The 115,378-nt window shown below is 39.6% G+C and overlaps 3 protein-coding genes, 3 long non-coding RNA genes and 20 gene segments (V, D, J or C); all 26 read left to right on the top strand.

The window, feature by feature from the left end:
- The first annotated feature begins 7,224 nt into the window (after positions 1-7,224).
- Positions 7,225-16,148, top strand: slc2a1c (solute carrier family 2 member 1c). 3 transcript variants are annotated; one of them, XM_028001340.1, is made up of 11 exons: positions 7,225-7,909; positions 8,833-8,906; positions 9,119-9,217; positions 10,796-10,956; positions 11,047-11,287; positions 11,392-11,554; positions 12,580-12,764; positions 12,892-12,993; positions 14,310-14,411; positions 14,874-15,077; positions 15,513-16,148. In XM_028001340.1, exons 2-11 carry the CDS (start codon positions 8,892-8,894, stop codon positions 15,690-15,692), a joined length of 1,452 nt encoding a protein of 483 aa, XP_027857141.1. In that variant the 5' UTR covers positions 7,225-7,909; positions 8,833-8,891; the 3' UTR covers positions 15,693-16,148. The 3 variants fall into 3 exon arrangements, with proteins under 3 accessions (XP_027857141.1, XP_027857139.1, XP_027857140.1); XM_028001338.1 differs by having other exon boundaries at positions 8,833-9,217; XM_028001339.1 differs by lacking the exon at positions 7,225-7,909 and having other exon boundaries at positions 8,579-9,217.
- Positions 16,149-20,477: 4,329 nt separating this feature from the next.
- LOC114134617 (T cell receptor beta variable 18-like) lies at positions 20,478-21,634 on the top strand. The segment is given in 2 exon segments: positions 20,478-20,820; positions 20,898-21,634. Coding segments are annotated over 2 exon segments (513 nt in total).
- Positions 21,635-24,248: 2,614 nt separating this feature from the next.
- LOC114134430 (Ig lambda chain V-1 region-like) lies at positions 24,249-25,014 on the top strand. The segment is given in 2 exon segments: positions 24,249-24,562; positions 24,692-25,014. Coding segments are annotated over 2 exon segments (357 nt in total).
- A 2,240-nt stretch (positions 25,015-27,254) lies between these two features.
- On the top strand, positions 27,255-27,852 carry LOC114134623 (T cell receptor beta variable 3-1-like). The segment is given in 2 exon segments: positions 27,255-27,357; positions 27,436-27,852. Coding segments are annotated over 2 exon segments (444 nt in total).
- A 295-nt stretch (positions 27,853-28,147) lies between these two features.
- Positions 28,148-29,115, top strand: LOC114134616 (T cell receptor beta variable 29-1-like). The segment is given in 2 exon segments: positions 28,148-28,314; positions 28,436-29,115. Coding segments are annotated over 2 exon segments (399 nt in total).
- A 3,690-nt stretch (positions 29,116-32,805) lies between these two features.
- On the top strand, positions 32,806-35,733 carry LOC114134428 (T cell receptor beta variable 9-like). The segment is given in 4 exon segments: positions 32,806-33,191; positions 33,277-33,579; positions 34,535-34,734; positions 35,653-35,733. Coding segments are annotated over 4 exon segments (645 nt in total).
- A 32-nt stretch (positions 35,734-35,765) lies between these two features.
- Positions 35,766-36,796, top strand: LOC114134648 (uncharacterized). The gene is made up of 3 exons (XR_003593434.1): positions 35,766-35,872; positions 35,955-36,590; positions 36,679-36,796. It is a non-coding gene; the product is annotated as an uncharacterized LOC114134648 (long non-coding RNA).
- A 3,027-nt stretch (positions 36,797-39,823) lies between these two features.
- On the top strand, positions 39,824-42,347 carry LOC114134634 (immunoglobulin kappa variable 3-11-like). The segment is given in 2 exon segments: positions 39,824-39,865; positions 41,087-42,347. Coding segments are annotated over 2 exon segments (357 nt in total).
- A 4,549-nt stretch (positions 42,348-46,896) lies between these two features.
- Positions 46,897-47,335, top strand: LOC114134425 (T cell receptor alpha variable 23/delta variable 6-like). The segment is given in 2 exon segments: positions 46,897-46,936; positions 47,025-47,335. Coding segments are annotated over 2 exon segments (351 nt in total).
- Positions 47,336-47,850: 515 nt separating this feature from the next.
- On the top strand, positions 47,851-59,839 carry LOC114134637 (immunoglobulin lambda-1 light chain). Its single transcript, XM_028001363.1, has 7 exons — positions 47,851-47,973; positions 48,071-48,358; positions 55,926-55,991; positions 58,923-59,276; positions 59,362-59,391; positions 59,499-59,605; positions 59,724-59,839. Exons 1-7 carry the CDS (start codon positions 47,925-47,927, stop codon positions 59,745-59,747), a joined length of 918 nt encoding a protein of 305 aa, XP_027857164.1. The 5' UTR covers positions 47,851-47,924; the 3' UTR covers positions 59,748-59,839.
- LOC114134624 (T cell receptor beta variable 29-1-like) lies at positions 48,741-50,754 on the top strand. The segment is given in 4 exon segments: positions 48,741-48,867; positions 48,935-48,939; positions 49,340-49,415; positions 49,863-50,754. Coding segments are annotated over 4 exon segments (435 nt in total).
- LOC114134626 (immunoglobulin lambda variable 5-52-like) lies at positions 50,958-51,915 on the top strand. The segment is given in 2 exon segments: positions 50,958-51,355; positions 51,469-51,915. Coding segments are annotated over 2 exon segments (393 nt in total).
- Positions 59,840-64,667: 4,828 nt separating the features above from the next.
- Positions 64,668-65,635, top strand: LOC114134636 (T cell receptor beta variable 29-1-like). The segment is given in 1 exon segment: positions 64,668-65,635. A coding segment is annotated over 1 exon segment (246 nt).
- A 795-nt stretch (positions 65,636-66,430) lies between these two features.
- On the top strand, positions 66,431-68,020 carry LOC114134628 (T cell receptor beta variable 29-1-like). The segment is given in 2 exon segments: positions 66,431-67,014; positions 67,109-68,020. Coding segments are annotated over 2 exon segments (378 nt in total).
- Positions 68,021-69,277: 1,257 nt separating this feature from the next.
- LOC114134629 (T cell receptor beta variable 29-1-like) lies at positions 69,278-70,406 on the top strand. The segment is given in 2 exon segments: positions 69,278-69,529; positions 69,624-70,406. Coding segments are annotated over 2 exon segments (378 nt in total).
- Positions 70,407-71,810: 1,404 nt separating this feature from the next.
- Positions 71,811-72,442, top strand: LOC114134619 (T cell receptor alpha variable 21-like). The segment is given in 2 exon segments: positions 71,811-71,934; positions 72,006-72,442. Coding segments are annotated over 2 exon segments (471 nt in total).
- A 6,357-nt stretch (positions 72,443-78,799) lies between these two features.
- LOC114134424 (T cell receptor alpha variable 23/delta variable 6-like) lies at positions 78,800-79,530 on the top strand. The segment is given in 2 exon segments: positions 78,800-79,040; positions 79,109-79,530. Coding segments are annotated over 2 exon segments (579 nt in total).
- A 2,307-nt stretch (positions 79,531-81,837) lies between these two features.
- Positions 81,838-83,013, top strand: LOC114134631 (T cell receptor beta variable 19-like). The segment is given in 2 exon segments: positions 81,838-81,974; positions 82,101-83,013. Coding segments are annotated over 2 exon segments (363 nt in total).
- Positions 83,014-83,202: 189 nt separating this feature from the next.
- On the top strand, positions 83,203-84,215 carry LOC114134620 (immunoglobulin kappa variable 3-11-like). The segment is given in 2 exon segments: positions 83,203-83,459; positions 83,560-84,215. Coding segments are annotated over 2 exon segments (450 nt in total).
- Positions 84,216-92,744: 8,529 nt separating this feature from the next.
- On the top strand, positions 92,745-96,664 carry LOC114134644 (uncharacterized). Its single transcript, XR_003593430.1, has 4 exons — positions 92,745-93,798; positions 93,956-94,536; positions 94,632-95,952; positions 96,037-96,664. It is a non-coding gene; the product is annotated as an uncharacterized LOC114134644 (long non-coding RNA).
- Positions 96,665-97,343: 679 nt separating this feature from the next.
- LOC114134423 (T cell receptor beta variable 13-like) lies at positions 97,344-98,042 on the top strand. The segment is given in 2 exon segments: positions 97,344-97,551; positions 97,666-98,042. Coding segments are annotated over 2 exon segments (423 nt in total).
- Positions 98,043-98,142: 100 nt separating this feature from the next.
- Positions 98,143-98,656, top strand: LOC114134627 (T cell receptor beta variable 6-1-like). The segment is given in 2 exon segments: positions 98,143-98,220; positions 98,301-98,656. Coding segments are annotated over 2 exon segments (381 nt in total).
- An 800-nt stretch (positions 98,657-99,456) lies between these two features.
- On the top strand, positions 99,457-100,011 carry LOC114134633 (immunoglobulin kappa variable 1D-13-like). The segment is given in 2 exon segments: positions 99,457-99,567; positions 99,650-100,011. Coding segments are annotated over 2 exon segments (357 nt in total).
- Positions 100,012-100,512: 501 nt separating this feature from the next.
- Positions 100,513-101,159, top strand: LOC114134632 (immunoglobulin kappa variable 1-5-like). The segment is given in 2 exon segments: positions 100,513-100,614; positions 100,710-101,159. Coding segments are annotated over 2 exon segments (357 nt in total).
- A 2,834-nt stretch (positions 101,160-103,993) lies between these two features.
- On the top strand, positions 103,994-114,211 carry LOC114134416 (uncharacterized). Its single transcript, XM_028001043.1, has 8 exons — positions 103,994-104,067; positions 104,173-104,557; positions 105,753-106,036; positions 112,494-112,553; positions 112,668-113,021; positions 113,118-113,147; positions 113,242-113,348; positions 113,942-114,211. The coding sequence occupies exons 1-8, from the start codon at positions 104,025-104,027 to the stop codon at positions 113,966-113,968; spliced, it is 1,290 nt and encodes a 429-aa protein (XP_027856844.1). The 5' UTR covers positions 103,994-104,024; the 3' UTR covers positions 113,969-114,211.
- Positions 104,558-107,474, top strand: LOC114134643 (uncharacterized). Of its 2 annotated transcripts, XR_003593429.1 has the most exons (3): positions 104,558-105,665; positions 105,734-106,864; positions 106,974-107,474. It is a non-coding gene; the product is annotated as an uncharacterized LOC114134643 (long non-coding RNA). The 2 variants fall into 2 exon arrangements; XR_003593428.1 differs by having other exon boundaries at positions 104,558-106,864.
- Positions 114,212-115,378: the final 1,167 nt, after the last annotated feature.

Raw genomic sequence — 115,378 nt, 5'->3', positions numbered from 1 at the left:
TTCCCGTGTTGCTTTGGAAGGGCTGCATGTTTCCAATCTCCTTGAAGAAATGTAAACATAACGCTCCTTCCCACCTCACCCCTCCTGCCATGGCCCTGTGACGTCTTTGTTTTGCCCTTTGTTTTGTCTGAATGTTACCATTTGCCCTAATGCGTCCTTTCCTCTTTTTTATTTTATTTTGTTAGAAACTGTGTAGTACTCACTGTTAACCCAGAAAAGGATTATTTTAGTTTATTAGTAATATTAGAAATTGTGGAGTACGCACTATTTAGATCAATATTATATAGGCGAGAAATGGAATCAGAATCAGAATAACTACAAACTACGACTCCTGTTCTCCCAACCCAGAATTAGACCAGAGGATATTTAGTAACCTGAACAGGATCAACTAGTTTACATCCTTCAGATCAACATTAGATTCTTTTTCTTCTTTTGCTCTTTCCTTCGGTTTGTTTCCTTTTAAATCCTGTAAAGCACTTTGTATTATTGCCTTGTTGCTGAAAATGTGCTATTTAAATAAAATTACCTTTACCTTCAGCTGGCGAGCCTCCGGCATTTATACAATTATTATTACTTATTGTTTAAAAAGAGCTGCACAGAGATTGCATGTTCTCCCTGTGCATGGTGGTTTCTCTCCGGGTACTCCGGCTTCCTCCCACAGTACAAAAACATCACTGTTAAGTAAATTGGTCTCTCTAAATTCTCCCTAGGTTTCAGTGTGTTCACCACCACTGGAGATAAGCACCAGCATCACTCGTGACCCCTGTAGGGATAAACGTGTAAAATAGTGGATGGATGGATTATGTAAAAAGTTCACGTGTTTCAGGAACTAAATTGTTTCCCCCCACAAAACCTGCTAAGCCTGGTGGTTGGGACACTCGGCAGTCATTCATTCAGCGGTCCGCCGAGTTTTTAGGTTAAAAAATGTTTAAAGTTGACAGAAAATTTGAAAATATCACTTGATGGTTGTGTGTCATTAACAGACTAGTAGATTAATACGTGAACACCAACTATAAAGTCTTAAAAAGGTTCTGATTAAAAAACTAAAATAAATAAACAGTGCTAAGCCTGGTGGCCCGCCAGGCTTATAAAACACTGGGGGAAACCCTGATATTATATTAATTATACACAGACTCACATTTATATATATACAAATATATATATATATATATATATATATATATATATATATATATAAATATATATATATACAGATTCACATTTGTGAGTCTGTATATAATTTTGAAAACCCCCCCAAAAAACAACCAAACATTTAATACAGAAATGTGGGCATAATGAAAAATATATTCAATGCATGCTCAAAGGTTACCATATTTTCCTCACTATGAGGCGCACCACATTATAAGGCGCACCTTCAATGAATGGCCTATTTTAAAACTTTTTTCATATATAAGGTGCACCGCATTATAAGGCGCATAGAATAGAGGCTACAGTAGAGGCTGGGGTTACGTTATGCATCCATTAGATGGAGCTGCGCTAAAGGGAATGTCAACAAAATAGTCAGATAGGTCAGTCAAACTTTATTAATAGATTACAAACCAGCGTTCTGAAAACTCTGTTCGTTCCCAAAATGAACAAACAGCTGTTTTATTATTTTCCCCGAGGTAAAGTCAGTGACGTGGTATTTTGGTGACACAGTTTATCTTTTAACAGCAGCAAGGTATAACATATAGTGGAGGGGAACTTTTCCTCGATTCAATAAACACGTAAAAAACAGTCTGATACTGTTACGGTAAATCAAACGTTAGTGCAATCATAATATCCACTTCCGCACCATTGATTGGTTCATGTTAAATTCTCTGGCTGCTGCTCTATTCACGTGTTCTACTGCGTCACTGATCGCCTTGAGCTTAAACTCTGCGTCGTAAGCGTGTCTCTTAATAGGAGCCATTTTGGGGTCTAAACACAAAACCCAGTGTGCACCGCGCGCTTCTTCTTCTACGGGGGAAAATGAAGTCGGCGGCTGCTTACCGTAGTTGTGAGACCTGCTGTGGCTCAATATTGGTCCATATATAAGGCCACCGGATTATAAGGCGCACTGTCGGCTTTTGAGAAAATTGAAGGTTTTTAGGTGCGCCTTATAGTGCGGAAAATACGGTATTTACTTTTCTATAACTACAAAAAGTAGTGGGGGAAAAAGGGGGCTAAATGTCTTTTACCCCCCTTTCGCCCCCAGCCTCCAGGTTCTGCTTTACGGCCCTGTGTTTGCTGTCCTCCTGCGGCTCCACAACCCAGACAGCTGCACAGATTTGGGACATTTATCCTAATATTAATTATTATAATGGCGTTTAGATGCGCAACTTTACGGACACGTTCATTTGTGGCCGTTTTTACGTTTATTGTGCTGTTCATATTAGTCTCAATATCTGCTGTTTTTTGGAGCGCAACGCGAAGCTCAACGTCATTCAGTTAATATAAATATATTTGTATCTATACATATATTTATATTAACTGAATAAACAAAGACACATATGAACATTTCCCTGTTCATCCAGGAAATGGTGGACAGCAGGGAGAGCCTGACTAAAACCACCCAGATGTCGGTCAACATCTGGGTCTTATTTTGCGTCTCCACTTATTTCCAAGCTCAAATGAGCAACTTCACGTTCAAAAACAAGCCCAAAAAACCGCAACCCGCGACTCATTAGGTTTGCTAGCAAGGTTAGAAAAAAACAAGCCCAAAGTCACTTATAATAATCGGACTTGACAGAAACTCAAAATAGTTCCTGATTTTCCAGCAACAAAATGCGCATCTCCCTCCTCCCTCCATTGTTTAAGTTTCTGATCAGCTGATAAATGTCGCGTAGAAACGGCGGTCGCTCCCCAAGACGCGCAGAGGAAATAAAATTACATTACTAAAGAAAATAGTAACGCACAGTGATTTGGATAAGTAACTTTAATCTGATTACAGGATCAGGAATAATCCAGGGGGAAGACTGGGAGGATCTGACAACAGGATACGAGTACATCAAAGAGAACACTAAATATCTCTTAAAATACCTGACGACCGTGTGTCAAGATTCAGTATCGGACTTGGTTGAGAACCAGGAGTTCTCATATGCAGACTTGAAAGTTAAATTTGGAAATATAATTTCTCAGGCCTTCGTCTGGGCTATGGGCTTTGATGACACCGTTGAAGAGGAGTGCACGGTTCTCCATACAGTTCTTCAGTTAGTGGTGCCACTGGAGGTACAAATTCTTGTACAACCACTGACTGTGTTGAACTTTGCTGTTGCATTTCAATATTCTGTCCTAAATGTCCTGCAGGCTGGAACTGTGAAGCTCCTGTTCTGAGATTACTGTGGATATTTGGCTGAAGAACATTAACAGGAATAGTTCTGAGGACATAGTTGTACTCTTCTTCCTCGTCAGAATTTTCATATTTCTGCTCAACTGTCAGATTGTCATTATTCTGGCATTCAGTCTGTCTTCGTGTTTGGTTTGAGGATTTAATCTGTTCATTTTGATCAAAGGGCAATTCATTAACAGGTAGCAGTAGATTCCGATGCAAAACACGGAATGTTTCTGGTTGTACACAGTAGATGGGCCCGTCACCGATCCTGTTAACTCGATGAACATTTTTCTCCCAATAAGCACAGAGTTTCCCCGGACCACCTCTCTCAGATAGATTTCTTACAAGAACCCGATCTCCTAGTTGTAATGCAACCCCTTTAACATGTCGATCATAATATTGTTTCCCTTTTTCAGAGGATTTCGCACTGTTCTCTGAGGCAATTTTATATGCCTCTTGCATCCGTGAAGCCCATTTTTGTGCATACTCATGTCTAGAATGTTGCTTCTCTTCAGATTTTAAATCAAAAAGCAAGTCAATTGGCAAACGGGGATCTCTGCCATACAGAAGAAAGAAAGGTGAGTAACCTGTAGACTCGTGTTTAGTACAATTGTATGCATGAACTGTGTGTGACAGGTGGTCTTTCCACTCAGATTTATATTTTCCTCATGCAGGGTGCGAAGCATCTGAAGAAGAGTTCGGTTTAGACGCTCAACTGGGTTCCCCTGGGGATGATATGGAGTTGTTCGAGAATGGGTGATTCCTGCTAGTTGTTGGAGTCGGTGGAACAGATTGTTCTCAAACTCTTTTCCCTGGTCATGATGTAACTTTTCAGGGTAGCCAAAGCCGGGAATAAAGTCATAAAAAATCTTCTCAGCTGCCATTTTGCCTGATCTGTTCTTAGTTGCATAGGCTTGTGTGAAGCGAGTAAAATGATCAACCAGTACCAGAATGTACTCATAACCACCTCTGCTTGGTTCAAGGTGCAAATGATCTACAGAAATGAGCTCAAAATGGCTGCTGGTTGTTATTGAACCCATTGGTGCTTTCTGGAGCTTGTTTGGTTGTTTCTGCTCGACACAACTGCACTGACAAATGACATGATCTTCAATGTCGTTTAGCATAAAAGGCCAATAAAACCTCTCTCTGGCAAGCTGGATGACTTTGTCAGCACCAACATGCCCCCATATCATCATGTAGCGTTTTTAACACAGTAAAACTAGCGGTTTCCTGGGTCCTGTCTGTCTGTACAACACTTCCCTGTCCAATGTTGGTCTTTTCCACTCATTTACAAGCCTGCGTGTCTCTCGGCCAATCTGACTCTTATCTTTACTGTTTGGCTTCCACCCCTTCATTTTCAGGTTTATCACCTCACAGATGACAGAATCTTCCCTCTGTGCCGCACTAATATTATCTGGGGTAATAACTGGGGTGCCTTCAATGTTTGTCACTGGTTATTGTGACAAACGATATTATTGTTGTTTAGGAACCATTTTCAGGTATTATAGGGTTTATTATACTGATAATAGTAAAATGATGCGAGTACACCAATCCATTGAATTTTGTAAAGAACACTTAACACTGGAACTGGGAGATATTTTAAAAGAACAAAACCCTCCCCCAAGAAATTAAACGGAAATAAAGAAAAAAACCAAACAAATAAAACCAAAATTTTGAAGTAGAAAAAACTGGCAAAGAGTCTTCAAGTTCTCATTACAAATACCAATCTGATAAATGTGAATTGGGAAGGAGATTTTTAAATTTTTTTTTTTAAAGCAGCAAAAGGTTAAAAAAAAACAATATTTGAAGCTTTGACAACTTTTCAATCCTTAAACCCAAAACGTAGAGCATGGAACAACCGTAGGAGGGCGTCGGCAAGAAACGCTGCCAAAGAGAGACTCTGTCGACAAGACAACGGTGATCCAAAGAGACCAAAACAACATTTTTGACCTACTTACGACAGGCTGTACATGATGGAAAGCAAAACATCACCCATATTGCTGCATATCCACTTATACTTGTCACTACCAAGAAAGAATAAAACCCAACTCTCTAGATGTGTAAAACAGGTTAGAATGTACTCTAAATGACTGGTATTGAAATAAAAACCAAATAGAACAAAAACCTGAAGTCAAAGGAGCTGAATAGTGAAGCGTGCCACACTTTCCAGTTTTTCTTCAGAAAAGAAAAAGAAAAGCATTCACTTCACAGTGATGCACCGTGCCAATGTTAGGCTGTAAAGTTGCAAAATGACTCATGAATACTTTAGCAAGGCACGCGTGACTGGACAAGCCTCAATAACCTAATTGGCAATTTAAAATAAATAAATAAATAAAAAATGACATGGAAACTATAAAAATAACTCAGCAAGCGGCGCGTGTAAAAACACAAGGTTTTATGTTACACCAGGTCGCTAGAAGTGCATTTCAGCTCATCTGTTTAAAATTTAGTTTTAATTAAACACAACGTTCACCGACTCTCCAGATGTTCTTGTGGTGATGAGCAAAATTGCTTCATAATTTCCTGAGTTTTCTTTTTTTGGGTGCATTGAAACACTTAGGAACAGATCAGGAACCCGATTACAGGTAATTTGAAGAGAGCCATTAGCTTGTGCTGAGGTGGGAGTATGAGAGGGGGATGCTAGCTATGCACTGCTCACCATTTGTGTCTGGTGCCCTCTGCCCCCCTGTGGCAGCACCTGCCCAGCTGTCGGAGCACGGGTCGCAGGGGGTCAGGGGGCTCGAAGGGTCACATTCCAGACAGGCGTATCCACACCCTGTTTAAGGACTCAGCTGCAGGATCAGAGAGAGCAGGTGGATGGTGCATTAAACCTCCTAAAGCAAACTACTCTTCTTTCTTTTCCCTCTTTCTTTTTGTCATGTGAAACTCAAACAATGTGCATATGTACTTCGTCTCTCTGGCTCTCTTGCCGGTTTTGTGCCAAACACGAATTACTGTGCTGAACTCGCGTGTAAAAAAGTTTGTTTCAAAGCGAAAGAATTTTAAAAGGCAAAACAAATGTTCCTATGTCAAGTTTTGAAATGTATTTCCTCTAGTCATAACATTGTAATATTGATGTTTTGAAACTGTGTGGTTCACCTGTTAAAACTACTCACGTCTTCACTGAATTTGAATAAAGTCAGACATGGTTAATGACGTCACGTCCTTCACTCTCCTAAATGAGACTAAAAGTGTCTAAGTTTCAAGAATATGAAAAGACCCAGTCATGAAAACCTGTACACGATATATTAATGCCAAGAAAACATGTTGCTTACATACTTGTTTACGTACTTCTAAATCAGAAAAATAAATAGGGAGCCTGTGTCGTTTTCACTGACTCCCAGCCACATGGTGCGGTTTTACAGCACAATCAAGTAACTACGTTAGCCCCAGTTGTTATAAGAATGCTGCAAATATCAAATGTGAGTGAAAAGATTAGAAACTGCAGCTCAGAGGAGGAGCTTTGTCCTGAAAGGCGGAGCTAGGTCCACTTTGGCGTTTTGCATGCCAGAATGGTTGCCATGGGAGATTAAAGGATTTCTCAAACATGCACGAAAGAAACAAAGCAACTCTCCAGGTATGTTTTAGATGATGACATGATGTAAAGCTCAAAAAAAGACTTCATATTCATTCAGATACTTCACTGTTCCAGTCTACTTCATGTTGTCAGAAAGGCTCTGCTGTGGCCATCAGTTCATGAAAGTACGTGAAAGAAAAAGAGACTTCGTAAAAGCGAACGTGGAGTCGGTGCAACCCCGCCGGACCTCGCTCAGGGTAAAAAGCTCGCGGGCTACAATGGAGCCCCGTCTTTTAAGACCGCGAGAGAGTTTAAAGGTTTACAGTAGTATATTTGCTAAAACTCTTGCTACGAAGTTGCAGCTCAGCGCTTCAAATCGATGTCCAATGTGCTTGACTGACATCCATTAGGGTTACAAGAATATGTTAATTTTCGCATTTGTCAGTCTCTGGATTACTCTCCCCGTGGAGGAGTGTGAAGTCTGTTTCTAATTTAATCAAACCCTCAGCATTCAATATTCTTAGAAAGAGATACGATCTTATGGAGCCATGAAGTGCTCTAAGAATTCCCATCCCAGCTAACAAACTGCAACAAACAACCCACCCTCACTCATACACACACCCACACACACACCTTACCCTAATGTCAGTGTTTTTCCCACCTTCTAAAATGCCTCCTCTGTGCTCCAAGTTCATTTTCAGCTCTGACCTCAGAACAGTTTGTTTTTTCCCCTCATCCCAAACGCAGCTGCAGGCTTTGATTCGTACAGACGGCTCCTCTGTCAGCCGGAGAGCAGAGGAGGCCCACTGGAACCGTTTTACCAGGTCCGCTCCAAATGCATCGGCTGGGTGTGACTGTGTAAGGGGGAACCCGCAGGTCCAAAATGTACGTGTTCTGAATAATGCGCTGTCATTTCAGAAACTCAGGGGGGAAAAGAAGGGACCAGTGCGGTTATGAAGCAGCTATGAATTATTAACTCATCCGGCTCATTTTTACTGAAACAAGCGTTTGATGCTAAAGAGATTCAGACAAATTAATGCTACAGGATAAAACGAGAGGTTTTTCAGTCCACTGCTCTGGTAAGTTGGTTTAAGATGATTGAAATACAGCTGTCACTGTTTTTATGATTAGCGTTCTGTGAGCTGTATTTTTGTATTTTGATGCAGCTCAAAGGCAGAGTGTGTAATATACTGAAATACATCAGGGGATTTAGTCACTAAATCCAGGTTAAAAACAGAAACAGCTGTTTTTCTTGCATTGAATTTTAGTGCAATAAAAACATCTGTTTCTGTTTTGTTTTTTTCTGACTACTTGTACTTGAACTTTGCAAAAGTTTAAAAATAATTCTTGGTTTTTAAACTTTTTCCTTGTGATTCCTGTCACAGAGACACAATCTGTTGTCACATATGAAAAGTAGCATCAATTACATAATTTCAAAGCACAAAAATGCAGGGGGGGGGTTTGTCGTTGTGTCTGCTCTAATACATTTATTGTTTTTTTTCCATCTTGAAACTTGACGTTTAGGTATATTTTTGCGTAAAAACCTTACATAAAGCATGTATATTTCAAGTTTTATTTTGAATTTTTTCCATTTATTTGTGTAGTCCTACACACACTTCTGAATCGATGCTTTGTAGAATCACCTTTCACTGTAATGAGGGCAAATCTTTCTGTACCAGCCGTGCACATCGGAAAACGTCCGAGTCAGAAAATAAGTAACTTGGAGGTCTCTTGTTTTTATTACAAATATTGCTGATTCTTTATCTCTTTTATATTTTGCTTATGTAAATCAGGCCACAGGGACATTTCACTACATATTTTGTCTGACAAGTGATTCTGTGAGATACTGACTAAAACATTTTGATAAACACGCGTCACATTTCTTCTTCTACTAAAATGTTCACGATAATTCCAGGTCTACAAGAAAGTACGTGTTTTTCCAAAGAAGACAAAATTATAGATAAAATCCGATGCTAATCTTTTGTGTTTCATTTGCATTCAGAAAACTAGACAATAAATGCGCCTGCTTTCCAGGAGAGATATTCTGTCTCACCCCAACAGATGGCATCCACGCAGGTTAAGTTGTGGTGTTTCTTGTGTTTTTTTTCTTTTACAAATCAACACAAAAATTCACTTCAAAATGCCATATGAATTAGAAATATTGGTGCTGAGCAGTAACAAATTGTAGCTACAAGCTGCGATTGTTTTATTGTGTTTTTATCTTCCGGTCACATTTTTAAAGAAGCTCAGGTGAAACATTTGGGAAAATGCACGGTTTGTTGTTTCAGAGCCATCTGACAGCAACACTCCTGGCCTCCATCCTGGGAGCCGTCCTCGGGCCCCTGCAGATCGGCTACCACACTGGCAACGTCAACGCTCCGGCCAGGGTAAGAGGACAGGCAGATGACAGCATCTGTTTATTAGCATCCACGTATTTCACTAAAGGATCATGAGTGAAACCAGGGGTGAGTGATAACTGCAGAACCAGAAAGAAAAAAAAAAAAATTTGCTTTTGTCATGATTTCAAATTATATGACATATTTCTTATATATTTTGCAATGGATTGAAATTTTACAGTTTCAAGTTCAATTTACATTGAAGAAGTCCATGCATGGGACTTGAATTATCTGCCACTGGCAGATAATTTCACTTATAATACTTACATTTTTCCAAATAATCTGCCAATCGAAGGAGTAATTTGTCATCAATATAAAACAATATTTTACTTAAAACAAGCTCCCATCTTTCGCTGAAAAGTTATTTAGAAGTTAGTTTCGTCTTATTTCAAATGTACCAAGATATCTGTAGTAGAAACTAGACCAGGGGTGGGCAACTCCAGGCCTCGAGGGCCGGTCTCCTGCAACTTTTAGATGCATCTCCACTTCAACACACCTGAGTCAAATAATGAGGTCATTAGCAGGACTCTGGAGAACTTGACTGCACTTAGGAGGTGATTCAGCTATTGGATTCAAGTGTGTTGGACCAGGGAGACATCTAAGAGTTGCAGGACACCGGCCCTCGAGGACCAGGATTGCCCACCCCTGAACTAGACCAAAACATTTGTTAAGATTTTGTGTTTTGTGTTTTTGCAGTGTAACCCGCTGCACATCCCAGGTGTCTACTTTACCAAGTCATAAACGCTTCATCCCCATTAGATAAAAGCCTGTTTATAAAGAAAAACATCAAAAACACAGAATAAGGTAGAGCAGAGGTCTCAAACTCCAGTCCTCAAGGGCCGGTGTCCTGCAACTTTTAGATGTGCCTCTGCTGCACCACACCTGAATAGAATAATTAGGTCATTAAGGCTCTGGAGAACTGATCTACACAAGGAGGAGGTAATTAAGTCATTTCATTCCAGTGTTTTGTACCTGTGGCACATCTAAAAACTGTAGGGCAGCGGCCCTCCAGGACTGGAGTTTGAGACCTGTGAGGTAGAGAATGTAATGTCTTTAAGGTGTGCCGTATAGACGGGCCAACAATTTCTTTACATTGTCAAATAGTGAACATAGTCATGATAGAGACTTGCTACATCTCCATGTTCTGTTTTTCTTTGTCTTCTGTTCCCTTATAATTACAATATATGGTATAAATTAAGTAGGTAACGGATTAAATGCCATTCCATGAAAAGATTACGAGTCCAAAAGCAACCCAAATGGTCAGCCAAGTCTTGGAATACTTCAGGAAAGCCAGACAGCAGGCAGACTGTCAAACAAATATCACACAGCCTTGTGAAGTTAATAGCTGCCTAAACTTTCAGTGGCTCGGGCCCCAAAGGTGCTTCCTTCAGTCAGCAGAGTTTCACACCGCTGAACGTACACCAACACCACAAGCTGTCTTCATATGGGACGTTTAACTGCAACACTTAGCAGGTTCTGCCGCGAGGTTCTTCCTGCTTCGTTCGCACATCGGCATTGGGTTACATGGTCCACGTTCTCCTGCTTTTTCCTTTTGTTGCTGGTCTTCAGATCATCGAAGAGTTCTTCAACAGCACATGGAGAGCCAGACACAACCAATCGATGACGGATCACAGCCTGACCCTGCTGTGGTCGCTATCCGTAAGCATCAAGGACTTTGGAGCGTTGCTGGCCTCTCTGGGGGTTAAACACCTGGCAGAGTCATACGGCAGGTGAGAATCAAGAAAACAAGCATGACGGAAATGCGTAGCAGAGCTTCCACGATCTACTGACGAGCGTTTGTTTTTGTTCTCCCTGTGAAGACGAAACTCCATCCTGATCGCCAACTGTCTGTCAGTGGCAGCGGCATGCATTATGTTTGCCTCTAAAGCCAGCGGGGCGTTTGAGGTTCTCATCCTGGGACGGCTGGTGTTTGGCCTGTTCTGCGGTCTTGTGATGGGTCTAAACCAACTCTACATCCAGGAAGTGTCCCCTACCAATCTGAGAGGAGCCTTTGCCACACTCAACCAAGTGTCCTTAGCCTCTGGCATTCTGATAGGGGTGGTAAGGACAGTGCTGGTGGTCTTTGGTTTGGATAGTTTAACTCGTTCGTGAACGTCTTACAAACTATAAAGGGTGTAGAATAAAGTATTTATTGTTTGCTACAGGTGGCTGGTCTGGAAACAACGCTGGGCACGAAGAGCAACTGGGCGATGATGTTGTCCCTGTCTCTCATTCCGGCCCTGACACAGTATCTGGTTCTGCCTTTCTGCCCAGAAAGCCCTCGCTACTTCCTGATGAACCAGGGAGAGGAAAGGAAAGCAGAAACTGGTGGGTTTCTACTTCAGTAGCCTCAATTAGAAAATTACAGGGGATGAAGTCAATCCAGGATCTACAATTGTCACAAAAAAAGAGTATTTACACCTTTCACAATTCAGTATTTTGTTTGACAAGCTGAACATTTCGGTCAACCAAAAGTACAATGATGCCAAATTATGTACAAGGTCAATAAAGTCAATGCTTTGGAATGGATGCAGTAAAATCATGATCTCAATTTGATTCCTGCGTTGGAAGGAAATGTATATAAATTCTTAATCTGAAGGAAGTACAAATTCAAAAAAGTGTTGCTGATTATTGATCTTGAAGCATTTCAAAACATTTAGGGGTTCATCATTCAACTGTGGGAACAATTTAATCAGCCACCAACCTCTCCAGGTTTACAGCACAACTCAAAGCAAGTTTAAGACGATATCAAACTTTTAAGAAACATTTTTCAGACCCAACAGCTATCAGTCAGTCACCACAGCAGACTGTTAGAAAAAGGCAGAACAAAGAAGAATAGTTTTTTGTATCTACAAATCTGCCTGAGAACATCTTAATTCCACAGTTACTACTAACCGTGTAACAGTTTTAGTTTAAATTAAACTGGGTGAGAAAATGGATGGCCACAAACGTGGACAAAATTAAGCAATTCTGTGAAAAGGTGAAAGATGAAAAATTTAACTCAGTTGTGACCCAAAGTGGATTTACAAACAACAGATCATCTGGTGGTTTAGCTTTTCCTCTCACCGCCTCTACAGGCGAGGCAAGAATATTTTTAATGGAGTTATATTAGGGGATGATGACTAGATGTTTAGCTGTTTGGGTTGCATTTACCCAATTTTAGCACGTAGAAAGAAATCTTTTTGTCACGTCATAATACGTGAACGCATGCAACTTAAAAAAATGTTACAATTTCTGATCGGCAACTAGGTTGTGTTGACAGGACAAACTTTAGCCATCGAGAAACAAAATGCATCTAAAACACACAACTTCCATCAGTTCTATGACAGCACATTGTTGTTTTCACCCTGCAGCCCTGCTGAGACTGCGAGGCCACGCTGCCAGAGTGTCCAGCGAGCTGGAGGAAATGAAGGAAGAGGCTGCACACACCCCGACCCGCGTCACCGTCCGGGATTTCCTCCAGAAACGGAGCTACAGGGAACCGATCCTCATTGTTCTCGTCGTCAACTTAGGGAGCCAGCTTTCTGGATTCAATACAGTAGGCAAAAAAAAAAACCTTCCACAAAACTTAAAGACGTTACTTTTACCAGATTTCAAATAAACATGATTCCATTAACCCATCTTAAAGAAACACATTTCCCAGTAACTCTGCTCTTTTATTCCAGATTATCAACTACTCCACTAAAATGTTCCAGGCCACGTTCAATGAGGCCAAATATCTGACTCTAGGTGTGGGAGTTGTCAATGTCGCCTTCACTTTGGTTGCAGTGAGTACAAATCATTTCCGATTCATTCAAACTACAGCAGAACACACGGCAGATGCATCAGAGGTTGGGATAAAGCTGACGTGTTGCTTTCAGGAAACGTCTGGAAACGTGGTCAGGTTATTGCGGCATTTTATTTAGAAATGAGGAATCTAATGTAAGCACACTGGGATCAGTGATGAAAAACTGGCGTTGATTTGGGTGAGGACACCATTAGAAGGTCAGTTCTACACTGGAGAGTAAACTATTGGGAGGAGCCAAGCCAAAATGATGCTGCACAGCAGAGCTTATTCAGTGTGGTGGTTGGTTTTTTTTTTGCACAATAGACCTCCAGAGATTAAATCTCTACACAGGGCCGGCCCAAGATGGTCTGGGGCCTTAGGTATAGTCTGACTCAGGGGCCCCCATTGCTCCTGTTAAGAACATTTCCACCACTACCGTTGTTTTAATACAGAGTTGGTGGGATCTGGGGGAGGAGGCGGAGCTTAAAAGCAATCCCTGATAACTGGTTTTTATTTGCTGAGATAATAGCCGAGCTCAAACGCAAAGATTCAACTCACTGAATCAAATTGTAGCCATGGTAACACAATAATCGGCCCATGAAGATTATTCTTAAATCTTACATTTAAAAGTTAAACTGCTAAAAAAAAAGTTATTAATCTCTGTTGAAACTGTAAAATGAAATTTAGTAGTCTTCTCATCATCAGTGTTTCTCAAACTTTTAACAAACTCTGGCAGACCACGTAGCTTGAAATTGCCCCCACAACAACACAACACATCATACTCTATAAACAATAGAAGCGCCGCAGCTCACCCCGAGAAACTGGAAAATATTCCTGCAGACATGAATTCCTCCAATCATATCAGTAATCCTGGTGTTGTTTTCTTTCCACCGGGTTCTTTGGCTTTTATTTTGAGTGACCTGGTCTTAAGCTACTTTTAAACACAATCCTTTGGTAAGCTAATTGTACGCGTCACTCTTTGAGCTCACGCCACAGCAAAATAAACAGTCATTTACATGCAGTACTCAGCGAGACCACTAGGGTTTGCTTATGCCTGTCTCTGTGCACTGATTTAGACCTTCAGGTATTCATTGTTATACATAGGCAGTTAATAACATACATTCCATATTAATACACTAATTGTTTTTCATCTTTACAAACATATCCCACAAAACACAAATAGAATCTTATTTTGTAAAACTAATAATAAATTCTCAGAACTAATGTGAGATCTGAGCCAACCACATTTTCATGGACATTTTGATGCAATCCAAATTCATTGCCCATTTTTTCCTCCCTCTCATTATTTATCCCCAGTTCTTCTTCATGGAGCGGGCCGGGAGGAGGAAGCTGTTGCTGATTGGTTTCCTCTCCATAGGAGTTTGCAATTTCCTTATGACCATAGTCGACTCTGTTCTGGTAAGTCCGTCATAGTTTGGTTGCGTTCATGCTTGTTGGAAATGTGTCTTTAAAAGCAAGCAGTGAAAAACTTATGTTTTCTTCTTTTTTTTTTTCTTTTTTTTTAGTTTTCTTGTCAAACACTAAATGCCAATAGATATATTTGTATGGCTATAATTTTACTTCAATCAGTCTTTGGGTCTGACCAAACAGAGTTGTTTAAGGACGGGTCTTGGCTAGCCGATTAAATCAACAGACTTTGACAAATAGGCCCTTCTGAGCTAGCTTTTAGCTTTAGCCAACCAGCTTGGTTGATGTCATTGTTTACAATCTTTCACCTTTCACCTCCCAACTAGAATCTCAGATCGTCCTGATGGAAGTCACTGTTCTCTTCTCTGTGCCTAACCAATCAAACTTTGCTTGAACTTGGGACAAAACACCACACCTGAGGCGTAAACAGAAACTGTTGCTCCCTCTCTGCAGCACCTGGTCCCAGAGCTGCGGAGCCTGCAGGTCCTGCTGGTGTTCTGCGTGATCTCGGCCTACGAGCTGGGCCCCGGCCCCGTCTCCTGGTTCATCGCCGCCGAATTGTTCGACCAGCCCGGGAGACCGATCGCCATGGCGCTCACCAGCATGGTCAACTGGGGAGGGAAGTTCGTCCTCGCCCTCGTCTTCCCTCCGTTGCTGGTGAGTTTACACGGTCGGCCGAGCCAGACTTCTGAGGGAGCTTTGAGAGAGGCGAACGTCTTGTTTTTGTTGGTCGCCTAGCGCCTCGGAGACGTTGCTTTTAAACACAGACCGTAAAAATCCCCAGCCTGCTTTATGGCAGACATGCGTACTCGACGTAAAATGGAAATAAATTATGTGCAGTTGTTGTTTAAGACGCATAAATCTCTCTCTAAAAGCTCGAAGCGAGGCTGAGATCATTGACCGAGTGATTGAATTATCAGCTGTGGAGGGAAAGCGTAAGCCAACAAAGATCCGTTTTTACGGCCCTTTTGGTTTTATAGCATCAAGTTTAAATCACGAGAGACCCATCAGGTTTTTTAAGCGTAACATGGAAAGCAATAAATATGGTAGTTTTGTCTCTTTTTTTTTGTATTCCCCCTAAATCTCTTACAGAAAATCTGCGGGGCCTACGTCTACTTGATTTTCACGGCCGTGGCTCTGCTCGCCTTCGCCGTCACGTGGCTCCGCCTCCCAGAGACCAAAGGCCGCACGTTCGACGACATTGCGGAGGAGTTCAGAGGAGCGGAGGGAATCCCGCTGCACAACAGCGGCGGATTCAACACCTTCACCTGAGCAGCAGATTATATCTTCTCCATGACGATCCAGAAGAAACTGTTAGACTGTCGGCTCAGCCTGCCAACATAATAATAAAGAAAAGATTCCTCAAATATATATTTTGTGTGTGGGGAGGGAAGCCACGCCACACCTCAAATTTAATTTTTTCTTTTGATTAAAATCTTGGAAAAAGAAATGCAGAGCTCTAGACAAATGCCATCTGAAATAGTCATAATCTCTAAAAGAACATTTTTAAAACATTTTAAATGTTTTTTTTTTTTTTTATTCTTAGTGGAAAGACCTGATTTTGCAACCACATTATTCTGTAACACACACAGATGTTTAAAATAAGGATGTTTAAATGCAACCGAATCCCAGTTTGATATAACAATAATGAGATCAGAGCCATATATTTTGTTAGACTCTATAACTTTAAAGTTCTGTAATATATTAAACTATATTTAGTCATTGTTACACTGACCTCCTGGTTGTTTTTGCTTCATGTTGAGGTTCACTGGGCAAAACATTTTCTATTCTCTTATGACCACCACTTGTGGTTTAGTGAATCTTCAAAAAGTTGCAAATATTAATAATTAGGAATGCCATTATGAACTTCAGTACTCACTGCCTATGGCAAATATACATAATTTACTTAAAATGTCTGATCTATAGCAGTAAAAGTCTCCATTGTTAAAAAATATGGCGAAAAATTGCTAACAGTTCATTTTATTTCCATCGCAGTTATGCAAATATATATTTCTTCATTTTTCTGTGCATTGTTATAAAAACATTTTGTTATCATATCCATGATTTGGACAACACAGAAAATGTATTTACGTTTCAGAAACAACTTGTGTTGCATTTTTAAGGTACTTCAACACATAGGAATAATATAGCACTTGTAAAAACGTTGTGCGTTCAAAAATCGCCCATTTTGAGTGGAAATCAAAGGCAGAAAAATGCAACAAGAACAAAGATCGCTCTATTCAACTTACTGTGTTCTCATAAACAGAGCCGCAGTTATGCAAAAGTGCATTAACACACCCACACACATTTTGTGACCTAAACAGTATTTGCTTGCTACAAGGAATCTCAGTTTCAACAGTAACTTTCCATCTTGTCATCCAACGCAAATAACATACATTTAATTTTTCACATGTCAAGGAACAACTAACATACAGCAACACCCCCACCTTTGTTCTTCACTCGATTTGTATGAAAGAGATTATACCCCTCCAACTCGAAATCTAAAGATTAGTCATTTAACAAAGTCACAGACAATGTTATTACTTGAAAGTGACTTATAAACAATTTCAAATATTCACTAATATTGTCAACATTGGTATGAAGACTTCAACAATTAAAAATGAATAAGTGAAAAAAATATCAGAGTCCACAACTGTTTATCTGTATAATATTTGCAATTGTTAGTTCCATGTAATACATTACTGTCTGGATCAATGTTATTTCCATAATCATATGTTTTTAGTTTGGTACCGTCATTTTTCAAACTTGATTTACTTACAATTTTTTCCATAAACTAATTACCAAGACACAATGAAAGAAAAATGAAAGTTATTACGTTGAGACATAATGAGATTTGGTTAAGTAAAAAACAAGCTTTAATTTAAAAAAATGATCAAACGTTACAAGTTGAACAAATGGAACAAGTTGCAGTTCGAGTTCTGCTCCCTAAATGGTTGTGTAATCGGTTTCATTTGGTTTATGTGACTGGTGACGGTCTCATGTTTTATGGTTAGGTAAGCAGCAGAAGTGTAAATAAATAAGAGATAGAGGAAAAATACAGAATCACTTTATCCATAACTTGCCAAAAATGATCAAATGTTACATGTCATCTTAATGAAACGGATACAGAGCGACGTTCACCGTCCAGCGCTGGGATTCACTCAGCTCACCTTAGAGGTGAAGCAAAGATTGTAGTTCTGCTTTTATGTTCTCATTTTGGACCCTTTCTCAGAGGTGCTGATCTGCTTAATCAGCTTTTGTTATGTGTGACATAACAAAAGCCATTTTAGACTAATAGTCTAAAATGGCTATATACTGTATATATATAGTGAGGGAGAGCCTCACCTGTCATCATGGAAAAATAATATATACTAATAAAATCATTTTTATAGCTATTTTCACCCTGTGGTTTGTACTATGACATATTTATTTTTTCATTTAGCTTTACCAATTTTGATTATTTTTCTTCAAAATTGCTGATTTTTCGCAATTTCCCATTGAAATGCTCAGAAGCCAAGCTGAGCCTCATCTTGGATTCCCAACCTGTTGCTAACTGCTCTGTCTGCCATTCAACGGGAGCTTGTTCCTCCCGTCTGTTGGTCACCAATGAAATGGTCAAAAAACAATACATGAACTGATTTTCCATAATTTAGCTTATGTATACAATGTACAGTGTTTGCTGCCACCAACTGTGTGTGTAACGTGTTTCGTGGGCTGAGAAGCGATTAGAAACGGCAGAGAACAGATTCGAGGTGAGGCAGGCAGTTCTCCTGCCTCATGGCAGGGGGCGCTCATGATCCCAGAGGTCTAGAGACGTCTAGCAGTGAGTACATGAGGCTACACATTATACTGTCACCACAAAGTGACAAGTATAAATAAATGAAAATGCCTCACCACTGTGTTGAACTCACAACGCAGAAACACTGTACAGGCCCTTCATCTGACAGTTCTTCACCGTCCACATTCAGCTCTCAGCGAAAAAATTGGCAGACTGTCAAGTCTGGAAATTACAATTATTTTTTTTTTTTTACCCCCGTCCCCACTGTGTAATAGTATTTCCCTGTGAATATGCTTCCCCGCCTCTCTTACGTTAGTTCCTGCCCCTCTCCCACACACCCTGACAGCAGCACCAGATGGCGACATTTCCCATTTTCTCAAATCCAAATCTTGACAGGTGTGAGTAGCTAACAGTTTCAACAAATATGTAAAAAACTGTTGCTTTTTTTATTTTAGAAGTTACATACTGCAGCTTTAATAATAATAATAATAAAACCCTGCAAAAAATAAAACCTAAGTTCCTGCAATCCTCACATTTGTGTTTCCTGTTTCTTCTCTAACTGAGACATAGTGATGCCGTCATGTTTTTTTGACTCCTCCCCTGTCATCACACCCAGAACCTGATCTTGCTGCTAAGCAGACTGGACCTGCAACAGGAGCTGCTAATCTCAGAGGATCACATCGCGACTGCTTCAATATGATCTTCATGGTCTTCATGTTTAGTTTTTCAAATTTACCTGTCATTAACGGTAAGAAGAAGAAGAAGAAGAAAAAAACCATTCTCCAGACAAGAAAAACAGAGATGAAAATGTCTCCTTTTCGAAACATTTTTCTCCTTCTCTACAGGCGCTTCTGACTCCAAACATGTCGGCCAAACTCCTCCTTCTGTCATTAGGAAAACTGGTGAATCAGTGGACAAAGAGATCCGATGTTCACACAGCATACCGAACCACGACGTGATTCTGTGGTACAAACAAGACGAGAACAGAACCCTGAAGCTCCTGGGATACCTGAATCTCAACCATGTCGCTGTTGAAGAAGATGCAAAGAAAACAATCAGCTTTGAAGGAGACGGGCGCACGCACTCCGACCTCACTGTGGCCGATCTGACGGCAGACGACAGCGGCGTGTATTTCTGTGCTGCCAGGTACGCACAGTGCTGCGGCTTGACTGAAAGTCAATGCAAAAACAAAAACAAACCCCCCCCCCCATTCTGTTTCAGTCACCAACGGGACACCTGCAGCCTGATCCTCTCACCAGTTTCCTCCTGTGGTCAGACTGGAATACGACCAGCTGCTTTGGGAGGTTAATCAGATGCAAACCTAGGTGCAGTTTTTTTGGTCCCTATGCATGTAAAAAAAAAGAAAGAAAAGAAGAAGAACCAAGAAACACTTCAATTAAATTCATGATTAAATAGAAAAGGTTCTTCTTGTCCAATATGATGCTGTGGGCCAGTTTCTCTTCCAAAAGCCCCGAGAACGACATGAGAGTCCACAAACTCGGCGAGGACTTTGAAACGCCAGAAAGATTGGAAATAAAAATGGAAAATGAGTCACGAATTCAATTCGGTTCATTTATGTAGCGGCAATTCGCAACAAATGTCATCTGGAGATACTTTACCAAAAAAAGAACAAAAGAAAAAGGCCTTTCAGTTCAGTCACACATACAAACAGAAACAGGAAGCAGTACGTTTAAGTGGACTTCACTGTTTCGGTCAGCAGGATCAATTTCGAATGTCTGTCATTGAATTAGAATTGGTCTGTGTGATTAAATTTTCTTTTATTTTTAGTAAAGTGCTTTGAGACGGCGTTTGTTGTGAATTGGCACTACATAAATAAATTGAATTAAATTAAATTAGAGGTTTTGTGTTTGTTTTCGTCCTCATACTTTAGAAACACTCAAAACGAAAAAGTTCAGTGTGACATTATGGACATCTTTCTCCAGCGGCGCTAACCAGTTTATCCGCAGCTGTGGTTTTAAGTATCAATAAAAAAATTAAAAAATAAAATAAAAAAAGATGCAATCTGAAAATGCAATTGAAACGATGAACTTTAATTTTATTAAAGTTCTGAAGCAGGAAGATATTCAGTTCACATGGACATCAAACTCCAAACATTCATACAATATTTCGTCACCTTCCCAAAATAATAGCGGCCTAGGTCTTTTTTTTTTGTGCCAAAAGTGATTTTGATTAAAAAAAATAAATAAATTACTATTTTAAATACATTTTTTAATGGGTCTAATATCACTTGTTACTCAAGTAACACTACAAAAAAAAATTAAAACATACTTATCAAACCCAGAAATTAATAAATGACACCGAGTCACTCGCTGAGGCAAAACCTTTCAAAAAATTTGAAACATTTTCTATAGTAAATATTTTTTTTCTTTGCTTTTAAGTAATTTTTCGACAAACTCTACAGGACCTGCAGGAACAGGGGCGGATCTCTGCAGCCACATTTTCCATCCTCTAGATGAGTTTGCGACTGAAGATCTGAACCTCCTCCTTCCTGCAGGTTTTTATATCTCTGCCGCTCAGACTGATGGACTTTGTGGAAGATGAATCAACTCCTCAGAAAACAACTTCTCCTGCAATTTCTGGCGCCTTTCCTGTGGATTTCAGGTGACACTCAATTTAAAAGGCTTTATGACAGTCAAATCCTTATTCATGGTGTAGCACTTCCCTCATCATGCGCACAGGTTTTGCCGGTGGGAGTGACGTCACCCAGCCCGCCGTTTTGTGGAAGAACAAGAGCGGAGACGCGACAATCGACTGCAGCCACAAAAAGGGCCCCTCGTACTTCCAGATGTACTGGTTCAGGCAGCTGCCGGGGAAAACGATGGAGCTGGTCGTCTTCACCACGGCGGGCAGCAGCAAGCACGACTTCGGCAGCTTCAGCCAGGAGAAATTCTCAGCCACCAAAGCGGAGGCCGAGAGCGGAGCGCTGACGGTGAAGAGCCTGGAGCCGGCAGATGAAGGCCTGTACTTCTGCGCCGTGAGTTCAGCACAGCGGTGCAGGCGGGCAGGAAGGCTGAACAAAAACCCAGGCAGCCAACGACGGCTTACTGTGGTTTGGACTGCAGGGGGGAGTCAAAGCGCTGTGTGCTCATTCTCCTCCTTACACACACACACACACAAAGAAAATTAAAAAATGAAGACATCCTTTAAAACCACAGTAATACTAATGATGAAATATGTTTGGGTTTATTAACTGAGATATCCTCAGTCCTGTTTCCTGCACATTTTAATCAGAATATTCTGTTTTTAAATTACCGTAAAATATTATTTTTCTTGCCTTGTAAATTTTGTCCTTACTTAACAGTCGCAGCGTCAAACTCATTTTCATTTTGTTCCACATCAAAAAATTTGACCGTTCTTAAAGGGCTGGTTGCGCCAGAATGTTTTGATAAATCCCATTACAGTGTTAAAATATCAATAAATAGCTGTTTTTTTTTTTTTTTTGTCAACATTCAATAACCGTTTCTTAAAATTAAATAATATTGAACATGTTTTCACACTGATCAGTCCCTCCGGGATCTTGTGATTGTTTTTGTATTAAAAAAACAAAACAAAACAAAAACAATTACAGATTTTTTAGAAATATTTGTGAGGAACCTTTACAATATTTGCGCTAATGTTCGATGTTAAAAGTTACTTTTTATTAATCGCTGTAGCGGTCATGGACTATTGTGACATCATCAAGTAAGGCTGAAGCAGAAGTCACTTAAATCCAATGTTTTTGGCCAATTCTGAGAGAAATTTGCAATAAAAATCAGAAAATCTTTTTGATTTTTTTGTAAATTTTTTGGATTTGTAAAAAAAACTGGAGGAACTTAGTAACATAATTTAAAGTCTAGAGGGCCACAAAAAATGCTCAGGCGGTCCAGCTTTGGCCCCCGGGCCTCGAGTTTGACACATGTGCTCTACAGTCTCTTATTATTATACTATTGTGTCAATATGCATAATTTCACTGATCTTTAACTTACTTTTGGAACGCCTGAACTTACCCACAATACAATTCAGTTCAATTCAATTCAATTAAAATGCTTTAGACTGCCTTTTTATTCATGGATGACCACTATTTTTTGTTTCTTATGGATAAGATTTAAAAGAAAAATCTGACTAAATAATAATAATAGGGCCTAATAATAAAAGTTCATGAAGAGAACTTGCTAAAAAGTGAAGCAGCCTAACATTCCTGTCCACATGTTGTTTTTTAGTGTTATTTCCTGCAGTGCTGCGCGCAAAACATTTTCCCTCTTTGTATTTTTTGGTTGCGGCCAGTAGGTGGCAGCACATGTTCAGTCGGATCGCCACACTGAACCAGTTCTAAGAGGTTTTGGTGACGTCAGGGGTGTAACTGACGAGGAGGATAAATTCCTTCAAACAAGGAAACAAAAAATCAGTGAACTTTCTGATGCAGTAAGAAAAGTGTGAATTACATCAGTAACGTTGTTATTTAGCATAGAATACAGTAATTTAACTATCACTGTTTGGAGAACAAGAAAATGCTCATCGTTTTGTCGCTTTGCTTAAGTTTAAGCAATCTCCTGGTTTCAGGTGAAATCTTTAAGATTTAAAATTTCAGTTTGCCACAAAATGTTTCTGAGCTCGCATCTGCTTCATAAGTTTGATTTGTTTCTCCACAGGCTCATCCCCAAACGACAAAGTCGGGCAGCATCCGGCCGACATGTTCAAATCTCCTTCTGACAGCGAAGCCGAAATTCAATGTTCACATAGCGACGACAACTTCAACCAAATCCTCTGGTACAAGCAGTCAGATGGAGACCTGCAGCTCCTGGGGTGGATGTACGCAGGGACTGAAACTCTAGAGAAAGAGGTGAAGGTGAAGATTGATGGAGGAGCAAACAAAGGAGAAATGTGCACATTAAAAATCAAAGATCTCAACCGGAACAGCAGTGCAGTTTACTTCTGTGCTGCAAGATACCACAGTGCTGCATATCTCTGCTCCCTAATACAAAAACCTCATCGTTTCAGATCTGTTTTTTTTTTTTTTTATACTTCAGTTGAATCCCCTTGCAGCTGCATCCTCACATTTAATCACAGATTGAAATAGGAGGTTCTTACACCAGAACAGTGGCCTAGGCGCTTCAACACCTCAAAAACACAAAGCATTGCCAAGTATTTTTGGTCTATTTTCTGGTGGAAACATCTTAGAACACTTGAAATAAGACCAAACTAACTTACAAGTAGCTTTTCAGCGAGATTTAGGAGCTTGTTTTTAGTCAATAGTTCTGTAGCATTGATAAAACGTGTAAGTTCCACTGGCAGATGATTTCACTCGTACGGCATTTTTGTCCCATAAGTGAAAAATACTGTGTCTGCCAATGGAGCTAGTAATTTTTCATCAATATTAAGAAATGACTGACTTAAAAGAAAGCTCCTAAATCTTGCTGAAAAGTTACAAAGTCATATATTTGCACTGGAAACTAGACCAAAAACACTTGGTGTGCTTTTGTGTTGTTGCCGTGTACAATCTTTTATAAATAGCAGAAAGTTCAAATATTTCCAAGAACACTGGAAATGGCCACTCAGTTGTTGATGCTTCTCTTATATAAGCTTCTATTATTGTGGTTAGAAGATACAAGAGGGTGTTTCAATAATCCAGTAACCATCGAAAGAAAACTCAACGTTTTCACGTGATAGTGATATATGAAAGTCAAATTTCACTCTACAGATGATATTGTGGTTTTTTCTCAACTCTTCAAAAACCTAATGCCGCTTTGTAAAGGCCACAGATTTTGGTCATTGCCAGGATGTGACAGCAACCAAACACTCAGGAGTCAAATAGCTCTTGGTTATATTTCCACTAGATGGCGCTGGAACTCTAGAGATTTTTCTGCTTAAACTGAGATGTAAATTCCCTGGGAAAACCTGAAACACACTGTGTGCTGCAAAACCACGAAAAACTGATACAAAACATTCAAAATGACTGACGATGTGATTAAAGAGAAACAAAGAATGGCTTTCTGTTAACATATTAGTGACATTATTTTAGGCGTACAGCTTGAATATACTACAGCGTACAATTGGACAACTAGCTATTCAACAACAGCAAACCGACTTTTCTTCATTCAAAGATCACATTTTGTCATCATGATTTTACAAGTATGGTTTCATTAAGCTCCGCCCACATCTTGTTTGAATGCCATCTGTCATTCATCAGGTTTGACTTCAATCTTCACTCAGTTATCTTAGCTAATGATAAGTTCAATATTTTCATAAAAGAATCAGCCAGATCTGAAGTATACTGTTAAAACTTTATCTTTCTTAAACCATTCAGAGTAACTATTTTTAAGAGGCGTCAACATGATTTATTTACTGTTTTGTTTGTGTGTCACAGGTAAATAAAATTTGTGAATTTCTGTATCTTCAATTTAGGCTTTCTGTCTTTCCTTCTTTCTTCCATCCTTTCTTTCTTTCTATCTCTCTCTCTCTGTTATTTATTTAAACGTTTCCACCACGTGTCCAGGTGTTGCTCTGGGTCTTGAGGTCCGTCAGTCCGACTCCGACCTCATCAGAAATCCCGGAGAGAACGTCCAGGTTTTCTGCAGCCACGACAAAACCGACTTCAGAACGATGCTGTGGTACCAAAGGCAACCTGGAAAAACCTCCCTGAATCTCATCGGATATCTGAACTACCAAGCTTCCACAATGGAGGATGTGTTCAACAAGGGTTTCAGCCTCCATGGCGATCTGGGAGGAAGCGGTGCAAAGAATGGCTCTCTGCTCATCCAGAAAGTGGAACGAGAACACAGCGCAGTTTACTACTGTGCTGCTAGCAAAGCACAGTGACAGAAATCTCTTCTGGTCTCTACAAAAACTCACTCAGACATTTTCTTTGCCCCCCACCAAAACGCTGCGGTTTTCCAAGAAGCCGCCTATGCACCTGCATTCATCAGCTCTTATCTTTGTTTTCTCTCCTCCTCTGTTATTAATTCACATTTATTCTGTGCCATCGGACGCTCAGTCAGAACTTTATACTGAACCGGTTCGGTGTGGCGGATAACTTAAGAGGAGGAGGATCAACTTTGACGCCACCTTCTAATGACGACTTAAACCAGGGCGCAACTAAATCATTATACTTGAACTTAAGAACTCTCTCTCTACACATAATGCCTAAATTTAACCAAATGTTTATAGAAGAAAACATGCTGATCTACTTAATGAGCTTCAGCTTAATCACTTTCCCAGTTTCAGGTAATTTCAACTTTTTAAATATGGTTTCCGGCTTTTTCTTTCTGCTTTCCAAATCTGTTGCGACATTTCCCGATTTCACAGTCGTTGACGAAGCTTTTTCGTGGACGTTTTCCCGACAGGTTCTCCTCAAAGTGACAAAGTCCAACAGCGTCCAGCGGACATTTATGCGTCGCCTCCAGACAAGGAAGTCAAAATGTATTGCTCGCATGCGCAAAACTTTGACAGAATCCTCTGGTACAAGCAATCAGGGAGAGACCTGCGCTTCCTGGGATACCTACTTGGAGGCACTGGAACTCCAGAGAAAGATGTGAATGTGGCGATTGACGGAGGAGCAAATAAAGGAGAAATCTGCACACTAACTATTAAGAATCTCAACCTGAACAGCAGTGCAGTTTACTTCTGTGCTGCTAGATACCACAGTGCTGTATATCTCTGCTCCTCAATACAAGAACCTCCTCATATCACAGTTGTGTGTGTGTGTGTGTGTTTTTTTTTTACTTCAGTTGCATTTACTTGCAGCTACATTCTCACCAACATTTAATCAAGCATTGAAATTGGTTCTTACTGCAAAGCAATGGCCTCAACTTTACCATCTTTTGTAAAAAGCAGCAAGTTAAAACATTAACATTCAAAATGGCCACCGTGCGACACACATCTGTTGTATATAGTAGAGATAGTCCTTTTATTGTGGCCAGAAGTTACAATTTAGGCTAATCATCTGATAAAAGCTAAAAATTGCCACATATGTAAATAACTTAAAGCAGTATTTCACTCTACGCAGACGATACTGTGTTTTTTTCTGAATTCTGTAAAAACCTAACGCCACTTTCTAAAAGAATTCAATACATAATTACGTTAAACTCTAGGTTTTCTTGTCACAGGTCATGGCCAGGATTTGACTCAGTAACCTGAGATCTGATGGAGTTCTGTAGAACCGCCTGCAGAGACAAAGTGCAGCCACACCAGAGATAACGTTAAAACTGAAAACACTGGTACAGACAGCAACCGGCAGACCCTCATTGTGTTTGGTGAGTAGCAAGACTTCGTAGGGATTCCTCAAATCAAACTCTTGGTCAAAGAAAACATCGAGACCTGAACTGTTGGTGTAAAGAGTTTAGCGCTTGGTGACAGTGGTGTGAATTTCTGTTCTGTTAGCAAACGCCGTGATGTGAGGAAATGTAGGAGCTGAACAAAAGTTAATTTTACTTTATGTGTTGGGAGGATGTTAAAATAAAAAAAGGAAAAAAATCCTTCCTTTTTCACTTTCCAGTAGATGGCGCTGGTGCTCTATAGAGACTTCTCAGCTTAAACTGCTTCCTAATCACCTGGAGACCATTTGTGTTAGAGAAGCAAAGAACAGGAAAGGAAACATTTTGAAACTATTCGATTAATAATCACATTTATTAGCTGGAATCAGTCATAATCTTCCACTGAACCAGTTCTGTGGAAGGTTAGGACATTTTTATTATTATTATTATTTTTTACAATTCTATAATCATTTATAGTTGTTATAAAGCAGTTATTGTTCACTGCTTTTCATGCAAGGCGCTAGATTGGTGACTCCCAAAGTTTGGGTCAAAACACCAACAATTATTTGAATTCCAGATATTATAGAATGATTTCTCATAACATATTACCAGATAAATATTAAGTTTAGATAAATAAAATATTCCATTGGTTGTTGGGAATGCCTGAGGTGTCGTCACTTCCTGTTTTTCACTGACTTGTCAACAATGTTCGAATCCGACTGCCTTTAAAATTAACCTAAGTGACTCCGCCCCCTGAATGTATGTCTATGCAGTGACGCATTCTTCTTCACTGGTTTTGAACAAACAGGAGGAGAAATGAGAGGCTTCTTCAGACGATCCAATCGGATCATCTCCAAAATGATTTTTGTGATCTGCATATTTTTCTTCTTTCTTTTGCCGGGAAGCAATGGTAAGAGGAGAAACACAAACAGACGAGACACAAAGATGGGAATTTTGTCATTTTAAGCCGCTTTCTGCTTCTCTACAGGCGCCTCTGACTCCAAAGATGTCGACCAAACCCCTCCGTCCATAATTAAGAAAACTGGTGAATCTGTGGACAAAGAGATCAGATGTTCACACAGCATACCGAGCTATCAAGTCATTCTGTGGTACAAACAAGACAAGCACAAAGCTCTGAAGCTCCTGGGATATCTGAATCTGGAATATCCTAACATTGAAGAAGATGTGAAAGGGAAAATCAGTTTTGAAGGAGATGGGCGCCAACAGTCCACCCTCACAGTTTCTAATCTCACAGTAGACGACAGTGCTGTGTATTTCTGTGCTGCCAGTCAGCACAGTGCAGCAGAATACCCAGAAGTCAGTACAAAAACTCTGTAGAAAGAGAGAGAACAGCTGCAGTCAGCCTCCACGTCAGACTCACAGCGGCGCCGACTGGGTCGGACCAACGTTGACCAATCAAAACTCAAGCTGTGAACGTGGTTGTATGAGTCACAGTTGAGACTTTATTTGTTCAGCATCTAGAAATAAAAGCCGTTTTGCTGACACTATCAGCGCTTTCAATTTAATTAAAAAAAAGAGTTCATATTTCAAACTGCGATTGTCTGCAAAATGTAGATTTGAATTTTTTTCTTCAACATGAAAAACATGCATACAGTAAACACACACACACGCACTCTGGATGTTTTTTTTTTCTCATCCAAGCATTATTTATGGATTACACCAAAAATGACCTGCAGGGGGCGCCATGTTGCTACTTTTGCTATCATCTGTGCTGAAAGTTGCATCGGCACTCCCGTCTTTACAAACCCTACAATAGAGACTTCTGCCGTTTTTGCTCAGCAGAACATGGATGTGATCATCAAGCAGGAACTTGTGCTACTAGTGAACTTTTGGCTGTGGACCTCAGGTAACTCTAGCTTATACTTTTACTAGTACACTTTTGTTAGTTACTACAAATCCAAACCAAAGCCGAATCTTCCCAGTAAATGCTAAAGTGATCCTGCTGAACCTTTTCTCCTGACATTCAGGTGTGACTGCTGGCAGTGATGTCGACCAGCCGGCCATGCTGTGGAGAAACCAGGGTGACAACGCAACCATCAGCTGCAAACAGTCCAAGGGTGCTAGCTACTACCAGATGTACTGGTACCGACAGCTGCCTGGGGAAATGATGAAACAAGTAGTTTACACTATGGCAAACTCCAAACCTGACTTCGAGCCTGAATTCAAACTGGGTGACAAGTTCTCAGTCGCTAAGCCTGATGCTGAGAGCGGGACGTTCACCGTGCATAAACTGGTGCCAGGAGATCAAGGCCTGTATTTCTGTGCCGTCAGTGAGCACAGTGATACGAACGAGCTGAGAGGCTGAACAAAAACCTCTGAGCTGTTGGCTCACGGATAACGTTTCACCTCGTGTATCGTAGGGGGAGGATGACAGATACCACAAATACTCAACTCCTGTTTTATTCATCACTTTGAAGTCCATGTGTAGCCGTTTGTCCCCCTCCTGCAGGTGGGGAATACTTGTCTGTTGTTTCAAAACACAAACACTGCGAAATATGACTGAACGTAACTTCTTGATGTCAGTTATAATCTAAACCAGGAGTCTGCAACTGTTATGTTTCCAAAGACTTTTCGATTATAAGCCCTCAGTCCAGCTAAATAAAAGCTATTTGGAGCCTCAAATACTACATAATCTTTTGTAATAAGATGATTTTTCTTTAAAAAATCATTTTGATAAATATCAACTTCAGGAAATTGGTCATTTTTAATAGAACAATACTTTCATTTTTCTATTTTTAGGTTTTAAGAAACTACAGGATTTTTAAAACCAAGACCTCAATATAGTCCAAGTTAAAGCTGCAGTATGAAACTTACAAAAATATGTTTTTTTTTACATATTAGTCAAAACTGTAACCATGTATGAAATGAGACAGATAATCTGTGAAGAGATCGATCTTCCCAGTGTAGAAATGCACTTCTCTTAGTCAGAAATAACCAATCAGAGCGAGGAGGCGGGTCTTAGTGCTGTCAATCAACCTAGCGTTAGCACAATGTGCTAATGGTGGAGAAACATCTTACCGTTTCAGGAAAACCCTTTGTGATCATTTTAAAAAATATGTAAAAACAAAAACCATGTAATAAAAGTTACATTTTGCAGTTTTGAATCACAGATTTGGAATTATTCATCTGTCATGTTAACTACTTCCATCAGGTGGCAGCATTTCCTCAGGCAGACATTTTCACCGAACCAGTTCTGTAAGGTTCTGGTCGAAACAATGCGGGTCGTTACTTAAGAGGAGGAGAATCAGTTGTGGCACCGCCCCGTAATGATAACTTAAGGAGGATGCAAAGCAAATCATCACAACTGATGCAATGAGGAAACTGTGAATTGCATCTTTAACACGGCTATCAGACAGAATTTCACAAAAATGTTCAGAGAACAGATAATGCTCAGCTTCTTTATTTGGTTCAGCTCTATCACTCTCCTGGTTTCAGGTAAGACCTTAAGATCGTTCGCTTCATCCAGTTTAAGCTCAGACTTACAGAAACTGATTAAAGAAATTTCAAATATAAACTCAAATTTCTTTAATTAACCTGTTTATGCTGCTGCCAATAAAACTGTCTTTTTTTCATTCCTCAGGTTCCTCCCTGAGCGACAAAGTCCGACAGCACCCAGCAGAACTCTTCAAATCCTCCACTGACACGAAAGCTGAGATCAGCTGTTCACACAGTATTGACAACTACAACGTAATCCTCTGGTACAAGCAAACCGACCAGGACCTGCAGCTCCTGGGATGGATGGTTGTAGGTGGTGAAACTCTAGAGAAAGGAGTAAAGGCAAAGATTACCGGGAATGCGAACAAAGACAGCGTCTGCACATTGACAATTACAGAACTGAGCCGGAACAGCAGCGCAGTTTACTTCTGTGCTGCTAGTCTGCACAGTGCTGGATAACTCTGATTCTCAATGCAAAAACCTCCCGAGCTAGCAATCTTCAAACTCTGTATCACAGTTCATATCGTCTTGCACCTGCATTCTCACCGACGTTGGCATTTTCTCTGATCTAATCTAGGATTGAAGTGGGAGGGTTTTTTATTGCAGCGTAATGATATTAACCTTCCTGTTTTCCTCCTTCAACTGCTGCAAGTCACAGAATTCAATTTTGACCATTATTGCTCTATAGCAGCACATATCATTTTTATATTAATTCTTAGTTGTTGTGGCTATAAGGTTCAAGAGTCAAAGCATTTAAATGCATTCGTAATTATTTAGAAATCCAATAACTGGAGTTCAAATTTTGACTCAGTATTTCACTCTATGCAGATGATACTTCTATTTCTTGAAATTGTGCGCAAACTTTTGCGCACAATTTAAAGTCTGTTGTCTTTTATATTTTTAAAAGACAACCTGTTGTGTTAATTTCTGGGCTTTCTTCTCACAGATTATTACTAAGCTGCGTCTCAGAAACACAATATCCGACCCAGTCTGCAGAAATAAAACACAGCCACAGCAGAGTGAGGTCATAACCAAACATAACGACGAAGACAGAGACCTTTAGCGAAAATGCACGTCATAATTTACACTGACTGATGGGCAGCGACATTACAGAAGGAATGAAAACTGACTGTCAGTTCATCTGTGGTGAGCATATATGTTACATTCTCTTTTGGAGTTTCAGTAGATGGCGCTAGAGACATATAAGGACTCATCAGCGTAATGTTTAGATCCTACGGTCATGAAAGGAAATCCCCCTGCCATCCCTCCCACTGAAGCTTCATTCAAACGCCATTCTTCTTCACTGCTGCTGAACAAACAGCAGCTGAAATGAGAGCTGCCTTCTTTAACACGATTTTTATGATCTGCTTACTTGTTTTCTTTCAATTGCCAGAAAATAATGGTAAGGGGACGAATAAACGCATTAGAAAAGAGGCAAAGATGAACATTTATTCCGTTTTAAATTATTTTCTGCTTCTCTACAGGCGCCTCTGACTCCAAAGATGTCGACCAAACTCCTCCGTCCATAATTAAGAAAAGTGGTGAATCTGTGGACAAAGAGATCAGATGTTCACACAGCATACCGAGCTATCAAGTCATTCTGTGGTACAAACAAGACAAGCACAAAGCTCTGAAGCTCCTGGGATATCTGAATAATGTCTTTGCTACTCTTGAACAAGATGTGAAAGGGAAAATCAACTTTGAAGGAGATGGGCGCCAACAGTCCAACCTCACAGTTTCTAATCTCACAGTAGACGACAGTGCTGTGTATTTCTGTGCTGCCAGTCAGCACAGTGCAGCAGAATACCATGAAGGCAGTACAAAAACTCTGTAGAAAGAGAGAGAACAGCTGCAGTCAGCCTCCACGTCAGACTCCCAGCGATACTGACGGGGTCGGATCAACGCTGACCAACCGAAAAGCAAAAGCTTTTTGTTTTGTTTTACATTTTCAGCTTGAATTTGTTGTTTCTTTCATTTTGATTGGAGGAGGTTGTTTTTTTTCCTCCTCCATTATTGTGCTGTCAGCTTCGCACAATTCTGAAAGTAAATGGAAAAAGCCTGCAGCCAAAAATGAAACAAAACCAATTGTTCATTCATCTTGATGGTGCAGCTTAATATTAGATCATATTAAAGTCCATATTAAAGTCCATAAAATGTTGGAACAAGTCTAAATAAGTTGTCCAAAACACCAAAAGTTACATTCCTTGTAAAAAAAATTCTAAAATGGATTTGTTTGAGTGTCGTTAACACATGTTAATCTATTTACTGGTTCAAAAAGTCCTTAACTATTTAAAGTATATCAAGGACCTAATTATGAGTCTTCCATGTATTAGTCTCAGTGCTGTAATATCAAGGAACTGGAATAAAAAATTACTTAAAATACCTTTATTTTAAGTAAATAATTGAAAACATGCGTTAAAGTGCTAACTTTTAACACAACCCTGAATGTAGCCTTTGTGTTAGCACCAGACTGACCCTGCCTTAATGGTCAGTTTGGTCAACAGTCACAGTTAATGTGATTGTTATTTTGTATGCCTGCTATTTTGAACATCATTTTAAAGATGCAGCTCAAACAAAACCGTTTCATAATTTAGGAATAGTTTTTATTTAATGTACTTTTGACCTTCAGGGAGCAAAATCCTTTGGCCAGATGAGACCACGGCAAAAATAATTAATGGTCTATACTTTTATGCTGTGTATTATTATTATTATTATTACCTTTGAACCTAATCTGGAAGTTGATGTTTGGTGTTTTACATGATGACACTTTGACCTTCCAACTGATAATATCTTCACTATTGAGTTGAAGAAGCTAAACGTCCAATTTCAGATATTTAACCATATTTCACCTACAGTGCCAGAAATGCACACAGTAATAAAGTATTTCTGAATTGAACTGAGTTTAATTGATTTTGATTTAATTGGATTAAATCCTCTTCTTAAATACAATCATTTGCTTTTGAGCTGGTAGTGTTCACGAAAACAAAAGAAATGCATTGCAAAAAAAAAACAAAAAACACTTAGCTGAAAAAACCTACTATTGTTAACCACTAGGGGGAGACAAATCACAAAAATTGGAAAACTAAAAACTTGCTCACTCCCAGAAATGAAATGGTTACAAAATACTTTGGTCTGTAGATCAGCCAAAAGTTTCCATTTGTGACACCAACACTGTAACTGGAGATGACAACTCGTCCACGGCAGTGAAAAGCGACCCTCGTCTCATCATGTTGAACACCGTCGTCCTGGTCTGTGTTTTCTTTCAGCTCCAGCTGCCAGTTAATGATGGTGAGGATTCAAAAGCAACCAGAGAACAAATAATTATTGTTTAAAAGTGTAATTTTCATGCTGCTTGTTCTGTTTCTTCCCCCAGGAGCTCCCAGCGCTTACCAGGTCCTCCAGTCGCCTTGTTTCGCCGCTCCGAAACCCGGAGAATCCGTCACGGTCCACTGTTCGCACAACGTATCCATTTTTGAGCACATCCTTTGGTACAAACGAGAAAAACACGGAGCTCTGAGGTACCTGGGATACATGAACAGGAACTTCCCTTACCCAGAGGGCGACGTGAAGGACAAGATGAACTTTGGAGGAGACGGCAGCAAACACGCGACCCTAAATATTTCGACTGTTTCGGAAAATGACAGCGCGATTTATTTCTGCGCTGCCAGTCGACACAGTACAGCAGAATCCCTGTCAGTCAATACAAAAACTCTGCATAAAGATAGAGATCTAAACACCTGCAGTCAGCCTCCATGTATGACACGCATTGTGACAGAACATCTATTTTCTATTTGATATACTCTTTAAACTTGCATATGTACACATGTCTCCCATTATTCTAAGCAAAAATTAGCTTTTTTAATTTTAACATTAAAAAACCAGCTCATTTTTCAACATCCATGTTTCTTTTAACTTAACCTTTAACTGTGGATAGTACCAGTGACGGCCTGCAGGGGGAGCAAGATGATCACTTTTTGCCATCTGTGCTTCAACTTGCAAGTACGTTCCTAATTATTTCTTACTATGGACTTCACTACCAAACAAAAATGCATCATATTAATTTCCTCCTGGTAATTTTTTACTTTTCTGAATTAAAAAAAGATTAAACAAATTCATGCTGAATTTTCAGTTCCTCGTCGATTTATTTTTAAAATATATCCCAATCAAACGTGAATCTTCCCAGTAAATGCTAAAGTGATGTGTGGAGAAACCAGAGTGACCATGAAACTATCAACTGAAAACACTCTAAAGGTGCTGACTATTTCCAGATGCAGCTGCCTGGAGAAACCATGAAACTAATCGTTTTATTATTTATATTTATGACCCAGAGGTGGCAGCATGTCTTCCTCCAGAATGTTACACTGAACCAGCTCTGTGAAGTTAAGAGGAGGAGGATCTGCTTTCGCTCCACCCTGTAATGATGACTTGAACAAGGATGCAACCGAGACATTAAATTTCCTGACGCAACGAAGAAAACCTAACTGTTATTATTTGCTTCAGCTGTAGCCTATACCTGATTTCAGGTTGTGTATTTAAGCTTTTCAGTTGTTGTGGCTGAGTTTAAACAAATCAAACTTTTTCAGTTTTCATTTTAAAAACGTGGTACTTATGGCACTGTTTTTCTTCCACAGGATCTTCGCAAAGCAGCAAAGTCCAACAGCGTCCAGCGGATATTTATAAATATCCTAATGAAAGTAAAGCCGAAATTCGTTGTTCACACGACGACGACACCTTCACCAGAATCCTCTGGTACAAGCAATCAGCCCGCAAAGGCCTGCAGTTCCTGGGATACCTGTACGGAGGCTCGGGATCTCCGGAGAAAGACGTGAATGTGACGATAAACGGGAAAGCGACTAAAGGGGAAACCTGCACATTAACAGTGGAAGGGCTCAACCAGAACAGCAGCGCGGTTTATTTCTGCGCTGCTAGTCTCACAGTGATTCATATCTTAGCTTCTCAATACAAAAACGTCCTGATATTGCAGCTGCGTTTGCTTTAGCATTGAATTCCAGCTCACGTCCCCTCGCACCTGCGTTGGTGTTTTCTGATTTACTCAGGGGATGTGAGGTTCTTACTGCAGATAACGGGCTTCAACGCTTCACCTTATTACTTTTTATTAAAAAAAGCAACAAACTTTCAACTGATTGTAAAATATCACAAGCTTATATATTTATTACATTTACAATTTTGTCTACGGTCTATAATGTACAATACCTTTTTTGCAGTTTTACAGCAATCAGACTCTTCTTATGAAATCCAAGAGCTTTTTGCATGTTTCCACTGGTATTTTGATGATGAATCTGACGATAAATCTTCAGGCTGAAAGGCATCACTGATCTTCACATTACATTAATTCTGTACATGGTGTGCCATTCTGAAATGCTAGCATTCTTTTCCTGTCAGAAGAAAGAAACATGTTGATAAAATTCAGAGATTACATTAAATGTCAATCATCCAGCGGTATGAATCATTTTCAGCTGAGCTGGAAATGGTGGGCGACATACTTTCTCATCCTAGATTTCTGATGAGAAATTGAGCAAGGGGGACATTTCTAATAATAATAATAATCATTTTCAGAAACTCACAAATAACAAAATTTTAGTTTAAAGGTCAAACCAAATTGTTAATTTAATCCAAACATGTTATAGAAGAGTTCATCTGATCTTTTTATGCATCTTCTCAGTAAAATCAATGTTAAACCACAACTTAGGATTTGATTTGATAACGTTGTTTTATTTCTTACCACCAGGTGGCAGTATCTCTACAGTGTGTGGTGATAACTCACAAGCAGAACAATGTATTAAGGCCCCGCCCGCTCAAAGAAGAATAGACATTACAGAAATATGATGTGAGTAATCAGCAGGTGTTCATAGTAGGCAACAATAACAGGACGTCCTTAAAGTTAGCCATGAAATACCACACGGTAATCACAGGCTTTTGTTTGACATTTATGATCACAAGACTTTCAGGTACAGAAAAAACAATCTAGATTTAACTCTCTGTTATTTGACAACTATTGAAGTTATCATGCTTTTGCTGCTTCCTCAATAGGTGCTTCACCCAGTGACGAAGTCCATCAGACTCCATCTGACTTGTACAAAAAACTGGAGCAAACAGCAGAAATCGATTGCTCGCACAATATCAACAACTACGATCGGATCCTGTGGTACAAACGGACGGCGGGCAGGCAGATGGAGTTTCTAGGATACATGCTAGCAAACATCGGCTATCCGGAGGAGGGAGCGAAGGTAAAGATCGACGGGAACGCCAACAAGGGCCAGACCTGCACGCTGACGATGGACAGGCTCAACATGAACAGCAGTGCAGTTTACTTCTGCGCTGCCAGTTACCACAGTGCTACATGCAAAAAGTCCTCAGGGCAAAAACCTCGAGCTTTTGTTTCCCCATCTCTCAGGTCCATGCACCTGTCGTCTCTAACCTGTTTATCAAGGTTTGGATCTTTCTGTTGAGACACTGATGTAAATGAGGGAGGTGAAAACATGCTGCGGTTTGAATTTCTGGTAGAGGAGGAACCTCGTAGACACCACCCATGTGTTGGTGTCTACATGTGGGTGGTGATTAAGGAAGAAATAGCTCAAAAGGGAAGTTTGGGGACTCTTTTTCAGTCATATAGGAACAAAATGATCACGGTTCTCTTTTGTATTACTTTGAGCGCAGCAGTGTCAGGTAAATAAACAATTTTCAAAACCAAACAACGTTCATAAGCCATAAATTGTTTCCACTTCGATTGAATATGTTGAGACGTTTCCTTCAGGTCTACTTCATGAGAAAGTCCACCAGAATCCGCCTGACATTCACAGGCGTCCCGGAGAATCATCCAAAATCCGCTGCTCGCACGCAATCGACAACTATGATGAAATTCTTTGGTACAAGCAAACATCGATCGGCGGACAGCTGCAGTTCCTCGGACGGGTGGAGAACAGCTTCAGGTACCCGGAGGCCGGCATGAATGTGACTTTGGAGGGAAGTGCAGATAAAGGCCAGACCTGCACCTTAACAATCGAAGGACTCACCTCGAGGAGCAGCGCGGTTTACTTCTGCGCCGCTCGCTACCACAGTGCTGAAAGTTAATGTTCCACAAAGCAAAAACCTCAAAGTTTCCTCTTTGTATTATTTATATCCAGTCATTAGGTGGCAGCATTTCTCCGGACTCTGTTGTCTGAGGTGTCAGTGACATTGTGGGGAGTAACTTACGAAGAGGCGGTTGACCTGTGACATCACCCGCCTTACGAGGGTATATAATATGTTAACATTGTATGGATGAATCATTATAAATGTGATGTAATGGAAAACGGTGAATTTTATCAGTAGCATTCCAGCGTTTTGTTTAGCCAAATGTTTTGGGATCAGAAAATGCTCCTCATCTTTTTTACTTGCTTGAGCTGGAACCCTCTTCTGGTTTCAGGTAATGTCTTTAAGATATTTCAGCTCTTCCATTTGCACTGCTTGATGTTTTGCTTGCATTTATCTTGATTTTTTACCCCCCCCATAGGTTCCTCTCTGAGTGACAAAGTCCAACAGTCTCCACCAGATATCCACAAATCTTCTGAAAAGGAAGTCAAAATCGAGTGTTCCCACAGTATCGACAGCTACAACCGAATCCTCTGGTACAAGCAGACGAGCAGAGACATGCAGCTTCTGGGGTACAGGTTCGCAGGCTCTTCCACTCTAGAGGAAGGAGCAAAAGTAGACATTGGAGGGGGAGCAAATAAAGGGGAAACCTGCACATTAACAATTAAAGAACACAGAGAGAACAGCAGTGGAGTTTACTTCTGTGCTGCTAGTCTCCACAGTGCTGCAAGACTCTGATCCTCAGTACAAAAACCTCCTGATCTCTAAATGTTTTTTTCCCCCAAATCTGTAGCACATTTCACATCCCTCCTGCTTTGCACCTGCGTTTTCACCAGTACTGGTTTCTCCTCTGGTTTAATCAGGAACTGGGTAGCTTCTTAAATAGCAGCACACTCAGACATTACAATGAACACAGAAGAATATCACCCTGCGCTGAGATGAATAGTTCTCATATTTATAGTTATGTTGCTGTAAATTCAAAGTATGAGAAGCAACTATGACTATATTTTAGTATACTAAGGAGGATTAGCATTTAAATGGTGAGTGTTTCACTGTATGCAGATGATACTATCGCATTTTCTTTATTTTCAATTACTTATGCCTAAAGGTAGAAAGTGAAGCCACAACAGAAATAAAGGTCACAAAACCAAATGTACTGGCACAAGGCGTACAGGAAAAGAATATGAACCTGTCAACACATTTGCAGACCAAATGTGTTGACAGCATTTGGTGAACAAACAGACGAGAGACATTTCAGACCAAATATTCAGCAATCAAGATAACACTGAGTGAGATCTGACAACTCCCTGACAAACCATCTGTTGGAAGCTGAAACAAAGGTTTTATTTGAAACTATAAGATTACTATGAAATGACACGGCTGGAAAAGTGAAGGAAGAAAAAAATTCTACCATTTCTTACCAAGAGGTCATTTCACTTCTTTACAAGAACACAAACTATTTTACAAATGTCTAATGAAAGATTCAGATGTACAACGTTCCGATTTTCTTGTTAAAGAGATGGGAAACAAATACTAAAACATATCTGAAAAAGGAATTGGGCTGAAAACAGAAAAGAGTTCTTTGTTTTTTTTTAGAAACTAACAAAAAATAAATACATGTTTGACTCTGGTTACACCATGTTGCTCATTTATTCCAGCAGGTTACAAAGACATTCATGGAAAAAGACAGATTTTTGACTCAAATCTCAAAGGATAGTTTAGAATTTAATTAAATTCTTTAAATTCAATTTCATGATGTGGCAGAATCTATTATGAATAGTGATAATTCACAAAAAGCACATAGAATTTAAACCCCACCCACTCCAAGATGGGTATTGTGATGGATGGCACAGAAACGTGTAAAGACTCATTAGAATCGTGTGTAGCTTAAATTTATTCATTAGACAACACATGGCAATCACAGGCTTTTATTTGTTTTAATTTGTCTTACAGTTCATATCTGCATTCACACCAATATTTGTTCCCTCCTCTGATTTAATCAGGGATCGGAATGGGAGGTTCTTACTGCAGACTGGCTTTAACCCTCCTATCTTCTGCAGCCTTAAATAACTGCAGGCTTAAACATGAGGATGGACATTAAACACCAGCATGTTGGGTTGCATACTTCTCACTTTTATACATGTATTGTTTTGGCAACCAGGTACAAAAGCCCGTCACCAAAAGATATTTTTAATAACCGGTGACACTCAAATTCCAGAGTGAATTTAACTCTACGCAGATGATATTGTAGTTCATCCAAAATTTACAATTTGTATCATACTTTTGTCTTTCTTTTCACAGGTTATTGCCAGGATGTGACTCAGCTGCCTAAAATCATCTGGAAGTCCGCGGCCGAGTCCGCAGAAATGAACTGCAGCCACACCAGAGACAAAGGTCACAACCAGATGTACTGGTACCGACAGCGACCGGGGGAGACCATGACCCTCGTTGTGTACACGGTGTACGGTGGGCAGACAGACTACGGAGAGAACCTGCAGAGCAAATACTCAGCAGTCAAAGACACCATAGAGACCGGAGCTCTGACTGTGAAGGACCTGCAGCCTGATGACAGCGGCGTTTATTTCTGTGCCGTCAGCAAACACAGTGATGTGAGGAAACACAACAGCTGAACAAAAACCTACAGCCGGTTCATTCTGTTGGGAGCCTCAGGAATTTATTTGTTTTATTCTTTCCAGTAGATGGCACTGGAGATCCACGAAGGCTTTTCAGGTTGAACTTTAACGGTTTGGCAAATGCTGGGCGTGTTCATAAAACAGACTAGAACGCTGTTGGACACATTTTTCTGCTCAGAGGGAGAGAGAGAGAGAACCTCATCATGCAGATGGTTTTCCTTTTGTTTTCGCTCATGGGTAAACGACTTCTTTATTTTTCATTTTTCATGAACCCTAATTCATATTTCCCAGACACTTAAAAGAGAGAGGGATTTATTTATTTAAATGAAAAGTCAGGATGAATAGTAAAAACAATTGCACTTCAGTTAGAGGGATTCAGGTGAGGAATAATTGTTGTGATCAGTCAAAACTGTTTCTCACTTTTAAAATGAAAAAAATAAGTATAAAAAACTTGATTAAAAAAATACAATGAGGTTTTTATTATGTCTTGTTTTATGAGTGTCAACAGATTTAGTGGGAACTCCATATGTTCTTGAAAAATACACAAGAAAGAGTTTGGTGCTTTGATTATGACGATGATTTATGAATAACAATGTGAAAAGAGACATAATAAACATGTGCTCTGTTTACTCTTTCTTTCCCCCCAGAAATATTGTTTTTCTGTACTAGTTTTGTCTTGTTTTTCTTCAGCATTGTATGTGTGTATGTTTTTTTCCTTTTTTGACTTGTATGAAAAAGTTTAAAGATGCCCAAATATATATATATATATATATATATATATATATATATATATAATTGAATTGAATTTTCTTTCAATATTCAAGGCGTTTGTCTGAGCGTCGAGGTCCATCAAACTCCTCCGGCAGCCTTCAGAAAACTCGGACAGGACATCCAGTTGGTCTGCAGCCACGGAAAGACCGACTACACGCTCATGCAGTGGTACCAGAAATCCCCCGGAGACAAAGCGCTGAAGCGCATTGGACACTTGAACTACGGCAACAAAGAACTTGAAAAACCTTTCGAGGGACATTTTAGCCTTAATGGAGACCTGAGTGGAGACACGGCGAAGAACGGCTCTCTGTCGATCACGGACCTGAAACCTGAACACGCTGCGGTGTATTACTGTGCAGCCAGCTACGCACAGTGACAGCAAAGCCAGCGTTCTTCATCCAAAAACTCAGACCGCTTTCTGTTGGTTTATGTTTGAATAAGCCCCGCCCACTTCTTGATTTAATGCCATCACTTTTTCCTCTTCATGGTTCACCTGACCGTTAGTCAGAATCGCAGTCTGATAGCATTTGTTACACTTTTAAGACTTAATGTCACCGATCGGGTTTTAACATGATTCGTTTTCTCCTTTTTTGTTTCATAACAGGTATCATCTTGACTGTAATCTAACAAACTTTGAACAAATTCCCCACGTTTCGAGATCATTTATCGATCTTTGTTGTCTTTCAGGTGTTGCTTTCGGTCTTGAGGTCCGTCAGTCCCGCTCCGACATCATTGTGAAACCTGGAGAAAAAGTTCACATCTTCTGCACTCACGAGAAAACGGACTACTGGATAATGCTCTGGTACCGGCAGCCGCCTGCAGACACAGCTCTGAAACTAATCGGACATTTGTACATGAGCGACATCAAGATGGAGGACGAAGACGACCGAAACGTCCAAATCGATGGAGACTTGAGCGGCAGCACAGCAAAGAATTCCTCTCTGGTGATCAACGTTGTGGATCCGAAACACTCGGCTGTTTACTACTGCGCAGCACGAGAAGCACACTGAGGAAGAATCCTGCCTGTGCTTTACAAAAACCTGTTTTATCACCATCATCAGTGGTTTGGCAGAAGAATTTGGGAAAAAAAACTACTCTCAAGCACCTGCTTCTCTGTTTTGAATTGAGCGTCTTCATGCTAAAAAGTGACATTGTTCTATTAAAAAAATTAAGTAAAAAAAAAAAAGAATCCCAAAAAACAAAACTCACCCAAAGATAGTAGCTAATAAATTAGACCTAAGCTTTACAGAGAACTAGGTTAATCAAAGTTTATTTCTAAAGTTTATTTCTCAATCTACTAAAAAAAAAAAAAAGTAGATTGAGATTACTTTTTCACAAAGGTCCAGGTCAGGTTGAATTTTTTGTTTCTGGTTATTCTTGTTTGACACTAAAATGAGTTTGTCATGAATGTATAAAATTGTATTTTGGTTACAGACACATTTGAGGTGATTCTATGTTGTGTTGAAATTGTTTAATTGGCTTTTTGAGTTGAAAAGTTAAGGAGCCGCTGCTTCCGTTAAATCTTGATGACTAATACAGGCCTGTTTTTAAGGGTCTATTCAAAACATTTCATTACCTTATAAATCACTGAACGGCTCAGCACCAAAAACACATCGAAGATCTGTTGTTGTTGTTGTTGTTGTTGTCATATCAACCTCCTTAGCTCTTCTGGTTCTGGTTCTGCTCTGCATCCCCAGAACCAGAACCAAACACGAAGAAGCAGCATTCATCTTCTATGCATCACGAATCTGGAACAAACTCCCAGGAAACCGTATAAAAACAGCTGAAACACTGAGTTAATTTAAATCATTTCTGATGACGGCATTTGACAAAATATAATGTTTACTGCTTGTTTCACCCTGAGTGACTGTGTGAAGTTTTTATGGCGTAAAAGCAAATTTAATTGTCTTGCTGCTGAAATGTGAAATATAAATAAGTTTGACTTAAAGGCCTCATCTATTCATTCGTGCTGCTCTGTTCATACACTAAGTTTGTCTTTTCGTCATTTTCAAATCAGAATTTATTTTTTTTTTTTTGTTTTTTTTTTTTGACAATCAAATTATCCAAAGGCATATCATTTAGTTTTAAGAAAACATAACAGTTCTCCTTAAAAATGTTTTTAAAATTAAAAATCAAAAATAATTTATTAAAATATTTCAGTCTGGTGTTCACTTACAGCTCTGAATAAAAAATAAAAATAAAAAGCCCACTGCACTGAAGCCCATTGAAAACCTCCTGGTTGTTCCACCAAATATTGATTTCTGAACTCGTCCTGAGTTAAAACATTAATATTGTGGTTCCTAAATGAATATGAACTTGTTTCCTTCACATTATTTGAGATCTGAAAACACTGCAACCTGTTTGTTATTTTGTCCATTTCTCATGTTCTGCTAATAAAAACTAACATTTTTTCTTGGAATTTTGGAGACATGTTGTCAGTATTTCATAGAATAAAAGAGCAACATGCATTTTACTCCAACACGTACGTATGAAATCAGAGAAGCTGATCGTTTTAAGTGATCTGTACATGAAGTCACTCCACCCATCTGGTGACATCACAGTGATGAAGAAACACCAACAACTGAAACACAGTCAGTTCACTGATGCATGTAAAGCAAACTCCACTCATTTCAGCAAAAATGATTTTCATTCTTTTTTGCCATTTCCTTACAGGTACCAGCTACTTTATTCTGGAATAACACATAATGTTCCTGCGCTTTTTAAGTCACTAATCTTTAAAAAAAAAAAAATTTCCCTGCAGCAGGTTTATCTCTGGGAGTTCAGGTCCATCAGTCTCCTCCCGCTCTGCTGGGAAGAGAAGGACAAAGCGTGCAGCTGGTGTGCAGCCACCAACACGGCGACCTCAGAGTGATGCTGTGGTACCGGCGGCGGCCCGGCGAAGTCGCCCTGGAGCTCGTCGGCTACGGATACATGGAGTTTAGAGACGACGGCGTCGAGGAGGCTTTCAGGAAGGAGGGCTTCAGCTTAGCCGGAGATCTGAGCGGAGACAAAGCCAAGAACGGCTCGCTCCTCATCGGGAGCCTGAACGCGGCCCAACACGCCGCCACGTATTTCTGCGCCGCTAGTAAACCCACAGTGCATCAAACATCCACCTGCTCCTGACAAAAAACCCTCTCCAACTCTGTTCTCAATTCAGCAGTGGCGCAAAGAGTGGGTATGCAGTGAATGCAACACATAGGGGCGCTGCACTAGAGGGGGCGCAAAAACGATGTGGGGAATTTTTTTCTAGTCAACATTTTATGGACTTAACAGCAGTTTGTGTATGAAATGATCAATAACAGAGGAACAGCACTGATTAGGCGCCCCTCCCTCCCTGCCAGCCGCTCTCCCCTCCCATACAGGCAGCTTGGGCAGCGTCCCGTTTTTTTTTGTCTTTTAAATTTGAATTGTAGTAATGCCTCAACAACAGGGAGCTAAAGATGGGGCGGCAAAAAAAAACTCCGGGGCACAAAACCAAAAACTGAAGAAGGGGAGGGATAAAGATGTTGGAGAGACAAAGAAAAGCTTTTCAAAGTGGTTGAAAGACAGAAGGTAAGTAAAGTTACTGTATCAACAAGAGAGTTGTAAATATTAGCTTAAGCTAGGCTACAATGACAGGTGGTTGTTGTTGTCCAGACATCAGAGTCTCTTCATCCCTCAGTCATTTCCTGAGACCGAAAAATAATATAAATGGCAATTTAAAGACCAAATCATACAAATAGATTAATAAATAAATAAATATTGTGAAAAGAACATTAAAAACGTTTGTAGGAAGAATGTTGATATCTTTTATAAATACAGTGTTTTGTGGTCAATATTATTTCACCATTTTATTAATGTGGGTTGCCAGTTTGGATCAGGCTTCTTATCAAACTGTAAGAATGATAGAAAACATGCTAACAAAAAGCCTCAGACCTGCAGCCCAGAGGCGGTTCTAGACACAGGCTAACAGAAGAGGCTCTTTGTCTCAAATATATTAAATGTATAAATATATAAATTATGTTTATAAACATAATTTATAAATTATGTTTATAAATTATGAACCATAATGTATAATGTTAGGCAGCAATTTATTCACATATATGTACATTTATTATTATTGATACTTTAATTAAAGATGAGTTGTACAAGTTTATGTGATAGAAGGGAAGGGAAGGGGGGTCTGATGAGATGTTCGCACACACCTCAGAAAGTTTGCTGTTGCACTTCAGCCGACTTTTGTATTTGAAGAAACAAATGCAACTGAAGCAATCTCCATCTGCCAACGGTAGAGATTTGAACAAGTGACACAAATGTTTTGTTTTGTGGGTTGAGGGTCAGAGCAAAACATAGACAAGACCTGGGAATGTGCCTGCAGTAGAGGATTAGGTCCACAGGAAAAAATAATAATCCTAATAATTTTTGGCTTTTTTTTTTTTTCTTTCGTTTTAGGTCAAGTTTGAATGCTGAGAAACATAAAGTTCAATTTGTTTTTGACACTTACTCTCTTCCACCGTGATTCCTAATCACCAGACTTCCTCCTCTGCCTCCAGTATCAATCTCCTTCCTCAGGATTTTAGCTTTATTAGTTTTCCTGGAATGATTTTCGATCAAAGCATATTCATGTATTCAAATGGCCCAGTAAAAGTCCAGACCTCAAGCCAAAATGAGAAACAACGGCGTGATACGAATTTAACATGGCTGAGCCTGAAGTCCTTGGAACAAAAATGTGGAAAACAAGTCTAAGCGGTGTGAATACTTTTTCAATTTTATACAGTGAGGTCACTTCCTGCTGCGCCTTCCTGCTCAGGTAGCCCTGCAGAGATCAGGGGGCCGTTCAGTTTCAACATGAAGCTTCATCATCTCACAGTGTGCATCGTCACTCTCTCCTGGTTTGAAGGTATCCCCCAGATTTTCACTTCATTTTAGCAAAAAAAAAACAAAAACCCCAAACAAATGGACTACATAATTCATTTTTAAACAATTTCTCTTTTTTCCTGCAGGAGTCTACCCCAGTGAAGAGAAACCGGTGTTTCAATCTCCACCCGATCTTCTTCTGCAGCTACACGGTTCAGCCAAGCTGACGCTGACGCACAAGATCCAGAGCTACGACACCATCCTCTGGTATCAGCGCTCGGCGGGAGACGCTTCCCTGAAGCTGATCGGCTACATGTCTTATCAAAACCCCAAAATCGAGGGCGGATTTGTCGGCCGCTTCGAAGTGAGCGGAGACGGAGAGGACACGGCTCATCTCCACGTCCTGAACCTGACCGACGCCGAGTATAACGGAGAATATTTTGGAGCGGCGAGTAGGCACAGTGGAGAAGACGGCGGCGCGCTCTTACAAAAACCCCCCAGGAGCAGCAGGAAACCAATAAAACCACACGATGCTACATGATGCCTGGTGAACGACGCCGGCACGATACAAACACAAACAGGTGTGCTAGAAAAATAATAATAAAACATGTAAATCTCAACACTCCAAACTATAAATGCACTCGAAGAGGGAAAGATTGAAATTTAAGTCCAGCTTATTTGTGGTGAACATTCCAGCAACATGGCAGTTCAAAAGAGCTTTAAACTAATAAAAACATCCTAAAGTAACCAATTATAAAACGAGCAATAAACATCACTTTTTGTCAAAGGCCATCAAGGAAATACACAAGAAATATGCTGACAAATGTTCCACTACAGCGACTATATAGGTGGGTCTTTGGTCTAGATTTAATGGAAATCAGTGTTTCGGCTGTTTTGTAGTTTTCTGGGAGTTTGATCCAGATTACAGAATCAATGCTGCTTCTACATGTTTGGTTCTGGTTCTGGGGATGCAGAGCAGAACCAGAACCAGCTGGAAGGCTGGTACAATAACAACAACAACAACAGATCTTTAACATGTTTTGGTGCTAACTTAAATATATTCTAAGTGAGAAAAGAAATCAGCAGATTCTACTTCCTAATAGACGTGTCTTATTTAGCACATTGATTTAATCAATGAGTTGAAAATCCTCTTTTAGAAACTTCTCAATGGATAATTATCAAACTGAACAAAACGATGTGAAGGCTGATCAAGTAGCAATGTTTTGTTTTTACCTGAAACAATAAACACAAATTAAGAAAATATGATTTAACGGTGGGAGAATAAGCACCAAAAAGCAAAACAAACTTTAATTTCTTAATCTTTTTAAGGTTTTCTCCCATTTAATAAGACAAAATCATTAAATGGGATTAATAATTTTGGATTTTTCCAAAAGCTGAGATTATTTTTAGATCTTTCTGTCTGTTAGTGTTGCCATTAAGTGTGGCGGCTGCTCTACGTGTGGTTTTAAGTGTGTGAATCTACACTCTGACCAGCAGAGGGCGGTAAAAACACATGGACGTATTGATCTCTGTAAGCTCCTCCTCCTTTAAAACGTACAATAAACGGTTTCCCTCCAGGTTGCTCTTTCACAATATCTCTGTACGTTTGTGTTTCAAATAAAATTCTATAAATGGAAATAAGACATTTTAAAAAATCAAAAATGTCAATCACTTTCCTAACGAGTCTGTTTTTGTTTGCAGGTGAGTAAGAAGATGAGTTGAAGTTTACTAACAAATATTTATGCAACTTTCACTCTTATTTATTTTATTTTATTTTATTATCTTGTAGACATCACGGCGTCACAGCCCATAGTCCAGCAGTCCCCGGCCTCCATCCTGGTAGAGCCGGGACAAGCTGCCCGTCTCCACTGTTACCATGGCGATAACAGCTACCCCTACATGCTCTGGTACCAGTCGGCGGCGGGAGGCGGGCGACGGACCGTGGACCTGATCGGACTGCTTCACTACGAAAACCAAAGTCCCGAGAAGGGCTTTGAGAGTCGCTTCAACATGACGGGTCATTCGAAAGGCAAAGCTCAGCTGATCGTCTCTGACGCCAAACCTGGAGACACAGCAGAGTATTTCTGCGCAGCGAGTTAACACACTGCTTCATTTCCCCTGGCTGCTGCACAAAAACACTCCAGCTCACACCTGCGTGGGCTGAGAGATAAACGTTTGGTAAGAGGTGTGCTGCATAAGACTGACACGACACCTGTGATGAACACGAAGGAGTCTTTATGAAAGTGTACGACCGTTGCCATGAACATGTTGTCATTCGGTAAATCATGACACTTTTAATGCAAAGTTGCTCTAAAGGTTGCATCAAACGTTCATTAAAAGTGTCAACTTTGCATTAAAGTGTCATTATTTACCCAATAATTCAAAGCCGGCCCTTTTAAAGGACTTTTAATGCAACTTTTAAAGCATTAAAAGTGTCATTATTTACCAAATGACACCAGTCATAAACACTCCTTCATGTGTTATATCATGTTTATATTTATGGTCATGTCAGTTTCATGCACATCCCTTCAGATAAAGTGTTGCCAACCCCCCTCACCCCTCTGAAGACGTGAAGGTGTTTAAGAGGTGGGATATGAAATGAGCTTCAGAAGTGATGTCACTTCCTCCTGATAGATGTTAACCTTTTGGCTCGGTGAAGTTAAACCGTTTTTGCTCCTCTGAGGACAAAATGACTCCAGGTACCATCGCATGGGCATGTTTCATATTTTGGACTGCAGGTATAGTCAGCACAGTTTCTCTCATCATAATTAATAACGAGGAAAGCTGTCCAGCATTGTTAATTATGATTTTTTTTTCATTTCTTTTTTTCCCCAGGTGTATGTGACTGCGTCCTGATCACTCAGTGGCCCAGAGAGATCATCAGCAACTCGAGGGCACAAATGCACTGCTACCAGAACGACACTGATTATGAATATCTGTACTGGTACCGACAGCTTAGAGGAGGACAGATTCAGCTCATCGTGTATTTGGTGGCTGGCAACCCGAACTATGAGCCAGACTTTAAATCCGGCTTCGAAGCAGAGCGCTCGCAGACGAAGCAGTGGTCTCTGACCGTCTCCAGCGTTCAGCAGAAAGACGAGGCCGTGTATCTGTGTGCTGCCAGTCACACAGCGCAGCAGCAGAGCTGGAGACTGTGACAAAAACACACACAGCTGAGAGGAGGAGGAGGAGGAGGAGGAGGACTGTTCCCACACCTGCCGCCAGAAAACATTTATTGAAGAAACATTGTCAATATTGAATACTGAAGCAAATCTACTTTGTATATATTCTAATTTGTACTAATTTTAATTTCCGATACTTGATTTGCTTCGAAATTGTTTTACAGTGAAAATCTAGAAACAAACTGGAAATACAGAACACGCTGTTACCCGATTCATTTCTTCCTAGGTCAATTTTGTCTCATTATTTCCACAACAGTCAGCTGCAGAACTGTGTGACAAAGCTGTCCCGTGCTCACGTCGCCAGCAGGCGGCGCCACAGCACATGACATGCAGCCTCCTCCAATTGGGTGTGTTCATGATTTGACCCAGGCCGCCCTCCTCCATCACCTCATTGCTTCACGATGTCTTCACCTACTCAGACCTTCGGCTTCCTCCTCATCTGGTTCTCATGTAAGATTTCAAATCCAAGTTGACATTTATTAGCAAGTACTGGCCTGATCTGTTTTTGTTTCGACAGATCAGGTAAGCGCTGCCAATTTTCGCCAGTCTTCTCCGCTCATAGTGAGTGAGAGCAGTGAGGTAGAAATCACCTGCAGCCACGACGATAGCGCTCTTCTGCGGATGCTCTGGTATCAGAGTAAAAAGGACACAAACTCAATGACCCTCATCGGATACGGATATGAAAACTCCCAAAGCTACGAGGGTGAATTTGAAAAGGAATACAAGCTGACGAGAAAGAACGTGGTTGAAGGAGCCTTGAAGATACTCAAAGCAGATCCGTCCCACTCGGCTGTGTATTTCTGCGCTGCCAGCCCACAGTGATGTGGTTTATTGGAACTGCCTCACCAAAAACCCCGATGCGTTTTCCTCCTGTGCAGGAGGCAGAGACGTTCGCGCTTCTAAAAGTCGCTTCTTTTTGCAGATCCTGATGGGAGCAGCGGCAAAAACCTGCAGGATGCCGCGAATGATGATCCTGCTTCTCCTCATCTTGCCTCAGTGTAGGTGATGATACATTCAGAATGTAAAGAAATTTTCCATTTTGCTTCTATTTTTTAAAGTGTACTCATTTGTACGGAAGAGGATAAGGGTCACTGGGGAAAAAAAGAATTTTGACTATTCTCAAAATTCTGAGAATAAAATCCTAATTCTGACATTTTAAAATAAGAATTCTTCTATTAAAGTCAAAATTCTGAGGAAAAAGTCAGAAATCTGACATTTTCTCAATTTCGAGATAAAAATCAGAAATCTGAGATTAAAATCAGAATTATGACTTTTTCCCAGAATTCTGACTTTGATATAAGAATTCTGAGATTAAAGCCAGAATTCTGAGAAAAAGAAAATCAGAATTCTGAGATTAAATTTAAAATCCTGACTCTTTTCAGTGGCCCTAATCCTCTTCCGTACATTTGCAGTCATACCTAACAAATCATCCGTTTTCCCCACAGATCAAGCCAAGAGCGTGCAATTTCAACCAACTGATCCCAAAATAGTCAACACGGCAGACAAAGTGGAGTTCCACTGTCGTCACGACGACAGCGGTCTAAACGTTATGCTCTGGTACCAGCAGACAGACACCGGTGCTATGGAGCTGATTGGATACAGCTACGTCGGGAGTGAAGCGGTCTATGAGAAAGCCTTTGAAAGCAGGTTCAAGATTACAAGACAAGACACCCAGACAGGAGGCCTGAACATCGACGACGCCTCTGCCTCAGACTCCGCCGTGTATTTCTGCGCTGGCAGTACACAGTGATGTGGTTTAATGAAACCTCATGACTAAAAGTCCTACCCGTTTCAGAAAGCTTCAAGTTGGGTTGCCTTTGTCTAATGATTACCGATTTCTATGGAATCACTCAACTGTATTTGAGATTTTTGTAATTTTTCCTTCTATGTTCTTTTCGTTTTCATTATTTTACTTTTACAAACTCAAACGACTGCAATGTTGAATTTACCTACATTTTTGGAAAGACCAGCAGTGTGAAAATCCGTCTGTCCGTCCGTTCAGGATGGGCTCTTACATTTCTTGACGTTTATGCCATTTCAAAGGAGTGTTATTTTCTAAACATGGACACTGCCGTCTTATTTTTCCCCTTCTTTCCATCATGCTACTATTAGCCGTGTTTCCATTTCAAATGTTTTTAAAACTTTGTCAATATTCTGTTGTTGTCAAAAAACCACAATTTAGCAATTCCTGTTGCCATTAAATAAGAAATGCAATTAAAATCACACAGAATAAGTTTGTTCACGGCATGATCCTCAATCCACTACTGCTTGACCTCTTCTTCATGGTTGGCGCCAGTGACAACATCCGGTTGTTGATCATGTGACTCGTAATGCAAACAGTTATTTTGTGTGAAATAAACCAATTTCAATTTGGCAAAAAAAAAAAGCAAACAAACAAAAAAACCCTACCTCATCCCAGCGCCAAAACCTTTTGTCAAAAAACAAGAGTTCTTTCCAAACTGCCGTGTTTCCATTGAGCAAACTTATTTTTGACATGCCACACAGAAATTGACTGAGGGAGGAATTATGTTTTCACATAAAAGCCATGTTGGCTTGAATAGTTTTTTTTATCCCTTTAGCGAATCAAATTAACATTCAAAAACTGCACTTATTTACAGAGTTTATCTTTAATTACCTGATGGTCTGACAGGAAGCATAAACATCAGAAATCTGCATCACATTCCACATATTGATAAATTACAGACCAGTGTGAACTCCAATTGGATTAACAACCGGATTGTTAATCCAATTCCTGGACTAGAAATCCAGGAATTGTTAATTGTGACACTGACTGGCGACATGTGATCCTGTGACCTCCTCCTCCTTCTTCTTCTTCTCTTTCCTCTGAACAGAGCGGCTCTTCCTCACTCAGCCCAGCGCTCCTCCTCAGGCAACATGCTGATCACAGCTTTTTATCTGTCTCTGCTTTCACACTTAGGTGAGTTCAGCGACGCCGAGAAAAACCTTCACCATCAGGCAGCCGCAACGTATAGATGTGTTGGACCGACATTTCACTGTAACGATTAAAGCTAAATATTTCATCTTTTTCAGGTCTCACTGGTGAAGTCCTCCAGCCTGCAGATGTCATTTCTCACCAAGGAGACAATGTGACGGTGGAGTGCTTGTTGGGAAAACGTTCCATGACTCAGTTAACCATGTGCTGGTATCAGCAGAAGCACCGCGGAGCTCCGGTCGAGTTCATCCTCAGAAAGGACCAGACGAACGCCAGACGCTTCCAGTTGTTTATCGATCACGAACAAAACAGCTTCACTCTTCGCATGTCTGGGCTGCTTGTGAACGACAGCAGCACCTACTACTGCGCTGCCCGTCACAGTGATGCAGACAAACCACGACCTCGTGCAAATAGCATATCAGAGGAACGCAGGAAGGAGCTACGATAGGTTTGGTTTGGTCTTTGAGCTACGCACTAGTGGTGGCCGATATGGACATGAATATTCTGTGGTATTATTGTTGTCACAATAAAAGTGATAAGAACTATTCATGACTCTTTTTAGGTAACTGTATGGCTGTGACCTAATGACAGCAATCCTAGCCACACAAACAGCTCTTACTACTAATATTCCCATTTGTCATGAACGTCTTTAGGATGCCACTCAAAGAAGTGTGGTTGGTATCACTAAAACACACAGTGTTCTAATCATATTTTCAAATTTATTGATATTCAAAATCTTACTGTGGTAAGAAAGTTATTGTGATAAATCATAAACGATGCGATAAATGCCCACCCCTAAAAACACAAGGGAAAATTGTTTATATGACAAACAATTAACGTAAAGTGAAAGGAATAATTAGTTCCTCTGCTCTAAATGAGGCCTCCAGTTTTAACTGCTAGCTTCATCTTCACCGTCTCACTGGACTGTGTGCAATCTGGCGGGGTCGCACTGACCCCACTTGCACTTTTACAAGACTTTTTGTGTGTGTGTGTGTGTGTGGTTTCTGGAACTGACAGTCTGACGGTACAAATTCCCTGCTTCCCCACTGTTTAGAGACAGATTTTTGTCAATTACACTGTTCACGTTGTAATTGTCAATGTGAATTGTAATTGTTCACTCGACTGTGGTTGCTACTGAAACGTGTGTCATCATGTACTTCATCCTTTACACTGAAGTTAAAATGATTATTTACATGCATACAATGATTGCTGCTGTGGTTTCTCTTTTTTCTCTCTTTCTGCGGGTTTAGAGGCAGACTTTTAGTGTTGACTTGTTTTCTCTCTGTGCCTCTTCCTCTCCTCTACTCCCATCTCTTTTCCTTTTAAACCATTTCCCCAACGTTCCCCCTTTCTTGTTCATGTCTCTGTCCACTGAAATTGAAATAAACCCCCCAAAAACTTCTAATTAAGTTTCACTTATATGTCAAGCGGCGCATCGTGGCAAAAGCTGTGATGCTCCACTTGGGAAAGAAAATCTGTCGGGCCTCAACTTGACAACCAGTCTGAGTGCCGCACTACTTAGTGGACAGGACGGAAAACACAACTAAAATAACATTAAAAAGTAAATCAGAATATTATTGAAAAGTTCATTTATTTCAGTGAGTCCATCACCAAGTGAAACATTTTATAAATTAACTAGATTAAAATTAAACAGCATTTAGAATTTTAATATTACATCAGACCAATTTTTTAAAAAACCACACATTTTAAAAAACAGAAATAAAAATTATGCTCATGTTTCAAGTAGAACTTTTAATCCGACAAGCGAAACTCGTCGGGACTTTTGTTCTGATTTACTGAACACAATTGATTGAAATTGATTGAATAAATCAATTTTACCAGCTGTGATATCTAGTGATATTACTTGGCAGTAAAAGTGTTTTTAAGTCTATTCAACACTTAATTTAAGCTTAAAATGTGTTCAGCAGCAGTTCCCTTAAACTGCTCAGACCTGTCAGACGTGGAGGTGCAGTCTCTCGGTAAAGACACGTGGTGCCTCCTTTCAACAAGTCCAGGTTCGCCATGCCACCGCTGCTCAACAACAACCCGGAGAGATCGGTGGAAGGAAAAACTCCAGGGATGTAGTAAAAACAAGAAACAAGCTATTAATGCAAAAGCTAATGAATGCTTTGTGGGGTTTTTTTCAGCTGTAAAAGTAAAAGTATATACATTTATGTTGGTATTTCTTTTGCCTCCAGCTCTGAAACAACACAATGCTGATCTGCTCTGATTAGGCTGCAGGTGTTTGCAGAGTTAGCCACACAGAAATACTGCCTCATAAATGCCATTTCATCTTTTTATTTCCTGGAGATTATATCATGTTTCAGATGTGATCACACACTGACCTCTAGAGGGTTCATGGAAGATTACACTTCCAGGAGTAGCATAACAAAAAAAACAAAAAAACAGCATCCACCATGCATACATATATATTACGGACGAGCGTGGAGAACACCAAATAGTCACAAGCTATTCACAATGTAAGGAGACGTAATGCTAAACTGCCTGATTACTGGCTGAGCTGTGGGACAGAGAAAGCAAAGAAAAAATAAATAAATAAATAAAAGATTTGTTCAAAGATTTCTGAGCTTTTGACGTGGGTCAGTCTGGAAAAGGATCACAAATCCATTTCGGAGGCTTCGAGAATGCAGAGAAAGTCAAAGTCATTAAGCGCAAACAGAGAAAATATGAAACTTGACTACAAAATGAGCTCACCAACAACTCAGACAGGAGGTCACAAAAGAAGACGAGTTGTTTAAAAGGTGACTGTTTTTAATAGTTACTTGTATAACATTTTAATTGTGTCACTAATTGCAATTATTATTTCGACTTCGGAGCCTCTTGGCCAGAACGCCGTTGGAAAAGAGATTTTTTAATCTCAATGACACTTTCCTGGTTAAAAAAAGGTAAAATAATACTAATAATAAATAAATAAATAAATTGGCAGTGTTCATGATTGAGCAATAAAAAAAATTTTTTTAAATGGCCTCGACAGGAAAGTTCCCAGGTCAAACCACTGCTGACCAAAAAGGACTCATATCTCACATTTAGAAAATAATATTTTGATTTTGAACGTCTGGGAAAATATTCTGTGTTTTGAAGATATGTCCTAAAGGGATTATTTATGCTCTACATACCTGCATAACAAGTTTAATAAATGCGTAAAATATATAAATGTGAAACTCAAACATGCACAAAACAAATGTTTTGTGATTTGTGATGGGGGTGATAGTTTTAACCAGAAGTGGGTTCCCTTATCACATCCTGCCCGGGGCCCTGGATCACTTTGGACCGGCTCTCATCAGTCAGCTGTATCACGTTTTTATGGTTACGGTGTGACTACATACATACTGATAAAAACAACAACATAACAGGTCTCTCTTGTGAGCGAGACGACGGGTCTCAAGAAATTTTCCTGTATAAATAAAGGAAGAAGAATAAAATCTACCTGGAGAGTTTATTGAGAATGAAGTATGAATTAATGAGAATGTATGAATGATTGTTGATATTATTTTTAATATCGTAAAGATGCTCTGTTGACCAGGAAAAACAAGGAGGAGCTGCATTCAGTTTCAATGATTCCTCCAATCAGGAACAAACTTCTAAAAAACTACAACATGGCCGAAACACTGAGTTCCTTTAAATAAAGGCTAAAAACCGTTAGATTCATAATAACTGGAACATTGATCAATATATTTTATGTGTATTGATTTGATAACTTTAATGATGGCATTTGACAAAATTGTATTATGTCTTTATGGTAAAAAGCTCTTTGAACTGCTGAAATGTGCTGTACAAATAAACTTGACTTCATATTTCTAATCTCTTTTCCTCAAATTTCCAGAACTTAAAATCGTTACACATCTGTCAGTGAACCTGTTCTCTCTCTGCTGACTGATTGGCTGCAGAGTCGTGACCAGCTGACGTGTCACTTCCTGTTTATACCTCCAAATAAACAAAAGCAGCCAGCAGCTTCCTGTCCTCTGCTCTGTCTTCTTTTCTTAGCCGCCCCAGAAATAGCAGCAGGCAGCCTGGAGCTGCTCCAGCGTCAAGTCGGCCCGACCTCCACAGCTGCTCCCAGAGACTCACAGATGGAGGCTGAGATACGGAGAGGCTGGCTGGGGGGAGGCGGGGAGAGACGGAGGCAGCAGGTTTTTGTGTGATGCTTTTCCACCGTGGGGACAGGGGGCCACGGTGATACAATCCTATAGAGCCGCCGTACAAAAACCTCCTCCCATTGACATCCATCATGTGGACGGCTGAGCGGAGCTCAGAGAGCAGCAGCAGGAAGCAGGTGGAGGTGGGCCGGGTGGAGGCTCAGCCAGGCTTTAAAAAACACTTTAATATGTAGAAAATCAACCAGAAACAGCTTTAATTAACAGATGTTTGAGTTTAAACATGGAGACATTGGATCATTTGTTCCTCAGGGTCAGAATCACAACTTCTTTAAACGTTGTGAAGCTCATCCTGCAGGTTTTACCTTCCTGATGATCTGGGTTATTACAGCCAGGCTGAAGGAGAAGATTCTGGAAAGTTTGGAGACTTTTTGGTCCAGGAGAGATTCAGTGTGACACTGGAAACGAAGCTTACTTTGGAAAAGGAACCAAACTCACAGTTTTAGGTAAGTTGGATTCTCACATGTTCAGTTCACTGAATCAGGTTAAACTAAATTCAAAGCTCTTGGAGGAAAATAAAGAAAACGTCTTTAGAGTTTAAAAGTTCAGACGTATTAACCTGAAGTTGAAGCACTGTGACCTACACTGAACCTGCTTACTTTGGCCAAGGAACCAAACTCACAGTTTTAGGTAAATATTTCACTTTATTACAGAGTTTTAATGAGTAATACTTTGATTAGGACCTCTGTACAGACAGACGTGTCTTTGCAAAGTTAATTCTGGGAGAAAAACAGGTTGGTGTTCAGTATCACTGCACTGTGACAATGCTGAAGCTTACTTTGGCCAAGGAACCAAACTCACAGTTTTAGGTAAGTTTAACTTCTCACATGTTCAGTTCTCTTCGTTATGATGAAACTGAACAGTTCAGTAAAAAATGAAGGTCAAATCAGTCCAGTTTAAAGTTCTGACATATTGAGCTGAACTCAGAGCACTGTGACCAACAGAGAACCTGCTTACTTTGGCCAAGGAACCAAACTGACAGTTTTAGGTAAATATTTCACTTCATTACAGAGTTTTAATGAGTAATACTTTGACTAGAGCCTCTGTAGGCTTTATGAAGATAAATCTGAGAGGCAAACAGGTTCATGTTCAGTATGGCTGCACTGTGACAACGCCAACGAAGCTTACTTTGGAAAAGGGACAAAACTAACAGTTTTAGGTGAGTAAGAGACGCATTAAAAGTAGCTGAAATCACCAGTTTTGTGACAACATTAGCATAGAGAGTCTCGTAGTTATACCTGAAGTCCAACTCGGCACTTCTTGACATTCAGCCGAAGCTCTGTGCCAACTTTGAAGCTTATTTCGGACAGGGAACAAAATTGACTGTTCTGGGTGAGTAAAACACGAAAACTTCACTTTACTGACTCACATAAAGTACGTCTTGCATTTATATGGTTCGTCATTGTAAGAAATACATTGTAAAAGTAAAGCTTTAGAGTTAAAGAAAGAGGAAATAGTGTTTCAGATAAAACACCCTTAAAGTGGAGAAGTGTAGGATAAGCAGCAGCTTAGCTTGTTTTGAGTGTTGATCTGCTACACTGTGACTCTGGTGCTAACGAAGCTTACTTTGGAAGTGGCACTAAACTAACGGTTTTAGGTGAGTAACAGGTTAAATTAATAAGTGAAAAAATTGGGCTATGTTTGAAAGAAACATACTTTGGTAGTGGGACTAAACTAACTAGTTTAGGTGGGTAGCAACTAAAACAAAGCTTTAGTTAAGCGCTAATTCAGGTTCTGCTTGTTTTTGTTGGAATGAATCACAAAAACCAGATGTTGCTGGTTTTTATGACCTAAATTGATGAATAAAACAATCGAGCTTGAAATATTTGTACACTAATTAAAACCAGGATCTACTTGCTGGTTTTAAATATATAGAAAATAAATAAATAGTAAAAGGGGAGAAGGTAGAAGCTGAACGATCAGCCATTAAAAGCAGGGATCTTTTATGCTGTGCCACTGGTGGCTACGAAGCTCACTTTGGTGGAGGAACAAAGTTAACGGTTTTAGGTAAGAGAATCTGCAAATTATTCACAAACAATTCTTCAAGTTACGACAATTCTACCAGATCGGCTTGTTTTGAAATGATAAATACGGAATAAATTTAAGAGCGTAGGGGACACAGGGAGGCAGGAGGAAAGTTTTTGTTGCTGTTCAGAGTCTCTGTGCTCCTACGAACAAGCGTACTTTGGAGCTGGAACGAAACTCACCGTTTTAGGTAAGAAACGTTTGGAGAAACGAAGCCAGCGCTCCAACAACCTGGTGGTGAATTTGTTCTTGAGTGATATGCAATAATTACACCAAACTTGCTAAAAAAAATCTTTTTAAAAAGTGAAATTATGGTAAATAATTAGACTTGCCGAGTAAAAAAGGGTGAACTTTTTAAACGTTCATTTGTGCGAGTAGGAGCAGCTGTTCTCCACGTTCACTCAGCTAAACCATGTTTGGCTCAAAGCCCAGATTATTAGTCTGTCAGTCAGATTATTAGTTTTTATCAGCTCTGTGAAACACTGTGACTCCCAGTCTGAAGCTTACTTTGGAGCTGGAACTAAACTCACTGTTTTAGGTAAGAAACTCCAAAAATATTCACAATAAATCAACATGGAAAAAAGATCAGATGCAATGAAACATTGGTTCAGAAGTTAGAAAAAATAAAAAAAAACATCATTTAATCTTCAGCTCTAGTAAAGATGTAAAAAAAATAAGAATAAAAACTAACAGGAGAAGTTAAAAGAATTAGTTTTTGGTTTAGTTTTGCTACACAGGTTGTTTAGTTTGTGTGTTAACGAAGTTGAAAACAGCAGCAGCTTTTCCTGCAGCTGTTTCTCAGTGTGAACGACTTCAATCCTTCTTACTTTGGAGCTGGAACTAAACTCACCGTTTTAGGTAAGACAAAAAAAAAAAAAATTGCTCCTGATTGTACCTAAATGTGAAATATTTTTTCCGACAAAATAATACATCATCTTCTTGATCATTCATTGTTAAGAAGTCAGATAGTTGTAATAAAATATGTCAGATTTTTGATCTGTCCCAAAAGAACAACGATCACAATCAAAGTGAATTCTTGTTAAAAAGGAAAGAAAAAAGTAACAAGAATAAAACTATAATTGTCAGCGTTCTGGTTCATGTAGAAAACATAAACTAGAGAGTGTTGGGTTTTCTACCTGTGACTGAGTTCTGTGCTCCGACTCTTATCCTGCTTATTTTGGAGAGGGAACCAAACTCACAGTTCTAGGTAAGATCACAGTAGAAAATATTAATAAAGCATCTGGTTATATGGAGAAAACCTGAAATTATTTCTATTAGTGTTTCAGATTTTGACCATGCAGATCAGAGTGAGTAACTTGCTTTATCTCCTCTTTTTCTTTTTAAATAAACAGCTGCTGGGGCAACAGCCACTGAACCAAAAACAGTGAAAATCCTTCCACCTTCACCCCGCGAGTGCAGAGACCAGAAGAAGGAGAAAGGGGAGAGGAGGAAGACCCTGGTGTGCCTGGCGTCTGGTTTCTACCCGGATCATGTCAGCGTGTTCTGGCAGCTCAACGGTCAGAACGTCACTGATGGTGTGGCGACTGACGCCGCCGCCAAGAAGGATAAAACCACAAAAACGTACTCCATCACCAGCAGGCTGAGGCTGCGGGCCAAGACCTGGTTCAACCCTGGCAATGAATTCAGTTGTCACGTCACATTCTTTAATGGAACTAACTACACAATCTATCCAGCATCCATTAAGCGTACGTTACTTTCAGAAAACAAACCTCCATTTTTATGCTTCAGGTTTAGTAATGGTGTCACCACCTTTTTTTTTTTGTCTTTCAGCAAATGAAACGGACAAAGGGATGACACGAGGTAAAAAAAAAACCACTATGTATTTTTATGCTCAAACAGGTGAATCTGGTGTTAACAGGTCGGCCATCAGCCTCCACTGCTCTAATGTTTCTCCATCTCCCCAACAGAGAAATACCTGAAAATTACCCAGAACGCCAAACTCTCCTACAGCGCCCTGATCGTGAAGAGCTGCCTCTACGCCGCCTTGGTCTGCTTTCTGGTCTGGAAGCTTCAGGTCGGTCCTGCAGAGTCTGCAGCTTTATCATCTCCATTAATACTAAAGAGATGAATGTCAGGAACTGGATATCAATGTGGGATTAAGTATGTTTTTTTTTGTTCTCGTTGTTTTGCAGAGTTCACCCAGAAAACAGAAGTGAGCGCTGAACTGATGCCTGAACAAAGTAACAATCTTCAGGAGAAACTTTATTTTCTTTCTGGTTTCTGTAAATAAAATCTCCAAAACACAGAATCTCTGTGTGTGTTTGTGCTTTATGTGATTTGATCTGATGTGCTGCATGATTCAATTCTAAATACTGTGATAGTCTGAAGAACTTTGGAAAAACGAAGATAGTCATGATATTGTCAACTTCCTAAAGTAATGGTAAAAGTCTTTTTTCTTGGCCGTAAATAATCTCTTGGCAAAAAACTCACCACCTCTTTTTGACAAAAAATGACTTTGGCCATAATTTTACCACGGTGATGATAAAGTGCTCTGTAAAGATTCCTCGACTTGACGTTAAAAGAGCTGAAACATCTAAATCTACATAACATCTGCATATATTCATGTTAAACTGTAAAAGTGCTTACGTTTCATATCACTGGTTTTTGTTTAAGCGTTTTTTTTTATTTCACAACTTTCTCAATAAAGATGTATAAACTGCATATTAGAATTAGCATCTTTGTCCTTATTTTCTGCATTTTCCACACTTCTCAGCACTTACTGCAGATACAATTTCCGATGCGTTTTCTGGGAAGTCAGATTCATTTTTGAAACAACTCAACTCAGGTTTGAGTCATAAGATTTTCCACAAGTTTATTATTTTTTTCCATATTTAATCTTTTAAATAGGTTAAGATAAAAAAAACAAATGCTGAATTTAAATTACATGGAATGACTAACACAATTTTAGCTTTACTTTCAGAGTAGTGTTTTTGTTTTATCCTCTTTGCATAAACAAAGAGAGATGGTTGTCACGGTTTCCATCCTCTGGATCTTTGTCAGTGAGCGTTCTGCATGTGAGAACAGGAAGTCGGGGTTCTGATCCGAGCAGAGAAGCAGGTCAGAGCTGCTGCGGAGCGGCAGGATGCGGTCGCCTGGCAACTCCGCCTCTCTGCTGAGAAACGAGCGAGGTGAAACCTTCGACCTTTACCGCAGCATCCGGCTCTGCCGTCGCACCTGCATCCCCACCACCCTCTGCGTTCCCCGCGCATCCACGCTGCTGCCCTCTGAGCAAACAGCTGCCGCCGCCTCCATTTCTGTGTCAACGGAAGCTAAAAACCGAACGAGCATCTAACAACAAACAACAGCTGCTTACTGTGATCTCGAGCAGAACGTTTGCACTTGAGAGCATTTATGTTGAGGGAAGCTCCATTTACTTTCGGTCTCAAAAGTACCTGGTTAAAAACAAACAAACAAAAAAAAGAGAAGGAATGTTCATAGCAATGGTAACTATCTGCACTAATTACCTTCTTTATATATATAAAAGATTACAGAAAGATAAAATAAGAATTTCATTTGATGCAAATTTCTTCGTTTTGTTCCATTTCTCTGAAAATCTTGTTTTTATTCACCCAGTCAGACAAACAGGAAACAGCAACTGTGAAGCAAAACCAGCCTGAGTGCTGATAACATCTGTGTTTTGATCATATTTCTGCTTCTCCTTTTTAAAAAAAAATAATAATAAAAAAATTATATATATCCTTAAATATATACATATATATATTTAAGGATGTACACAGATAAATTCCAAAATGTGTATTTTTTAATTCTGTTTATTGTCATAAATACACAAGTAAGAAAGTTCTTATTTAATGTCACAACATGGAAATATTTTAACTAGTGTAAAAACCGCTGTTGCTAAAATCCCTGACTGGTAGCTTTGTAAGAAATAAGTTATCCATTTAAACTAAAGTTGTCTTAATGTTTTCTGAACAGAATGTTGTTGAAAATCGGATTTTATTCCCATCGGGTTAAATAAATGTTAAACGAAATAAATAAAAATTGATTTAGTCGTTTTATCGATCAAAACAGAGGAGCTGGTAGTTACAGCTGGAATATAAAATAAATATTTTCTTTTCTTTTTTTTAATGTCAGAATTTTCAGTCTTTTATCAGTACTGCACTCACAGCTGTGTGTAAAAAGTGAAGAAATCTTCAGGTGGCCAAAGTCAGACAAAACCCTCAGCTTTGGCTAATTTAGCGATTTAAAACTACCTGTGAGAAACAATGTTATATTAGCAGATGTTCAAGAGACCGTTGGGAAGTTAGTCGCCATTTCTCAGCCGAACCAACATTTAATTTGTGACGCTCGAGTGGTGCTGCTAACGTAACTGAAAGAAAACACCCTGTTAGCTGTAGCTCAACAGTTCGTGTTGAGTCGGCCGAGGTCAGAGTAAAACTTTCTACTTTGCAACAGGATGTCGTTGCCAGCAGCTTTATCCAACGTTCATGTTTGAGTTGTAACATGAATGTTGAACACACTGCATTGGATGTATTGGATTAATGGTTTCAGTTCATGTTGTTTAAGATGGCTGACATGAGCTAATAAACCTGAGGCATGTTGTCCGACTTACTGTCTGCACCAAAACCAACCAAATACGACATCTGTGTGTCTGCAGGAAGAATAGTTCTGATCAGAATCTTATTTCATGTGAAAAAAAATGATCCGTTCAGAAACTACTCCTTTAAAAAGATGCACATGAAAGCTGCTTCTGTTAATGAACTATTAAACAAACATAGCAATCCACGGTTTACTGCCCAATGATCCTCCTCAGCACTGTTGCGTTTTCAAATGAAGCCGTTTTCATTTTTCTTGTTTCTACAGACCAACACTCAGCTGGATGTCAGGCTTTCTGTGTGGCATCATGTTAATCATTTAATCAGAAAGACATGAATTAATAATTACATTTTCAAAATGATCAGTGTGTCTAAAAACTTTTAAAGTATATTAAGTAATAAAAATGCATGATTTTGAATAAACCAATAAAAATAAAGCGACCCAATTGTATTAAAATCAAAGGTGGGTGATTTTGATTTTGGTAACGTTTTCCCTATAAGATTAGAGTAGATTAATAATACATAAGATAATTTTTTTACACATCTCTACCTTGGTTACCAACAAGTTTAGGGACACAGTCGTTTCAGGCAGCAGTTGGAAACATTTGTCACGTTTAGCGACCCCTTGTGGTACAAACTGTGAGTTGCATCACATAGTGGTTCTCAAACTTCAAATCAGTTCAATTTTTAAACCAAAAAAAATACAAATAAAAAAGTAAGAGGAGAGTGAGTTGAGACATAAACGCTGTTAACCAAATATTACTGTTATTTAATATAATTATATTAAAAAAATTATCCTACTTTTGCTGTTAAATAGAGATTCCTAATATGAATTTTGGGGATATACTTAGGGAAGGTAAAATTTAATAACATTACTTGCCCATAACTGTACATAATAGTAAATCAACCCATTTTCCAGGCTCACATGAATGTTTAAAAGGGCTTTAAGATAAAATTACAACTTTCTGAATGTTCAATCCATTCTGGTACGTTATTACTGTATTTCAATTGCAACCTAAAGTAAAATAAGAAATCATAAAATCCACATGTTCATGTTCTGACCAACAGCTGGTGGAATTTATCAACAGGCATCTCGATCGTGTTAATATTGGAAGCAGTTTGAAGCGATTTTTACGAAAACACGATGTCAAAGAGCTGGTGGGACTGTTGCTGTAATTAGCCTACAACAAATGAATAAACTACTACAAAAGAATGTTCTGGAGCCCTGAATCCATTTTAGTAACATTTATATTCACTCAAATCATTATTGACACATGGAGAGCTGAGAGTGGCCAGTGTTATGTAAGTTTTCTGGTGAAAAAACTATTTGGTACTAGCTTATTTGTTGGCTGTATGAACACAGAACTACAACCAAAGAACTTTTTTTTCTTTGCATCTGACTCGAGAGAGGTCCACTCTGAATTTTAGCTCGTAGCTTTTCCAGACTCCTCTTTATTGGCATTTTTACATTCACCATGAAGATCAAAACTCTGCTTTCTGTCCCTGACTGCAGCTAACGCCGTTGATCATACAGAAAAAATAAATAAAAATCATGTTCAGAAACAGGTAAGTGCGCCATCTGCTGGCTGAACCGGGAATTCAGCTGTCAATCACAGATAAAAATCTCTGAACTTTGATTTTTTGATTTTTTTTAAGGCACTTTCGTAGATTTAAAAAAAGTGACATGATAGAATTGACTGGACCTGAAGTACACATGTAACCTGTGCCTAAATATTATGCAAACCAGTTATTAATGTTGTCAAACTTAATACTGTTGTGATCTGGAAAGAAAAATATGTGTGATTTTCAGATTTTAAAAAATCTGAACATTTTAAGGTCAAAATATTAAATCTGAAATTGTGACTTTGGTGATCAAACAAGTCATATAGTGTATTTTGTCATACATGTTACATGTGAAACATGTTAGTTCTGTGTACTGTAGAGGGCTCTCCAGTACCGAGTTCTCAGTACAATAGTCGAATAAACAGCAGATTAAACACACACACACTCCCACACACGCGCGCACACACACACACACACACACACAAAATTCTGTCATACAGTGAACGTCACATGACTCTCCCACCTGCAGCTCACAACTACTGAACACTCTGATCACTATGAAACATGGCCATCAGAGCTTCACGCAGCTTCTTCACCTTATCTGTCTTTCTGCTCTGGCTACCAAGTAAATAAAAATCATCCATTAAATTAGGTTGTAAGCTTGGATCAGAGCTCTGTGTTTATGCTTTCTTTAGGTCACATTTGATCTAAAAAGGTGATAGAAAGCAAGAAAAAATAAAGTATGATGGCATTTTAGGGCTATTTTAGATTGACAGACTAAATTTCCGTCAAAAAAGACAAAACAAAAAACTCAGAAATGTTGAAATTATTTTCAGATTTTAATATATGTATATAAAAAAACGTGGGAATTTCTGAGATTCAAAAGTCAAATTTGATAGAAAAAAAGAAGGAATTTCTGCATTTTGAAAAGTCAAACATCTTTGACCTTTGGAAAGTTTCAAAAGTTGAAATTTTGTGACTTTTCAAACTCCAAAGTTTCAAATTCCAAGTGTTTTTCAAGATCATTTTTGACATCTCAAAATTGTTCTTTTTTTTTTTGTTTGGCGGAAATTTACACTTTTTTTTTTTTCTCCATCTACAATGGCCCTAATGGGGCCCCGTAACTCCCATATTGGCGCTCTGTAATTTACACCCAGGCTGTACCGCTGGCGGCGAGTCGGTGTCCCAGACTCCTACGCTGTGGACGAATCAGGACGCCGACGCCACGATGCAGTGCGGCCACACAAAGGGCAGCACGTACCGCCTGATGTACTGGTACCAGCAGCTGCCGGGTCAGAACATTAAGCTGATCGTTTTCACCACGGCGTACAGCACACCCGAGTACGACCCGGGCTTCACGGAGGAGAAGTTTCCGGCGCAGAAGAAGAACGCGGAGACGGGATCTCTGACGGTGAAGGAGGTGAAGCCTGAAGACAGCGGAGTGTATTTCTGTTCTGTCAGTGAGACACAGTGACCCAGCTGATTAAAGGAGCTGCACAAAAACCCGGCTGAGACCCAGAGAACGGAAATATATTGTTTTGAGCTGCCTCTAGAGGGCGCTATAGACCACATTACACATCACTAATACCTTCTAGGAGAGGTTACTGACTACAATGGGTTTATTTTGACTGTATATTTCTCTATGTGCCATCAAATATACATCACTGCCAATAAAACACAGCAATTCAACGTGACAAAAGTTAATCAGATACGAATGCTTATTGCAAGACTGCAATATGCGCTTCTTTTTTTTTCTCCAGATTTTGCTTTATTTGGTTGCTGGAGTTGTTCATTTCTTTTTAAGAATGAAATCCATAAAAAAAATAATGGTGGCCAACAAAAGTTGTTTCATGGAACAAGTAAAATTTAACCCTCAGGATGCAACAGGCTAAAAAGCATGTTTTGTGTTTTTGTTTCATTATCATGAAACATTTTCTAGGTTTTTCTTCACTTATTACAAAATATGCAGAGACTCTATTGTGGATTAAACGACATGGAGTCAGCTTGAATCGGATGTTGCTATGACGATCCCATTTTGTGCCTCCTCCCCTCTCATGAGTTCAGCATGTCAGTCACAGCCAAGACGGAGAGGAAGATAAAGACGTCATGATCAGCATCATCACTCTGCTGTTGCTGCTCTGCTTCTGGGGTAAACCGCTTCATTTCCTCGCCGTTGTATAAATCAAATTAATATCTTTGTCCAACTATTCTTAACTTCATCTTTTTTTTTCTTTTTTTTTATCCAGATGCGTCTCTGAGCAAAGACGTACATCAGGATCCTCGATGGACGCTTAAAGTTCCTCAGAGTTCTGCAACAAACTGCAACTATTCAATCATCGGATACAACCAGATTCTATGGTACAAAAACCCAACCAGTGACTCCACCCTCAAGTTAATTGGTTATGTCTACTACACCACAGTAACTCCTGAGAATGAATTCAAAGATTGTTTCAATATAAGTGGAGACGGCATAAAGGAATCTGAGCTCCATGTGGATAAACTGCAGCCAGAAGACAGCAGCATGCATTACTGTGCAGCTGGTCGACACAGTGACTCTGTTTGTGTCTATCTGCTGCAAAAACCCTCTGTGATAATACAGCTCACAAGCAAACGCACACTGAAGAGGAACACAGCTGCAGCAGAGAGCACTGGAATACAGCAGCAAATCAAAGATGGCAGCAGAAAAAACCACGCCTCTTCCTGTGCCAACTGTCAGGGCCGGTAGATTTAATAATCCTGTTCAGATCATGATCCTAACCATAGAGAAGCTCAGAGCTGCGTGAAGCATTAAGTTCCAAACATGACACTGCTGGCTTATAGGGTATTATCACACAAATATGATAGTTATTTTTTTTGCTATAAGTCAGAAGAAGGGGGTTAGCATGCATCGTATCGTTTATCGTGATAATAATTTGGATTCATCGTTGTCATGATGAATTCCAATTAATGTTTAAACTGAACTGATCACGGAGTTACAGAAATAAATGAACTTTTAAACCATTCTTTGAATGAGTCGGTGTACTAAAAACTGGACATGGCCTGAAACTTGCAGTTTGAGGTTCGCAGCGAAAAACCTGCATGCAGAATATAAAACATTTTTTATATTTCTATCTTGTGAGGGAAAACGGTGATGCAAACAGAAGGAGGAGCTGAACATAAACCTCTGCTCACTGTCCACCACACACCGACAGTAAGCAGACCCTCCCACCTCTAGTGAAGTCAGAGCTCTGAGTTCAGTCGGCTCACAACACAGTCATGGTCCCAGCTGCTCTCATAAAGCTCTCTGCAGCTCTGCTCTGGCTTGGAGGTACGTCATGGACTCTACGTCCATCATTATGTCACTATTTGTCTCGGAGTTTGTTGGATTTTCTGTAACCTGATGCGACATTTGACCTCCGCAGGTCTAACAGACGGCAGTGATGTCACTCAGACTCCTCTGCTGTGGGCCAACCAGAGTCAGTCTGCCACCATCAACTGCAGTCAAAATAAAGATGTTGATCACAACCAGATGTACTGGTACCAGCAGCTGCCGGGTCAGAACATGAAGCAAATAGTTTTCACCAGAGCGTACAGCGCTGCACAGTATGAAGAAGGCTTCAGCAAGGAGAAGTTTGAAGTAGAGAAGAAAGACGCTTACACCGGGTCTCTGACAGTGAAGCAGCTGCAGCCTGAAGACGGCGGAGTGTATTTCTGTTCTGTCAGTAAACACAGTGATGCAGCCGATTAAAGAGCTGCACAAAAACCCAGACAGTGAAAGAAAACGTCTGTTTTAACCTGTAGATGGAGCTAAAGAGCAGAGTAGACTGGATTTTATACACGCAGGTATATCTTTACATCTTTTACATGTTTCAGTGAATAGTAAAAACTAATTTAAAAAAAGATTTATTGTGATGAATGTTTATAATTCCGAGTAAAAAATAAGTTCAAGCACACTTAGTAGCCACAACGACAATAGCAGTTTTCAAACAATATGCCCGGCATCTTGAGCCAAGTTCTGTTTGATTGTTATATCTGTATTTTGATATGAGCACCATGTCTGTTCTAGCTTGTGTGTGTGTGTTTGGTCAAACTTTAAATAGTTTTATGGCGATCCAAACTCCACAAAATACATTTTAATTATGCAACTTGACCCATTTTTGCTTGATTGTTGCACTGGTAGGTCACTGAAAAACACGGTGGTGACTGATATAAACAGTGCATGAGATATATTCATAATTCAGCCGTGACACTCACGATCATAATCTATCAGCCATAGAGGAGTTTTATTCAGGCATTGGAGCAACAAGCCCCTTATGGATCTCCTGCGTGTTTATATCTGGAAATTTCGCGCATGCACACAAAGCTGGAGGGCATGAAGACAATTCTTTTAAATGCTATCCGTAGCCGCGCTGCGGCGGTAGAAAATTTCCGTCAACTAAATAACACCAACATCTCCAGGTTTCATTAGTTTAGTGTGGTGCGCCACAGCAAAGGGGAAAATAACGCAGAAAAACCGTCGAAGAACAACTTAGAACCACTTTTTTTCTTGCTCTCTGTCACAGCTACTACACGCAGAATTGTTATCGTAGCAACTGACGACATGGCTACCATTTGTTTCAAGATTCAACACCAAAAAAAAGCTATAAAAATATTTCCTACACAAAGAACAGAACATTCAGTTCGCCACAGTATTGTGTTTTTAGGCTTGACGTTTATTTTTGCGATTATTAAAAAGTAATTGCTGTGGTAGATTAGCTAACGCTGTTACTAGCTAAGCTAACACAGAGGTAGTTGATTAGCTAATCTAAACACCTGCTCTACTGATGATCTGTCAGAGTTGGTGTTTAGGTCGACTTTTTTAATTTTGCAACTTAATCGAAACACACCGAATTCCACATCACGTCTACACGTTAAGGTTTTCAAAGTCAAGCTAGCATAACTGAACTACCTCTCTCTCCGTCCCTATTTTTTTTCTTAATTAAAAGTTTTTCCTGACCTTGTTATCTGGTTGTCATAGTGAAGCAAAGCACTCCATCCCTTTGTCTTTTATACGTCAGGCGTGCATTTAAGATTTAGTGTGTTATAATGACAACAGCAAAAATCAATGGTAGTCATTGTTGGGAGCAACTTTTTGCCCTCCAGCAGGGAGATGGGAGCAGGAACTTGTGTGCAAGATGTCAGACTGTAAGGGAATGGCTAAGTATGCTGCGGTTTGGTGAAATTAGTTGCCGAATTTACAGAGCAGATCTGTGTTTAACACTTTCGAATGACAAACTCCACTTTTGATGAACTGAGATGTTGTGAGAGCTCTGGTGGAGCCAGCTACTGTCCAAGGAGGGTGTCCGACAAATAAGCAAATTGCTACTGTACATACTGACGTGATGTGAAAAGGTGCTTCCATTACAGTTTTGCGAATTACACAAATTTCAGTATGGTTAAAAAACAAAACAAATACCTCACACCTCAAAAAGTGTATCTAGTATTTTCTTAAAACTTCTTCTCCTAATTGTTCTGCCTGTTGAGTCCTAAACAACTACAAATCACAGTAGTTTAATCCAGTCATGTGGAACCAGCATTAGAAGAAGACAGAACTCTTTTTGAGGACCTGTGGTAGGGGGCAGAGATAAAAAAAAAAAGATATTTCTATCTTGTGAGGGAAAACGGTGATACAAACAGAAGGAGGAGCTGAACATAAACCTCTGCTCACTGTCCACCACACACCGACAGTAAGCAGACCCTCCCACCTCTAGTGAAGTCAGAGCTCTGAGTTCAGTCGGCTCACAACACAGTCATGGTCCCAGCTGCTCTCATAAAGCTCTCTGCAGCTCTGCTCTGGCTTGGAGGTACGTCATGGACTCTACGTCCATCATTATGTCACTATTTGTCTCGGAGTTTGTTGGATTTTCTGTAACCTGATGCGACATTTGACCTCCGCAGGTCTAACAGGCGGCAGTGATGTCACTCAGACTCCTCTGCTGTGGGCCAACCAGAGTCAGTCTGCCACCATCAACTGCAGTCACTCTAAAAATTTTGACTTTGACCAGATGTACTGGTACCAGCAGCTGCCGGGTCAGAACATGAAGCAAATAGTTTTCACCAGAGCGTACAGCGCTGCACAGTATGAAGAAGGCTTCAGCAAGGAGAAGTTTGAAGTAGAGAAGAAAGACGCTTACACCGGGTCTCTGACAGTGAAGCAGCTGCAGCCTGAAGACGGCGGAGTGTATTTCTGTTCTGTCAGTAAACACAGTGATGAGGCCGAGTGAAAGAGCTGCACAAAAACCCAGACAGTGAAAGAAAACTTCTTTGTTTTAACCTGTAGATGGAGCTAAAGAGCAGTGGACTGTTTGGATTTTATACACATATAATAATCTTTAAAATCGGGCTGTTTTATCAATAAATAAAAAAAAGATACATGGAGAACAATAAATTTCCACACTGATACAACAAAATGTTGGATTTGAATCAATAAATAAATCAGTTGTATTGGGGTGATATTTGAGTAAAGATTATAACTTTAAATGCACAAACATACCAAATAGTAAGTAGTAATTATATTACTTGAAATACAACTAAACTAAAATAATTAAATTCTGAATAATTGTCAGAATTGGTTTTCTTATCTGGATATGATTTCAGTTTATTTTGTTTATTTCGTTCCACTTAGATTGAACTTTCCTAAATATATCTAAATAAATAACGCATTGTTTTTGTTTTGTGAAAGGTGCATCTATGCATGTTATACTATCAACTTTTAACCCACAAATATGTCATATAATGATTATCTTCTTATAGAGTTAAATGATTTAAGTTAATTTACTTGTAATTTGATTGGTTTTTTAAAGTTTTTCTGTTCAATAAAACTGGTGCCAAAAACGGCTTGAGTTTTGTGTCACACATTTAGTTTTAAACAAACCATTTCAATACACAACTATCAGTATTTTGAAATTCGTCCACTTACATAAAGACAGGTTTGGATGTTCTGAAATACCCAGCCACATGACGCTTATTTTTCATTGTCATAAAATAATAAGCTTAGATGGACACACTGTATAAATGCATGTGACCAGAATGTGAGGTGAACTTGATGTTTGTACAGGGAGCTCAGTTTGTGTCTCCTCCTCTCTTGGTTTAACCTCTAACATGAGTTCAGCTCGTCAGTCACTGAAGAGACGAAGAGAAAGATAAAGACATCATGATCATCATCATCACTCTGCTGCTGCTGCTCTGCTTCTCTGGTGGGTTTGATTCTAAGTTCAGTCAAATTTCAGGAATCTTCTCTGTGTCTAATTTTAACCCATTTTGTATGTCATCGCAGATCTGACACTGAGCAAGGATGTGCATCAGGATCCACCATCAATACTAGGAAGTCCTCAGAGTTCTGCAACAATCACCTGCAACCATTCAATCAGTGGATATGATACTATACTGTGGTACCAGAAACCCGCGGGCGGTTCAACTCTTAAATTAATTGGTTATATTTTGTATAGCGTTGTCACAGTGGAAGATGAATTCAGAAATCACTTCAGAATAAAAGGAGACGGATCAAAGGAATCTGAGCTCGAAGTGCAGAAACTGCAGCCAGAAGACAGCAGCATGTATTACTGTGCAGCTAGTAAACACAGTGACTCAGTTTGTGTCTCCCTGCTACAAAAACCCTCTGTGATAATCCAGCACACAAACACACACTGAAGAGGAACACAGCTGCAGCAGAGAGCAGCAAACTACAGCAGGAAATCATCAGATATCATCATTCAACTGTCTCTACCAGTGATGACCCCAAAAGGAGGTCACGGGGGGCCATAGGCCCCTCTAGAAAAATGTTGAACCCTTAACAGAATCATGTTCAGGTCATAGAAAGGCATATTTAGACATTTTCCTCAATCAAGACGTAAATGTAAAACCCCAAAGAAAAATACAAGCATTTAAAATCCTTAAGTTAAATTTGAAATGTATTAAGGTCCATTCAAAAATTAGTTACATAAATTTATTTTACTTTTTTTTTTTTTAGCTGTGCTCCCTAAAATATTTTTATTCAGAGGGGTCACTCCTGTCCACTTCCTGTGTTGACCTCCTGCAGGAAGTCGATGTCTTGACGATTATGACGCCACCTGGTGTCGACCCGCCTCCTTCTGTTCATGTCCACAGCTTTACTCAGTCTGGCAGCATCACTGCAGCTTTGGATTCATCTGTACCAGGATCATGTTCAAACTCTTCATAGTTTTGGTCTCTCTGCACTTCTGCTCTACAGGTATATTTAAAACACTAACAGTTGTTTAGAGTAGATTCTCTGAATCTGATTCTTTTTTTTTTTCTTTTCAGCAGACCAATCAAAAAACAGCGTTGATCAGATTCCTGCTGCGTTGATCAAAGAACCAGGAGAATCAGTCCAGATAAACTGCAATCATTCAAACACCAACTTCTACATGATCCAGTGGTACAAACAGCCTCCTGGGAAAACTGACATGACTCTCCTCGGTTACGCTCGTTATACTACACAAACTGTTGAAAATCAGTTCCAAAACCTGTATAACGTGACCGGTAGCGGCAGTAGTCTGTCATCTCTCGTCATTCCAAAGCTGAGGCAGTCTGAGGACAGCGCCGTGTATTTCTGTGCTGCCAGTGATGCACAGTACTGCATGAAGCCTCAGGCTCCAACAAAAACCCTCACTGATACCAGAGGAGCCATCATTCACCTGCTGATGGCAGCAAGAGATACAAGAAAACCTCAGAGAAGGGACTGATCACCCAGCTGTGGAGTTGTACCGTCCACTAGGAGGCGGTGTTTCTCAAAAAATGCTCTCAGACAGAAGCAGCTCAAATCCCAGCATGAAGTCTTCCTGGATGAAGAAAGACTTACATGTGACTTTGGTCGATTGGTCTCTAAGTTTTCCTCAGGTATCAGTGTGTGGTTGATTATTATGTAATTCTGCCTCTCGCATGATGACTAATGGAGATTGGCACCAGATCTCCCTGTGACCTTCAAGGATAAAGATAATGGATGGATTTTAAAATAATGTACAAAGGAAAAACTCATTAGTTTTAAAATATCTGTTGAGGCGTTGGGCACAATTTCACAGTTGTATATGTGACGTTGTTTTTCTTAAAATGCGTCAAAAAGGCAGAGGACGTTAAATAATACATCTACATAATGTGCCATTTTTAGGGGGAGTTAATTGATTCCTCATCAGAATAATTGATTACTAAAATAATCATGGTTGCACCCTTAACTCGTTCCCTCCAAGTGGGCGGAGTCACAACCTGCAGTGACTCTCAGATCTCACACACGTTCAGTCTGACAACATGACTCCTATCAGACACAGCTTGTTTCTTTTTGCTCTCTGGATTAAAGGTTTGGTTCCTGTAACATCAGAATCTGTCGCTGATTAAACTGAATTTCAGCTCATTCAATCTGTATATTTATACATGCAGGTCTAACAGATGGCAGTGTCGTCACTCAGACTCCTTTGCTGTGGGTCAACCAGAGTCAGTCCACCATCATGAAATGCAGTCACAACAAAGATGCTACTTACTACCAGATGTACTGGTACCAGTAGCTGCCGGGTCAGAACATGAAGCTGATAGTTTTTACGACAACATCTCCTCCATTCCAGTATGAAGACGGCTTCAGCAAGGAGAAGTTTCCAGCGGACAGGAAGGACGCTCTGAGCGGATCTCTGACGGTGAAGCAGCTGCAGCCTGAAGACAGTGGAGTGTATTTCTGTTCAGTCAGTCAACACAGTGATGAGGCCGAGTGAAAGAGCTGCACAAAAACCCAGCTGCTGGAGACACAGTGAAGTTACACTTCATCAGCAGCAGGGGGAGCTCTCAATTCAAACTATGTAGCATCTCAACATGTTTGCAAAGTGCTGAGTATTTAATCTTTTATAAATATAAAAAGGGAAAGAAAAATGGTTTAGACAGTAACAGTGATAATTTCAACCAAAAATGGTGAAATACTGCGGTAGAGGAAAACTCTTGGTTTTTTTTTTGTGTTGTTTGGTCAGATACTGGCATTTTTGGGGTCTGTGTTTTAATCAACAATTAAATTACCAATATTCCAATAATTGATTAATCAGGATTAATTCAATTCCTCGTTTCCGCCCTAAACTACAAGCTTTTGAAATGGTTCTGGTTTGTGTCTCCTCCCCTCTCATAGTTGATCCTCTAACATGAGTTCAGCTCGTCAGTCGCTGCAGAGACAGAGAGGAAGATAAAGACATGATCAGCATCATCACTCTGCTGCTGCTGCTCTGCTTCTCATGTAGGTTAAACACTATTCCAGCTACAACATTAAAACTTTGCTAATATTTTATTAATATAGCAGGTTTTTTTCCCCTCAAGACAGATCTTTCACTGAGCAAGGATGTGCATCAGGATCCACCATCGACGTTATCGAGTCCTCAGAGTCCTGCAACAATCAGCTGCAGCCATTCAATCAGTGGATACTATGTGATTCTGTGGTACCAGAAGCCGATTGGAGGCTCCGCTCTTAAATTAATTGGTTATATTGCAAACACGAGCCCAACACTGGAGAAGGAATTCGAAGATCGCTTCACAATAAGTGGAGACGGATCAAAGGAATCTGAGCTCGAAGTTCAGGAACTGCAGCCAGAAGACAGCAGCATGTATTACTGTGCAGCTAGTAAACACAGTGACTCAGTTTGTGTCTCCCTGCTACAAAAACCCTCTGTGATAATCCAGCACACAAACACACACTGAAGAGGAACACAGCTGCAGCAGAGAGCAGCAAACTACAGCAGGAAATCATCAGATATCATCATTCAACTGTCTCTACCAGTGGTGACCCCAAGAGGAGGTCACGGGGGGCCATAGGCCCCTCTAGAAAAATGTAGAACCCTCAACAGAATCATGTTCATGTCATAGAAAGGCATATTTAGACATTTTCCTCAATCAAGACGTAAATGTAAAACCCAAAAGAAAAATAAATAAATGCATCTAAATGATAAAGTAAATTAAAAACATATTTATACAAATAGATAAATAACCAGTTAAGTTGTAATTTATTTATTTATTTTTATCTGTACTGCCTAAAATCTTTTCTGGTCTGCTCCCCTATAGAAATGTTCTGGGGTCACTCCTGTCCACTTCCTGTGTTGACCTCCTGCAGGAAGTCGATGTCTTGACGATTATGACGCCACCTGGTGTCGACCCCGCCTCCTTCTGTTCATGTCCACAGCTTTACTCAGTCTGGCAGCATCACTGCAGCTTTGGATTCATCTGTACCAGGATCATGTTCAAACTCTTCGTTCTTCTGGTCTCTTTGCACTTTTGCTCTACAGGTACAAGTAGTAGGATAAACAATAAATCAACTAATCGCATGAAAAATTATCGACCCCATTTTTATTTATCAGCTTTATTGTTTCTTCCTGCCTTTTTCTCTTTCTATTGCTGACACTGGATGAAAAAAGGATCAACTCCGGCGCTCTCCACTGACCCTCCCTTCCTCATTTCCTTATCGTAAGGGAGGAGTGAACTATTGGATCAGGTAGTCGGATAAGCCCATCTTCTCTACCTAAATCTAATGACTATTGAAGGGCAATATACTATACACACTCCATAATCTGTACTCTTGGTTGAAGGTAGTTTTTAATTCCATTTTGGTTTTATGTTGTTTATTCAGGTGCATTTTTAAATAATGGAGGCTGAGAATCCATTTCATTTTTGTTTTTGGTTGTTTTGTTTATTTAGTTTACCAGTTCCAATGTTTAGTGTTCTTTTGAAAAGAAAGTGTATCTATTTTTGCAGGATATCGCTTGCATTATAGCATTACCATTACATCAGTTTAAAATGGTGTTCAAACGATATTATCGTTTATCGCAATAATGTTCTTGACAATTAATCGCTCAGCAACATTTGTTATCGTCACAGGCACAGAGACATGTAAATCAAGAATCACCGTTTAATGTAGAGGCAGCAGAATAGAAGAATTAAGAAACACTGCCACCTGCAGGTGGGAGTCACATAAACCCAACGTTTTAGAAATTTTTTTTGCTGAAAGTTTGCGATAAATAATAAATATAATATACGGGGGATCTGCTGATTTTGAATAAATTTCAGCAATCACAAAAATTATTAAAAACTGGAGGGACTGTTTATTGCATTTATAATATTGCATGAAAAAGGCTTGAGTGGTTAAATAAAACATCAGCAGAATTTTGGGGTGAGTTAATTGATTCCTCATCAGAATAATCGATTACTAAAATAATCATGGTTGCACCCTTAACTCGTTCCCTCCAAGTGGGCGGAGTCACAACCTGCAGTGACTCTCAGATCTCACACACGTTCAGTCTGACAACATGACTCCTATCAGACACAGCTTGTTTCTTTTTGCTCTCTGGATTAAAGGTTTGGTTCCTGTAACATCAGAATCTGTCGCTGATTAAACTGAATTTCAGCTCATTCAATCTGTATATTTATACATGCAGGTCTAACAGATGGCAGTGTCGTCACTCAGACTCCTCTGCTGTGGGTCAACCAGAGTCAGTCCACCATCATGAACTGCAGTCACAACAAAGATGCTAGTTACTACCAGATGTACTGGTACCAGTAGCTGCCGGGTCAGAACATGAAGCTGATAGTTTTTACGACAACATCTCCTCCATTCCAGTATGAAGACGGCTTCAGCAAGGAGAAGTTTCCAGCGGACAGGAAGGACGCTCTGAGCGGATCTCTGACGGTGAAGCAGCTGCAGCCTGAAGACAGTGGAGTGTATTTCTGTTCAGTCAGTCAACACAGTGATGAGGCCGAGTGAAAGAGCTGCACAAAAACCCAGCTGCTGGAGACACAGTGAAGTTACACTTCATCAGCAGCAGGGGGAGCTCTCAATTCAAACTCTGCAGCATCTCATCATTGTTACGGCCCAAGGTCTTTCCTCTGGGTCTCTAACATCCATATTCTAGAGCAGAGATGCTCAAGTCCAGTCCTGGAGAGCTACCATCCTGCAACGTTTAGAAGCATCGTTACTCCAACAGACCGGGATCAGCTCTGAACAGGCCTGGTAACGAGCCACTCATTTGATTCTGGTGTACTGGAGCAGGGATGCATCTGAAAGTTACAGGATGGTAGCTCTCCAGGACTGGACTTGAGCATCCCTGTTCTAGAGCTTCTAATTGGTGCTGATAGGAAGTGGAGGCAGCTGGCCAGCGTCTCCAGAATGACATCACATCCAGCTTACGATGCACCATTTTTTCCTCACTAACTAGCCCATTTCTTTCTGCCACCTTCTCCCCTCTCCTCTCAGTTATGATTTTTGTTAAATAAATCCCATGTTAAGTGATCCCATGCGTTGCTTCTCTTTGATTTGTTATGGTTCTAGAGCCAGACCATAACAACATGTTTACAAAATGATGAGTATTTAATCTTTTATAAATATTCTCCAAAAAAGGGAAAGAACAACAACAACAAAGAAAGACAACTTCTTTTTAACAGTCACAGTGATTTTTTAAAATTTATATATATATATTTTTTTAAACGGTGAAATATTGTTGTCAAAGAAACCTTTTGGCAAGGTTAAATATCAAAGCTATTATTCAAAATATACAGCAATAACTCACTAAAAATGCTAATACAAGTGTGAATTGAAGTACATTAGAGATGCAGCGATTACTTTTTAATAATGAATTATTCTGATCATTAATCGATAAATTGGACTTAAAGTTTGGAACATTCTGCAGAATTAAAGCTGTTTTTACACAATGTTAGAAATACATTAAAAGATGCAAAATTCAATTACTTTTTTGAGTAAAATAAAACTTTTATTGCCTTAAATGCAACATAATGTTCCTTTGGTGTACGCCTGATCATTTGTAGCAAAGGACGAACCTGCACTTAAGAAAATACTGCCTACTAATCTGTTGAATATTTTTTGGAATAATTGATGAATAGCAAAAAGGGCTTTATAGGATATTTATTTATTCATCTATTCATTTTACAGAATTTGAACCATGCTTTGCTAAAAATGCCAACTGAGGAGTTTGAGATATTTATAGATGAAACTTCTTAAATGGAAATTGTATCTATTTTTTGAACAGTTTTGTCCTCACTACTGCTCTGAGGGTCTTCTTTCAGATTAACCGTAACCTATTACTAATTTAGTTGACATATTTTTCACAAACTCAATCAGGAATAATTCAATTCCTCGTTTCTGTCCCAAACTACAGGCTTTTGAAATGGTTCTGGTTTGTGTCTCCTCCCCTCTCATAGTTGATCCTCTAACATGAGTTCAGCTCGTCAGTCGCTGCAGAGACAGAGAGGAAGATAAAGACATGATCAGCATCATCACTCTGCTGCTGCTGCTCTGCTTCTCATGTAGGTTAAACACTATTCCAGCTACAACATTAAAACTTTGCTAATATTTTATTAATATAGCAGGTTTTTTTCCCCTCAAGACAGATCTTTCACTGAGCAAGGATGTGCATCAGGATCCACCATCGACGTTATCGAGTCCTCAGAGTCCTGCAACAATCAGCTGCAGCCATTCAATCAGTGGATACTATGTGATTCTGTGGTACCAGAAGCCGATTGGAGGCTCCGCTCTTAAATTAATTGGATACATTCATTATACAAATACAGTCCTGGAGAAGGAATTTGAAAATCGCTTCAGAATAAAAGGAGACGGATCAAAGGAATCTGAGCTCGAAGTTCAGGAACTGCAGCCAGAAGACAGCAGCATGTATTACTGTGCAGCTAGTAAACACAGTGACTCAGTTTGTGTCTCCCTGCTACAAAAACCCTCTGTGATAATCCAGCACACAAACACACACTGAAGAGGAACACAGCTGCAGCAGAGAGCAGCAAACTACAGCAGGAAATCATCAGATATCATCATTCAACTGTCTCTACCAGCGGTGACCCCAAAAGGAGGTCACGGGGGGCCATAGGCCCCTCTAGAAAAATGTAGAACCCTCAACAGAATCATGTTCAGGTCATAGAAAGGCATATTTAGACACTTTTTTCAAACAAGACATAAATCTAAAGCCCAATAAATAAATAAATATTTAAAATTTACAATTAAAAATATATTAATATAAATAAATAATCTATATTTATTTATTTAACTATTTTTTTTCGTAGCAGTGCACCTTAATATTTTTACTGGTCTGGTCCTCTATAAAAAATTTCTGGGGTCACTCCTGTCCACTTCCTGTGTTGACCTCCTGCAGGAAGTCGATGTCTTGATGATTATGACGCCACCTGGTGTCGACCCCGCCTCCTTCTGTTCATGTCCACAGCTTTACTCAGTCTGGCAGCATCACTGCAGCTTTGGATTCATCTGTACCAGGATCATGTTCAAACTCTTCATTCTTTTGGTCTCTCTGCACTTCTGCTCTACAGGTATATTTAAAACACTAACAGTTGTTTAGAGTAGATTCTCTGAATCTGATTCTTTTTTTTTTTTTCAGCAGACCAATCAAAAAACAGCGTTGATCAGATTCCTGCTGCGTTGATCAAAGAACCAGGAGAATCAGTCCAGATAAACTGCAATCATTCAAACACCAACTTCGACATGATCCAGTGGTACAAACAGCCTCCTGGGAAAACTGACATGACTCTCCTCGGTTACGCTCGTTATACTACACAAACTGTTGAAAATCAGTTCCAAAACCTGTATAACGTGACCGGTAGCGGCAGTAGTCTGTCATCTCTCGTCATTCCAAAGCTGAGGCAGTCTGAGGACAGCGCCGTGTATTTCTGTGCTGCCAGTGATGCACAGTACTGCATGAAGCCTCAGGCTCCAACAAAAACCCTCACTGATACCAGAGGAGCCATCATTCACCTGCTGATGGCAGCAAGAGATACAGGAAAATCTCAGAGAAGGGACTGATCACCCAGCTGTGGAGTTGTACCGTCCACTAGGAGGCGGTGTTTCTCAAAAAATGCTCTCAGACAGAAGCAGTTCTTTTTCTACCTGTTCATACAGAATCAACCAACACAAATGATTACACAGAATGTACATTGAGTTATGTTCAACTTGTTTGAACATAACTCAATAAGTTTAATAAATTTGATATACAGACAAAAAACAGGAAAAAACTAAAATTCTCCTCATGAAGCTTTGAAGCAACTTATTAAATTGAATAGTCCAATTTGTTGTGATGTGTTACACAGCAATGAAAAGTTGCTGTTTAGCTTTGAGTTTTGTGTCTGACCAGCCATTCAAGACTCAAACAGTGCATTCAACCCCCTGAATAGGAATTATAAAGATTCTTCTACAATGTGCTACTTCAGAAGAGAAATTTCTCCTATGGGAGACTAATAAAAATTATCTTATCTCATCTTATTATAAATGCATATGACATTTCTTTTTTTTTACATTTTATCACACAAAATTCCAATAACACTGACAAAACGACAGGTTGCAGTTTGCAAACCTCCTCTTAGAAGCACAAAAACGTTTTTATTATTATTATTATTTTGGATCTGTTGTGACTCCGCCCTCCTACAGGGTATTTGCTTCATTTGCAGATCAGATTTTGTTTTTCTGAGACAAGAGGCTCCAGGCACACAGACAACAGTAGAATGATCACAGAGCTGTTCATACTTTCTCTCAAGCTCGCGCTGGTTTTAGGTAATCATTATCTTTTTCTTCAAAACAATATATTTCTCTGCTACTGTATCTGCTTTGGGCATTTCCCCCCCATACACTTTATTATTGTGTGTTTCTTTTCTCTACAGGATCTTCTCTCAACAATCAGGTTCATCAGACTCCGTTCAACATTCTGGCAAAGCGAGGAGAAGCAGCCAGAATCAGCTGCTCTCACAATATCCAGAACTACAATGTAATCCTCTGGTACAAGAGACTAGAGGACAAACAGCTGCAGCTGCTGGGGTATATGTACATCGACAACAAAAATCCTGAACCTGGAACGGATGTGAAGATGGAATTAGAAGGAAATGCAAATAAAGGAGAGACCTGCACTTTAGTAATCAAAGAGCTGAGTGAGAAAAGCAGTGCAGTTTATTACTGTGCTGCTCGCTACCACAGTGCTGAATATCACTGCTGCTCTGTGCAAAAACCTCCCATCCTGCTGCACCTGCGTGAACTCTCCACTTTCAGTCATTTTATTAGGGACTATTTTGTCTAAACAGGATGTTGTTATGGAGGCGAAATTTTACAATACTGGACAGAAACTTAGCTCTGCTTTGGAGTACGACTGGCCAAAAAGTTAATATGCAACTCGATGGACAGTAATATCAGTAGATAATGCGTCTGATAGAACGTTCGATAATTTCACTAAACTCCGATCCAGAACCGCACAGCTTCCTGGGGCGTTGTAGACAGAGACAAGGCGTTAGCCATCAACCTCTCACGGCTAGCTATGCTACATCGCTAACTCACTCACTTCTTTTGTTACCTAGCAACAACAACTTGTTAACAGTTTCATCTCTTGCCAGCGTCCCTCATAATTGCTTAAAAATAGAAAACGACGCCGTGGGGTGACAGTAGAAAACGAGTACAAGAACTCGAGAAGAAATTGTAGATAAAACAGGAAACGTCAAGTCACCAGCTTGGCAGTATTTCAGATGTATAAAACATAAAACACTAACAAATAACTATCAGTATTGACTGACATGAAACACGTTTTTCAATCATAATCACCAAGATTAAAAACTGCTTTGATTTGACTCATAAAATAATATTTAAGCACGCAGCTTTTATTTTGAAAGTTTTATTTAAATAGCCATTTAGATTCCAGAGGGTCACATAAGTTATTTCATAATAATTACTTTGTATTGAGTTAACTTAATACAAATGCATGCCATTTTATTTAAGTCTGTTTTTGTATGTGTTGCATATTCAGACAATGTTATCCCAGTGCTGGTTAAAACCACGATTCACTTTGTTTTAATTCAAATGAATTGATGATAAAATATCTACATTTTACATAGAATTTTGTTGACTTTGTTGACAGTAGATTTAATCGACTAAAATGATATTATAAAACTGGACTAATAATTTTTGATGACTAAATTATGACTAAAACTAAATATTTTAGTCAAGAGACAAACACTAGAGGGCAGCAGATGGCTACAGACTAAAAGGTGCTCAGAGAGTTGATTGGTTTAGACTACAAGAGGAAGTGTGATGTCACACATCCTTAAAAAACCATTAAAAATAGTTTGTGTTCCTCATGTGAAGGTTTCCTCAGATTAGAAAGAACAGCAGCGTGTACGTTAAACAGTCACTTCAACTGGACTGATAATTCAGAAAACTCAACGATATGATCGTCATCTTCTGCTTAATGTTCAACATGATTCACGTTTTAGGTAACATCGCCTTTTGGTCCATTTAAAACCTTGTTTTATATTTCTATTCCTTTAATCGTTCTGGATAAAGGAGTGTTTTCACACTTTATTCCATCTCCGCTCATGAGATGTCACACGTTTCAACAGGCTCTTCCCTCAGCGATCGGGTCCATCAGACTCCGGCTGATTTGTTCCACGAGTCCGGAGGAAACGCCGTCATCAGCTGCACACACAGCATCGACAACTACGATGTAATCCTCTGGTACAAACACTCGACGAGCAGCCAGATGCAGCTCCTGGGATACAACGATGTCGTAAACGGATACCCAGAGCAGGGGTTAAAGGTGAAAATCAGTGGCAGCGCAAGCAAAGACAAGATCAGCACTCTGACGGTGGAGGATCTGAGCGAGAGCAGCAGCGCCGTTTATTTCTGCGCCGCTAAATACCACAGTGCTTCATGTTAATGTTCCCCAGCACAAAAACCTCGAGTTTAATCTTTTTGATGTCGTATCTATTTTGCAGCCGTGTTGCTTCCTTTCATGAGGCGGCGGTGTGTCGTCACAGACTGCCTCAGCGCTGAGAAGAAACTGAAGCTCCTCCTCCTTCATGATGATTTGATAAAAGGAACATTGATAAAACACAAATAATCAGTCCACTCAGATACACTGACAGCATCTTTCAGCCTATGTAACAGATGCAGGCTGTTCTTAGTTTGAGCATTTATTTGATTCTGTTTCCAGGCAACGCTACAATCAGTCCAGGTTCTTCTGGCCAGCAGGTCCATCAGACTCCAGCTGAGATCAGCTGTCTGAAATTATTTGACGTTCTATCAGACGTATTATCTATTGATATTACTGTCCATCGAGTAATATATTAATTTTTTGGCCAGTCTGTTATCATCTGTACATAAACTGTAACAGTGCGTTTATACAAATACTGTTAAAAAGTACATGTGAGCAAGATCAGTGTGTCTGTACGTTCCAATTAGATTTTCCAGTCTAGAACCACAAATCCTCACACACTCTGTCTAACAGGCCAATTTAACTCCATTCACAAAAAATGCTCTTAGCATACGTTTATTCCTAATTTCTGCAGATTTTTATTCTAATTATTATTTTTTGCCGTTTTTAACTTTAAAACATCTGTGAATAATAATTTTGTCCACTAGGAGGCAGTGTTTCCTATCACATCTAGTATAAAGAGTTCATAACAGGTTATAGTTTACAGCTACATTTAACCCGAATTTTTAACACTAAATGTTATTTTTAGGATAATATTTACTCTTTAAGAATTGACAGAATGTCCTTCACCTCTAAAGATGAGTCTTTTTTTTTTTTTTAAATCACCGGTGTGATATTTTGTGCTAAGAAGTGGAGCTTCAGTGACTCCACCCACCTGGATTACTTCATATGCAGCCATAGCAACAAAACCAAAGACAATCTGACTGGAACAAAATGATCCTCTTCATCCTCTGCTGCTTAAGCCTACATATCACACTTGTTTCTGGTATGAAAAGTCTTCCAGAATGTTCTCTGGTTTCTAAATCAAACGGATCAAAACCCCTCAATTCTTTAAGCGTAACATTTGATTTTGTGCCCCCTTGCAGGTTCCTCTCCAAGCGACCAAATCGTCCAGATTCCAGCTGACATGTTCAAAAACCCTGGAGAAACGGCCAAGATCAGCTGCAGTCACAGTATCCCAGACTACGATCGCGTCCTCTGGTACAAGCAGTCGAAGCTTCATGAGATGAAGCTCCTGGGATACATGCTGGGAGACAACGGATATCCAGAGAAGGAGCTCAACGTGAACATAGACGGGAGCGCGAACAGAGACAAAAACAGCACTTTAACCGTCACAGAGCTCAGCCCAGACAGCAGTGCAGTTTACTACTGCGCTGCTCGCTACCACAGTGCTGCATATCACTGCTGCTCAGCGCAAAAACCTCCTCACAGGTGCAGCTGGGTTAGCTCTGGGGTCCTGATAGTTTTAGGCTTTTCATTATAGTTTACGTTTATTTTTGTTGGGACTCTTTGTTCGTCTGATTCAGTTAGTTTTAGAGTGTCTTAACCTGTTTTTACGAGCTACTATTGGTTAAAAATGTCTTCAGTTTAGTTTTTACCAATCACAGTAATAGTTTTAGTTTTTTCATACTTTGGTTATTTTTTTTAGGTGATTTAGAAAAGCACTGTATTGTCATTACGTGTGCATTGATTGGGTAATGAATGGTCAACAGACGATACAATAAAAATCAGTTATTGTTGAGCAACCAAGTGACTGGAGTTTTCTGTTGCCATTTTGGATTGGGGGGAAAAAACTATTTCACATCAGTTTGAAAGGCTAATAAATAGACTCAACCATGAAAGGAATTATATTATATCTATCATTTCTGTATGTTGCAGTTAGTTTAACAAATGCGCAGCACAAGTCCAGGTTAGTGATGGTTTGACCCCATTAATTACCGGTTTTATTTATTTCAGTTAACAAAAATGTTTTCTTGATTTCACCTTTCACCATTTAGTTAGTTTTAGTTAACTAAGGTAATCTTGGTCAGCTCCTTCCACAACATAAAGCAACATCTTACAGAACAAAATCACAATAATCTCTAGGGGGCGCTGTGACTCCACCCACAGAGAATCATGTCAGTGATGCTAATTGGAGGTTTTAAAAGAATCAGAACCACAGAAACACTGAACACCTTCAGTACCTGCAGTCAACCTACAAACAGCAGCATGATGTTAATCCTGCTGGTCTTGATGGTTCAGATCCTTGTTGTGGTTTCAGGTGATCACAGTTTTGTTCCAGCAGTCATTTACTCTGTTGTCATTTCATTAGTAAATGTGTTTCTCACTGTTGTACCCTGATGATAAATAATATTTCATCAGTTCCTGTGTAATCAGTGTTCATGTTCTTCACAGGATCTTCTCTCAACGATCAGGTTCATCAGACTCCGTTCAACATTCTGGCAAAGCGAGGAGAAGCAGCCAGAATCAGCTGCTCTCATAATATCCAGAACTACGAAGTAATCCTCTGGTACAAGAGACTAGAGGACAAACAGCTGCAGCTGCTGGGGTATAGATATAAAGACAACACAAATCCTGAACCTGGAACCGATGTGAAGCTGGAGATGGACGGGAGTGGAGATAGAGGAGAGACCTGCACTTTAACTATCAAAGAGCTGAGTGAGAAAAGCAGTGCAGTTTATTACTGTGCTGCTAGCTACCACAGTGCTGAATATCACTGCTGCTCTGTGCAAAAACCTCCTCACAGGTGCAGCTGTGTTAGCTGTGGGGATCTGATAGTTTTAGGATTTTCCAGTATAGATTAGTTTTATTTTGTTGGTACTCCGTTTGTCTAATTCAGTTAGTTTTTAGAGTTTGTTTACTTGTTTTTATGAGCTGCTATTAGTTAAATATTTTTTAGTTTCAGTTTAGTTTTTATTAGTCACAGTAGTAGTTTTGGGTTTTCATACTTTGGTGAATTTTAAGGTGCCGAATTACAAAAGTATTGTGATTATGTAGGCAAGGTTTCCAACAGTGTATTATAAGCCTGGTAGGCCTCCAGGCTTTACTTGTGCCCCCACCAGGCTTAGCATTGCTTATTTATATTAGTTTTTTAAATTATTGTCCTTTTTAAGACTTTATAGTTGGTGTTTAGGTATTAATCTTCCAGTCTTCCAATAACGCATAACTATCAAGTGATATTTTCAAACTTCGTGTATTTCCTGTCATCTTAAACTTTTAACTCAAAAACATGGCGGCCGGCTGGATGACTTCCCTATCGCCCTGAGCACCAGCTGACGTACACTGCTTTAGTTGGGTGGGGAAAAAAAGAAAATAAAAACATTTTCACATCAGTTTGAAAGGCTAAGAAATAGACTCAAACACAAAAACAAAGGATATTACATGTATAATTTCTGCTTGTTTTATTTCTATTTACAAACGCTCGGTATAATTCCAGTTAGTTATAGTTTATCCCCATTAATTACTGTTTTTATTTATTTAAGTTTTTGCTATTTTGTTAGTTTTAGTTAACTATAGTAACTAACATGCTAAAGCAGCATCTTAGAGAACAAAATCACAATAATCTCTAGGGGGCGCTGTGACTCCACCCACAGAGGGCGGGTCAGTGATGCTGATTGGAGGTTTTAAAAGAATCAGAACCACAGAAACACTGAACACCTTCAGTACCTGCAGTCAACCTACAAACAGCAGCATGATGTTAATCCTGCTGGTCTTGATGGTTCAGATCCTTGTTGTGGTTTCAGGTGATCAGTTTTGTTCCAGCAGTCATTTACTCTGTTGTCATTTCATTAGTAAATGTGTTTCTCACTCTTGTACCCTGATGATAAATAATATTTCATCAGTTCCTGTGTAATCAGTGTTCATGTTCTTCACAGGATCTTCTCTCAACGATCAGGTTCATCAGACTCCGTTCAACATTCTGGCAAAGCGAGGAGAAGCAGCCAGAATCAGCTGCTCTCACAATATCCAGAACTACGAAGTAATCCTCTGGTACAAGAGACTAGAGGACAAACAGCTGCAGCTGCTGGGGTATAGATATATGGACAACACAAATCCTGAACCTGGAACCGATGTGAAGCTGGAGATGGACGGGAGTGGAGATAGAGGAGAGACCTGCACTTTAACTATCAAAGAGCTGAGTGAGAAAAGCAGTGCAGTTTATTACTGTGCTGCTAGCTACCACAGTGCTGAATATCACTGCTGCTCTGTGCAAAAACCTCCTCCCATCCTGCTGCACCTGCGTAAACTCTCCACTTTCAGTCATTTTATTAGAGCCTTTTCGCGTGGAGTTTGTGTGTTCTCAAAGTGGAAGAGTGGGTTCTCTCTGCAGCTTCCTCCCACAGTCCAAAAACATCATTTAGGTCCACTGGTCTCTCTAAATTGTCTTTATGTGAGATTTATACTAGATGTGGGCAGATCTATCCAAAATATCAACAACATCAATACCAAGTAGGTATCAATATCGGATTGATTCTAATATGGTAAGATCGATACTTCAGTTTTAGATTCATCTTGAAATGCTATTTTATTATAGCACTATAGATTCTCATCTCTACCTAATAAAAAAATTGGCTTTGATTTGCTCTCAGAAGATTTTTTTGCACTGTTTATAATGTTAATATGTCATTAAAGTAATCTGTACAGACCTATAAACTTTGTATAAATTCTGTCCTTGATTTACAAAAAAAAAACAAAAAACCACCTAAACATCAGAGGTTTGCCGATATGTCAAACTTAAATAAAAAGTATCAGTATTTGTATCAGTATCGGCGATACTGACCCTTCTTTACTTGGTATCAGATCGATGCAAAAATATAGACACCAAACCTTTAATTTCTATTTTTACACGTATTTATATTCAGCCCCGTGTTCTATAATACTCCGAAATCAAAGTCACGTCTTTTGTAAACATAAAAACATTAAAAAAAACATTTGTGTGTTTAAAAAGATTTATTTTGTAAAAGAATCAGAGGCATGTTAGCAAACATTAGCGCACATACAGCATCATGAAGACCAAGGAACACAGCAGAAAGGTCAGGGAAGAAGATGAGGAGAAGTTTAAGAACATGTAGGTTATAAAACATCATCATCTAACAGAGCTCTGTTAGGTCCAAAAGTAAGGACAGCATTTATCTAAGAAGCAGCCAAGAGGTCAATGGTAAGTTTGGAAAAGTTGCAGAGATCAAGTGGTCAGGAGAGAGAATCTGTTTTTAAGAAAACAATTAGTCATATGCTCCGCAAATCTAGTTTTTATGGTACAATGGTAAGAAAAAAGCCACGAGAAGACGATAGAAGACGAAACCCATAGATAGTGACTTGAGACTGAGCAGAGGTCCGTCTTCCTGCAAGACAAGGGACTACAATACAATGGTTGAAAAATGATATTCAAAGATGGTTTCTATTTAGTTTGACTGAAATTGACTGAACCAAAAATGCTAGTTTTTACATGAATACTACACTGAAGAACTCAAATGCAACACCATAGTGCTGAACCAGCTGTAGAGAGATGTGTAGGTGAAACCAATCGTTGTAGGCGATTGGTTTCTGTGTTTAAAAGAGGAGGAGGCAACATGATTCAACCCACTTTGAAAGTTTTGTTTGGTCTGAAAGTTTTTTTTTAATGTTATGGAAAGCAACTGTTCTGACCGACAATGATCATCTTCTTCAGCTTGGCCTTAACTTTTGTTTCTGTTTCAGGTAAGGCAGTTTTCTTGCTTGAGCAAGAGTGAGTTCACCGTCTGAAGTATTTGACCAAAAAAAATCCTTCTTCCCTGTTTTTAAGTTCGATTTTAGTGAAATAATTCTTTTCAACAGGTTCTTCTCTCAGTGACCAAATCCACCAGACTCCTCCTGACAAGTTCTGCTACCGTGGAGATAAACCCCAAATCAGCTGCAGACATGAAATTCAGGACTACACCGTAATCCGCTGGTACAAACAGTCGACGGACCACCAGATGCAGCTCCTGGGGTACGCGAACGTCAACGACGGCTATCCAGAGACAGGAGTGAATGTGAAGATAAATGGAGGAGCAACTAAAGGGGAAACCTGCTATTTAATAATAGAGGGAGTCAACACGAGCAGCAGCGGCGTTTACTTCTGTGCTGCTAGTCGGCACAGTGCTGCATGTCTCTGCTTCTCAGTACAAAAACCTCCAAACAGCAGATTTCTTTCATCTGAGGCCAGCAGCTTACTGATTGTTCCAGCTGCTTCGGTACCTCTTCTTTGTAGGGTTATTTTGATTCCAGTTTTTTCTGTTTATGTTAGTTAGTGTTATTTTACATGGTTATCTTTGATATGGAAGTTTGGTTAATATTTCAGGTAGCCGTAAAGTTCACTCTGAAAATTACGGTGAGCTCTTCAAGTGTTAAAAACTAAAGTAAACTAGCATGTTGTAAATAAATCACTGTAAAATAATAGCTGCCGGTAGAGGCTGCCTGAGGTCTGATGAGGACAGATCGTTTTAATGTTTTGGTCTGATCACACCGAGACTGGCCTTGATAAGTTCCAATTTCCAGAAAGTAATCTCAAAGTCACTTTCAGGAACTTTGAGTTAATCAGCAAGCTAGCTAGGTAGCTGGTTACCTGCACTGGCTCCCTGTAGCTCAAAGAATAGACTTGAAAATACTGTTGTTAGTTTACAAATCACTGAACAGCTTAGCACCACAATACATTAAAGAGCTGCTGTTAGTGTATCAACCTTCCAGACCTCTCAGGTCTTCTGGTTCTGGTCTGCTCTGCATCCCCAGAACCAGAACCAAACGAGGAGAAGCAGCTTTCAGCATCTATGCACCACAAATTTGGAACAAACTTCCAGAAAACTGTAAAACAGCTGAAACACTGAGTTCCTTTAAATCTCGACTAAAAACCCACCTGTTTAGAATTGTATTTGAAATGTAATCAATTACAAATTTATTGATGTAACTTGACTTAATGCTGTGTTTTGATTATTGATTCTGTGTTGCTTTGTGTTTCTATGTTTGATATGATGTAGAGCACTTTGAAATGCCTTGCTGCTGAAATGTGCTATACAAATAAAATTTGATTGATTGATTGATTGATTGGTTAGTTAGCTAGCCAGCAGCTATTCGACCTCCACATGTAGCTTTAGTGGGATATATGAACAATGCTGGTAAACTGATAAAATACACATTTCCTGAAAGTAGCTTGGAGATAATTAGCTAGCTAACTAGCTAGTTAAAGTGTTAGATAGCTAGCTAGCTAACAGATACAGTCTGCACATGTAGCTTTAGTGTGATATACTGTATGTCCGATATAGGTAAACTGATAAAATGCGCAAAATATTACATAAGAGTGCAGAGCCGTGATTTATTCATTTGTTGAAACAACTTCTGATTTTATTTTAATGTTCTGTCGTCTTTAAAATGAATGTTAGCTAGATTTAACAATAGTGGTCCAAATCTATGAAGTTGTTTTTATTTTTAAAACAATCCTTCTCAGATGAACTTTGTTTTTTTTTCTGTTGAATTTAAATCAGAACTCTGGTTTGGACATTTAAAAAGTTAATTATTTTTTAATTGTATGAAGTTGATTTCTGTGGATTTTGACATACATATACGCCGCATAAACAGTGATGCTGGAAAATAATTTCTCTCTACATTTTCAGTGCCAGAACGTGACGCTGCAGCCACCATGTTGAACAGGACGGACGGTCCATGTTCTTATTTTCAATAGGTGGCAGCACAGCCTCACTGTTTCCGCGCCGAGTTGATGCTGGGATTCCAGCAACATTCAGAAGGAGAGCAGCACTTGAACACAACCCACTCTGAAACTTTCCCAGCTCAACCGTTTTCCTCAGAGTCAGAGAGATGTTAGATGGATTGAGCACACACACCTAAACTGCTGTGAGATTTACTCTGACAATGATCCTCCTACTTTATATAAGCTTTTGCTCACTTTCCCTTCCAGGTAAAGTATGTTTTCTGTAATTTTGCAGCATATCTGAAAAGCATATTGCCTCATTGAAGGCTTTCTCGCTCCGACGCACACAAAACGTAACTTTCTCCACCGTTTTTCTTTTTCCAGGTTCTTCGCTCGGCGACCGAGTCGTTCAGCTTCCGGCAAACATCCTTAAAACCTCTGGAGAAGCTACTGTAATAAAATGTTCACATCAAGTTCCCAACTATGATCGGATCCTCTGGTATAAACAAAGCGAGGACCAGCAGATGCAGTACCTGGGGTACATGAATGTGAACGATGGCTATCCAGAAACTGGAGTGAAAGTGAAGATAGACGGAGGAGCAACTGAAGGGAAAACCTGCAGTTTAACGATAGAGGGAGTCGACACGAGCAGCAGCGGCGTTTATTTCTGTGCTGCTAGTCGGCACAGTGCTGCATGTCTCTGCTTCTCAGCACAAAAACCTCCAAACAGCAGATTTCTTTCATCTGCAGCTGTCAGATCATTTCTGCACCTGCAACTCTTTAGACTATACATAAAAATATATATTCCAATTTTTAGTACATTAGACACAACAGTAGAGATCAAATTAATCAGTGTTTTTAGTGTTTTTTAATTATTGCAAATCGGTTTGCTTTTACCCCAAATTACTTGAGATAAAGATTGAATTAAAGACTCAACTCTCAGACCAGGAGTTTGAAATCTGGTTTTGTGAATTGATTCTGATTCTGGTTTGATGTTGAAAGTCAAATCACCATCAAAGTGGTGAAACATGAGGGAGAAGGTCAGCAGACTATGATTAAAAACTAATCACTAAGTTTATTGTGAAAATCATTTCATTATAACACTCAGAAATGCATAATGTGCCGGTTTCTGATTAACAATATCCTCCTTGTTTGCTCCTCTTCATTTACCTCTAACCAACTTTATTTTGCTCAAGTTCTTCTGGTTTTTAACCCTAATTTTTTTAAAACTTTTTTTTTGTTTAAGCAAACCTTTTTCAGATAGGCGCGTAAGTATAATCTTGTCCACAAGGGGGCAGTGTTTCTCAACCAGGGTTACTCTCTGGATAATCAGCACATTGCAGGAACCAGGTGAGAGTTTGAATAAATAATGAAATTTATCAGAAAACAGAATCACAAAGAAAATGAAATGATTTTCATCATTTGCAAACATGAATCTATTTTACAAAATGACATTAAGTAACTAACAGGCCTGTGCCAGTGATTAACTTTAAGACAGTTTCGGTTCCACCTAAAATGATCTGCAGAATATTTGATTTATTGTTTTTCTTTTATAAGCCAGTTTCACAAAGAACTTAATCAGTATTTTTATACAGTGCAAAAACTTTTACAGAGATTATTCATGGCAAATGCTGCATCATTACCGAATGATGGAAAGCACAAAAGCATTACCAAACAGAAAACTCAACTGAATTAATCTTTCACTATTTTTTCTTGCTTGTTTAAAGTTTTTTATTTGTCTGATTCAGAGTTTATAGAGAGTCTTTTACCTCTCCGGTTGATCTAACGCCGATCAGCTCGGATGTCGTCTCAGTTTTATAAATTCGGCAGGAGCTGAGGCGAAACGCCACGCCCCCTTTCCTGACTTCACATGCAGTGAGGGAAACAGAAGCAGAACCATTTTAAAGTGAGATAAGATGATGCTGGTCGTTCTCTGCTGGATAAGCTCAAACATCTTGCTTGTTTCAGGTAAAAACGATATGAAGAGTCAATTAAAACAATGTATTTTCCTTCTAAAGTAATAATGCTAGCTTCTTCCGTTAGTTTTGTTTCTCTTAGATTGCCCTTCCAGAGTTAAAATTCGGCTCGCCAGAATGACATTGTTGGCTGTTTTTGTTGTCTTTTTCTTCAGGTTCCTCCCAGAGCGACCAGGTCGTCCAGACTCCGGTTGAGATGTTCCAGAAAACCAGAGAAACAGCCAGAATCAGCTGTTCTCACAGCATCCAGACCTCCAACCAGATCCTCTGGTACAAACAGACCGGGCATCAGATGCAGCTGCTGGGATACACGACAGGAACCAGTCCGCTTCCAGAGAAGGGACTGAATGTGGAGATGGCGGGGAGCGCGGATGCAAACCAGAACTGCACTTTAATAATCAAAGAGCTGAACGTGAGCAGCAGCGCTGTTTACTTCTGCGCTGCTAGTCAGCACAGTGCTGCGGTTCACTGCTGCTCTGTGCAAAAACCCAACATCAGTGGTTCAGTAATCAGCATCGCAGCTCACCTCATCCTGCGAGAACGCGGCGCGATTCTTTTTATACTTAAGTTTATTCAAATGTTTTCAATTTTGATGAAGAGTTTAATCAAAGAGTGTTATTAGGAACGGCAAAGATAAAGTCTGACCAAGCAAACTAAAGTTAATGTGGAATCATGAGTATCAGGATCAGTTTTGTAAGTAAATTCACGCTGATAGAAAAACAGAAGAGATTTATATATTTTAATACATTTTTTAACAGCTCAGTTCAATTTCAAATTCAACAATATTTTGCCTCCAAAGGGAAATAAAATAAAGGTAACACAAGGCGTTCAAGATTCTTTAAAGAGTTATTGTAGATGTGGGTTGGTAGGACAGATCTCCTGTAGCAGTCTGTGTTGCAGCAAATTTGAAAAATCTTCTCGTAAAAGTATCATTTTAAAACTCCAACAGAGACTGATGTGTTTACTGTAAAATATGTATGAAAGTAGCATTAAAAATTCTAACCCTATATTATAACTCTAACCCAAACAGAGCATTTCTTCTTATGGGCCCCAGGATTTGGGCCCCATAATGATAAGTCAGTCCCCACAATATAGTATTTGTTAGAAAATGGTCCTTAAACTATATCGAAAATAAAGCCACACACATGATCACATTTTCACCCCTGTACTTCCAACTAACAGGGGACTTTTTATTGATTTCCACTCATATTAGTAACTGCATTCATGTCTAACCCAAACATTTGGCATAATATATTCCTAACCATATCCTTAACTTAAGGATATGGTCTAAATCTTACTGAAATAGAACTGGAATAAAATAAAAAAAATTTAAAAAGTAAATATCACCTTCCACAAACGTCCTCTCTTTGTTGGTAGTCTGCTATATGAAGAATAGTTAAACATAGAAAGAGAGAGAGAGGAAGAGAGAGAGAGAGAGAGTGTTGGAAGAGAAGGATGTACTTTGAACACGTCACTGTTTTCTTCCTGTGGGAGATTCTACAGATTCTCATACTGAACACACCAGCATATGATGGGTGTAGAAACACAACATCATCTGCATATAAGAAAATCCCCAATGAAATCAATCATCAGTGTGAGATAAAACACCAAATTACAATTATTCTAAGTTTAAGAAAAGACAATGATCATCATCTTCTGCTTAATGGTCAATGTTGTTCCAGCTTTAGGTAAGATTGTCGACTTTGTTCATATCAAAAGGCGTTTTTATGCATGGCAAATCTTTAGCTAAAGACCACGCTGAGCTACTTTGTTGAAATGGTTTCTTTAAAGGAAATTGTTTACATGATTTATCAGTAATATTCCATGTTTGACCCGTTTCAACAGGAGCTTCTCTCAGCGATCGGGTCCATCAGACTCCGGCCGAGATGTTCCACAGACCAGGCCAGGCCGCCGTTATCAACTGTTCACACAGTATTGACGGCTACGATCGGATCCTCTGGTACAAACACTCAAACGGCAACCAGATGCAGTTCCTGGGATACATGAACGTAATGTTTGGAACTCCAGAGCCGGGAGTCAACGTGAAAATCAATGGCAGCTCAAACAAAGGCGAGCTCTGCACTCTGGAGGATCTGAGCGTGAGCAGCAGCGCCGTTTATTTCTGCGCCGCTAGATACCACAGTGCTTCATGTTAACGCTCCCCAGCACAAAAACCTCGAGTTTAATCTTTTTATTGCCTTATCTTTGTGCAGCTGCGCTGCTTCCTTTCATGAGGCGGCGGTGTGTCGTCACAGACTGCCTCAGCGCTCAGGAGAAACTGAAGCTCCTCCTTCATGAAGATGGTTTGATAAAAACAGGCATTCAATCCAAACTCGGCAGTGTTCAAACAGAGTAACCGTAAAACAATAAAGGAATGTTGATCACTGTCGTCCTGAGCGTTTATTTCAACTGGATTCTGCTCCCAGGTGATTTTAAGATTTTAACATCTACACGTCTGTACAACCAATTGATTCCAACCAGGTATTACAGCGTCATTTTTCTTCTTTTTCGACTTTTCCAGGTTCTTCTCGGAGTGAGCAGGTGTTTCAGACTCCTGCCAACAGCTTCAGTAGATCAGGCGGGACGGCCAACATCAACTGTTCACACAATGTTCAAAACTACAACCAGATCCTCTGGTACAAGCAACAAGCCAGTGGACTGCTCCTCCTGGGCTACGTCTACTACAATGACCACTACCCAGAGAAAGGGCTGGACGTCAAGACGACCGGGAGCGCAGATAAAGATCAGCAGTGCACGTTGACAGTAGAGAGGCTCGACTCTAACAGCAGCGGGGTTTACTTCTGCGCTGCCAGTCGCCACAGTAACACAATCCACCGATTTGTCAGTACAAAAACCTCTCAAGCAGGTTTGCATGTGCGCCTCCAGACTCAAAGCCACACAAACCCAGAATAACTGTAATTTGGTGTTTCATCTCACAATGACAAATTATTTCCCTGGAGGTTCTCTTGTATGCAGATGAAAGTGGTTTAAAGATGTTTTTCAAAGAAACTAAGTAAATATATTATGTACTGTTTGAGGCAGTTCAATTAGAACTACATATATTTAGTTATTTAGTCCTACAGATTTGTCTGTTCTAGAAATAGTGAGACAAACTGAACAGTTGTGAAGTGATCTTCCTGTATCTCAGAAATAAATTCCCTACTAATAAATAAAATGCTTCTGTTAGTTTCTAAATTACTGACTAAGCTAAATATTTTAGCTTAGCACCAAAATGCATTAAAGGCCTGTTGTGATCGTGTCAACCTTCCAGACTTCTCAGGTTTTCTGGTTCCAGTTCTGCTCTGCATCCCAACCAGAACCAGTCAGAACCACACAAAGCAGCATTCAGCTTCTATGCACCACAAATCTGGAACAAACTTCCAGAAAACGGCAAAACAGAAAAAGAAAAAAAAACAGAGTTCCTTTAAATCAAGGCTTTAACACGCCTGCTTATAGTTGCTTTTGAGTCACAATAAATGGAACATTGGTCAATAAATATTTTCTTGATTTTGATGATAACATTCGACTAAATGTAACATTTATTGCTCGTTTCAAAACTGGTGACTGCATGCCGTTTTTATGATGTAAAAGACTTGAACTGCCTTTTTGCTAAAATGTGAAATCCATATAACCTTGACTTGACTTGTTGATGGATGATTGGTTTCCTTATTTGACAGAGGAGGAGCCACAGTAACTCCTCTCACTCCGTCTCAGACTGGAACAAGACTTCTAGGTTTGTTGTGATCCAGATGGTTTGAGCTGTTAGGATTAAACCAACATAGAAAAGTAAACAATCATGATCGTCATCTTCTGTATCATCTGTCATGTTATGCTTGTTTCAGGTAATTGTATTTCTGCTTACAATCATTCTGATTTAACGTGTACATTTACAGTTTTATCAATGGAAAAATAAATGAAATCAACAGGTTCTTCTCTCAGTGACCAAGTCCACCAGACTCCTTCTGAAACGTTCTGCAAAACCGGAGATAAACCCCAAATCAGCTGCAGGCATGAAATTCAGGACTACACCCGGATCTTCTGGTACAAACAGTCGACGGACCACCAGATGCAGCTCCTGGGGTACATGAACGTCAACGACGGCTATCCAGAGACAGGAGTGAATGTGAAGATAAATGGAGGAGCAACTAAAGGGGAAACCTGCTATTTAATAATAGAGGGAGTCAACACGAGCAGCAGCGGCGTTTACTTCTGTGCTGCTAGTCGGCACAGTGCTGCATGTCTCTGCTTCTCAGTACAAAAACCTCCAAACAGCAGATTTCTTTCATCTGAGGCCAGCAGCTTACTGATTGTTCCAGCTGCTTCGGTACCTCCAGCTAACACTGTCCTGCATTTCTAAAGCAGACAGGTAGAAGGTGTTAAAGCAACTATCACTAGGATAGATAATAGTTTAGATCTAAATCCGGTTTTGAAAGACTTAAAGGCTTTCTGCAACTCCACTCTATAAAGTCTGACTGAGTTCAAGGTATTTTGCAAAGTTGATCAGGAAAAGATTTCAGTCTCCAAATCTTTAAAGCTAATAAAGGTCAGCGGTGTGTAGAGGAGCAAAAACAATTGTACTCAAGTAAGAGTAGCAATACTTCAACATAATTTTACTGAAGTAAAAGTGAAAAGTTGCAAGAAATTCAAGTAAGAGTTTAAAGAAAAAAGTGTTTGGTAAAACGGCGACTCAAGCACTGAGTAACAGATCAAAGCATTTGATTTGATATTTGAAAATTGCATCCTCAAATATAAAGTTATGGGAAAGTTTTGGTGTTTTAAGGATCAAAATGTAAATAATTCACCATACAAAATAATCAGGTAAAAGAAACATTTTACCATATCAACTTATTTGAATATTAAACCATCAGAAACCATCGGTGTGTGTCTGTGTCTGATGAACTTTTGGTTAAATCAAGTTTGTTCTTCATTCAGTGAAGTCGCTCACAATGGGTGGAGAATCCAGAAATGTTATTAGCAGCCTGGAGTCAATAAATAAAGTTACCAAACAGAACATGGGAGTCCAGTCTGTTTTATGAGTGAAGTATTTGCACTACTTTGTGTTGCTTTATTATATAAAATCCTAATTTAAAACATTGGATTTTTGCAGCTGTAATTTGAAAGAAATGTGTAAAAGTTCACTGGACATAAATAATTTTGTGAGAAAAGTTTGTTTTGCAGATATATACCTTTAATTTGGAATTTTACAGACCTAATGTAGGTGTAATCTCTGTCGTTTCACATCCTACCATTAGGTGGCAGCATACTCTATTTTAAGGCAATACTGCAGTTTCAGTGTTAAGAAGAACAGTAGACGACTTGCCTCCTCTGGGCTTGGATGCTTTTAGATTGACGTTGGAATTATTGATACTGTATCGACTTGACCAATTACAATACAATGATTCTTTTCTTTTATATCGGCTTCGATTTTTTTCTCCTTTCAGGTAGAATAGTTTCTAAATTTTGCTACAGATATTTTAGATACTGTGATATAACATGTAAAGACCTTTCAGCGTAAGGTTTCCGTCTATCTGTCTGGTTTTGTTCTCCTTTCCCAGGTTCATCTCTCAGTGATCAGGTCTTCCAGGTTCCTGATCACATCCTTAGAAAGCCGGGGGAATCCGCCACCATACGATGCTCACACGCTATTCCGAGCTACGACCGGGTCCTCTGGTACAAACAGTCGACCCAGCTCCAGTTCCTGGGGCACATGTACAAAAACATGGATAATCCCGAAGCTGGGCTGGGTGTGAAGCTGGGTGGGAACGCGGAGAAAGACCTGAACTGCACATTAACGCTCGAAGTTCTCAACCCAAACAGCAGCGGGGTTTACTTCTGTGCCGCTCGCTACCACAGTGCTCCAACTTACTGCTCCTCAGTACTAAAACCTCCCCTTTGTTTCTATTATTATTATGGCTCACACAACTCATTCTAATGAAATGTCTCTCTCTCTCTAAAAGGGGAGGATCTTCTTGAAGCAACACAGTATTTAACCTCCCTCAGAAATTCAGTGCAACATTTTTAGACCACATCAATGGAAGCTAACAGATGCAATTCAAAAATGATACCTCAAGTTATTATCATATTTCTACTCTTTTTTTCAAAGAAGCAAGGTATTACTCCGAAGCATCAGATTGGACTTTTACGTTTGTTGATTCAAACAGTTCCTGAATGTCCTTCTGTCTCCTCACAGTTCACTGCCAGGACGTCACCCAGGAACCAACAATCAGCTGGAGTTTTGAGTCCAAGTCCGCAGAAATGAAATGCAGCCACAAAAAAGATATCACTTACAACCAGATGTACTGGTACCGACAGCGACCGGGGGAGACCATGACCCTCGTTGTGTACACGATGTTCGGTGGGAAGACAGACTACGGAGAGAACCCGCAGAGCAAATACTCAGCAGTCAAAGACGCAGCGGAGACCGGAGCTCTGACTGTGAAGGACCTGCAGCCTGATGACAGCGGCGTGTATTTCTGTGCCGTCAGCAAACACAGTGATGTGAGGAAACACAACAGCTGAACAAAAACCGACTGCCAATAAAACAGAGTAAATCAGAAACCCACATCTGCACTGTTGTGACTCTCCAGCAGGTGGCAGTGAGGCTCAATAAATGAGCAGCCTAAACTATACCACAAGAAGCATTGAGGCACTTGCTTTTACAAACATACAAACTCTCAACAGAAAGAGTTTCAGATGGAATTGAACCACCATTTTCAGTTTTAAACAGCCTTAACTATTCAGGAAAGGTTTGGGGAATGTTTATGATCAGTCTCTAATGTTGGAACAGAAAGCCTGCTGCTTCCACTCTGATTTATCCCACAGATGCTCTACCACTGTAAATTTGAGTTCAATTTAATTTCTATTCACTGCTAATTTTTGGAGAAGAAATTTGCAACTCAGAATATTTTTATCCTATTTTTACATGAAGATGATTACCGTTAAAGTTTATCAGAAGGTGAAGAAACGATGGATGTTTTTTTCTGTTCTTAGACTCATGACTTTACATTTTTCCACTGTTAGCATAAATCAACATGGCAACAAACAGCACCTTACTTCTAGGCATTAACCTTGTGTTTCTAGCTGCTTTACAAATATTATCATGTAAACATTTCCAGTTTTATCATTGGAAAAAGTGTCTTACAAAACAAAAATGTTTCCATTTACTTTGTTCAAGAACTATCAGCATTATGCTTTGAATTTATACATTCTCTTCCCAGCTGAACTTTGATCGACTCCTTTGACTTGGTGATGCGGGACTCATCACTTCCGCTTCCTGTTGAGCTGTAGGCTGACTCCCCATCACTATAAGAACGTCATTCATCATCACCTCTGGAACTCCAGAAACCTTCATCAGCTGCACACTCAGCAGATGTTCAGTGTGCTGTAGGAACTATCCAAACAAAGGTTCATTTGAGCAAGAAAAATGAACCAGATCTTTATCTTGTCTTTCCTTGCAGGTAATTTTTTACCCCAGACCAGCAGGGATTAAGGATTTGTTTCCCCAACAAGAATAATCAACATCTTCTCTCCCATTCTCAGGTGTCAGTTTGGGGCTTGAGGTCCATCAGTCCCACTCTGACCTCTTCAAAAGAACTGGTGACAAAGTTCACATTTTCTGCACCCACAAAAAAACCGACTACAGGGTGATGCTCTGGTACCGACGGTCACCTGGAGACACGGCCATGAAGCTCATCGGATATTTGCACTACGACAAGCCATCTATGGAAGACAAAGATGAAAAGGACTTTGGGATCTCTGGAGATCTGGGAGGGGATACGGCGAAGAACGGATCCCTGACGATCCAAACCGTGAAACAGAATCACACCGCCATCTACTACTGCGCTGCAAGAGAAGCACATTGACAGAAATCCTCTCTGCACCTCAACAATAACTGTGCTGTGTTTTATCATCAGTGGTTAATGTAGAAAACTGACACCTGTTTGTGGTTGTAATAACTCATAAAAATGCGTGAAAGCAGAGGATTTAGATTTCCTGTTCAGAGAGAATAAAAACAATAGAATAGTCCCATCATGGCTTTAGAAAAGCCATGATGGGAATAGAGTAAAGATTGATGACTTTTCTAAGCCTCAATCCTGAGGCTTTAGTAAAGCCTCAGGATTGAGGCTTTCCTATATACTATATATAGAGGTGTGTCGATTGGCCACCGATCATAATCGTCCGATTTCTGTCAAAAAGTGTATGATCGGTGATCGCTGATCACTGTCTCTTGAAGCCAATCACCAAAACCGATAACATTGGCATCTGAAATTAGAGTTTAAACAAAAGTCTGCTCACAGGCTGAACTTTTAATCTTTTGACTTTAAGGGGTGGTGTTTCAACATCACTTCCGTTTCCTCTTGAGGATGATTATCTTTGTCGAACCGCAGCAAATCTTTCGGTTGCGCACCCGACAGTCGAAACGTATGCTGTAGGACATTTCTAAGCAGTTCATTTACGCTGAGGAGGAAACATGATCTGCATCTTTGTCTTGTTGTGTCTTGCAGGTAATTTTGCTTCAGAACAGCATCATCTTAAATGATTGTTTCCTTAGGATGTGAAATCAGTTGTTATATCTCTCCAAATCCTCTCTTATACCCAGGTCTCAGTTTGGGGCTTGAGGTCCATCAGTCCCACTCTGATCTCATCAAAACAACTGGTGATAAAGTTCACATTTTCTGCACCCATGAAAGAACCAACTACAGACAGATTCTCTGGTACCAACGGAGACCCGCAGACACAGCCATGAAGCTCATCGGATATTTGTACTTCAAAGATCCGTCTATGGAAGACGGATATAAAGAGGACTTTGGGATCTCTGGAGATCTGGGAGGGGATACGGCGAAGAACGGATCCCTGACGATCCAAACCGTGAAACAGAATCACACCGCCATCTACTACTGCGCTGCGAGAGAAGCACATTGACAGAAATCCTCTCTGCACCTCAACAATAACTGTGCTGTGTTTTATCATCAGTGGTTTTCATAGAAAAGTGATTAAACGTCTTTCAAGCACCTGCTTCTGTGGTTGGACAGATGGAAGATTCAACACAAAGACTGAATATCTGAGTCACTTTGTTGGAATTGAACATTTTTACCACCGACTGAAAACCTACTGTTACCCGCTACACACACAAATACATACAAACACTTATACACAACAACGTCACTGCATTTTGTTTTTTTCAATATTTTTTGCAAATGAGAGGCTTTAAATTTAATAAGAATTTGAAACAAATGTCAAAAGCAGTTTTTAGTGTCAACAAATGCTAATTTTTCTCAAACACGTCTAGAAATAATATAAACTAAATAAGGCCGTTTATTTATACAACATTCAACATTCAAAGCTTATTTATTTATATGCTTCGATTTTGTTTACTTTTATTTTTTTAAGTTTTATTGGCTCTAGTGGCCTTTATTTGATAGTTAATTGACAGGAAAGTGGGTAATGAGAGAGGGGGGGAAGACGTGCAGCAAAGGGTCACTAGGCCGGGAATCGAACCTGTGGTGGCCCTGTCAAGGATCAAGGCCTTTAAAAAAATGGCCTTAGTCATGGTGTGGTTAGCAAATTCATTTTTTCCATTGATTTTAGCATTCAAAAATGTTCCTATAAACAAACTCTTGTTGTGCTTGTGGTTCCCTGATGACCATTCATGCCCCTTTTCCACTTGTACCTGCTCAGCTTGATTCTACTTGGTTACCAGGATTTTATACGAGGTTAGAGTAGGGTTAGGACCAGAGACTGGTACGGTGTACCTACTTTGCTGGAGTTCCGAACACAATGAATGGGGTTGAAAACATGACATCAGAAGACCAGTTTCTGATCGACTAGAAGGAGGAGTCAGTGGTTTTGTCACAAGAGAGACTCCCTCTCAAGAACCAGATCCGACTCAACAACGACAAGAGTTTATTTTGGAGCTCAGTCCACACAACCCCCCCAAAAGCTCATCACTTCCTGTCTCTCCTTCAAGGTAAAGACACAGTTGGTGTCTGGCATTCAACATGAAGCCATCTCTTGTCTTCATCACCATCGCCTTCTGGATTGAAGGTATTGTTTGTTTATTAATCAAAGCAGCAGTGTTTTACAGTTTTAACCCAGTAAGGGAGATATGTAGATTTGCAAGTGCTGTTGATTCAATTTACTCCTAAAAATCTAAACCTTCAATCTTTTCTCAGGAGTCTACCTCAGCAAAGAAAAGCAAGTGTCTCAGTTTCCGCCGGACGTTCTGGTCCGACCGAACAACAAAGTCAACCTGACCTTCACTCATGCAATCCCGAGCTACGACACAATCCTCTGGTATCAGCGCTCACCGGGAGACACCTCCCTGAAGCTGATCGGCTACGTCTATTATAAAACCGTTAATATGGAGTCAGAATTTGAACGGCACTTTCAGGTGGGCGGAGATGGAGAGAAGACGGCTTATCTTCTCTTCCTGAACCCGAGACACCCTGAAGACAGCGGAGAATATTTTGGGGCCACCCGTATGTTCACAGTATTAAAAGAGAGTGACTCTGCCATACAAAAACCTTCAGAGTAATCCAGCTGGCAACCGCAGCCCAGCAGGAAACCAGAGGCATGTGACAGCAAATGAAAGCTGAAGGGAAAAACAACAACAAAAACCTCAGGCCATGAGTACTAATAATGCCCTAAAACCTGTAAACAGAAGGCTTCATTTGTTCGTCGTTATTCACCATGTTCTTCCTACAGGACACTCAGCCTCCCACAACCGGCTTTTGACTTGGTTTGAGCTTAAAACTCTTCCTTAAAGCACATAAAACCAAGAAGATGTCCTCCACCATTCTGCAATATTTCACATTTCAACACAAATACTACGATGACATAATTAATAATTGTACCACATATGCTGCTACTGTTGTATAACGTCCGTCGTCATAAAACCCAGAACTCTCTTGTAAACGGTAAAACTCGGTTTCTTCTACAAACACAATGGTTGAAATGCATTTTATCATTGATGTACGACTGATTTAGCATCTTTGCTCACTAAAACTCTGTAATTTAATGTATGTTTTTCTTCGATTTAAGCTGTGAATAAACTCTTTTAGTAGTTAGTAACTTCCACGATGTAAAACACAGACACACACACAATAATAATAATAATAATAATAATACTTGTTACAGTGACTCAACACTTCAAACTGCAATCAATGAAATTCAAAACAAAAACAAATGAAAATAATTTCTAGGTATCTAGTGGATTAAAGGGATGCAGGCTGAACTACTCCGGTTATATATATATTTATATATATATATATATATATATATATATATATATATATATAAATATAGCTTATTCTTTTAAACTTCAATAACAAGTAAACTGCTGCCAGGTAAAATCTACAAAAGAGATCAGATTGGGATTCTGAGGTATTTTTGAATGAATGTTTTTGTCATTTTTTTTGTATTAAATTTGAAATTATTTGGATCTGGGTAAATAAATTGTCTGGGTTCATAAATCAACAACATCTTTTAGTATCATCTTCATCTTTGTGGACGCACACTTCAAAATGCATCTGTATAAGATTTGTTTGAATTTTAGCTGTTAAATCGGCACATTTCTACTCAGAAAAGTTGATTAAATTGTACCAAAATAAAATTACCAACAATATTACTGGTTAAAATCAAACAGTCGACTTCATCGGTGGCATGCTGCTTACTAAAACTTCATTTTCATTCTGCTTGTACCTTGGAAGATACCAAGTTTGTAGAAGAAAAAAACTTGCATAAATGCAATAAATAAATGTTTCAGCTCATGCTGGTTAAGATAAAGTATTTGTTTAAATTCTGAGCTGGTATTTTGACAGCGGCAGATTTTACTTCCTGTCATGTGGTCATATGACTTCTTGTTCAGTCGATCTCTGCAGCTGTTTCACTCAGATGAGGACCGCTCATCGATAACATGCTTCTCACGGTTATTTTTCTGTCCCTGTTGGTATCATCCGGTGAGTGCAGATTTGGATTTCATTGTAGAATTCATCCCTAAATTGAAATCCATTTATTTATCTGAGCGTGGAGCCCGTTGAAACTCTCCTCTCCGTATGCTGCAGGTTTCTCTGTTACGGTGCTCCAGTCTGCAGATCAGATCGCTTCCTCGGATGCTGATGCGACGTTGGAGTGCAGTGTGGGCGCCGGGTTCTCCATGAGCAGCTACACCATGCTCTGGTACCGACAGAACCGCCAAGGGGCTGAAATCCAGCTTCTTCTCGCAGAATATGAAACAACGGCTGGGCGCTACCGTTCGTCTCTCGAAGCTGAGAAAAACAAGTTTTCTCTCAGTATTCCAGAGCTGAAAGTGAACGACAGCAGCATCTACTACTGCGCTGCCAGGCACAGTGACGCACGCGGACCAAACACTCGTACAAATACGAGGCTGGCTGCGACAGAGGCAGGAAGGAGCTGTGGCTCCACTCGTTTGGTTTCATGTATCAGGACGTGATAAAGGATATCTGTTCCTAACCATGTTGTAAAGTCATGTAAACTAACTTAAAGTTTGTTGTATATTTGCAGCCATTTTTAAGGAGAAGTGTTACATGAGGCAGTATCAGCTAACCTTCACCTGTCATACGGATAACCTTACATTTCACTTTTATCATCTGATTTTAAGTTTTGTCACACTTACATGTTTCAGGTCATCAAAGAACATCAGACAACAATGACCTGACTAAATACACAAAACTGTTCTCAGATTATTGTGTAATTTAAGTAACTAGGTCTGTCCTGACAACTTTTCCACTTCCGATACAATATCAATACTGCAGCTTTGAGTGTCAGCCAATACCGATATTGACCCGATACGATATCAGCATCTGACCATGAGTCAGAGTCATACATACTTTTATCAGTGATTTTGTAGTCAGGAATGCTTTGATCAAGTGAAATTACTCAGAGAACAATAGTTAATAGTAGGTATGAAAACGATGAAGTGCTTCTAACTGAGATTTTAATGCAGCCTGAAATAATTAAATACTCGTTGTTTGGCTGATATCGGACCAATTTCCGATAACGGATCGGGACAGTCATTAGTAAATTCATGTTTTGCATGTCTGTTAATTTTCTAGGATGTCAGTGGTTTCCGATTAAATCCCAGCTCTGAACATTTTGGACTGGGCTGCAAGATCAAGGTATATTCTCAACTTATCTAGTAGCTGCAGAAGGCAGAACATTAATGCAGAACAAACTTCTGTTCTGGAAATGTAACAACTATCTCATGTTGTGAATCCAGATTCTCATGATATTTCTGACAACTTCACACTCCCAATTAATAAAGAAAGCAGGTTGATTTTAGTGTAACGAAAGTCTTCTCTGAACCAATATCCCAGAGGTTGTGGTGAAAAGCTTTAGCTGCAGTTGCAGCTTGTTGGCCACTAGGCGTCTCCAGTTGTGCAAAAGAGATCAATAAAGGCTCTCTGGGAAGGAATGAGAAGAGTCAGAGGACATGTGAGCAGCAGAGGTTATAGCTGAAGCGGTCGGATCTAATTTTGTATCTCTATAATGAATGCACCAAAGAATTTGGTCTTCTTCACAGTAATAATCTGTGCAGGTAAGAATGTGTAACAGCTAAAATAGTCTGTGATTCTTCAAAGTAATCATCTTGTTTTTATTTTGCAGGCGTTTCCATTGGTCTTAGAATTGATCAACCTCCGTCTTTATTGCCTGAAGTTGGGCAACAGGCTGTGAACTTAAAATGTGAACAAGACGACGAACAATACCTGAACATGTACTGGTACAGACAAATAAGCAGCAGCAGCAGCATGGAATTAGTGGCATATTCTCTTGGTAAAGATATTTCAACTATTGAAGCTCCGTTCCAGGACACCAAATACTCCATGTCCCGTCCGTCGACGCTGACCACCACGCTGCAGATCAACAAGGCCGAGCCTGGAGACTCGGCTGTGTATTACTGTGCTTCCAGTAAGGCACAGAGCTTCAAAAAGCATCGAGGGCAATACAAAAACCTCAGCAGAACATTTCTATTAATGTGGATTCAAAATATGAAAGGAAAAGAAAACATGCTCCTTTATCCACACTGTCATGTTTCTGCAGCACCACAAAGCAGATCAGATAAGACAGCAGGCGTCAACGCCAACATTCAGTAATCTCCTTAGACGCCTCACGTCTTTGTTTCATTTTTCATTTGCTTTGATTCTTTCCTCAGTTTGATAGGGGATTAAGATCAACAAATTATGTCACAGTGCCCTCTTCTGGCTTTATGTATAATTACAGTCAAGGCAAGCGACTCGTTTTGGTTCTTCTCCAGACTATAATGACTTATTGAAACAACTTCTCATTCAATTCGATTCAAAAGTACTTTTTGATCCCAAAGAGGAATTAAATGTTGCTGTTACTCATTAATTCAAGGTTCTTCAAAGAGTTATAGTAGATTGTGATGGCAGTCCTGTAGCAGTCTGTGTTACAGGGAATCTGAAGAAGCCTCCAACAGAAGACACAGTTTTTCTACAACAGCGTCATGAAGAGGACGGTCAGGCATCTCCATAATTTTCGTGGTTTTATGAAGACTCTTCCTTTGCATCGTCATCTCCAGAGGTTCCACAGTCGTCCCCAGAACAGAACCAGCCTTCTTCATCGGCCTGTTGAGCCTTTTCAGATTCCCTGGTTCTGATGCTGCTGCCCCAACAGATGATGATGGAAGAGAAGACGCTATCAACAACAGACTTATAGAAGATCTGCAGCTTCACTGTTGCATCTCCAGTAAAGTCTGTTGTCCAGATGAACACTGAGGTATTTATATTAATAAACCAGCTCCACTTCTTCTCCCATGATGGAAATAGATCTAACCCCATTACTCCTGAAATACACAATTATCTCCTTTGCTTTGTTTATATTGAAGATGAGATGATTGTTCCCACAAAGCGATCCACCAGCTCTCTGTACTCAGCCTCTTGTCCATCTCTGATTCACCCGACAGCTGCAGAGTCATATGAGTGTTTCTGTGAATGACAGAAGTTGGATTTGTGCTGGAGGTCAGAAGTGTACAGAGTGAAAAAGAATGGCGAGAGAACGGAGCCCTGTGGTGCTCCTGTGCTGGTGACCACCTGGTTAAACACACAGCCTCTACCCTTACAATGCCTCCAAATGTATTGAAATGGTTTATGGACGAAATACCAGTATGAAGGTTATTCTTATGAAATTATAATTTATCAACGTTGGTTGATAAATTATAATTTCGTCAGCTCCATGACTGACGTCAGTCATGGAGCATGTTTCTGTGAAAAACGACAACTTTCTGTCTGAATGTTTCTTCATTGTTGGACTGCCTCACTCTATCAAGTTATAGAAATGTTATGTATCAATAAAATCAATAAAAATCAGTTGTTGTTTTTTTGTCAAATGTTTTACTTGCTAAATTGGGACCATAAAGTTCCTTCAAAAATATTTTCTTGAAACAGAAACGGGAAAAAAAAAAGAAAGATTTAAAACTGAAACAAAAATTTAAACTGAAAAAAAAAGTTCAAGGCTAATTTTTAGTCTCAAATGTTTTCAAAACAAAATTCTGAGCAAATTTTTATGGCCCCACTTTCGCTCCATACTCAGGTACCTACTTCAACCTCCCAACTCTTCAGTCCCTCATTTCTTTAAGGAAAAGAGGTTTTATATATACCATATTTTCCGGACTATAGAGCGCACCTCACTATAAGCCACACCCACAGAATTGTTTTAGAAAAAACTGGAAACATACATATATAAGACGCTGGTATGAAAACATTTCTCCGTCGTGCCTGCTGCTAGCATTTGCTTGTTCTAAATGAAAATCAGCGTTTCTTCTTTGATTTCCAATTTTGACTTCCAATGATTCACTTCACTTATTGCAACAGCGTCTTCACAGGTCTGTCCAACAAATCAATCAAACAGCTGCAGCTGATCCAGAATGCTGCTGCTCGCGTTCTCACTAAAACCAGGAAGATAGAGCACATAACACCAGTTTTAAAGTCCCTCCACTGGCTCCCTGTAGCTCAAAGAATAGACTTTAAAATACTGTTAGTTTATAAATCACTGAACGGCTTAGCACCACAATACATTAAAGATCTGCTGTTGTTGTATCAACCTTCCAGAACTCTCAGGTCTTCTGGTTCTGGTTCTGGTCTGCTCTGCATCCCCAGAACCAGAACCAAACGAGGAGAAGCAGCTTTCAGCATCTATGCACCACAAATTTGGAACAAACTTCCAGAAAACTGTAAAACAGCTGAAACACTGACTTCTTTTAAATCTCAACTGAAAACCCACCTGTTTAGGATTGTACTTGAAATGTAATCAATTACAAATTTATGGATGTAACTTGACTTAATGATTGATTCTATATTGCATTGTGATTCTGTGTTTGTAATGATATAAAGCACTTTGAAATGCCTTGCTGCTGAAATGTGCTATACAAATAAAATTTGATTGATTGATTGATTGACTTCCTGCTAAAAAGAAAAATCCACAGAAAAGCTGCACCGGGCATAGGAAAAAAGTAGCAGCTTATAGTCCAAAAAATACGGTATATATATATATATATATATATATATATATATATATATATATATATATATATATATATATATATATATATAAAAATGTAGGTGAACCTGTTATCTCTCTGCTGACTGATTGGCTGCAGAGTCGTGACCAGCTGACGTGTCACTTCCTGTTTATACCTCCAAATAAACAAAAGCAGCCAGCAGCTTCCTGTCCTCTGCTCTGTCTTCTTTTCTTAGCCGCCCCAGAAATAGCAGCAGGCAGCCTGGAGCTGCTCCAGCGTCAAGTCGGCCCGACCTCCACAGCTGCTCCCAGAGACTCACAGATGGAGGCTGAGATACGGAGAGGCTGGCTGGGGGGAGGCGGGGAGAGACGGAGGCAGCAGGTTTTTGTGTGATGCTTTTCCACCGTGGGGACAGGGGGCCACGGTGATACAATCCTATAGAGCCGCCGTACAAAAACCTCCTCCCATTGACATCCATCATGTGGACGGCTGAGCGGAGCTCAGAGAGCAGCAGCAGGAAGCAGGTGGAGGTGGGCCGGGTGGAGGCTCAGCCAGGCTTTAAAAAACACTTTAATATGTAGAAAATCAACCAGAAACAGCTTTAATTAACAGATGTTTGAGTTTAAACATGGAGACATTGGATCATTTGTTCCTCAGGGTCAGAATCACAACTTCTTTAAACGTTGTGAAGCTCATCCTGCAGGTTTTACCTTCCTGATGATCTGGGTTATTACAGCCAGGCTGAAGGAGAAGATTCTGGAAAGTTTGGAGACTTTTTGGTCCAGGAGAGATTCAGTGTGACACTGGAAACGAAGCTTACTTTGGAAAAGGAACCAAACTCACAGTTTTAGGTAAGTTAGATTCTCACATGTTCAGTTCACTGAATCAGGTTAAACTAAATTCAAAGCTCTTGGAGGAAAATAAAGAAAACGTCTTTAGAGTTTAAAAGTTCAGACGTATTAACCTGAAGTTGAAGCACTGTGACCTACACTGAACCTGCTTACTTTGGCCAAGGAACCAAACTCACAGTTTTAGGTAAATATTTCACTTTATTACAGAGTTTTAATGAGTAATACTTTGATTAGGACCTCTGTACAGACAGACGTGTCTTTGCAAAGTTAATTCTGGGAGAAAAACAGGTTGGTGTTCAGTATCACTGCACTGTGACAATGCTGAAGCTTACTTTGGCCAAGGAACCAAACTCACAGTTTTAGGTAAGTTTAACTTCTCACATGTTCAGTTCTCTTCGTTATGATGAAACTGAACAGTTCAGTAAAAAATGAAGGTCAAATCAGTCCAGTTTAAAGTTCTGACATATTGAGCTGAACTCAGAGCACTGTGACCAACAGAGAACCTGCTTACTTTGGCCAAGGAACCAAACTGACAGTTTTAGGTAATTATTTCACTTCATTACAGAGTTTTAATGAGTAATACTTTGACTAGAGCCTCTGTAGGCTTTATGAAGATAAATCTGAGAGGCAAACAGGTTCATGTTCAGTATGGCTGCACTGTGACAACGCCAACGAAGCTTACTTTGGAAAAGGGACAAAACTAACAGTTTTAGGTGAGTAAGAGACGCATTAAAAGTAGCTGAAATCTTTCTACAACGTTAGCATAGAGAGACAGTGTTGTTGGTTATAGTTCAAGTGCAGTTCGGCACTTCTTGACATTAAGCCGAAGCTCTGTGTCAACAACGAAGCTTATTTCGGACAGGGAACAAAACTGACTGTTCTGGGTGAGTAAAACTTTACTTTTAAGACAATTTTTCAAATCAAATAAAGATCAGGAAGTAGTAATACAACAAATATATGTCTCAGACTGAAGGGAGGTTTAAATATTAGTCGGTGAGATGAACAGTTGAATCCATTTCTAAAGTAACATCCTGCACTGATCTGCTTCACTGTGATTCTGGTTACAATGAAGCTTACTTCGGAGCAGGAACTAAGTTAACCGTTCTAGGTAAGGAACCTCAAATAATTTTAGGTCTTCATAATAAAATATGCCTTCAAACTTGATGTTTTTGTTGTTCAAATTATGTTATTTGACAAAACAAAGTTAAGAGAGATGGAATAAAGAGAAACATGCTGCTTACTGGGTGGTTTGTAGCAATTTGGCAAAAATGAGGTCGCTGTAGCTTTAAATAAAAGCTCGAGGTTAAGAAAACTGCAGAAGGAGCCGATGTCGAAGCAGAAACCTGAGCGGCTTTGGGTACCGACAGTCCGCACTGTGACTCTGGTTACGAAGCTTTCTTCGGCGCAGGAACAAAGTTAACCGTTTTAGGTAAGAAACATCCTGAGCAAGGTCAATTAAAAGTTAAAAACTTAAGAATCAAAGTGAATATAGAAATCTGTTTGGATGGCAATAATATGAATAAAGAGAATCTGCTGACCCGGCGCTGTGGAAAGTTTCAGCTCTGTGCTTTTTGCCGTGGAGCGTAAACACTGTGTCAGTACGAAGCTTACTTTGGTCAGGGAACCAGACTGACTGTTCTGGGTGAGTGAAACTCCTCAAATCCTAAAAACATGTTAACATTTCTCTCATACCGCGAGACGCCTGCTGAAAACCAACATTATTCAGACCAGATGTTTAATGCAAGGGAAAAAGCTACATTTGTTCCATAAAGGAGAGTAAAAAGCTATAAATTCTCACAGCTGATGAGTTTTTAGCACAGAGGAACAAAATGAACTGTTTTAGGTAAGAAAACGTTAAAGTTCATTCAGAGATGCTTAGAAATGAAATTGTTGCTCCAAAATGCAACTTATATTAAATCAGTCGTCAGATGACAAAAATATATGTTTTGGAGGAATTTATAAAGGCAGGTTATGATAGCCTAGCTACACTTGCTGGATCTAAACTCACTGTTTTAAGGAAGAAATTCAAATATTTTGATTTTAAAAAAAACAACAAAAAAAACTTAATTTGGTGGCAAATAGTTCTAATGGCACTTAGAAAATACTCTGATCTGGCAGGAAAAATACATTTTGGTTATAAAGAGTTTGTTTTGGGTCTAAAATTATGTTTGAGTGTAAAAGAGGTTAAAGACAGAGGAAGCTTTTCCTGCAGCCGTTTAACAGTGTGAACAACTATGATCCTGCTTACTTTGGAGCTGGAACTAAACTCACTGTTTTAGGTAAGAAAAATGACCAAAAGACGTATATACTGTATATATATATGTAGGTGTGCAAATGATATCAAATTGTAATTCTTCCTTTTGGTATTTCTGCATGGGTAGAAAATAATTCACTTCAGTACAAAAAGACGGAAAGAGAGAAGGGTTTTCTCATTTAATGAAACAGTATCCATTTCATTTTTGATTTATTTAAAGTTCCAAAGATGTGAAGGGATGCGTCGAAACAAATTTTGAAAATAAAACATCGAAGGGAAACAGATTTTGCTTCCATCAGCGTTCTGGTTCATGTAGAAAACATAAACTAGAGAGTGTTGGGTTTTCTACCTGTGACTGAGTTCCGTGCTCCGGCTCTTATCCTGCTTATTTCGGAGAGGGAACCAAACTCACAGTTCTAGGTAAGAAAAATCACCAAAAAGCATGTTTAAGTTTGGACAAAAATTGATATTAGTCAAATATTACGTTTTAAAATTTGCTTAGAACGGTAGAAACTAGTAGATTTCAGTGAAAAAATAGCAGCATTTTCATCTGTACTAACAGCTGTTAATCTTGTTACTCTATGAAATCCTAAGATTTTTGCCTGTTTAAAAAACAACATGTATTATTTTTGTTCCTCTTACTTAAAGTCCCAAACGTGTGAGGGAATATGCTGAAAGAAAATCTGAAAACGTCAGAGAGCGATAAATTTTGCGTTTGTCAGCGTTCTGGCTGATGTAGAAAACATAAACTAGAGAGTGTTGGGTTTTCTACCTGTGACTGAGTTCTGTGCTCCGACTCTTATCCTGCTTATTTTGGAGAGGGAACCAAACTCACAGTTCTAGGTAAGAAGAAAATACTAATAAAAGAGAAAATCAGTAATAATTTCTGATAGTGTTTCAGATTTTGACCATGCAGATCTGAGTAACTCTTTTTATGTCGTCTTTTTCAATAAACAGAAGATGGAGCAAAGGTCACTGAACCAAAAACAGTGAAAATCCTTCCACCTTCACCCCGCGAGTGCAGAGACCAGAAGAAGGAGAAAGGGGAGAGGAGGAAGACCCTGGTGTGCCTGGCGTCTGGTTTCTACCCGGATCATGTCAGCGTGTTCTGGCAGCTCAACGGTCAGAACGTCACTGATGGTGTGGCGACTGACGCCGCCGCCAAGAAGGATAAAACCACAAAAACGTACTCCATCACCAGCAGGCTGAGGCTGCAGGCCAAGACCTGGTTCAACCCTGGCAATGAATTCAGTTGTCACGTCACATTCTTTAATGGAACTAACTACAAAATCTACACAGCACCCATTTACAGTACGTTACTTTCAGAAAACAAACCTCCTTTAGTGACTTTTTATGCTCTAGGTTTAGCAGCGGTGTCGTCATTTTCTTTCTTTTTTTGTCTTTCAGCCAATGAAACGGACACAGGGCTGACACGAGGTAAAATATATCAATCACTTTAAGTATGTTTTCGCTTGCTACCAGGTCGGCCATCAGCCTCCACAGCTCTAACGTTTCCTGATCTCCCCGACAGAGAAATATTTAAGGATCACCCAGAACGCCAAACTCTCCTACAGCGCCCTGATCGTGAAGAGCTGCCTCTACGCCGCCTTGGTCTGCTTTCTGGTCTGGAGGCTTCAGGTCGGTCCTGCAGAGTCTGCAGCTTTATCTAAACTTCCCGGCTGTTACCTGAAATTAGCTGTTCCTGGCGTTAGCTTGAAACTGGTGCGACCAGGTTAGATTAGCAGCAGGACAGACGTGGAAGCAGCTATGGGAAACAGAAACAGCACAACAGGTTGTTATCACCAATATAACTGGCTGCAGATGAGAGGATTGATCCGATGAGTAAAATAAACACTGCTTTGGTGTGTTGACATAAAGCCGTTGTATGATTTGATTCATATAAAAGGTCAAAAATAAATAAATGATGTAAAGACAACAGTGGAACCACCTGGTTGGTGGTATGAGTATAGTTTAACAAAGGTATATATAGGTGAAAAATTGGATCTTCAAAGATATTTTATGATATCTCAAATCAGGTGATTTTTTTTTTTACTTTTAAAAGAAATTCTGAAGAAGATCAAGACTTTTATGTCCAAGTCGACGGCCATTTTGTCCCTCGCTGTAGGAACTCATCTTGTGATGCAGCTTCTGAAATTCTGATCTGACTCTTTGTTTTTGGTGTGATAATGTGATAATGAGTGGGGGGGGGGGTTTCCTGTTTTGTTTTGCAGAGTTCACCAAAAAAACGGAAGCAGTGAGAGCCGACAGCCGAATCTTCAGGAGAAACTTTTTAAAAAAATTTTTAGTTATTTTTAGCTTCTGTAAATAAAATGTGTGAAAATGGCAGGTGGAGCCGTTTGTTTCTGACCTGATCCAAACATCCTGAATATTAAAAACATGCAGGTTTTCTCGTTGAAAGGTAAAAGCTCTCTCTGTTTTTGTTCAGATCTTTCCATGTAATCTTTTCATGTGTTTTCTTAATAAAGACACGCAAGCAAATCTTTTTGTTATTGCGATGATTTTTATTCTCTCGCTTCTCATCACTTGTTCCAAAGATGGCGTCAGATATTTTGTGGGTTTTCAGAGAAATCTTTTTTTTTTCTTAGCATGAAGTTGAAACATCTCACGGAAATTTTATGTTTTTTTAACAGAGTCATAATGAGATTCTTTGTTTAAAAAAAAAAACATTTTTTCAGCTTTTTGACTACTTAAATATCTTAAATTATCTTCATGCTACATATAAATATTCTAGTTTTCTTTGCATGTAGTGAGATGGTTGCTATGGTTTCCTTTGGAGCTTTGTCAGAGAGAGCGTTCTGCATGTGAGAACAGGAAGTCAGGGTTCTGATGCGAGCTGCTGCAGAGCGACAGGATGCGGTCGCAGAGCAGCCTGCTGAGAAACGAGCCTCGCAACCTTCGACCTTTACCGCAACCTCCGGCTCTATGACTGCACCTGCACCACCTACACACACACACACACACACACGCTGTGTGTGTTGGAGCAAACAGCTGGCGCAGGCTCCATTTCTGTCTCAACTGAAGCTCAAAACCGAGCATGTCTCTATATGTGTCACAGCAGCTGCAGTTTAAGGTGATCTGGGGTGAAACCTTGAAATGAGTTCATTTATTTTAAATGTAATTTATATATATATATTATCCACTGTTTATGTGTTCAGAGTACGTGCTAGAGATATATCTGTAAGTTTAACAGTGATAAACAGTAAAATTGTGACGGGAAAAATCCGTAAACTATGAAACAACTTCAAGCTATTTGATGCAAAGTTGCCGTAAATGAATTAATCTTTAAACTGTAATTTGTGCGTTTTACATTTGTATATCCATTTTATCCTTTTTTTTTTCCCCAGTAAGTTAAAACGTTTTCTTTTACAGTAAGACACTCATTTTTAACCGTAAAAATCAATGACGATAATGTCGTGAAAGAAAAAAATTACCAGTAATTTTAGTTTTGGTGTCTTGCCGTATAATTTAGTTTTTTTTTTTTTTTTTTTTTTTACAGTGTAGCCGTAAAACAACAGCAGCCTGCTGCAGCACATTTATATTCTTTTGAATCATCCTCAGACATTTTACTTAAATTATTCTCGCTCTGAGTCAAACCGAGAAGGAAATATCTGTTACTTTAACAAAAACACGTTTGTTCTGAGCAAACA

Source organism: Xiphophorus couchianus, chromosome 19, assembly GCF_001444195.1.
Source record: "Xiphophorus couchianus chromosome 19, X_couchianus-1.0, whole genome shotgun sequence".
Taxonomy (NCBI): domain Eukaryota; kingdom Metazoa; phylum Chordata; class Actinopteri; order Cyprinodontiformes; family Poeciliidae; genus Xiphophorus; species Xiphophorus couchianus.
Note: the sequence above shows the minus strand (reverse complement) of the source record. Positions and strands in the feature narration are given on the sequence as shown.

Excerpts from the sequence above, each read along its gene's own strand:
- slc2a1c (XM_028001338.1), top strand. The coding sequence starts at position 9,098 with ATGCACGGTTTGTTGTTTCAGAGCCATCTGACAGCAACACTCCTGGCC. Across the intron at positions 10,957-11,046 it reads CTGGCAGAGTCATACGGCAG|ACGAAACTCCATCCTGATCG; the intron begins GTGAGAATCAAG and ends CTCCCTGTGAAG. Across the intron at positions 12,994-14,309 it reads TCGCCTTCACTTTGGTTGCA|TTCTTCTTCATGGAGCGGGC; the intron begins GTGAGTACAAAT and ends ATTTATCCCCAG.
- LOC114134637 (XM_028001363.1), top strand. The coding sequence starts at position 47,925 with ATGACTCCAGGTACCATCGCATGGGCATGTTTCATATTTTGGACTGCA. Across the intron at positions 48,359-55,925 it reads CGTGTATCTGTGTGCTGCCA|GAGAGATTCAGTGTGACACT; the intron begins GTCACACAGCGC and ends TTTTTGGTCCAG. Across the intron at positions 55,992-58,922 it reads AACCAAACTCACAGTTTTAG|CTGCTGGGGCAACAGCCACT; the intron begins GTAAGTTGGATT and ends TTAAATAAACAG.
- LOC114134416 (XM_028001043.1), top strand. The coding sequence starts at position 104,025 with ATGCTTCTCACGGTTATTTTTCTGTCCCTGTTGGTATCATCCG. Across the intron at positions 104,068-104,172 it reads GTCCCTGTTGGTATCATCCG|GTTTCTCTGTTACGGTGCTC; the intron begins GTGAGTGCAGAT and ends CGTATGCTGCAG. Across the intron at positions 113,349-113,941 it reads TTCTGGTCTGGAGGCTTCAG|AGTTCACCAAAAAAACGGAA; the intron begins GTCGGTCCTGCA and ends TTTGTTTTGCAG.